The 120,151-nt window shown below is 32.3% G+C and overlaps 18 protein-coding genes, 5 non-coding genes and 2 pseudogenes across 31 annotated transcripts; 12 read left to right on the plus strand and 13 right to left on the minus strand.

The window, feature by feature from the left end:
- On the plus strand, positions 2,234–6,811 carry LOC109342951 (zinc transporter ZTP29). The gene is made up of 12 exons (XM_019581037.1): positions 2,234–2,467; positions 2,676–2,734; positions 3,123–3,215; positions 3,306–3,395; positions 3,530–3,611; positions 3,829–3,884; positions 4,018–4,074; positions 4,329–4,369; positions 4,525–4,592; positions 4,892–4,948; positions 5,029–5,146; positions 6,383–6,811. Exons 1-12 carry the CDS (start codon positions 2,404–2,406, stop codon positions 6,426–6,428), a joined length of 831 nt encoding a protein of 276 aa, XP_019436582.1. The 5' UTR covers positions 2,234–2,403; the 3' UTR covers positions 6,429–6,811.
- On the minus strand, positions 12,629–15,655 carry LOC109342952 (zinc finger protein WIP2-like). Its single transcript, XM_019581038.1, has 2 exons — positions 14,915–15,655; positions 12,629–13,394 (listed from the first exon to the last, which is right to left on the minus strand). The coding sequence occupies exons 1-2, from the start codon at positions 15,554–15,556 to the stop codon at positions 12,954–12,956; spliced, it is 1,083 nt and encodes a 360-aa protein (XP_019436583.1). The 5' UTR covers positions 15,557–15,655; the 3' UTR covers positions 12,629–12,953.
- LOC109342516 (outer envelope protein 80, chloroplastic-like) lies at positions 22,780–25,732 on the minus strand. Of its 2 annotated transcripts, XM_019580491.1 has the most exons (5): positions 24,684–25,732; positions 24,250–24,319; positions 23,797–23,887; positions 23,434–23,503; positions 22,780–23,072 (listed from the first exon to the last, which is right to left on the minus strand). In XM_019580491.1, exons 3-5 carry the CDS (start codon positions 23,821–23,823, stop codon positions 22,882–22,884), a joined length of 288 nt encoding a protein of 95 aa, XP_019436036.1. In that variant the 5' UTR covers positions 23,824–23,887; positions 24,250–24,319; positions 24,684–25,732; the 3' UTR covers positions 22,780–22,881. The 2 variants fall into 2 exon arrangements, with proteins under 2 accessions (XP_019436036.1, XP_019436037.1); XM_019580492.1 differs by lacking the exons at positions 23,434–23,503; positions 24,250–24,319; positions 24,684–25,732 and having other exon boundaries at positions 23,797–24,230.
- Positions 26,879–29,004, plus strand: LOC109342953. Its single transcript, XM_019581039.1, has 2 exons — positions 26,879–26,985; positions 27,352–29,004. The coding sequence occupies exon 2, from the start codon at positions 27,423–27,425 to the stop codon at positions 28,737–28,739; it is 1,317 nt and encodes a 438-aa protein (XP_019436584.1). The 5' UTR covers positions 26,879–26,985; positions 27,352–27,422; the 3' UTR covers positions 28,740–29,004.
- On the minus strand, positions 30,353–30,436 carry TRNAL-CAA. The gene has a single exon. It is a non-coding gene; the product is annotated as a tRNA-Leu (tRNA).
- On the minus strand, positions 31,685–35,477 carry LOC109342954 (1-acyl-sn-glycerol-3-phosphate acyltransferase 3-like). Its single transcript, XM_019581040.1, has 11 exons — positions 35,283–35,477; positions 34,875–34,997; positions 34,743–34,782; positions 34,416–34,489; positions 34,072–34,131; positions 33,777–33,854; positions 33,509–33,667; positions 32,917–33,042; positions 32,422–32,514; positions 32,171–32,257; positions 31,685–32,081 (listed from the first exon to the last, which is right to left on the minus strand). Exons 1-11 carry the CDS (start codon positions 35,361–35,363, stop codon positions 31,857–31,859), a joined length of 1,146 nt encoding a protein of 381 aa, XP_019436585.1. The 5' UTR covers positions 35,364–35,477; the 3' UTR covers positions 31,685–31,856.
- On the plus strand, positions 37,198–51,952 carry LOC109342958 (zinc finger protein ZAT3-like). Its single transcript, XM_019581048.1, has 2 exons — positions 37,198–38,311; positions 51,605–51,952. Exons 1-2 carry the CDS (start codon positions 37,338–37,340, stop codon positions 51,909–51,911), a joined length of 1,281 nt encoding a protein of 426 aa, XP_019436593.1. The 5' UTR covers positions 37,198–37,337; the 3' UTR covers positions 51,912–51,952.
- On the minus strand, positions 39,673–39,754 carry TRNAS-GCU. Its single transcript has one exon. It is a non-coding gene; the product is annotated as a tRNA-Ser (tRNA).
- On the plus strand, positions 41,021–43,352 carry LOC109342964 (mitochondrial import inner membrane translocase subunit TIM10-like). Its single transcript, XM_019581056.1, has 6 exons — positions 41,021–41,143; positions 41,235–41,313; positions 41,520–41,572; positions 42,330–42,368; positions 42,572–42,641; positions 43,014–43,352. Exons 2-6 carry the CDS (start codon positions 41,269–41,271, stop codon positions 43,062–43,064), a joined length of 258 nt encoding a protein of 85 aa, XP_019436601.1. The 5' UTR covers positions 41,021–41,143; positions 41,235–41,268; the 3' UTR covers positions 43,065–43,352.
- Positions 44,286–48,422, minus strand: LOC109342955. Of its 3 annotated transcripts, none has more exons than XM_019581044.1 (3): positions 48,286–48,422; positions 44,920–47,312; positions 44,286–44,807 (listed from the first exon to the last, which is right to left on the minus strand). In XM_019581044.1, the coding sequence occupies exons 2-3, from the start codon at positions 47,242–47,244 to the stop codon at positions 44,508–44,510; spliced, it is 2,625 nt and encodes an 874-aa protein (XP_019436589.1). In that variant the 5' UTR covers positions 47,245–47,312; positions 48,286–48,422; the 3' UTR covers positions 44,286–44,507. The 3 variants fall into 3 exon arrangements, with proteins under 3 accessions (XP_019436589.1, XP_019436586.1, XP_019436588.1); XM_019581041.1 differs by having other exon boundaries at positions 44,920–47,381; XM_019581043.1 differs by lacking the exon at positions 48,286–48,422 and having other exon boundaries at positions 44,920–47,391.
- On the plus strand, positions 50,289–50,360 carry TRNAD-GUC. Its single transcript has one exon. It is a non-coding gene; the product is annotated as a tRNA-Asp (tRNA).
- Positions 50,830–50,903, minus strand: TRNAV-CAC. The gene has a single exon. It is a non-coding gene; the product is annotated as a tRNA-Val (tRNA).
- TRNAY-GUA lies at positions 52,647–52,740 on the minus strand. Its single transcript has 2 exons — positions 52,704–52,740; positions 52,647–52,682 (listed from the first exon to the last, which is right to left on the minus strand). It is a non-coding gene; the product is annotated as a tRNA-Tyr (tRNA).
- On the minus strand, positions 53,269–55,753 carry LOC109342959 (uncharacterized serine-rich protein C215.13-like). Its single transcript, XM_019581049.1, has 4 exons — positions 55,554–55,753; positions 54,619–54,900; positions 53,484–54,206; positions 53,269–53,382 (listed from the first exon to the last, which is right to left on the minus strand). Exons 1-4 carry the CDS (start codon positions 55,648–55,650, stop codon positions 53,339–53,341), a joined length of 1,146 nt encoding a protein of 381 aa, XP_019436594.1. The 5' UTR covers positions 55,651–55,753; the 3' UTR covers positions 53,269–53,338.
- On the minus strand, positions 56,521–57,897 carry LOC109342251 (pentatricopeptide repeat-containing protein At3g24000, mitochondrial-like). Its single transcript, XM_019580275.1, has one exon. It carries the CDS (start codon positions 57,895–57,897, stop codon positions 56,521–56,523), a length of 1,377 nt encoding a protein of 458 aa, XP_019435820.1.
- On the plus strand, positions 60,300–64,789 carry LOC109342956 (protein TOC75-3, chloroplastic-like). The gene is made up of 7 exons (XM_019581045.1): positions 60,300–61,482; positions 62,279–62,500; positions 62,593–62,700; positions 62,810–63,001; positions 63,130–63,378; positions 63,812–64,066; positions 64,361–64,789. Exons 1-7 carry the CDS (start codon positions 60,352–60,354, stop codon positions 64,598–64,600), a joined length of 2,397 nt encoding a protein of 798 aa, XP_019436590.1. The 5' UTR covers positions 60,300–60,351; the 3' UTR covers positions 64,601–64,789.
- On the minus strand, positions 65,417–68,760 carry LOC109342962 (transcription factor PCL1-like). 3 transcript variants are annotated; one of them, XM_019581054.1, is made up of 2 exons: positions 67,667–68,760; positions 65,417–65,770 (listed from the first exon to the last, which is right to left on the minus strand). In XM_019581054.1, the coding sequence occupies exon 1, from the start codon at positions 68,570–68,572 to the stop codon at positions 67,712–67,714; it is 861 nt and encodes a 286-aa protein (XP_019436599.1). In that variant the 5' UTR covers positions 68,573–68,760; the 3' UTR covers positions 65,417–65,770; positions 67,667–67,711. The 3 variants fall into 3 exon arrangements, with proteins under 3 accessions (XP_019436599.1, XP_019436597.1, XP_019436598.1); XM_019581052.1 differs by having other exon boundaries at positions 65,417–65,913; positions 67,664–68,760; XM_019581053.1 differs by having other exon boundaries at positions 65,417–65,768; positions 67,664–68,759.
- On the minus strand, positions 71,795–75,397 carry LOC109342957 (glucan endo-1,3-beta-glucosidase 13-like). Of its 2 annotated transcripts, none has more exons than XM_019581046.1 (4): positions 75,115–75,397; positions 73,080–74,363; positions 72,226–72,256; positions 71,795–72,111 (listed from the first exon to the last, which is right to left on the minus strand). In XM_019581046.1, the coding sequence occupies exons 1-4, from the start codon at positions 75,167–75,169 to the stop codon at positions 71,955–71,957; spliced, it is 1,527 nt and encodes a 508-aa protein (XP_019436591.1). In that variant the 5' UTR covers positions 75,170–75,397; the 3' UTR covers positions 71,795–71,954. The 2 variants fall into 2 exon arrangements, with proteins under 2 accessions (XP_019436591.1, XP_019436592.1); XM_019581047.1 differs by having other exon boundaries at positions 72,050–72,111; positions 73,076–74,363.
- On the plus strand, positions 78,669–82,592 carry LOC109342960 (mitogen-activated protein kinase kinase 6). Of its 2 annotated transcripts, none has more exons than XM_019581051.1 (8): positions 78,669–78,904; positions 79,399–79,479; positions 80,221–80,359; positions 80,889–81,113; positions 81,187–81,369; positions 81,492–81,715; positions 82,201–82,246; positions 82,343–82,592. In XM_019581051.1, the coding sequence occupies exons 1-8, from the start codon at positions 78,819–78,821 to the stop codon at positions 82,433–82,435; spliced, it is 1,077 nt and encodes a 358-aa protein (XP_019436596.1). In that variant the 5' UTR covers positions 78,669–78,818; the 3' UTR covers positions 82,436–82,592. The 2 variants fall into 2 exon arrangements, with proteins under 2 accessions (XP_019436596.1, XP_019436595.1); XM_019581050.1 differs by having other exon boundaries at positions 78,670–78,904; positions 79,399–79,483; positions 80,225–80,359.
- LOC109342963 lies at positions 87,958–88,906 on the plus strand. The gene is made up of 2 exons (XM_019581055.1): positions 87,958–88,277; positions 88,483–88,906. Exons 1-2 carry the CDS (start codon positions 88,060–88,062, stop codon positions 88,769–88,771), a joined length of 507 nt encoding a protein of 168 aa, XP_019436600.1. The 5' UTR covers positions 87,958–88,059; the 3' UTR covers positions 88,772–88,906.
- Positions 92,599–93,108, plus strand: LOC109342965. The gene has a single exon (XM_019581057.1). It carries the CDS (start codon positions 92,649–92,651, stop codon positions 92,889–92,891), a length of 243 nt encoding a protein of 80 aa, XP_019436602.1. The 5' UTR covers positions 92,599–92,648; the 3' UTR covers positions 92,892–93,108.
- Positions 97,378–99,381, plus strand: LOC109342252 (annotated as a pseudogene).
- Positions 99,970–101,758, plus strand: LOC109342253 (annotated as a pseudogene).
- On the plus strand, positions 109,314–113,143 carry LOC109342967 (protein DETOXIFICATION 51-like). 2 transcript variants are annotated; one of them, XR_002107138.1, is made up of 2 exons: positions 109,314–111,228; positions 112,984–113,143. XR_002107138.1 is itself a non-coding variant. In XM_019581058.1 (1 exon), the coding sequence occupies exon 1, from the start codon at positions 109,663–109,665 to the stop codon at positions 111,169–111,171; it is 1,509 nt and encodes a 502-aa protein (XP_019436603.1). In that variant the 5' UTR covers positions 109,314–109,662; the 3' UTR covers positions 111,172–111,257. The 2 variants fall into 2 exon arrangements, 1 of the variants encoding a protein (XP_019436603.1); XM_019581058.1 differs by lacking the exon at positions 112,984–113,143 and having other exon boundaries at positions 109,314–111,257.
- LOC109342968 (receptor-like protein kinase HSL1) lies at positions 114,671–119,064 on the minus strand. Its single transcript, XM_019581059.1, has 4 exons — positions 118,620–119,064; positions 115,975–118,197; positions 114,882–115,335; positions 114,671–114,804 (listed from the first exon to the last, which is right to left on the minus strand). Exons 1-3 carry the CDS (start codon positions 119,023–119,025, stop codon positions 114,926–114,928), a joined length of 3,039 nt encoding a protein of 1,012 aa, XP_019436604.1. The 5' UTR covers positions 119,026–119,064; the 3' UTR covers positions 114,671–114,804; positions 114,882–114,925.

The following is a 120,151-nucleotide window of genomic DNA, read 5'->3' on the forward strand; positions in this document are numbered from 1 at the left end:
AACAAAAACATTAATTAATTTTAAAATACTTGTAACAACAAAGTGAAAATTGGAGCCTATAAATTAGCCAACATTTCTCATCTTCAACATCAAAAGTGCCTAATCTATCTATATCTACATTTTCTTTGCTTCATATATTATTAGCATATATCTTCTTCTCTAGAAAAAAACCATGGCACACATTAACAACAACATCATTAGAGGAGTGTTCTTTGTTGTATTCATTGTGGGGTTTTTGTTAGCTGTTGAGGCAAGACCACAGGGTAATGAGTTCTCTCCAGCATCAGCACCAGCACCTGATGTTGGGGCTGGATATTTTGTGACATGTTCTGGACCATTTATTTGTTCATCACTTTTCATTTCTCTAGTTCTACTAATTTTCCATTAAATTTTAGTATTGTATTTTTTTTGGTTACGTTATTATTTGTGTTTTTTATTAAATTTTGGCCAAATAATTATTTGGTTAAGGTGTAATTCATTATATGAATGAAAATAATATGAGTGTTACAATGTTGATTAAGATAGTAAAATACCAAGAGCGTGGAGAATGACTTTATAAGACATTTTATTTTCTTCTTTGCTTTCAAACCAGTTTCTGGTCAAAACTACCTAATAAGCAATTGACATGCATTAATTAAACTAATGTGACTTAAACCGATACATTGTTGTGAAGCATAGCCCAATTGACATTAATTCTTCAAAAAATTGAATGTCTTTTTGTGTAGCCGTTTGAATTATATTTTTAATATTCCAAACAACTTATAATTCTCAACAAATACGCAAAATCAAACAACTTATAATTCTCAACAAACATGCAAAATCAGCGCAAACAATCAGATTTAGAGTTTCTTCAATTATCTTATCCCAAATGTCACCACAAAAATTCCACCCAATTGATAATCCACTTTTCTACCAAAAAGTAAGAGATATTTTTTTTGTAGGGTATCCTTTTATACCTTCTGCGCTAATGAACTAATCTTTTTTTGGATTATGTGATTGTCCTATTTAACAAGCGTCTCTCCCTGTAATCAACATTTAATTTTTTGGACATCCTAAAAAAATGATTTACAACACTAAACCATCAACTTTTTAGTTAAAAGTAATAGACATGGCAAACTTGTTAACTTTTAATTGATGAAAAGTTAAATTAAATAATTTTTTTTTGCTAAAGTGTCATATTTATATAGTGCAAGAATTTATATATAATCAATAATCATCCACCATTTATTTGTATAATATTTTTTTAGAGTCAATGACTGCATAAATAAATATTTTCATACTTTTATCTTTAATTTATTATGTATAAATATATTTTTTATTTTACCAAAATAAAAGAGATTATACCCAATTTTAATATAGAGTGATGTCATTGTATTATATTGTGGCAGGTAGAGGGGATGATGCATGCTTTAGCCAAACCAAATATTCAAATACCCCTTGGCTTTACATTCAAGCAGCGAGTATCTTCAATATATTGTTCTTAACTCATTATTGTAAAAATAAAAATATTTTTACTATATTTTCTCAGGTGATATTCTTATTTTATAAATTTTGTTCTTAAATAATAATAAATAGAGAGAATGAAAAATACAGATGTTTGGTTAAGAATGTGATAGATTCTAAAACCCAAATAATAATAAAAATGATATTTATCATTCTAGAAATGACACTTGTTAGAAGAGCATTCACGAACATCGAAAGAAATTAATTATTTACTTGGAGAAACACCTTCAATTATACAAAAAATAGAAGACTTTATATTTTTTATGGAATAACGAGTTATTTATTAATTATATGATCAAAAGGTCATGTGTGGGTACATATTTTAATTTTAAAATTTAAATAAGATGGAAAGATTAATATTAATTATTTTTATTTATACTAGTGTGTCGACAAACATTTTGTATTTGCCAACCCACAATTTTATTTTATAATATTAAGTATTTAATTTTTATATATTTTATTTTAGAAAATTATAGTGTTTTTTAGTGAGGATATTTTATGTTATATTTTTGTATTCATTAAAGTGTCCAATTTTAGGTGAGATATGTCATTATTGTGTTAATTATAGCTACCTTGAATTATATAGTTTTTAGGTAAAAATTAAAAAATATTAAGGATAGTATATGAAAGTATAAATTATACAGTAAAATTTACATGTTTTAGCTTTGTATAAAATAAAGATATAATAAGATATTCTCCTCGTGATTTTGGTGAATAGTACAGTCAATTATCTTGTTTGGCAAAGCTCACTCACTCAATCATCTTCATCTTCTATCAATTATCAACAACTACTACTTCTCCAACTCAATTCTTCACTTTTCTGTTTCATTTTCATTCCCCATTTCTAACCCTAATATTATTTGGAATCATTCTTTTGCGTTGAAATTTGTTGGAACACTCATGGATTCTCAGGTGAAGGTAGCTCTTGCTCTTTCACTCGTTGGTGGCCTCAGTACTTCTCTCGGTACCCCTTTTCCTTCAATTTCACTATTCCAATTTCAATTTCAGTTTACAATGTTTATTATCGAATATGGTTTGTCTATGGACATGATTTATGATAAGATAATATGACGTCGTTTGATTCATGTACCATGTTTTTATTGGATTTATTATTAGAGTTATTATGTGTTTGTAATTGCATAACTAGAGTGATAAAATTCATTTGTTAACAGGTGCACTTTTTGTAATTATTAATCCAGCTCCCAATTTGAAGATGCTTGGCTTATTACAGGTGATTTTCCACTTTGTTGAATGATAATGTGTTGACCCAGTTTGAATCTCTATGTTCCTATCTTTTGTGATATGTGACTAAGGCCGTGTGTTCGGGTAGAGAGCGTAGTTAAATGCCTATGAAATAAACACTGATTACAATAGAGCTTATGACATTCCTATAAGTTCTTTTTAGCTTGTTTTGTAAGCTTCTATGATAAGTTTATTTGAATAAGCTAAAAGAGCTTACAGTAAGGTTATAGCCCATTTTCATAAGCTCTTCCAAACATCTTCTGAAGTGTTTATATGATACTTGATAAAATAAGTCCAAATATGCTATTCGAAATGCCCCATAATTTTATCTATTCTTTTTTTTTTGCTTATTGAATCAAATATTTCATTTCACCAAGGGATTTGCTGCTGGTTTGATGCTCAGCATATCATTCTTCGATCTGGCCCATAATGCTTTGAATGCACTGGGATTTTTGAAAGGCAACCTTTGGGTAAGTTGTGCACTTTATAGCATCATCTATGTTTTTCTTTAATATAATTGTTAGTTCTCACCATATTTTTCTATCTTCTTGTTCGTGTAGTTTTTTGCTGGTGTAATATTCTTTGCTGTTATTGCCAATTTTATCCCAGAGCCAACACTTGCTCCCACTTCAAATGGGAAGAACAGAAAGGTTTTCATGAACTTTTTTCTTACAAATCACTGTTAACTCTGCATGGTTGCATTTGCAAAGTGGGATTGCAGCACCTATGTTATATACTACATAGATATAAATTTTGATAAATATGATGGCATGCTTGAAATTAGAAAAATGGGGACGATGGAGGCAAGGATGTTATGAAAAAGCATCGCCGTCAAGTTTTGTACAGTGGAATTATCACAGCCATAGGTATGATTTTAAGGGTACCTTCAAACCAAACATTTTTCTTACACTGTTTTTCTTTTTAGAACACAAGATTATGCTAATAATAGAGGAATAAGGAAGTTAACTTTCATTTGAATGTTATATGAGTTTGGTTTTGGGTATTCAAGAGTTCAAATTTCATTTGAATTATACTTTTGCTCAGTTTTTCTTAATTGTTTTATTTTTTGGGTTCATCTTGTAGGTATAAGTTTGCACAACTTTCCAGAAGGAATGGCAGTGTTCCTTGGGTCCTTAAAGGTACCCAAGAAACTATTGATCTACATATGATGTGTGAATTTTATTATTAATCGTTGCATGATTGTTTTACCCTCACTGATCTGCATGTTAATGTCACTTCAATTTGATGTTTGTACCATGCTTCTTTCAACAGGGTCTCCGTGTTGGCATAAACTTGGCCTTAGCCATTGCTCTGCACAATATCCCAGAGGTATAAATTTTCATTTTGTGATGGAATCTGTTTACTCTAGATGCAATGGTTATATAGTGCAATTGATAATGAAGGAAAACACCACCATTCCTTGTATGTAGTCTTGGATGCTTTTTTGCCCCTATATACCTTTCTTATTTTATTGTCCAATATTTAAAGTTTCACATAGACGAGTTTTATTTTTCTAGCCACAATCTTCTATATAAAAATTTCTATAGGTTTTATTGTAATTTTAACCATTTTATGCTTTCTAGGGTGTTGCTGTTGCACTACCTGTTTATTTTGCGACACAGAGGTAAGAACCTTTAAGGACTCCGATTGGTTCAGGTTTTCAGAGTTATTAATTATTTTTCAATCTTAGTCTGTTTTGCTTTGTTGAATTAAGTGATGTCCATAACTATAAATTCAAACTATAACTATGTTTTTGTTTTGTTTCTGGATGTGACTTAGTAAATGGCAGGCATTCAAGTTGGCATCACTTTCTGGCTTTGCTGAACCGCTGGGTGTTATAATTGTAGGTATGTCGTTGGCTTGATGTTGCTTTGCTATGAATAGAGTCTGCTTTTCTTTTCGGGGAAACAGAAAGTAAGAATTAGCAGTAATGTGGTAATATAACAACGATGAAGCATGACATGCTTCAATATTAAGGTCACATGATTATGTATGCCTATTTCAACCTTGCCCATTGAATCTCTATCAATTTCGGAGTCGGTCTTTATGCTTTAATAAACATTCATTGTTTCCACTCAGGATTTCTTTGATATATTTGAATTACTAAGTCAAACTTACTGCGTTGATTTCTTTTCTTTCACTATAGCCTATCTATTTCCTAGCAGCTTAAGTCCTGAGGTTCTGGAAGGCTTACTTGGATCAGGTTTGTGCTAATACGGCTTTTAGTTGTCACTGAGATTTTTGGCATTTATGTTATTACTAATTTTTCTACGATGATTACAGTTGGTGGAGTTATGGCTTTTCTAACCCTTCATGAAATGCTTCCATTGGCTTTTGATTATGCGGGACAGAAGCAATCTGTTAAGGCTGTATTTTTTGGGATGGCTTTCATGTCTGCAAGGTAATAATGCTAATATTGTTTGCTTTTTATTTTGGCAACATATTTAATGCATTGGGAGTCATATTTCATGTCTTTATTTATCTAATTGAATACATTAATATGCATGTTAACTAGCAACTAGTGATATTGAGTATCACTTGAGGAAACAAAAATGCTGTTTTGCAGACAGAAAGATGAATTACACATGGCATGCTACATTGAGTCACCCTTTGTGCAACATTGTTACTTTCTAATATCTTCCACTTGTGCTGACATGTTCTTTGGTTCATCTGTCCTACTCCTATATTATGACTTAGAGCATTAACATCCTTGCAACCCTCTTGAGTTGCCTGCTTGCTTTAATCATTATTGCACAATTTTCACTTTCACACCATTTTAAGCAACAAAAACAACCAAACCTTAATCCCACTAGGTGAGGTCACATCATCTAAGCAACTCAATTAATATTTAACTCCATCCAGCAACTCCCAGAACTTTCTCAAATGGAACCCCACGACTTATCTCACTCTTAAAATTTTACAATTTTCTCTTCTAGTCTTCTATGAGCAAGGTTGATTATTTAAGCAACCCTCGCATCTATGACAAAATTAAGCACCACATATTACGGTGCCTAAACAACCCTGTAAGTCTGTAACAACCGATGATGCATAGAATCAGATTGTTTGGAGGGGGAAGAGAGGGGAGCTGATTCAAAAAACTATCTAAAATTGTGTGCTCAGATTTGGTACAGGCATGGCCAACACATTATTTTCCCTGAGAATGCTAAATACACAACCTCTCAATTCTAATAGAGCTTGTCAGTTAGATGTCCTTAATATGTGGAAATTCCGAGGCTCATATAATTATTGAACTAGTGAAGGGACTGGTTTATATGATTCGATGGATCAATTGTGGTTGAACTGGAATATATTGCATGTAAAATAAAAATTATTTTTTATCCAAATCATATTTATTTTTCATTCTATATATACATAACAGGAAAGTAAGTAAATAAATAGAAGTTTTCATATATGCCAAATGTGGTGTATGGATTACTTGTGAAATGCTATTTTTTGTAGTCTAGACCTTGTGACTATTTATCATTTAATGTGATACAACACTGAACTAGTCATCGTCTGAACTGTGTGGCCAATTCATGCAGTTCACACCTAATTCAGCGGTTCGTAGACGGGGTTTCTTCGTTTATGAATATTTTTCTTGTAGGTTCTTATCTAATTAATGTTGCTGTGTTTGCAGCCTGTACTTTCTAAGTATCAGCTTGCCAGAGGAGATAAGCTTGTAGATGGGAAGAATCTCATTTTCTTTTCTGAATGTGACAAATTCTGCTGTATCATTGTGGCGTGTCTTCTGATTCTGTCATCAGGCTCAAACTGTCGAACGATATTTATTTTATCAGCAAAGAAAATTTTATTAAATGGAGTACGAGGAGTACCCCAACCCATGTACGATTTACGATCAGAGTTTGGTGTCCGATAAGAATAATGCGCCCACTTCTTCTGTTGAAGATAGCACAGGGGCATCAACATAGAGGGATGCATTACATATATGATTATGGTTTATAGAGATGTACAAAGAAAATAAGTAGAACTAGAACATGATGTCTTTAACTCTTTATCCCGTATGATCAAGATGAACAGATTTTAAATTGCAAAGTTTACTGATAATGTGTTATGTTTATTTACTTAGAAAGCTACCATAAACAGCAAATATATGAAATTTAGAGGACAGGATAAATAACTTGTAGTAAAAGGGTCCCTCATGAGTTATTATGGCTTGTGCATGACACTCCTTTTTATAATATTTTCTGGGTCTAAGATTTAAGGGACAAATCTAAACTATCTCTTTGCATTTGGGATAACCATGATCTGCTGTTCCAAATTGTATTCTAAACTATGTATCATATTAATAAAAACATATAATATTAACTAAAAAAATTAAATATTCATTATTTTTTATGTTTTTACTTCAATTTTATTGGTCTGGGACATGGTTTAGAACAACATATCCTTGTACGTGTAGATTGCATTGAAACTCAATATGGATTGTTAAATCGTGTATGTTGACTTTATGTTAAGTGATTTCTGCACGTGTGGGAATTAATGTGCCATTGCATGCAAATTTTGGTTAGTTCAAGGAATTGTGTTGGTAAGTTTCAAAACATGGAATATTTTGCACTTGACTTGTTGGAGGGGTGTTTTATGTCTCTTCATGTGTAGGGTTGTCACCGGACAAAATATTATAATTTGTTAGATTTTAATTAAATTTATTGTATTGGCTATCACATTATTTTTAAATATGAAAATATACAAACTGTGTAATAGTATATTTAATCTTGTCCCCCTATACGTGAGTGAAAATCTCATAGGATATTGTCAAGTATGCATTAATTCCAAGAATAATTTTGTATTGGAAAATGAAACGTTTAACATTTTGAAGAGCGTTTAACTTGGATTTCCAATATTTACCTATTTAATTTATATTCCTTAAATAATGTGTTAAATTTATTACCAAACATTGCATGGGTCTATTTTAATTATTGTATATTCTTATATAGAATCTGCGTTGTCAATAACACTTGAAGAAATGACATATAGAGATGAAGAAGGATTTCAATGATTATATGTTGGATATATCATCATCTACAATCCACTTATTCCAAACTTATTTCTCGTCATAACTATCAATTTTAGAAAAATGCAATGGTTTCAATTTGTAATGATAAACTACCCTTTCCTTTTCAAAATACTATGAAAGATAGGCAAAAAAAAAAAAAAAATTAAGGATATCCATATAGTACAAAATAAGGGGACAAAAGTTTTCAATCATATAAAGGCGAATCTTATTAAAGCAAAACAACCAGGATAAGAATGGAGTTTTACTTTCAGTAATGCCTACCTCTTCACTTTTTTAATTAGTGTCCTTAAGTACTAATTTTTATACAGGAAGCTTTCAATTTGATAATGATTAGTAAAAAATTAGTCAATATCTATATTTCTATACTGCTAATTAATAAAGGAAATTGATAGTTTAAAACTCAAATTAAATTGTCTACATTTTACCCTTATTAATAATTTATATTTTTAACTTGCATATTTTTTTAAAATCAAATATATAGATATCACTCACAATAACATTTTATTTTTTATATCATATAACTTTTATTGAATTAATTGAACGTATTTCAAAATTATATATAATATTTAAGCACTATCAGTATAAAAATCTATACATAACACATTTGTATTACTTTTTTGAATTACTTATTTTAAAGAATCAATCATTATATAACTTTTACACCAATGCATACAATTTTTTCCTCCTCAGAATAATGAATTTTGACATAATATAATAACATTTATAACTTTGTTTTTTTATGGATCTATTTTAATTATAGTATAAAGGAAAGCAATGTGGCTTGGTTGAAACGTCATTTTATCCTTAACTATATTTGGATTCTATTCCATCTGTGCCTTCATTGATATGAGCTATCACTTTGTAATCATGATGATTATTGGTATAAAGTTTTATACATAATCAATACATAGATCTATCATTTATTTATATCATTTTCTTAAATAGTCCATAATAATCAAATATCAAAGTGGATAATACAATAAAAGTATATAAAACTCTTTCAATATGCATGTATACATTTTTTTTATTCATAGTCTTTAGTGACCCCTACATACCCCACTTTGCCAATGCAAGCTTTTAAGATAAGTTGATTTTGGTACAATACAACATGAACTTTATTCCAAAGTTATTATTATTTCAATGGTCCCTATTTTCTATTATTCTCTATGATCTACAGTTTAGACCATATTGGACTAGAACAAGAGAAATTTTCAGAGTAAAAAAGGAAATCCAAAATGCTTTAACTTCTTTTATCAACCAACAATAACATGATGAATATTCAATCGTAGTTGATTTTGAAGATGTGCCATCATTTTCTATCATACATGATGGAACAACAAAAATAGAAAAACTTGTCAAGAGATTTCAAAGGTTCCATCACATTCACGTCGCTCTTTCTTAAACTGACAACTTCGTGTTGTGACAGATTGACGTTACACTAGATTCCATGGATAACAACAAAATAATAATCACATAAATAATTTGTTATATTTTCGTCAACCATTTTAATAAATCATTAATATCTACCAAAAAGTATTTGTAATATACTACATATAGTGGCATGCCTTTTTATTTATAATTGGTGTATATATACTTCATACTTAATCTACTCTTTCTTAATGTGAACTTAGTTCACTTACTTTGCACTCTTATGTAATTAATATTTAATATTGGATAAACCACTTATATATAAATATAGTTTATGTTATCTAATAAAAATGTTTTATCTATTTTTCGATGTTTATTTTGTGATTTGCTACTATATTAATGATATGATGTAATGAACCAAGTATTATTCAATGTAAAAAGTAAAAGACTGGTTCTTCAAAATTTTCGCTTATATCAATTTGGTCTTGAAAAATTAGAAAACCTAAAACATTGTCAAAATATGAGTTAAACTAGTTTGTTTTAACATTTTTATGACTAATTTTTTGAACATTTTAGTCTATTTTTAACATTTTTATGATTAACATATGTTTTGGTTCTTAAGATAGTATAATGTTAAGGTCCAACCAATTGTATGTTAATCGTCAAACTAAATATGTATACCTGCAAGAAGATAAGAGATGTTGAGAAGATTCTGGTTAATCGTTACATAATAGATATTCTGCGATTGGTGGAGCAATTCCCCTTCTAAATAAGGCTTATGTAATTAGTAGTCTATCTAGAAAGAGTCTTCATGCAAAAGTGAAGACCTTTAAAGGGGCATTTGAGGTTCAAAGGAGATTGGTATTGCTCCTTTGAGTGTGTTCCTCTTGGTGTGGCTGCTTAATGAGGAACTTGTAAGCTGATTTGACTGAATAGAGGTTTGATTTGCCATGAACTCACACTCATAAATTTGTTTATGTCTTCAAATTACACAAATTTGAAGCTACTGCAAAAGAGAATCGATTTATGCATATTAAATAAAAGATTGTCTATACCGAGTTAGATTTTATTCTCAATTCCTCTCATGCACAATATTTCCTTAACTAACATTGTTATGATGAAAGAATGTATTTAATTTTTTAAATAAAGGTTCAAAATAATTTTAAACAAAGATAAAGAACCAAAACCAACATTCATAAATAGATAAATTACAAAAGTATATTTTTTAACTAATCATAACAATACTAGTCACATATAAGCACTTATAACGATACTAATTATATATAATTAAAAGTTTATAATTTTTCTTGTTCTAATTTAATAATGAGATCATAAATCTTTTTAATGTTACTAATGGTATCTCCTTAAGTTGTGTGACTCTCTGTCCAATCAATGTTATTAATAACAATTGAACCTTTAAACTAATAAAATAATTGATATCTTAGTTCGTGTTGTTATATCAGTAGAACTATGTACTGTTTGTAATACATTATATTTCTATGCAAGGAAATTTAAATAGTATCACATAATATATAATGTTGTATTAAAACATAAATGATTCTGATATGAGTATTTAAATTACAAAAAAATAAAGGTCGAAGGAATAAAAGTAGAGATGGTAGATAGGGACAAGGAACGTGGAGAGTGAAGAGTGAAGCCACACATCAATTCATACTCAAAATATTTTGTACTTTGAAATGACATTTCAATAACTTTCTCACTCTTTAATATCTCTCTTTAAGATCCAATGCCATCTCTTCCAACCTTCAATTTCAATTATTACAATAAATAAATAAATGCTTCTGTTATGATTGCATTTCCATCTTCTTTAATTTTACTTTTCTTGTTTCATTTTAAAAATATTTTGAAATTTGTTAAACATGTGATATTTTGATGAGTTGTAGTATTGTATGAGATCTATGAAATTTATTTATGTTACTTTATGAAACTCAAATCTATCATATATTGTAACTTTATTAAGTTAAATAGGTACAATAAAAAATGATTTTTGTATTGTTTTGGAATGTTTGATTTAATGTAGTACTAAAATTTATTTATAAATCAAAGAGGGGACAACAATATGTAATACTCTCCCTAACCTTTTTATAGAAAGTTTTGAGAATTTTAATAATATCCCATTTAAATTTTTTACCCCGTTAACTATTTTTTTAACAAAAATTCTCCTTTAAACCTCATAAAGTCATTTTTAATAAAAGAAAGTCTCATAATTTTGAGAAAAATAATTATAACCATTAGCAAATTTAATGCAAGTATCTAGATTAACCAAACTTCTTAATTTATAATGATTTTTTCAGGATGATTATATAAAAAGGATGGGAGGGAGTAGTTGCATAAAATTATATATATATATATATATATAATGTATACTTCTCAAACTAATAAGTATAACATTATATTAATGTTTTGGATCAGCACCCTTGTTAGTTTTTTTCATTAAAGAAATTGAGGTAGGGAAATTAACTTTAATTTTTTTCCTTTAATAATTTTGATGAAAATGATTATGATGATTGATGAGACTGAATAGAGTATTTGACAGGTCCATGATGGTGGACATGGCAAAAGGTAAATAGCAGCATCATACCAGTCATAAAGCTGATCAATGACAGACTCAAAAGCTTCTTGCAATTGCATTAGCAACTATAGCTAGTTATCATATTCTTCTTTTTATTTTATTTTATGTTCCTAAAGTTTACTGCGCATCATTATTACTAGTAAATGAATCCTCATAACCATAAATGTGGATAAGTTTGCACCCCTTATGCACCATTTCATGAAATTTGCTCTTGTAAAAAATAAATAATTTACTTTCATCAACTTAATTTGCACCCCTTGTTTGCAAAAGAAACTAAGCATTCATTACCATAACACTACCATTGCTTAATTTAATATAATGCAAATAGATATTAGAATATAAAGGTGGCTTCTGATTTGGTGTTCTTAGTGTTTCTACCACTAGAAAGGTGACTGAGGATAAGGCTAGAAATAACGTTGCATGAATCTCCACACTTTCTTCAACTAAGATGCTTTTGATGTTGACCATTATATTATTGAAAATCCTAGCATACCACATTGAATCTTGAAACAAATAACTGCTGAAATACACATATTAACGTTACATATATAAATCAACCACTTATTCTATTTTCCATCTAAATCACATTCTCAACAAAAAATCACTTAGAAGGTAGCATTTTTTTTTATAACGGCACAATATAAAAGAGGATCTCTTTTATTCCACACTTTCAAATGAGATCAAAGTATTCCATTTTTTATATTTTTTTATCTTATTTACAAAATAAGCCAATAAAAAAATAACCCACGTGCAATGTTCTGTCTTATTCAAATATCTATACCAAACACTACATAACCCTTTTCAATGGTTTCATTCATAAGAGGAAAAGAGAGTAACGAATTCCAAAGAGATAAGTTGAAATTTGATGCAATATACCTTAGCATGCATTACCAAGATTAATAAAAGGAGAACCAAAATTCATGGGAAATAGGGAAGAAAGATATGGAAATAATTCACTAGTTGTGGCTGTCTTAGTCAACAATAGCTTTAGTTGAAAACATGAAGAGTCTTAGTTGTCTTGTCTTTGGACATAGATCATTTGTCTCAAATAATATTTCGTTATCTGTCTCGAATCAAATAGAATATTGTCTTTTGTTTTTAATTTTTCTTTTATTCATATGACAATATGTGATTAATTCAAGATAGATAATGAGACATTGTCAGAAACATATAATCTTTGTCCCTTGTCTTTATAGTTGTAAACACATCAAACTATAACCGAAGAGACTCACTTTCTTGCTCAATTTCAGAGCCACCTTCATCATCTTGATCAAGACAATCTATTCCATAAGCTTTATGTCCATTTCCAAATGCCTTTATATGATCCTTAAGAGATCTTTTGTGCTTAAAGTCAGAACCACAAGAACAATACCATAGCTTCCCACAATTCTTCTCATGAGTTCTCCAATCACCTCTCACAGCAAATGCTTTGCAACATTTTCTACACATGAAAGGCTTGATTCCATGCTTTCTCTTGTAATGAGTTTGAAGGGTTCTAAAATCTTTGAGTGGCTTTGCTCTTGGATGATCAATGTTGTTCTTGCATTCTGGTGCACAACAATAACAAGGGAGTCTAAGCATTGCTGTTGGTTGTGTTCCTCTTAGAGATTCTGGTCCCTTTCTGTATTGAGATCCATGCCCCCACATATGCATCTTTAGCAACATCAAATAATTAGTTCGAAGGGAAAGTGAAGAAGAATGATCAATAATGTTTCTTTTACATCAATTTTGGGACAATAGATGATGTGCAATGGAGTTATTAAATGTATTTTTTGTAGATTATTTTTGCTATAATCAATGATATCCTATCACCCAATGTATAAAGAACTAATCTTTTTCGGGAAGTCTGGTTACCCGTCGCAAGAAATATCATTCTTACGAGTGAACCCTTGACATGTATATTTTAAATATGTATGTAGAAAAGTGATAAGATAAAATAGGTAATAAATATATATATATAATATTAAATTCTATATTCAAAACCTGTTGTCCAAGTAACAAAACTCAAGAATGAAACCCTCTAGGCTCTTATGAGAGATATTCTTGGTTAGGCTTAGTCTACAAAGTAATTTCTAAAGTACTGAAATTATGGTTTCACATGTTTGAATTAATTTTTAAAGATTAATGTAACCCCACAAGGATACAACCTTACACATGTTAAACAATAACTTTAATATCAACTATAAAGAGTGTTATTAATTAAGAATCATTCTCATTTGTTAGGAAAATTTTGTACTATATATCAATATAATACAGTTCAAGAATCACACTGTGAAACAGCATTGGCATAACAGAATCTCTGATTATTGAACCAGAAGCCAATTAAAGAGGAAAATGTAGTAGCCGCGTCCTTTTCAAAATGTTTGGATACTTCATCGTTTCCTATGGTCTACGATTACAGAAAAAGGTGACAATGTAGGGTATCCTAAAAAAGAAATAGTTTGGGAGCCCAACAGAGGAATAATTGCAAACCTATTTATGATAATTTTATTCAAATGAAAAAAATAAATTCAATCATTGACTGTAATACTAGAGTTTGAAACTATATAAATTGATATTTTTTCATTTTATAAAAAAAAATGTCTCCTTATGTCGGTGCTTAATTGTCCTTGCATATAAACTTAGATTTAACAAACCCTAGAGCTTGATCAAATTTGAGTTTTAGAAAATTTTCAAGCCAGGTAAAATAGAAAAACTTTGAAGGTGCAAAAAGGGATAGCCTTAAATGATTTATGGACTGAGATTTTTTCATATTTATTCCTCAACAGTAAAAGGGGCATGGTAGAACAGTTTAGAACTCAAAGTAAAAAGGAAAGTACACATGCAATAGTAGGTAAAGGGAAAAACCCTAAATTACTCCCTGTCAGACACATACACCAATATGATTTCTTTCATAAAATTGAGACAAGATAAATAGGTGAAAAATCAAAGTGATCTGAGAGTACAACCAATTAAAGGGTATGCAGAAATGAACATTTTATTTTGCAGCAAAACTTTCACAAAAGTGAGATCTGGAAAGTATAAGTTATGAGAAATAAAAAAAGTGGAAGGAAAGTTCTTTATTTCTATCTAGACCTTAATCATATTTTTTTTCTTCATTTTTTTCATTATTTTATCTCACCTTGAGAGAATTGATATTTTCCAAGATGATAATTAAAGATGACAAATTATACCTGCATGTTGTTGTATCTATTGAACGTCTTGAAACAAAGGGGACATGGGAACTGTGTTGGACCAATCAGAATTTGAGATGGGGTAGGGATCCAAAACTGACCCCTACTAATTCTACTTGATGATGGATACTCAGAAGAAGAATCAACAGTAACCTTTTCATCATCTTTCTCTGAAATCTCTGTGTTGAATATGTTTGAAGAAGCTAAATCAGTTAAAGTTGTACTTGTGCTTGGAAGCCCTAAGTGCAAAGCCACAGTCACAGTAGTATCCTCATCATGATCCAAAAAGCTTATAGGTTTTTCTTTGCTGTTATTGTTGTTGTCCACTTCCATGGAACTGAAGGAAGTTTCAAGATCTTCACCATGTTTTGTAGGGCTTAGGTTAAGGAGAGGAAGAGCTTCTCTTGGAGGAGGAGAAGAGGGATCATGATGAGAAGATTGGTGATGATGCATATGATGATGATGAGTAAAAGAGATCATGCCACTTGTGATGTTATGATGATGATGATGATGATAATAACTAGAAGGGAAATAGAATGGTGGGTTGGAACAAGATGATGATGATGATGAAGAAGAGAAAAGGTTGGGAGAATTTAGGTCAAACCAACCATTGAGGTCATTGGAGTTGTAGGGATCAGTCATGATGAGAGGTGGGAAAGTTAAAGAGGATATATGATTTGATCAAGTAGAAAGGATTAGGTTATTATAGAACCAAAGAGAGAGTACATAGAATCAAAATAAAGGAAAGGGTAAGGTAGTGGAGAAGGGAGATATAAAGTTTAGTAAAAAACATTTTGTGGGATGTAATATATATATCATGTCAGTACAAAACTGTATATACATTTAGTACACGTTTATTTGTATTAATTTTTTGAAGAGTCAACAATAATTAAAAATAAATGATAGGTGATAGATTAACAGTCTATAGAATTTTTAGTATGTCATGTGATACATTTTTTTTTGTAAGTATAGATGTGTTAGGTAGGAAGTTTCGTTAATATTAGGATAGATTCAGAAATAAAAATAAATATAGATAAAAGATAAGTATTATATTTAACAAAATGACCTTAATGGAAGAGTTAAAAAGATGTGTACAATCCAATGTTGCTTAAACAAACCCAATAAAGTGAAAAAAGGGAGACCAGAAATCACTTGGTGAAGTGTGACTTAACAAGGGAGAAAACATGATATAAAAGCAAAGGAGGAAGGGAGAGGGGGCAAAAATTCATGCAAGAGGAATAATGTTGTTCCATTCTTGTTACATATCAATTAAATATTATCATATGAATAAAAGAATTTTTTTTAAAAAAATAACAAAATAATACTATAATTATCTCAGAATAAAGAATGATATATCATTTGAAATATATGATTTATGGTGTAGAGTCAATGATGAGATTATCTTGGGACTTGAAATAAAGAAGGTTTAAACAAACAGTGTGTGGAAAAAGGGTACAGAGATTAAATACAACATTAGTAAAAAATAATTATATGTTACTCTACCTACCCCTAAACAGTAGGAAATTAGAGGAAAGACATAGTCAGACATTGAAGTTGAAGTTTTGAAGACTATTTGTTCTCTCATTACTTCAATCCTGTTCATACTTATCACATTAGAGGCAGAATTCAGAATTCAGAAACTTCTTTGTAACCCCATCAGGGAGAAACACAAGTTAAATTACTATTGAATAAGAGAAGTTATGTATATCGTGTCTTGCAATATTGTTCTTTTCATACAGTGCCAAATTAATATAAGCAATTTATTTCAGCCCAAAAATATAATCACTACGTGGATTAGGCATCAATTACTAAGAATATTAGAGAAGTATTATCTTAAGTGATCTTTTTCTTTTCCAACGTGTGTGAGCCATTTTCTATTTCCCATGACAACTATTTATGAAGGAAAAATATTCACTTCAAATAATATAGATAATAACATCCGTATTTCTATTGTATTACTTTTATTTTAAATGATTATTAACACATGAATAATACATATAAGAATTACGTATAAAAAATTGGTACACTAAGGATATGAATTTGAATTTTTGTATTTATCATAAATCTTATTGATAAGTAATTCATAAATATGTTATATGTGTCTACCTGTGTGATCTATTCTAACTTCATGAACCTAACACAGAGCTAAACTTTTTTATTAAAAAACAAATAGTTAGATGTTAATGTACTTTTTTTTCAAGAGGATGAATACAGCAAAACATTTTAGCTTCCCCAACAAATTCTTTTCCCCAATAACAATAATGAAAGCCATCTCACATAATTAAGGAATCAGTTATGCCACATTAACATTCTTTAATAATAAAATAAGAGTGAAATATATATACGTACAATATACAGTCGATATATGATCCACCATTTATTGATATTACTTTTTTAAATGGTCAATAATCATTTCAATCTATGAAAATGCTTTGGCATCTCAAACTATATAAAATATATCTCAGACCAATAAAAATATGCAATTTCAATAAAAAATAAACATATATTATTTTTTCTGTTTTTGCTTAAACGTTATTATTCCGAGACATAGTTTAAGACACAGTTTCATACTCTTGATTTTTGACCATCAATAGATTTGTTTCATACCTTTAATTAATTATGATTGTGATCTTCTTATTCTTCACATCCTCGGGAAACAAACAGTTTATGTTTAAACCAACAAGTGCATTGGCCTACACGCTTTGGTCGGCTTCTTAGTTAATCTTCAACTACTCATGTAGTCATGTTTCACTTCACATTGTTGTTATTACATGCAAAAACAACTTTTACATCTACCTTGTCTTTTTTTTCTCTTCTATCTCCTCAATCCACATATACAGCTGTTTTGTTCAGTGGGACATTTTTGAGTTAAGGGAAGAACCAGTAACTTTGGTTGTGTCACAACGACAACATACTTTACATAAATACTTATATATACAGTACTTGATTATCACCCTTTTGCTACCCCTCTCTTCATTTTCAATAGCATTTTTAATCATTTGTGCCCGTGTGTATAATTTCTTATATAAATATATAAACACATGTGTTGGACCAAAACTTACCATAAAAACTTACATGTCTTCACTTAATAACTTGAATATTTGAAAATATGATTCGTGTTGTTGTTACACTTTTGAGAAAAACATATATGAACATGATAGTGTATGAATATTATATATTATGATTGTATCATGATCATTCATGTTTTATCATCAATGACTCTTTAAAAAAATAATACGATTGAATAATGAATGATATATTGATCATGTATAAATCTTTACATGATGCTGCAGTTGTTATACAATTGCTATCTATGTCTTCTATATTCCTCATTAGCCAATTATTTTTGGAAACTATTACTTTATTAATGTAACGTGTGAATAGATAATTATCATTCCTCCCATCACCAATATAATTACTGGTTTGATTTTTTTTTACTCTCTCATTCTTATAATATAACCTAGGGCGATCCTTATTTTTTTGTTACTTGGAAGTCAGAAAATCAGATTGAGAAAATAGTTTCTATATCTAAGGAATAAATTTGTGTATATTTACGTTTTTTATTCCCACTAATCTAGAGCCTTTTGCGGTGGGGATACCCTTAAAGCTTTAAGTCTTTAATAACACCTAAAATGTTTAAATTTCAATTTAAAGTTTAGGCTTCGAATTTAACGGATCATGCACGTGTGACATACAATGTGTTGTATCATGTCTACGTATACAAAATATATAAGTACTTTGGGATGGGATTAATGACATTTTTGGTCCACTCTTCAACTTTAATTATTTTTTATATCTATCATAAGCTCATAAAATATTTTGAAGAATAATTTACATTTCTTTACATAAAGCAAGCAAAAAAAATTCCACAAAAAAAGCAACCACAATTTCATAAAAATATAGCAGGATAATTACAAAATAGTATAAACTAAAGTGATCTGACATATACAAATCGTTATTTCATCTGTGAATTAACAAGAATCACAGTGAATCTAAGGATGTAACTTTATGAGCAAAAGGGTAGGCAAAAGAACTTGAAAAGAGTAAAAGGGAAAACCATGAAAATGAGAACTATAAATGCTATAACTTCAAAGGCTAAATATTGATTTCAGTGGCGATTTAACTGTTACGATTTATAGTATATACCCATCCATAATCCATTATCCCTTTAAGGGGAAAATTTGTGACTAGAAGTAGTAAAGAATGTTTCATTTTTTTCTCAAATGTTCTTTTTGTTTTTCTACTTTCAACTTTACTAATGGAACTCTCATTTATTCTATGGTCAACTTTTAGTTTATAATACACTACATAAACTATTTTTTTTTATCTATTTATGAAAATGAATGATTTACTATAGTTGTGTAATTGATTAGATAGATCACTTTAAGACATGATTTGATAACCACCTACATGCATTGCCCAGGTAGCCAGTCAAAGATATTGTTGAGGAATTACTACGGGAGGGCTCAAAATTAAGAGTCAGACTCCTATCCAATAATGAAAAGATTAGTTACGGGAAAAATATTGTAAAATTAAAAAAATAATGACATTTGTATCATTTTCTTTATATTGAAATTATATTTGTATCATTAAAATTACACTAAAATGTATAATTTCTCTCTCCAGTAATGGAGAAGAGTCTGACTCTAAAATTAGTATGACATGTATATTTAAGCAAGTAAGAGCAACCACAATGATTATTCTTAATATTGTTTTTAAAGGAATAATAATATTTTTATCTGTTCTTGATCGTGTCATTCTTATTTTTTGATTTTTGTTCTTAAATAAGAACAATTCTTTGTTGTTCTTAGCCAAGGGTAATGAGGAGAGAGATATATGTTGTGGAAAAATGTAGATGTTGTAAAATTCAAGTAAAAATAAAAATAATATTTACCATTGTGAGGAAAAAGTATATGAGTTCTTATTTTATAAGGAGTTGTAATAAATTATAAAATAATACGTGCGACTCAAAAATAAGAATGAAATTGTTATTATCTACATGAGATGTAATAATGTCCCCTTCAAGTGCATGTAATTTTCTTAGTGGAACATTACTTTATACTTGCTAGCTATATAGGTAGCTCAGTTACTAGAAGTGTGTGAGTGTAATTTATCATTCATGGAGTTACCATAGAGATGTGACAGATAGCAGGAAAGGACATATAAATGATGATGGGTCATTGTGTTTGGCATATAGAGAAGACTGATCCATGACACAGAAAACTGCGCAAACTTGAGTTTTTCTGAAAAAATGCATGATCATTGTTGCACCTAACAAAAGCAATTATAAGAGACTCTTGTTACATTGGTGGCTGGGTATGAGAGCTTTTATATACTCGTTAGGATTATTTGGGTCAAAGCAATTGATAGGACTATAGAGGAAACCAAAAAATCAGGAACATCCCTCTTAAGATGACAAGTCAGAGACTCTAAGATTGACTCTAAGATTATATCTTAGACCTAAAATTTAATGAGTCTATGAATCTTTACAACATGAGTTCTCATGAATCTTTGTTTCAACCATGGCACACATATTTCCACGCAAAACTCATGAGGCTCTAATCCCTAGCCTATAAATACACCCTTTTGGGTAACTAGACCAAACTCGAACATGTGACTTTCAACCATCAATAAGTTTCATTATTATTGATGTATGAAAAGAGTGAAGAACCATAAATAATATATTATATATTGAACCAAAAGATTAAGGTATTAGTTGCATGAGTCTTTTCCATGGACAAAGATCACTTGTTCCCAACCCTCTCTCATTCTATGTCTCAAGCCTATCACATTTTGCCACATAAATAAAAGAAAAATTTTAAAAATAAAAAATAACAATAAGTAATAGTTTGATTGACTCGTGACATAGAATGAGACATCGTTCGAGACACGTGATCCCAGTCCATTTTTTATTTATAAGCTTTTTCACTCTTCCTATCATATTAAATGTGAGACTTCACACTTAAATAAACTCAACACTATGTAGCTTCTAGGAACATATATATGTTGTTCTAAATTTGGTCAATACATCTCGCTCAATGATAATAAAGCAAAAAATAACAATAACAATTGTTTAAAATTTTAATTAGACATATCATATTTTCATTGATATAGGATAATATATAAGACATAATCTAGACAACATCTATTCAGCTTGTAGCCACTTAGTGATTCTTTGGTTTTAAATAGTCTTTACATTATAGTCAGTGTTGTCTGAGCTGTATTGGTATATTAAACAATTGACCTTTTAGTTATTCTAAGGATTTAGTAGGATCTTACACCATTATATCAACATCTTGGTGCACCACGCCTTGTGTTTATGTCTGTTGTTATCACCCATCAATCACTTTCATATATCATTCATTTTTTATATAACCATTGCAATGCAATGTGACTGAACCTATGGGTTTAGATGGTGCAGCTATATATGAATATGAGATTCTAATATACAAATTGGTTTAACTCACAGACTTGTATTTGTGTGGACTCATGTGTCCATGAATTTATCTTGATTGGGTTTTGCCCTTCTGCTTATCCACACAATGCACTAATACTCTAATAGTAATAAAGCTTTGACTCGTCAACATTGTACTTTTATGTGAACGAGATCGAATCTTATTTAGATTTTTGCTCATTTTTGCCCTTGCCTTCAGAGTAATAGTTATATTATATGCTATATAAAATTTTAACAAGTTGTATCAATTGGATATCACGTTTTAGGTATTGGAACATTTTGACATGGATGAAAGAGTGGATCAGATTGATTGAAATTTTAGTCTCCTTTGCGCAAAATGAACATTTAAGCTGAACCATACAACACAGGATATAAGCGAGCCTAACTAGTGATTATCCTTGTACTTGTTGACACTGACATAATGCTAAAATCATGTTTGTTAACCTTACTAGATGATATATATCTGTTATAATTTAAGCGGGTTTTATTAATATATCTCATTCAAACAAATTACAAAAATTAGTTTCTTAATAATAAGTTTAATATTATTTTTGATATTTTAATATAAAGATACTTGTAACTTGTAACCTCTGAAATAAAAAAATACTTTTTGTCACTCCAGCTATTCAAGTACAAAATGTACTAGGTGGTTGTTGCGACATATAGTTGGATTAATCTTTATTGTACTTTGTAGGACCAAGTCCTCCAAGAGTAAGACCCGAAGTGGTGGCATTTACTGACCTGACACATTGTTGAGTTTACCATTATCCTTGTCTGTTTGAATATTGATGATGACATTTATACCACATTTCCCAGGTCATTCATTTTGTCTTCTGTTTGTCGCTATTCTCTACACTCTATCCTCTCCATTTCCCAACTTGTTCACCCTATCTCATATCTCTATACTCTAAATTCAATCAATACATGCTTTAAGTAGACCAGGAAAAATTACAAATGATTTGAATCATTAGATTAAACAATTATAATAGCATACAAGTTTAATATTTATACACGAACGAGATATAAGGTTTTTTATAAAATCATTAGATGAAGTTCTCAATTGGCAATTCTAGAATTAGGAACCCTATACTTACAGGTAAAGTTAACCTAGGGTAACCTTTCATTGCAGACTACCACTTTGGATTTCCTTTCAAAGTGTCCCAACAAGTTTAACATATCCCATAAATTGACCCAATGAGGGAAATGGGGAGATGAAAACCAAAATGGGAAACACTTAAAAGAAGCATGAAGGCAGCTGATTAAATATTTTTGAAAGAAAAAAAAACTGAAACAAGTTTCCCAGATAAGGAAAGTCTATGAAAGCTACAAAAAATATTGGTATATATATATATACAGGTATATGTATATGATACAATCAAGAATAACCTAATAGGAATTGTACTCTAAGGGTTTGTTTGTAAGACGAGTTTTGGAGGGGAAAGAAGGGAAGGCTTCAGAGCCATCTCACCAGATATTTTATGGCTCTCAAGCCTTCCCTTTCCATTCCTCTCATTCAAAATTCAACTCGCAAACAGACCCTTAAATGATGTTTAGTTTTATGGCCAACTCCAAAGTAAAACCTCTTGTGTTTCTTGTCATTAAAGGCATATTCAAGACGAAATGGACCCAAAGGCGAATCGACACGGATGCCAAACCCAGACCCGGGTCCATTTCCAGGCTTCAGCCTTGCTCCGGCAGGGTCACCTAATAAAAAAACCAAAACACCATTAGAGACAGAATGAACATCATTGCAGAGAGATACTGCCAGTTGAGATGGAACAGTTGGGAAGCCAAAACTGTTAGTAAGAATAAAAGGACATGGCAGATATTCATATTATCACTTAAACAATGACAGGAGAAGAAATGGTGGTTCTGCTTAGTAAATGACTCAACTAGACTATGAACTATAACATGTTTGGTTGTTCTGTTTGTAACTGTAAGTTGTAGCAGTTATCAAGCTTCATAAAATTGGAAGGTTGACTTCTTTTTTTATTAAGATTAGTAACATAGTTATGATGGCATTCATGTGCATTGGGTGATCTCCAGAAGATAATAAATTACCCACCAGAGACAGTTTGGCATGTTCCAAGATCAGTTCCATAGTCAGAAAATAAGACACCTTCTACTGGTCCGAACTGCAAACAGAAACAAAACTTAGCCATTATGGTTGAGACTCGAGAGCCCAACGCCATACAAACCCCACGACTAAATCCCATACTTCCAATGTGGGATCAAGTCCCATCCATACCTTACAACATGATCCTACTAGGTAGCGTGCAAAATTGTTTGTTAAAGAGTTACAGCATGAAACATTCTCCCCTTTTTCATCATATAACAATTGTACAAGTGTATTTGCCAGTTAAAACTGACATTATTTCTTTCATACTTCATCAAAACATAAGATATATTTTCAATATGTAAACATTACCTGCTGGTTGAGCAATAATGCTAACATCTTCCATGATCCCCATAGTTAATACAGTCTCTACATCTCTTTTCCCTTGAAGCATACTGTAGACCTGGAAATACAATTATGGAAAATGCTGAAATCTCTTTAAGTAAAAACACAAATTCAGGAAGCTCATTTTCCTAAAGAGAGATAAAGTATGATCTGCAATTTTCACATCAATGAACAATAACAATTATCGTTGAACAGACGAGAGAATGTTGACAGACAAATTTAGTAAATTAACGGCACAACTAGGAAGAAAATTAAGAGTATACAAAAACAAAATCTTCTTTATTTGGCTTGATTGGCAGTTTAGTACAAAGTTTAAAATTAGTTAATACTTAATAGTTATTCATAGTTGCTCCAAAAGCTAACTTAAAACATACTGACCCATCATGTGTTAGAGTACTCAGTGCAAGGTAAAGGAAGTACCTATCCCTTCTTGGTTGTAATTTGCCAAAGTATTGTTTCAGGCTTTGTTTTCCCTGTACTAGGCTCACCTCTACAACAGATATAAATCAAAGTTAGTAATAAAACCTCTAAATCAAAGTTATTGACCTCAGCCTCTGAAACCTTTAATTTAAGAATAACCCCAAAGAGATTCTCAACATCTGAAGACTAAAATGATGACCAAGGATATATTATTATGATCAATGAAGAGATGAAAAATGAGAATTCCAGTCATGATACTGATTTCAACATAAGCAAAGCAAAGTTGAAGGATATAATTCGCACAGCTAAGGGCACTGAAAAACATAAAATGGATACACATTTCCACATTACGGATTCCCAAATCCGAACCATCTCCAAGCAGGAAGATAATATTTCTAGAATTTGAAGCTTGAAAAGAAGTTACTGAAACTTACCATAGCAAAAAGATCATGCTCTTCATCCAAGCGCCTCATATTGAAAATTTTCCCAGCACAACTTAACATGTAAATTTGAATATAGTGAAGGTCATATATGAAAAACGATATGATTACAAAAGGAGTCCTATAAATACTTGGCTGGGAGAACATTTGCTCCCTCGCATACTAACCCTTGGAACTCTTGATTTGGTTCCACCTTATGGCACAAGAAACCAGCACTAACATCATACAGTATTTCATACGTTATGACACTAACAGTATTCAGCATTCAAATAACATAAAAATAAAAAAATTATATATATTATAGACACTTATACTTCAATTGCAGGTAAATGCTGCTGACACAGCCACATGGTTGTTGTTGCGAAAGATATCAAGGGCCACAACATTGCAACTGAAATTCAAAACTATTAGACTAAAAGGCCCAAATTCCCTAAGTAATGAAAATGACTAACTTGTTCAGTAAGAATCTTAAATGACAGTGAAAATAGTCCTTGACAGACGATAATGTGTTACATTAATTTTCTCCAAAAAACGACTAATTCGACCCGTATTTGAGACTCTCACAGACCAAAGTGATATTATTTTCATTTCTAAAACACTAAATTTAGGCTGCAACTTTGTTCTTAGAGACACTTTTAAATGTTTAATCAAATTATCATTTGAAGTTATATTCTAATAACATAGAAAAATACATCTAATACAACCACAATGGTGATACAAACTCCAAAACCGCAACATTACAGCTACAATGCTATATGAATGTAATTGGCATGAAACAAAAACATACCTAAAACGGTTTCGTTAAGGATAGCGTTGTTGAGCAGAGAAGTGAAGGTTTTCGGAAGAGAGAGTGAGTGAACTCGTTGGAGCGAGTTAACCAGTTGAGTGATGGTGTTTGTTGCGTTGGTGAAGTGAGAAGTGAAAGTTGAGGGTTTGGTATGAAGAAGTATATTTATTGAAGAAGAGATGAAGTGAACGTCGTCGTTTTGAAGCATTGTTGAGGGCTTTGAATTTGAATGTGAATTGTGATTATGAAGTAAGGAAGTGAATTGTTGCCACAATCAAACCTTCCCTCTCTTCGGGTCATAAACCGGTTCGTATTGTTTTTGATTTATCTATGTGGCTATATGGGTCGGGTTTTCGATCTAGTCCAAATAAGCTATGTTAAGTTTTAAAATATAAACTTTAAACATATGAACTAATTGGTTTCCATTTCATCCATCATACCGTTAATCACAATCTGCAATAGAGGTGTCAAAACAAACCACTCATATGAGTTTAGGCTAATCTACGTTGAGTTCGGATTAAATCAAACCAACTAAAAAGTTCAGATATAATTTATGTATATCAAATTATAGTTGAAACCCGCCCTAAGCACGTTGTGGCAGACCGACCTGCATAATACTAAAAAATATTTATTTAAATTTTAACATATTTAAATGATATATATCATTTTATATATTAAACTTTCCATTAAAAAATATGGAAAACGAGTAGCCCGAACCCATCTAGGTAAGCCCGACCCGAACTCAGTTTTAATATAGGCCATATGGTCTGGACTAAAAAGCCAATGTGATGTCAAACCCTATAAATTTTCGGGCTTTTGACGAACCCTCCCACCCATTTTAACACCTCTAATCTAAAACATGTCTTGAATTAATCACATAATGGGTGACGATATAACTTAATACATATACATATTTCCTAACTCAATTCAAGATACATGGACAAAACTCAATTTAATTGGACATGAGTTTAGTGATCATAATCCTAAATCCGTTTCAAACCTTATTTATAAAATTATTCCTATATATATTTGGGTGAGAAACTAAAGAAGTTTGTAGATCAAGTTGAGAAAGCTCAAAAACAAAGTCAGAATAAGATTCACACTCTTGTTCTATAATATGTTCCAAATTTTACCCATATGGTTACACCAAAAGTTTAGGTTAGAACTAGATAATTAACTACTTATTACTACATGGATTAAGTTTATGAGGGGTTTGTAACTTTTGGGTAAAAAATGTCACATTATAAACATAGAGGGCGTGTTTGGTGCAATTTTTAATCTAATTTTAATTAAGTAAAAATTAAATTTGGTTCTTAAAATTTTTTGGATAGAAATTCCCTTCAAAAAAAGTTGGATTACCTTTATTTGTGACAGAGTCTCACTTGATCCCCTACATGTTGTGTGAGGAATAGAAGTTGGTCCCCACTCATAAAAAGTAGTCACAAAACATAATAAGAAACGCTCCATCAATCTCTATTATTTGTTTTACTGTGCCACTCATTCTCCCAGGTAACATCAAACATTATTTGTAACCTATCTCATATCATATAAATCACCCAACTTTATGTTCTAACTTAGATTCCATATAAATATTTGTTAAGACAACTTTTATTCTTTACGTGGGGTTTCTTTTTGTACTTGAGGGTATCTAATATTATATATGGTTAAGCTTACAAATCTGACCAAGCTTGTTATGGTTAATAGTTAATCTGATAGATTGTAATCTGTTTATTTGGATTTTGTGCTCTTTTTTTGGTTTCTAAGGTTATTTATTAAGAAAAGATTTGACTTTTAAGTTTTTGGGTGTTTTCAAGCTTAGTCAATGGGTGAATATTAATATATACTGTTCTGATCAAAACCCAATTGAAATTTCAGTTTCTGTTCTTGTCTGACCTCTATCAGCATCCAGAATTTAAGAATTAGGGTTTGTGGATTGTATTTGAAGAATGAATAGTTCGGGTTTGGGTGGTGGTTTTTTGTCAGGTCCTAGTGGGGGGATTTTGGACCTTGAATCGCCGTTTCATAGGCACCAACATGCCCAGTTGGGTCATCCATCAGTGACAAGTCAACAGAACATAAATATTATGGGTGGTTTGGAAAATGATCACCCAATTGGCCCAACGGAAGTGAAATGTTCGAATGCAGGGTTGAGTTTTGGTAAAGGAAAGGGAATTGTGGCTTCAAATCCTGCCGATAGTAATGATTTTAGTGAAGACGATGAGGCTGAAGATGGGAATTGTGATAACTTTGATGTTGGGAAAGGCAAAAAGGGGTCTCCTTGGCAGCGAATGAAGTGGACAGATAATATGGTCAGGCTTCTTGTAGCGGTGGTGTGTTGTGTGGGGGACGATGGCACAATTAATGGCATGGATGGTCATAAAAGGAAATCCGCGGTTTTACAAAAGAAGGGCAAGTGGAAAACCGTCTCCAAGATAATGATAAGCAAGGGTTGCCATGTGTCGCCACAGCAGTGCGAGGACAAGTTTAATGACATGAATAAGAGATACAAAAGATTAAATGATATTCTAGGAAGGGGAACGTGTTGCCAAGTAGTTGAGAATCCTGCATTGATGGATTCAATGCCTAAGCTGTCCACTAAGGCGAAGGACGATGTCAGAAAGATATTGAGCTCGAAACACTTATTTTATAAGGAGATGTGTGCATACCATAATGGGAAAGGAATACCAAATTACCAAGATCTTGATTTGCAGGGTTATTCTCTGGAACATGGAAGGGACTCTCGAGATAATAATGGGTCAGATGAGGAGGCTGAAGATAACAACGAAAGCGAGGATGATGAGTTACACGAGGACGGAGAGAAGATGGAGTTCTATGGTAGAAATAAATTAAGTGAGGACGATGACCGTTTTTTGTCGCAGTGTGTTACAGTGGATAAATTTGAAGCTGAGATGGCAAGGATTTTTCAAGACCCCTCAAAGTCATTGTTCGAACGGAAAGAGTGGATTACGATGCAGGCGTTTAAGCTTCAAGAGCAGAAAGTCAGCTACGAAGCCCAAGCTCTTGAACTTGAGAAACAACGGTTTAAGTGGTTGAGATACTGCAGCAAGAAGGACAGGGAACTGGAGAGGCTGAGGTTGGAGAAGGAGAGGATGAAATTGGAAAATGAGCAAAAGATCTTGAAACTGAAGCTGAAAGAGCACGAGACGGATTTCAGCAGGACTGATATGTCCTTAGACCCCGTCTCTCTTGGAATCAATAGACCGCAAGGAAGGGAACATATCAACTTAGGAAGACAGCAGTAGCTCTTGATTTGAAAGGATCGGTCATCATTGTGTGAATAATGTATGCAATGCAACGTTTCTGTTTGTTAGATATGTAGATTTGTGCCGCACGGGGTTTTTGTTTGCCTTGTAAGGATTTCTTAATTCTCGGACAGATTGCTAATTCTTGTTTCCATCAATTGTGTAGACCTTTTACAAAGTTGTTAGGAGCAGGGCATCAAAAAAAGTTTATGACTTAATGGTGCATAATTCTTTCTTCAACCCAATATCTTTCTATTGAAGCCATGGATTATAGTACACCATGTCGTCAAAGATCATTTTATGCAGAATACTTGCTGCAAAGATTGTTTGTTCATGTCCTGTAGTTATCTCTCTGGCTCTGCTTTTACATATCTAACTTTTGCAGAATTATGTTTCTGCCTCATGGTTTATCTGTATTTATTAGAACCACTTCTTGCTTTTGCCTTTTCAAATATATGAGGTCCTTTGTTTCTCTTTTATGGTGTACTGGTTATAGATTGCTGCTAATTCTTTTGCACTGTCATTCTATTTCCAATTGCAATCACGTTCTATACTCAACTTGGAATTGATATATTTGGTAAGTGCACTATTTTATAGTAGTTCACTATTAACATTTATTTATGTAAAATATTGCACATATCAAAAGCCTGCATCTCAGTAAAAAAAAAGGGTGGCCGGATACACGAGGCTACCACTTAGTAGAATGGGAGCGTAAGAAAATTATATTTTTTTGCATGAGGCTGCTAAAAGTATCTCTATTGAGTTATATTCTTTGGCGCAACGGTATGCAAAAACCTTACCGTTACACCAACCTCCAGCCTATAGCCTCGTGTACTGAGCCGCCCCTTCTTAGTCAAGACTTGGATTTGCAACTTCCATAACTTTTAGCTTCTTGGTCAGGGTTTGAAATTGAATGATATATTTGTTTGTCCATGGGTTTTCAACTATATGGTTGAGAAGTGAGTTCACTAGACATTTCTTTCCCTTTTGCGTTGTTGCTGTCATTTATGAACAGAACATGATATTACTGATTTTTTTTACCTTGTGCAGCACCAAGACATTAGAAAATGAGCATAGAAGTGCAGGTTCATTTTGGAATGTGAAGAATTGTTTTGCTATACTTGCTTTGCAAGATACTACAGAAATGGGTATGTGGGATTTTTGTCTGTGATACTGTACATAAATGGATGGATGTTGCTCTAAGGCGCTTGAACTTTTATTGGCTCAACATTGCTGTAATTATAACTTGTATATACCCAACTTCATTGTAATTTTGTAGCAAATTATCCAAAATATGTTAAGATCAAACTTGTGCAGATAAAGAAAACTAGCAAATTGTACATACACTATAGGTGACCTCATGTAATTGAGTAAAACAATGATAAAAGAATTAATGTATGTCATGTAACTCTTAGCTCATGTTATTAATCCAACTAAAATTTGTTTAAAGACAGACAAAAATGAATAAATCTGATTTACTAAAAAACCCAATTAAAAAGAAATGTAACAATACATCATGAAAGTTATAAATTTCACATATATGAACTAAACCAAAAAAACCGTAATTCCTTTTTATTTTTTTATATGAAAAGTAAAGAAAAAAAAGGAAAAAATGTCATAAGTGGGATTTGAACCCACGCTCTCTCACGAGAACCAGAACTTGAGTCTGGCGCCTTAGACCACTCGGCCATCCTGACTCTATTGTTTATTTTGGATCATTAGTATTAATTAGTGATGATAAATCCCTTTATATATTGTCCTTTTATACATACTTTATAACTATTGATTAAAATTTTGTTGCTTTGAAAACAATAATAAATAGATGGTTACTGATTATAAATAGGTGTGAAGAAGAATTTGAAAAAAGTCATACTCCATTCTAACGATTTTTCATATCAACACTTTATTCATGTTTGAATAACGTTGTGTGTAGCTAATTTGTGCAGTTAACATTAACACATTCTTTCTAATCAAGAAAATTTTGAGGGAAAAACAAATGTTCATTCTCCACTTTTAGGACATATTAATGTTAATTAGGTACAATAATTACTTGGTGGGCCTAGGTATTATGTTTTCTCTCCATTGTTGAGTGGAAAATATGTAAAAAAATTGTACCAGAATCAATTGTTCTAAAGTATGTCTTAAATCATGTTCCAAACCAATGACGATGAAATAAAAACAGAAAAAATAAGAAATATTTAATTTTTTAATTCACACTGCATGTTTTCATTGATTTAAGACATCATTTGGGACATACTTTGAGATATCATTTCTTTGATAGTACAAAGAAAATATCATTATTAATAATAATTATATTATTTTTTCTTCACTTTTTTTCCATTTTCTATCATACCAAACAATTAAAAAATCATCACATTTTCTACCCATTTTCTTCTCTCAACTTTTCCTTCCTTAACTTTTCTTTTTTTGACTTTTCATCTATAAACCAAACACGGTATTAATATCTTCAATAATGTGTATAATGGGCCAGGAAAGAAATGAATGTCATTCAAAATAAGATTATTTCTATCCAACTAAGTAGTTGAGAGTCATAAAAATAAAAATAAGAATAAATATATTTTTGAGGAGAGGAAAGAAGAAAATAAATAGAAATAGAAGGAGGAAACAAGTATATAATTTCCTTAATAAAATCCTATTAGTGATTCATTCCAAAAAAAAAACACTTGAATTTAGCATAAAGGACTTCGAACTTCTTGAAGTTGATATTTTTCACCCAACTTTAGCAGGGTGTGTTCATTTTTCTATCAACTTTCTTTCCCAAACATTAGTGAAAACATTAATTAAGTGACAAATCCCCACCAGCATAAAGGGTATATCTATTTTATTATTATCTAAGCCTTTATAGAAAGATAAATAAAATTTAATCTCTGAAAAATATAAAAGAATATACTACCACTTAGTAGCAATTGAAATGAAATGATTGAATAGAATACAATAGCTTCTGTGCCAAGAAAATGTACTAGTGCAGCACTACATATTTCTCTAACAAAACACTACATTTTCAAGCCATAGAGAACAAAGGATGAAAAATTATGTAATATACATGTATGACAAAGAAAACATAGGATTAACATTAACTAATGCTGAATCTTCTGCTCATGAGTGAAGAAGTTTCTGCTTCATGGGATCTTGTGTAGGTAAAATCATATTCGATTTAGAACGCTCTGATTCGGATGAATGAATGAGGATTTCCATAATAACTGTAACCAGAACTAGGAAAAGTAATGTAAATAATATGCCTTGCCAAGTTGAAAGGAGTGAAGTCCACTTGAAGAATTTATAAAGAAGGAAACCAAGGAGACAAGACCAAGAAATTATAACCTGTTCATAGAGCAAAAACATGAGATTATTACAACAACAAGTAAAGTGGTATGCTCTTGTTTCCCTTAAATCTTAGTATATCATCTCACCATAATAGATCTTTTCGGCCGACCGATGTGTTGAAGTTCTTGTTCACTGAATATATTTGTTGTGTTATATTTCTCCAGTATAGCATCCTAGTATTTTATAAAACTTGTTAGTGATATGAATAAGATAAAGCAATTCTTGCATCTTTACCTAAAGGCTTAAGATTTTCATGTATGCATTGCATTTTGAAGGATATATGCATTGCATTGCATTTTTTATGAACTCAACTTTATATCACTGATAATAATAATACCTTGGTGACAAATGTTTCTCTGCACCATTGTGCAATGGCATCAGATGTTTCTGGCAGTTCCTCGATTTTGTGTCGCTTAATTTGAACCTTCACCTGTAAAAAACAGGGGAACATGTATGTAGTTGTAGGAACTAGAATGCCATAGTAGTTATAACTATATCTTCTGCTAAGGTTATTATCTAAGGCAAAACTCAATTTATTTATGATGGAGCTGTGGTTTATGATTTGAAGTAGCGATCATCAAAATACCGAAAGATTAATATGAAGAAATGAAACCATAGCCTAACAAATATTATCATAACCATTGATGTATCAAAGATTTCAGATCAATAAAAAGCAAGTGCAGTAGACAAAAATAGCAAAATTTGTATCACATTAAAAATAGAGGTCCAACAATTGAACCGGTAGAATAACAGAACTGATGATTTTGAAGATCACAAAAATGAATATTAAGTTGTCTGATTTAGCATTTGTCAAGGTTTCCAATTCGCTTACCGAACAAGAAATGCCTTTTATCATTCTTAACAATGTTGGTGAAGTTTCACTTTTTGGAACAGCAAATGTGCAATCGTAAATAGCTGGAATGGTTCCCCGCGTTTGTTCGACTGCTGTGACAAAACCCTGGAGAAAGATATGTAATTAGAAGTTTAGTGTCAACTGTTAACTTAAAATCAATTGTTTAAGCAGTGATCAAAACAATTCCTGCTCCTATAAGTTTTAAGCAATGAAAAAAAGTCTCTCCCATGTATGAAAATCACTATCCATAGTTTTAGCTTATCGGATTTCGAATATTCTGAAAGAAAGAGCATGCCGGATATGAAAAAATCAAGTCTACTAGGATTAAGTTGCTGAAAAATTCAAGTGTACTAGGATTAAGTTGCATGAGGAAATAGATTATAATGCACAAATGAAATATCATACTACTTTTCTAATCAAAGTTTTAAACTAGTGTCATGATGAGGCCAATCCGGTCTACAATCACAGTCTCTACTATAGTTGTGGTGGCTGTCGCAACCGAGATATTATGACCTAATACTAAGTATCAACATTATTCACCTTAGTATTTCATATCAAAAACATTATTCACCTTGGTACGAGGGATCAAAACATTCCTAGGTACTGGCAGCCCTTTTGAAACAGCAAATTCTTGAGCTGCTAAAAGTTTTGTGTGCGTAAATCGAGTTCCTTCAACAAAAAGAGCCAACCAAAAAGGCACTGGGATGTGATTCAGATGCTGAAAACCTGACTGCCACACAAAACTCAAGAGATATATAAATAAAACTGATAAGGATCATTGTATTAAACATTGAAGCATATGCTAAATTTATAAAATAGAAGAATTTGCTTAGATATACCTTCAGTGATGCTTCATCTTTAGCCCAATTTCTTTCTAGAAATAAGTAATCAGAAAACCACATTGACCAACCTAGGACCTGCATAATCATATTATTTATCATCATGTCAGTTTAGATAAGTTTTTCATCAACAAGGAAAATCATAGCAAGCATCCTGAAACTAAATGTCACACAAGCAGAACTTGTTAAATTATAAATAAAACAACTAAGCCTTTTTCCGACCAGGTGAATTCCGGTAACTTACAATAAAAATAAAAAGCTCATCAAATCGAAGAAGGATTCTAATGAAACTCACTGGTAAGTACTTAACTTCCTTCTTCATGATGGCTACAGTACTACCAAGGCAACCTGTGCGCTGTGACAAATGAATCAAGAATGTGATTTACTGAATATGCAAAAGTGTGTCATATAAGCCTTAATACATAGCTTAAATGATATTAGTAACTTAATATTAACTACTCATATTTATCTAATTAAACAAGTTCTTACCTTTTTGTTGTACATGAATAGATTAGAGGTGAAAGATATAGAATATTAAGATCAAAACAAACTTACTATGATGTTATTTAATTCTATCATAAAATTGATAAAATTATGAATTTTCATTTAGATAAACAGAAATTCACATATAATAGCCACCTGAGCTAAGACCCATCCAATAAGCCAATCAATGTCACTCCTGTGATTGCAGATTAAAAGTGCACTTTCTTTACCTGAAATTTTGTCATATAAAATTGCCAAATTGTGAGATTCATTCTGTTTATGAAGTCTTTTTTACACTGTCACTGCATTATCCGACATTCATTTTTTTTAATTATCATTGACTTTTAAATAAAAGTAACGCAAACGAAAGATAAATGATGCACTGACTGTGTATGGATTTTTCCATTTTATATAGATATTACACTCATAATATTCTTAGCAACATAATACATGTATATACTTATAAGGACTTTGTCATCATACCCATTAATTGAAAAGTTTCTGAATCTGTGTAAAGCTCAACCTGCAACTCCAACACAAAGATTCAACTAGTTAGATAATGAATTGAATAATGTAACACTAAATCCCAAGCTTGTGAAAATATAGACACATAACCTTGATGCATGCCCACCAATCAATGAGCCATATAAGCTCCAACCATAGCAATTCAATAAGCACTTTGTTTATTTTTCTGTAACAATTCCTTGATATTGGACGAACTAGTACAAAGAGGATAGCCTGTACATGTATATTTACCATGATATTTAGTGAAATAATCAACTAATCTAAAATATAATGTTAAAAGATTTAACAATTTGTATAAATGTGACTATTGAAGGTAGAGTTTGTATGAAAAATGTGTATAACGTCCATCATTATCATTGTTCTTTACAATGTGCATGGAGAGGCAAAGGAAAAATATATAAAAAATAAATAACGGAATAAATTAATAAACCAACTAGACAAAGAACAATAAAATAAAGAATTGTAATATATAATGGTTGTGGATTGAATATATGTTACCTGAATTACATTAACAATGAGGCCTGAAAGAATGAAAAGAGTGCCAATAGGAAGAATAACAATTGCAGCTGGGAATGCCATGATTTCTATAACCCTATGCTACAACATTCAAAGTTAAGAGAAGAATAAAGGAGGAAATTAAGTTTTTTTGTTAACAAAAGTGAAAAGAGAAAGAGAAATTTAAGGAAATATTTAGTTATGAATAGATAATTGTGTCACGTTTTGTTTTGTGTTAAGGACCGGTTAAGAAGCCATAAATATCGTTACTTTGATTATTGAAACTCAACCTATAATAATGCCTCACCTTACACCATTCACATTATGACATTATATTATCCTTAATTAATCATTCTAATTATCAAAGTTATCAAACTCAAATCAACGGCTTAGTTATTGGATTCAAGTGTTAAGAATGGGGAAAAAATAATGAAATTGTAGTTAATTTTGTTTTAATGATGTACATGTAATATATTTTTTAATAATGAATAAGATTACTTTTAGTAATAAATCATGATTGTGTTCTTCTTTTTTTGTTTAAACGAGTATTTTTTGTGTGCAACAAGGATACTTCTAATGGATGGTAATGAACAAATCCATTTGGAGTTAGTTTTATCTGATTTTTTTCCTTCATATTGTATGAAAATAATTAATCACGTTTAATGAAAAATTACATTATTAATGTACCAACAATAACAGCATAAAGATATCATATGATACTACTAATTTATACAAGAATTGCATATTGTTGTCTCAACAAACGAATCCATTCTCTCTAGACGTTAAAAATTCTCTCTTGTTTTGGGTATATCACTAAATTAACCTCTTTGTTCTTTCTCTTCCTCTTCACTCACTTTCTGTGTAGGTAGGTGCACCTCAAAATTAATCTTCCCTTTGAATTTGATAAGTGACCCATGTTTCTGTTCTTCCCCAAATCAACATATTTCATACTACATGCAAATTAAATCAACAGAATGAACAAGAAATACATTATAACAGTGGTTGATAAGTTTGTTCCCATAGAAAAAGCATACAAAAGTTGAAATACATTACCACATACAAACATCTGTTCTAAATGATGTCTCAAACTATATCTCAGACCAATGAAAATACGTCACGAAGATTTTAATATTGCACATCTTCAACAAAATTTCATTTAGTGGGACTAGTTACCTATACGTCAAAGTCAGCAATAACTCAAGGGGTTCTGATATTTTGTTTCATCACACTATACCACATTACAAATAATAGAATAGCCACTTTAATCACACAACAAAACTGATAAAAAGGCATGAGATATGGAACCATTTAAATACTGAGCTTAATAACTTCACTGGTATTTGATTTGATAAGAAGTTGATGGGTGTCCAAGTGAGTAAAAAAGTGCTCAAAAAAGAGATTAATTTGTTACAAAAACAATTGAAATGATTATTGAAAGGAGAGTGAGAGAAATGAGGGATGCACAATTGAGGCCATATCCAAAATCAGTTGAAAAGTGATTAAGAGAGTGGGATGATGGAGAATTGAGTGGGAGGAGCAGTTATAGGAGAAGTTAAAACTATTAATGTGTCAACACAACTAACATGCGCCACATTCTCTACATGCAACTAGTCCTCGTACAAGGAATAAACTGCTCCAAAGGGTTGAAGGTGGGTAACTTAGAATAGCATCATTTTATCATTTTACCCTTCCTTTCAATTGGATTTTGAAACAAATATTGTTTAATATTGTGGATATTAGAAATTATATAGGGTAAAATTGACAATTAAAAAATAATACAAATTATATAATTATATGATTATCTCATTTAACCGTTTATGTATCTTATATCAGATTTTATATATTCTGTATCAGATTTAATATTTTGTTTGACCAACCCATATAACCAAAATAGATAGAAGATTCAAGGGGGATATTAGCATTAGTAAAAGAAGTTAAGGATAAACAAAAACAACTAAGAGTTAGTTGCATTAACCGCTCCCTCTACATAAACCGTCTTATTCCATTGTGGAATGTTTTTTCGGATTCCATTCACTTTTTACTCTGAGAACCATAGCCATGAAGAATTCTGATTCTAATGATTATGATGATTATGTTTATAATATGGCAGATCAAAATCATCCCCCCTCTTCAAGCATGGTGATTGATGCTGTTGCAGGTTCTTCTTCTTCATCTTCATATCATCGTAGCCATCCACGAAAGAAACGCACCACCATGATGACAATGCTCCATGACAACAACAACAACAATAATAGCAACAACAATAACAACATTGTCAAAACAAACAAGTATGGTGGTGGTGGTGTTGGAAAGAAACAAGCAGATACAGGAGCACCTAAGATTACACCACCTTGTACCGAGTGTGGTAAAAAGTTCTGGTCTTGGAAGGCTTTGTTTGGTCACATGCGATGCCACCCTGAGCGACAATGGCGCGGCATTAATCCTCCTCCGAACATCACGCCGCGACAACCTCAGATACTGACTGATGAGGATCATGAGGTTGCTGCTTCTCTACTATTGCTTGCAAAGGGAAAGGGTAAGGTTGTGGTTAAAGAAGATAGTACTATGGTTAATATGAATTATGGGATTCTGTCACCGAACTTGAGTCTAGTTTCAAGCCAAGACGAGCGATTTGTATGCTCCAGTTGCAATAAAGTATTTGGATCACACCAGGCTCTAGGAGGACATCGGGCTAGTCATAAGAACGTTAAGGGTTGTTTCGCAATCAATGTTGGTGAGGATCATATGAATATTATTCATAATAATCATAGTCATAGTCATATCGGAGGAGGTGCTACAAGTAACAACGATAATGATCAACAGCAACAACAACAACATCAACAACATATGGATGGAGAGGGACACAAATGTAGCATTTGTCTGAGGGTGTTCTCAACAGGACAAGCATTGGGTGGCCATAAGAGATGTCATTGGGAAAACAAACCAACAACAAATAATGTTCTTGCTCTTCCTCTTGACTTGAATTTCCCTCCTCAGGAACAAGAACAACCACCACTCAATTTGGATTTGAGGTTGAGACTATAATTAACCTCATCCATAATGTTAAGTCTTAACTAACCCCTCTTAATCATTTATTACTTCATTTCTTTGCTATATTTGTTAGGTCCTATTCCTATTACTACTACTGCTACCTACATAGATACTGTTAATTCATCATCAAATCAATAATGTTATTCATTTCCTCACCCTACTCCTCTCCCTTTCTCTACATTACCCTTAATTCTTCATAATTATTTTTCACTTTTCAATATATTTGGCAATGTGTTTCACAGTTCATTTTCTCCTTTGTGTAATAAATGGATGTAGTAATTGGCTCTACAACAATTATTCTCATGTTTCCTTTGGCTCATGCAATTGATAATTATAAGAATTGCACACTGTTTACTTTGCAACTTCATGGTTCTTAATAACCAATACCATTCTCTTCTAAAAATATGAAGAAGAAAAATAAAACAATGTCTTACACTATTGAGATGTTACTGAATTTCCCATGTAATCGTAGCTAAAGTAATTGCAGGTGCCAGAATTTGAATGAATCAAGAATATCCACCTATGTATCTATATCATAGATGAAAGTTGAAGTAATGAAGGATCATCTTCACTTAATGAATGATTAATGTCTTTTTCCAATCTATAGCAAATAAATTAGGTCACTCTTATCAATTTAAACCTTGTTTACAAAATACATACAAGAGTAAATACACTTTTTTCCCTTAGTTTAGACTTCTAGTTGCTCAAAAGTTAAAAATAAAGTGGAGAATCATCATTTTAATGTTTTAAGAGGGGAAAGTAAAATTTACATTATATTTAACAATCTATAATGAGAATCAGTATCCTCTCACCTCTCAAGTAATAGAGAAAATTCTTCTTTTTATACTTGCACAATGAAAAATAAAAATGTCATATCCTTATATTTTTTAAATTTTTTGTGATATACTTATTTCTTCCATTAATAATGGAGAGAATTCTAACTTGTAATTCGACAAAGGTGTAGTATCAGATAATTTACATTGTTCTGAAGTGCCACAGAAAATAACAATTATGAAATCATGAAGGAATGAAAAGGTAAGAGTAAAGTTGTTCATGATGGTAATGAGAAAACATGTGCAATCCCCTTTATGGAATTGTTCTACTCTTAGAATAAAAATTCTACATTACATACTTGGACAACCAAGGTAAACCTTTGCAGTCTCTTAGAGCAAAGGGGACATCATCACTGCCACAAAATAGAAAAAAAACATGTAATTTGATTGGTTTTGTGTGTTGGTATGCTGAGAAAAAATATAAAGAACAAGAGAAAAATGAGGCTAGAGGAAGAATAGTTAAGTATCCATATATGCAGAATTGCACGTTAGTTAAATAAAAATTGAATCGTCGCCTGAGAGATTCGAACTCTCGCGGGGAAACCCCATGTACTTAGCAGGCACACGCCTTAACCACTCGGCCAAAGCGACTTCAATGTTCTTAATTTCCAATACCATATTAATATTGTCATTACAACTGACTTGTACTTGATTAATATTCTGGTTCTTTACACTGATTATTGAAGCACTTATGATTATGACATTAGTGTTTGTCACATGAGAGCTTATGACATAAGTTATTAGATTGAATAAGTTGTTTGTGTTTGGATGCACAAACTAGAAAGTGCTTATACACTTAAGGAGTTATTTTGGTACATATACACTTAAGGCATGTTGATACATAACCACTTCACCCAATTATTAAAAATAAATTATAAATCATATAAATTAGTTGATTTTAAAATGAAACTTAGTATGGTATATGTCATCATTACATAACTAAAAGTTAAATTTTATTATTATATAGATTAAATAATTGGTCAAATTAGTTCTAATAACTAATTAGGTGTTGAGCTAGTGATATAAATCTAAATTAAATCTTAAGGTATTAATATAAGGTCTAAGGTCAAATAATTAGTTATTTATCAAATAAGTGATACCATCAATTATATACCAAAAAATAAATAAATCCCTAATAACAAAACAAAGTATCTCTAAAATTTCTTTATGTATCATTTTAAATTTCAGGACTGATTTTGTTGTTGTTGATTTTATCATGAATGACTCATAACTCAATTAAAACCTTCTTACGCATCTATTAGTACTTTTGTTCTATGAATTTTAAGCTTTTATTTCAAATTTGAAACATTTCTGTTCTTTTCCAACCCAATTTTCCACTTAAATACTCTTCATTAATAAAAAATATGTTATTAGGTTGAGTTTATCTAGTAATTTAAAGTGTCATTATATTCCTAAAATCTTAGAAGATTAATGTTGTTTTAAATAATTACACTTGGGTGAATGAAATATGCACACTTTAAAAAGTATTAACAATTAATTTTGCCTTTTGCCATTTCACCATTTTTCTCTCACTCTCATCTACCTACCTACACAATAGTTTTGCAATTATAGAACATACACATTTATCCAAGATTTATTTTATTTTACAAAAATGTTTAATTGAACTTTATTTTATAATTTTTATTAATTATTGATGGCAGAGAATTCACTTATTCTAATAGTAGTAAGTTTAAAAATCTTATTCTGCATCTTAATCATTAGAAAAATTTAATGGTTTGAATTAGTTAATATATTTAAAACATTAATTTTGTTAATGGTTAAAATGTTGAGTAAATCATATAGGATTATAAATATTTAAAGAATAATTTGTTTTTTAATTTATTTTGATATAGCAATTTTTGTACCACCGTGTCCCCTTTAAAACGCAGTAGTTTTGCCATAAAAACCCTACATCTTATATTTGATCGAATCATAAAGGTATTAGGGTTTATTTGCAGCTTCCAATTAACACTACAATTTGTAAGTTATAATACCCTTCTTATTTCTCAATCTCATACACCCCTTTGCTTCTGATTCTAACAATATTCGATTTCTCTCTCTCTTGATACAGTAATTGGTGATTTGTATTGTTATTTCATACTGCAATGGCTTCCAACAATATCCCACTTTCTTCCATCGATAAAGAACAGGCAGGTATTCTTTTCCCTTTCTCCGATTTCGTAAAAGAATCGAATTTCATTGCTTGAAGAAACTGAACTGGTCGTTGATGCTTTTAATTTAACACCCCAATTGATTTCAAGATTGAATTTTTTTATATTTGGGTGTGATTTGATTCTTTGTATTTTGGTTGTTTTTGGATACAATTTGAATGATTTATGTTATGGTGATGGAGCAGATATTTGGAATGGCTGAGAAAGAGATGGAATATAGGGTGGAATTGTTCAACAAGTAGGTTTTCCTTAACTTGCTTTCACACACATCCCATTTTATTTTATTAGTAAATACCTGGATTCTCCTTCGAGAAAAATGTGGCCAACTATTTAGTCCTTGAATAATGAAATATCTCAATTTGGTTTGTAGAAATTTCAAATGTTGGTCTAATTCCTCATTTTGAGGACAAATTCCAGGGATACATTAGTCTCTGTGAGGGTCTGTTTTGCCCAGCATTTTATGTTCTTAGAGACCAAGTTGAGAATCATGGACTGTTTTTGGGGACACAATGACATTTTTTTCTCATGGATGGCTTTGGGTATTTACTCCTTTAACTTTTAGATCAAGTTAGACAACTCTATTGCATGTTTCTTATGTGAAGTGTCTTTATGTTTCTTTGCTACTGTTGAGGTTTCTTGCTCTTAATATGAACTGGTGACATGAACTTCAATCATATTTAGAAGTTAGGGGAACCTTTCAGTTGGAAGCAGAGTATTTATTTTGTAGTGTTTGCTGTTGTTGGCGAATAGCAAGTATAATGTTGAATCTGAATGCATATTGTTTAGGAAGATTCTTTGTTTGCATTGGTAGCATGATAATTCATTTGGCGTCCCCAAGTGTCAGCTCAATCAATAGAGCAGCTGGACATGAAGCATGACGCCCGGTTAAAATCCCCGAAAGTGTGCTCTCTCCCCCTCCCATAAAAAAGGAAAAAAATGTTTGTCTATAACATAATAATTCATTTGGCTAACCCTTTGTTGTTTTTACTTTTCAGGATGACCCAGTCCTGTTTCAATAAGTGTGTTGACAACAAGTAAACTCTCTTTTTTTAACCTTTCTTTTAATTGATAAAGCTAAAGTCTCATGTTTTTGTGTCCTTGGAATGTCCTTCAGTCATTTTTTGAAAACTAGTTTCTTTAGTCCTCAAATGGAGCTATCTGCTGTTAGCTTTTACATTATTGAGGGTAATGTCTGAACATGAATGATAATATTTTGTTTTCCATTTTATCTGCTCAGGTACAAGGAGTCTGAGCTACACATGGGTGAAAATAGTTGCATTGACCGCTGTGTTTCAAAATATTGGCATGTAAGATATCTCCTAGGTTTACTTTTGAGTTGTTCTCCAAAACTGTATGAGTTTCTATCTATTAGTTATTCTTTTCTCTTGCATCAAATTTTTGTTGTTGCTTCTCATTCTAAGATAGTTCCTGACATGTTTTAGGTTGGAATCTTAGTGTGGGGTTGAATTATGCCTTAAATTTGTCACCGCATTTGGTTTAATATGTTTATTTTTGCATGCTGTTCCTGCTGTTTAGTGTCTTGATAAGAAATGTCTCATTATATGGGTCATCGAAGTTTTTTGATTTCGATATGGTTTTGGTTCTGAAATCAAAGGGTACTGCAAATGCTGACTATAATTGTTGCCTTGTCGTCTAAGAGGGTTGTTCTTTTCATCCAGGTTACTAATCTAGTTGGTCAGCTACTTGGTAACGGGAGGCCTCCCATGTAATCCAAGCGCACCGTTCTGTTTCTGTTGCGGTTGGTTCTGCCTGAGCTTTGATTTAAGTAGTTGATGTGAGAGGAAGCATATTTTTTATAGTTTGTGGTCTTAATTTTTGTCTATGACTGGGTCAATGTATTTTGTTTAGAAAGGGATTGATATTCGTTGCGAACATGTCATAGCCCATGTCAGAAATAAGTTACCAGTTAATTGAGTTCATTCCAGTTCTAAATCATGACATTTTTGTTTTAGCTCCCTATTTATCAGTGTTATTCCACCATAGTTGTATGATCTTTATTATGCTGTTATCAGCCTACCACATTGCTTTTGTTTTCTTCACTCTATTATATACAAGTAGAGTGTCTTCAAATTTATACTGGATTCTTGTTTACTACATTCCTAGGACTTATTCCATAAGGAACTACTAGCTTTGTAAGAACTACACAATGCATCTTGGCTGCACTAATGGTAATTTTTCCCCTAAACCATTAGTGTTTTGGGCCATCGCCATATATATTCAAAGGTGATATTGCCAGTAACTTTCAGCAAAATTTCATGCCTATAACCAAATGCAGGTGATGTCTAATGTCATTTAATCCGTAATAAAGAACTACAAACATACTATTTTTTTGTACAATAAGGGACCGAGAACAATATCAAACAGTCTTATCAGCTTTGCTAACAAGATATATGCATATTTATGTAGGAGAATATAGCTAGTTTCGTCCTTTGCTAAATCGCAATTACTAGCAGCAGAATCTAATGGTTTAAATTCAATTCTTGGTCCCATTGAATAGCTTTGAGAAGATCCATGGCTTCCCCCTCAAGATTTTGTAGACAAGAGGGTATCCAATCAATCATGACTTAAATAAAAGTACCCGATTCATCTCTAATTCATAAATTGATAAACCAAAGCTACTTTTCTTGCATCTAATGTTAAAACTGGCATGTATGAATCCAACACCAACTTTGAAGTCCACATCAAACAAAATGGCTAGCAATAAAACTACCTCATAAAACATTCGGACCAAAAGTAATTTCAAGGCAGATAAAGGGTTGAGGTAATGATAATGCCAAAGACTATAATTGGTCTAGAAGAATAGATTTTATTTATGAGAACTTACATCGATTCTTGGAGCGTCTTCCAGCAAATTTCGCCTCTAAATACATCATTTATTCAAAGGTCATCCAAGCACTAAAGACAAATACATAAGAGAAACCAGAAGCTAAAAAACTACCAATTTACTCGTACTATTCATACTTTAATTGATTGTTACATGAAAAAGATGATTTATGATTGAGTCATGAACTTATAAGGCTCTTATATATATGCAGCATAAATTAGTAACATAAACTAATCCGTGTGAACAAGACCATTATTTGCTGACTACTCACATTGCACATTTTAATTGCAAAATGGGATGTCAAACATGACTTCACTTCATGTTAGTTTTAGAACCTGCCAACCGGAGAAACGGGAGGGTAAGCGATATAACTTGCAGGAATGTTCTCCAATTTAACAAAATCCTTCAGCTCCTCGGTTTGCACCATTAGAGTTTCTGTCAGATCTTTTCCTTCCGTGGAGCTTCTTGGTTTGGAATTTTCATATGACATCTTGCCATCCACTAAAGCTATGCAGGTGGAGAATGCTTGCAAAATTGAGAGTGATGAATCAAAGGCTACTGAATATATTCCAGGTTTGAAGGGGGCAAAACTGAAACAAGGCTGGTTCTCTTGGTCTTGGTCATTCCCCTGTGGTTAGCATTGATAATTATGTTAGTAAACACTAGTCTAAAGCCTAATCAACTAAGAAAAATAAACAAAAAGCATAGAGAGATAACTTAGACTAATGACCGAAAAGTACCTGGAGGAAAAGCTCAAATTGATTTGCAATATAAGCTTTGGATGTTCTTGAGTTTCTACTGGATTGATTTTGATTTGCAAGAATTTGAAGTTTGCAACCCAAATCCCAACCACCGCAATCACATGCTCCACCTGTTTTCCAGCGCTCAATCAATGATGAAGGTCCACCGTCACTTGGAAGACTATGAACCCCACTTGGGAGCACAGCTGTTACATGGACAAGGTCTTGACTATCATTCTGGCAAATGTTCTGATGTGCCCGACTCACAAAATTTATAGCTTTGCGTGACTTGACAACAATAGCAGCAAGCTCATCATTTGGTTGATAATCAGTGACCTGAGCATCACCTTGCCTTACCTTTACAGAAAACAAAACAAATACTTTTGCTGTAGAGGAGTCCATACAATTCTGGCTGGTTGAATCAAAACAGTGGGACTCAGAAACCTTCATTTGGGCAACAGCATGGTGAATGTAATCAGGACCTTTGCTTTTGCCTGCTTGATTCATCCAACTTCCATTCTTCTTCTTAACCTCCCTAAAAGTGAAAAAAGTATAGATACTGTGGCATTCATCTTTTCTTGTGACGGTTAAGTTCTTCATTGTAGCTGCAAGAATTTCGCTGTTGTTGTCAACGACAAATGTGAAAAGGGGATGACCATTTTTCACAGCAATTCTCAGAAGTGCATGAAATGTTGGTAGCCCATACTTCTTCTGTTTTGATGAATCAGCAGCCTTAGTTGTGGTACAATCAACCCCATGGTCCATGTCCAATTCTTTCTCTGGCAGTGAAGTGGATGGCTTCACATTACCTGGCCTACAATTCTTGTTTATTAATACTGAATCATTTTTAGATAACTCTATGTAGCGGCGGCAGTTTGCTGCCTTTGGTTTCAACAGTGGATCCAGCAATCTCCTTAAAGGGCTGGTTGTGCTTCTGCCAGCATAGCCAGGTTTAACATTGCCTGAAACATTTGTGCTAGCATAACCTATTGCATTTTCTGAACAAGATTTAGGAGCTGCCATTGAGTTCTGATGTGGCACATGTGCAACATCTTTACAGCCAGAACCTTTGCCTGCAAAGCCAAGGCTGATGGTAAATCGACGAAAAGGTGAAGAGCTTCTTGACTTCTCAGCGGTTACTTTCTGGTCTACTATCTGGGGAGGCTCGATTGCAGATGAAGCAACGGTGTGTTTCCTTTCTTCAGCTTTTCTAGACCTACATGGACTAGTTCCCATTTTGACCGGTAGGGGTGCTGGTAAAGTAGAAGCAGGAGTGTTGATTTTTTCTGGATCTATGGAACTGGGTGCTGACCCTTTAGGCTGAGAATGGCTTCTGCTATTTACGACAGGCAGAAAACAGGAGTGTGGAGCATCATGATTTGGATATCTATGAGAAGGTTCCTTAGGTTTTCCAGAAAGTCTAGTTCGAGTAGGACTTCCAAACTTTTGACTGAAGGATGTACGCATACTAGAAGCTCCAGAATGTCTGCTTTGGGAGACCTCTCTAGGCATAAGAACAACAAGTGCTTTGGTTTTTGTAAGCGTAGCTTTCTCAAAAGTATCAATATTCGATTCTTGCAAATTATCCAGTCTTTTTTGCATTCCAACATCTTGAGTGCTCTTTACTATCTTAGCACATGAAGCTGCCTCATACCTTCGGTCATTTGGCAACTTGTCAGTTTCCGTATCAATATGTGGACTAAGATATTTCTTGTTGCATCCTTTCATTATACTAGTAGGATGGTTTTGGGAAAGAAGGTCATCGGCTCGAACATATTTGCTCTGTGTAGCAAAATTACTTTGGCTACCTCTAAGATTCTGACAATTTCCAACACTCCCTCCAAAAGGTTTGACAGATACAGAGTGGTCATCCATTGGAGGTACAATCAAGTGAGATTGCAGTGATGGGCGGGATATCCTTTGACGATAACAAGACAAACTCCGACCTCTGGTAGAACTACCAGATAATGCATCTGTTGAAACAGAAGACGATGTATTACTGGTAGATGTTGAGCTTCCACTACTTCTATGGGGTACTTGTTTATGGCCGTATCTCCATTGTTCTAGACGCCCCCAATCAAGGACTCCAACATTTAAAGCCTTGTCACCAATTTTTTGTCCCTTCTCCAAATAACCTGGCAAAGTTGACATGTACTTTACCAGCTCATCATCCTTGCTTACCCTTCCACAAGTCACTTGCTTTTTCTGCTTTCCATGAGAATTTATAGAGTTGCCTTTCTCACATTTCGTAATTTCCTGATGAAAATCAGCATATGACAAAGAAGACTTCTCTGGTATTAACCTCTCATGAAGTTTTCTACTCATGCTGGTTGATAGTCCCCAGAACTCTGTTTTAATCTGACATCAACTGCAGAAAATTCCAATCTCCAGCTCTAAAAACAATGTACCACCTTCCAATTGCAGTCGGAAAAGTTCAACTGCTCGTTTTTTCAGATGCACAACTGAATTATATTTAAAAGTCAAACATATAATAAACAAAGATTTCATGTTAATAGAACTATCACTTATCTAGAATAAATAAACAAATACATCAATTCATCTATTCTTGACATCTCGGCGCAACGGCAAGGTTGCTTGCCTTATGACATAGAGATCTTGGGTTCAAATCGTGTGACCAACGAGGTCATCAGTTCAAATCATGGAATTAGTCTCTCCCATTGCAGTAAGGCTGCATACATCTACCTTCCCCAGATCCCACTAAATGGGAGCCTCACGGAAACTAATTCTAATAACCAAATAAAAAACAATAATTAATATGAGAATAGCATGGAGTTAAATTTATGGTGCGTAACAACTCAACTACATTAAGAACAAAAGTAGCAAAAATTGAACCTGAGCTTATTTTGATCCACAGCGGTAACAAGAGAAAGCCGAATCAGGTTAATTAAAATGGAAATGACAATAATAGCAAAACTTTGTGGTTAGCTTAAGTGTTCCAATGGTTTCTAATTCCTAATCTAAGAAAACAAGTTCATGAAAGTGACTTCAACGTTCACGAGAGAAAAATCAGGGAAGTTGTACAACAGATTCAAAATTTGAATAATAATACATATGAAAACAAATTATACGACAATTAATGAAATAATACCTAAAAAAATAAAAATAAAATCAAACACAATGGATAGTGACAAAAATGACACTGTTTGAAAATCTAGAAGATAACGCATGATGCAGCAACGACTATATATTTCAAATTCTTTACGCAACAATCAAATATTCCTTTCAAGTAACGGAAAAGTTTTGTAACCATAAAAATGCAGATTCTGGAATATTCTAGAATATTATTCATGGTGATGCAAATATTCAAGAGCAGAATAATAATGAGAAGATGGAAAATACAGATACCGGAGAGAAACGTGAAATGCGAAGAGTGTAGTGTCGGTGATGCCGTTTGGTATCAAAACGACATCTTAGAAAAGATATATAAGTACGATATTGTCCTCAATGGCGAGTTTGTGAGTGTTGCTCAATTTCATGGCTAGATTTGTTAGTGTGAGTGTGAGTGTGGTAGGTAATTGCAATAGGAATGAGGAATCAATGGGACCCATTGCTTTCATCATACGGCTAAAAAGAGTGCACAATGATCCAAAGGTGATAGAGATTATTAGTGAATGGATTAGATTATTGATATTTTTTGGTATAAGAAATTAGTGATTGTCGGATTGTGTGTCTGTCATTTCCAACATTTCAAGAATTATCGAACCATTGTATGAATCTGGTAATAACTTATGTATGGTGAAGATCATTTCTATTAGCAGACTAAACGATGCAACAAACGTAAAAAAAAAAATAACAATTTTATGCTTTAGTACGAAACAAATCAATTTTGTTTTATTTTATGTATTGTCCGAGTATCTAATAACATTTTACATCAATTGATCAATGTCTTGATAGAAGGTATATAAGCTAAATCATGAAGTAGCATGGAACCAATAAAACAAGTAAAGGTAGCAGCATCTCCAATAATGTTATCTTGAGTTGAACTGAATAGCACTAACATAAAAAGTAAAAAGCCTCTTTTTATGGATTTGGCACTTGATTATATGTGGAATCTAGTTGAAAGTGAAAGATGATTTAGTGGGCTTCATATGGGAGGGACCCACTTAGATGTTTCTTTATGGGGTCTGGGCCGTTGGGTTGGGCTCAGGTTGGGCTATTTAGGAGGTTGGCACCTAAATTATAATTTTAGTTGTCGTTTTGGCACCTAAATATTTTTTACACTGCCAGTCAATCATCCACCATTGATTTATTAATCATGATTAACTTTTAAACAAAAGTAATACAAATTAGTGCTGGATAATATACTGATAGTGTAAAAAACTTTACACTATCGGTATACATATTTTAAACTTTATTTATTAAGTGATATCAATCAATTACACCATGTTCCAATATCAGAAACAAAACATATTGGGATCACTTTTTTAGCTCTGCTACAATATCGCTTTCTCTTTCTATGTTTTCATTTTTGCTTGTTTTGGTGCACAATTGGATTATTTATTGCTCAATCCCATTTGTGACGTTGGAGCTACACGCCTTCCAAAATATGCAAGTGCAAATCCAGAAATATGCTTCACTTTTTGAGATAGTAGTTGAATAAGTGTTTTGTTTAAAGAGTTGAATTTTATCGGGGAAAGAAAAGAAAAAAAAAATTTATAATTATCTTATAGATATATTTTATAATTTTGAAACATTCAATTTTTATTTACTTCAAAACTTAACTCGTACACATACACTAAAATATTCTATATTAACTAGCAAATCACCGTTTCATATACATTAGCTCCTCTTTTAATAATGTATTATAATCACATGACAGGGTGAAGCATTCATTATTTTATTATTAAGGGTATCCTTCACTTTTTTGGCAAAGAATTGATATCTTTTGGGTGTATGACCATCGCTCCTAATAAGTATCACTTTTAGGAATCGAATTCTTAACTCTTGATCATTTTGAGGATCTAATGATATCTTATACTACTAGACCAACCCGAATAATTTAATTGTAATTTTGGCTACCATCTAAATTTAGTAATGGATTACCTATTACTAAGTAAATAAGGCAATTAATTACTGATGTTGAATGAAATTAAAAGGACAAATTGAATTGACCATCACTAACATACTTAAACTTAAAAAATGAGACTATTGATATTTCCCACACTTGCACACAAAATCCTTAATATGAATAGACATTTTGAAAAATTTCATACCAAGATTGTAAGAATGAAAGGAAAATAGCATATATGCTCTAATGATCATGTTAAAACCAGCCAAAGTAAGATGACAAAAACAGTCCTAACATGAAATAGAACATCAAATTACTGTAGAAAAAAGTAAACAACAAGGTCGTTGTAGTATAGTGGTAAGTATTCCCGCCTGTCACGCGGGTGACCCGGGTTCGATCCCCGGCAACGGCGTTTAATTTTTGACATTGTTTTACTTATTTATGTAAAAAGCTTATCTTTTCGCAGACCCACCTCAGAAACTTGTTAGGATTGCATTTTTTGTTAAGAAATAGCCACAAAAATGTGATGCAGGAGGGTTTGAAGGTACACTAATAACTTGTCTGTTACATGACATAGGATATCACATGTGACTATTCATTTTGAGTGAAAGAGCAATGGAGTCAAATTATTTCCAAATTATGCACACACCATGTAGCCATTATTCCAAATTATTCTCAATGATGGGTTGAAGAGAAGGGGTTGTTGATCTAAGTCATTTGTGATTGGGTTAAGAATAAAGGGCATCCACTAATGTTATAACCACAAAGAGGTTCAGTAGCACTAAGATAGTGGCAGCTTATAAGAGACTTTATCCTATGAGGATCATTTGTCAATACCAACCATTCAGGTAAATTAAACCAAAAATAAATAACAATGAACATGTCTGAGCCCAGGTTCGAACTGGGGACCTTTAGTGTGTGAGACTAACGTGATAACCAACTACACCACCCAGACATCGTTGAAGAGAGAAAGAATGCTAATAACAGAAACTTGAAAGAAGAAAAGCAATGGCAAATTATTGACATTGTACAAAAAGATCCAACTGTCATCCATCATAAAACTTGCTAATAATTAAAGACTACTGTACCTAACAACCGTTGTTTTATACAACTGTTTAAGTAAAAGAATAGTGACTATTTTAAATTGGATTTTTTTAACATTAAGATACGTATAATATTATAATCATCATGTTTCCAATATAAATCAACACATTATATACCTACCTAGTTATAAACAGCTGTCCAATCTCTGAATATAAAACTGTCACATTTTATCTTAATGTTAAAGCGGAATAATGTGTAATATCTATATATTATTAATGCAACACTTAGTATATAATTCACCATTTATTTAAATTATTATTTTTTAAAAGTATTAAATATGAATGATAAACGTTTCTATAATGAAAAACATGATAGGACCTATTCAATCATGGTACTTAGTGAATAAAATAGTGACATTACATGCAAAGTGAATATGGCTGAATACACTTTAATTATCTGTCAACTTTACACCTAAGATCAACACTTTACATGTCTTTTTCTCAATCAGCCATGGTTTTGTTATAAAAAGAGAACCAAGACTAAGGTGGCAGTATGGTCTTGTTTCTTTTCATTTACCTTGTTTATTTGTTTTCTAACCATGAAAAGTGTCAGTGTCTGTTTCTGCATCAGAGGGCGCAAGAGTAAGGAAAATAATGAGGAAGATTCAGAGAAACTCTCCAATGCCAAGGCTCCACACAAGGGAAAAGTTAAAGGGTGTTGTTCAAAAACTCCTTGTGATGATGGTGTTGGTGGCAATGTTGTGCATGGAAGCAGCACAATAGCTAGCAATGATGCAGCAGTGGCTGCTGCTGTGGTGAGTGCAGCACATTTGTCTGTGATGAGTGTGAATGAAGGCCAAGATGGAAGTGGCCATGGCCATGGTTATGGTGGTGAATCTGGGGGAAATGATGGTGGCTAATACTCATACTCATATATATGCTAGTTTTGTTTTAATGTTCCTTCTATACCATTTTGTAGTTAAGTCATTGGTTTTAATGTTCTTTAAATCTTCTCTTCCAGTCATTGCTTTTACAAGCTTATAAAGCTTGATTGCTTCCTATGCATGGGTTTTTTTATATGTTAATGTTATGACTTATGGATCATTGAATGACATGGTTCTGCATTTGAATTGCCTAATTTCTTCTGGAGTAAATCTTGCTAAAATCATTACCGATAAGACGTTGATCTATTGATATAAGATTATATTGATATCCGAGATAGACCAAAAGGTCAAAAATTTGATTTTTGAGAGTAACATTTGTTAGACGAGACAACCAAATACCCCAAAAAAATTAATTCTTTATTGATAGAATATGAAATATCCCGGTTTATACCAAATGACTAATGTGGTTAACATATATGACCATTTGGATGAATTCTTATGGTCACGATGACATAGGCCTTCCACCTATGAGTGCTCCAAGAATCCTTTAACTCAAGACAAATGAAACCTTATGCCATTTGTATAAAATATAATTAAACCGATGGTGTCTATTGTCAAATCTCAATTTAAAAGCATCAACAAAGCCACTTGCACATGCATCTATGTTCTCAATAATGGGTTTGAGTTAAACTTATGCATATATGATCACATGTGCATTTATTTATACACCAGTTTTGAGTGCATCCCAAATATTCCAGTAGATGAAAAAGTTCCGACCTGCCGGATTCGAACCAGCGACCTAAGGATGGCTATTAGGAATTCAACCTACTACAGTCCTCCGCTCTACCAACTGAGCTAAGGTCGGTTACATCATTCAATTCTCACACCACGCTATAAATAAGGCATGATCCCTTCTTTAACAAATAACAAAATTCTATGACAGAAAAAGGCATGACCTCACATGCCCACAACATTCTATACCATCTTTGGAGTTACCGTTAGTTTTTTTGTGTGGTATTACCAAGGTTATCTCCTGGATTTATCATTTTTGATTGACTATCACTCTTAATAAATATCGCTTTTATAAATTAAATTTTAACATTTTAGTCTTTCTGATGATTTAGCGGTACCTAACACAACTAAACCAACAATATTTTACCCTAAGTTTAGTACTCATGGTAAGAAGTAAATGTATTATGTAATAAAAAGTTATAAAACCATCTTAAATATTTCTATAAATATACTTTAGAATTTCTATGCACGCAGTTTTTTTCTTTAGTAATCATGGTTCACTGTATTATTCCATACAAAATTACATACTATATTTAATACAACATTGAAAGTTACCTTTCCACTCTAATTATTGAATACATACACAAAAAAAGCCAAAAAGATATTAACACATTATCCCATACCAACTATTTTTTACACAATGATGTAGAAAAGAAATCTTTCACTGATTCTTAATTTGCCTGAAGAATTCTCCCATGGTTTTCTTCCTGACCAACTGCAAAATTTGGAATGATGGCATGAAATATGGATTTTCTGTAGCAACACAAATCATATATTAGCATTTCAGGAACTTGGAATAATGAACTTATGTTTTACCTTCTCTAACGTTGTTGTTTGATACTATTGCTGTGGTTTGAGATGAAGTAGTTTTATTTCCATATTGTTGTGTTGGTTCTTCATTATGTAGCAAAGAATTCACAGCTTCTCTCACCTTATCAATTACACCTGCATCACTAGTACTAGTTGTTCTCCTAGGACTCATTGCTTCATATATAACTTCAGATAGAACTTTCTCATCATTCCCTGGTTCAAATTTAATCTTCAAATACTCTTTCACTGAAGCACCCTTTGGGCTAAAAGTGTTCCTTCCATTTATTGAAGGTGATGAGGATAATGAAGTTTGTGTAGACAATGGAGCTGATGAAATAGATGGAGTTGGTGGGGCAGTTGAAGAAGTTTGTGAAGACATTTTGGCAGAAGTAGTTTTTGAAACAGAAAGGCCTTGAATTTTGGAGGGTATTGAATTTGCTGCATCTGAATATGATGCTGCTGCTGCTGCTGCATATGCTGGTGCAAGTTTCTCAGATGAGTTTTTTCCAGTCATTTTCATGTTTGGACCATGATGAGTAGTAGTAGTAGTAGTTGAAGGTTGAGTTGTTGTGGTGGAGTTGACAAGGCTAGGTTGTTTTTCTTGATCTTGTTCCACTCTAGATTTGATAGAGCTATGCAAAACATGCTTCTCAGATATTACTGGATTTGCTCTTGGATGTTGTCTTGCATTTTCTTTGTATCCCTCAGGTGCTAGCTCTGATTCATACACTGAAATGTAAAGTTGACAAAAGCTATAAAGAAAGAACAAGTGTTTATGCAAATGAATAAAGTAAGGTCTTTTATGATGGTACAATATCTCCTATCTCACAAAGTATGACAAGAGCTTAGATTCTCTATTTTTCTCTCATGTGGTCATGGGACCACATAATATTTGTGAAATTTTGTCTATACCACTTATGTAATTGTGTTTATCTCTCTGGTCCACATGAACACATGAGAGAGAAAATGACATAAGAGGATCCTAATCTATACAAGAATCTTTCTGATTGCTCAATTGATTTAAATATCACATAATTAACAACTCGAGATAATGTTCATTGACCAATCAGAAAGAATGACACTTGTTTGTGCCGTATTTTGTGAGACATCAGATATTATCCTTAATAATGATGGTTATTACTTGGAGCTCCAAGGTATTCAGCATCTTCTTCTTCCTCATAATCTTCTAAGCTAACACCCCATGATGGAGTGAGGTTACCATCTTCCTCTTGTTTCCTAATTCTGAAGCTATTTCGTAGTCTCTTAACCCCTTCTCTCATTTTGACAAGAACTGAAGATTTCTTCTGGTAGAGACCTTGGTCTTCTTCTGGGTCATGGTGCTTCAACCTCTCAAAGTAAGGAGAAGAGGGTGATTTAGAGTAGTTGGGAGAATAGGTTGGTGACATCTTAGCAGATTCTCCTCCTGAAAGTAGAAACAAGAACTAAGAATATGATTCATCCTAAACAAAAATGACATCTATATTGTTTTCACTTTGTTTCTTGCTCTGCAAGTTTCACCTCCTTAGATGCTCTCATGGTAATAAAAAGTTATTGCTGTCTATCATTTATTGTCTAACACAAACAACAATTACCTAATGTTTGAGGTAATGCAGAATCAATGATACAAGGTAAAAACTTCTTCATGCTCTGAAAGTACCTAATAATTTTCGTGTCATAATTAAACAAACCATGTACCTTTCCTTAATTATTACTTGCTTAACATTGATTATCTTAATGCAGTGAGAATACCTCAACTAACATAAGCATAACATATTTAAGCTTTATTTAAGGATATGATAATTTGTTTATGCAAGTTGGTTAGTTAAACTTTCAACAACAACACAAAAAAAAGTAAATACTGGTCCCTTTTTCAACCCAAGATGGTTCCAAAAATATTAAATGTATTAAATTTCTCATTTTTAGTATTTTTTTTATGACTATGATAGAGACCACTCTGATTTACATTCGTGATCTTTAATTAGTTTGAATTTTTATTTTTTCGGGATCAAATTAGGACACATGAAAAATTTGTAAAGACAGGCATTGACTCAAAAGTTGATGGTGATAAAGGATTACCTCTGAGGAATTGGTCCACAGTAGGTCTTGAAGTATCAACATGTCTGTACGTGCGTTCAGGGGGAGACATTTTGATGACTAATTCCCTGGATTGCATTTTGACTCAGCTTTTGGAAAAAATCAGCTTTTTATATTTGTGCTTTCTATGGATAATATAGGCAAAAGTTTTAACACAAAAATGAACCACTCAAGCAATTATGGATAATCTAGAGGCTAACACACCTTGGAGAATCACTTGTGGGCTTATTTTTTACACGTGGTGTGACCAATAACTTTCCCTGCCTCTGAAATTACTTGCCTTAAATAGTAATTTGACCAGGCCAGGATGAGAAAATTTGTATTTGAAAGTTGAAATTTATTCCGTAAGTGGAATTAATAAATACCTCAACCCTAACGAAAAATGATCATCCCACGTACTTTTTTCGTAACATCATTTTACTTTATAACAATAATCATCTATCTATTGTATTTTAAATTGCTTATCTTTACTCAGAACTTATCAATCATATGTGTTTTTATTGATTATTGACAATCCAAAATGCTTATTCATATCTTTTATTAACTTATCAATCATATTTTACATAATTATGATCAGTTAAAGTGAAGTGTGAATAGACATTTGAGAGTACCAATAGTTTATTCATGCAGAAGATGAACAGAAAAAGCTTAACCAATTCCTTCTGAGTTTGTGTATATTTAAATATGTGATTAATATTTATGACTTTATCTACCCTATAGAATAGTGAACCTTCCTGACTCTTCAAACTCTGCACATATTCACTTGAAGTCTTAAACTGCACCTTGTTTGTGGTGCTTCCAGAAAATTAATTCAAAACTCCTCTTCTCCATGTTACTGGTAAGATTCAAGATCAGGGTCTAAATTCTTCAATAAGTGACCGCAGCATCAAATATAGCCCTATACATTAGTCATGTCGCAAATGTACATATGATAATCCTCTGTAATGAATCAAATCCAACTACAACCCGGTTTTTTGGCAAGTCCTCTATCATACATGAGCTTCCTTACTCCTGCTCCATCAGACCAACAACCTCCATCATCCAATACATTTGATAAAAGTATGTAAGCTGCAGGATCATTAGGGTGCAGCTTCAAAAGCATTTGAGCAGATTGTAGAGCAATTTCTTTATTTCCGTGAACTTGACAAGCACGTAGCAACGATTTGTAGGTAGATGGCCCTGGCTCTATTGGCATGTTGTTAATAAAGGATTCTGCCTCATTTAGATATCCGAATCGACCAAGAAGATCGACAATTGTAGTATAATGTTCAATTGGTGGAGGGGGAAGTGTCTTATCATTTACCATCAATTCAAAATATTCTAGTCCTTTGTCTAGCATGCCAACATGGCTACATGCAGTGAGAACTGCTAGGAAGGTGGCATGATTGGGTTTGATTTCAGTTCTTCTCATTTCCTCAAACAGTTCGACAACTTCTCTACCATGACCGTTATGAGCATATCCTGACAACAATGAATTCCAGGAAATAACATCATGTGTAAACATTGATGAAAACACTTTCCTTGAATCATGGACATTGCCACATCTTGCATACATTGACACAAGCCCATTTTGCACATCTAAATGTGAAGCATACCCATATTTGAGAATCAGAGCATGTATCTTCTTCCCAGCACGGAGGGCTGATGCAATGGTTATGGCGCTTAGAATACTTATAAATGTAAAATGGTCTGTTTCAACACCAGCCTCCCTCATGAAAGAAAACTGTGTCAATGCTTCCTCTCCATGTTCCAAGTGAGAAAGGCCGGCAATGAGTGCATTCCATGATATTTGATCCCATTCCCTAACACCAGAGCAAAGTTTCCAAAAATCATCCAAACTACCATTGCATTCTGAGTATACAGTCATAAGGGTGACCATTAAATAGTGATTTACTTCAAAGCCTTCTTTAATTATGCGGCACTGAATTTGCTTGCACTTATCAAAATGGCCATCTGTAGAAAATGAACTCAGCAAACTATTGTAAGTAGCCTGTTTAGGATTAACACCGGAGCGCAGCATTTCTCTAATCAAAACCATCGCCTCATCTGGTTGACTGTTCCGGGCATAGCTAGAAACTATGGAATTCCAAGTTAAAACATTTCTATCCACCTCCATATGATCAAAAACTCGCCGCGAAGCCTCCACATTCTGGCACTTCGAATACATGTCAATCAAATTCGTACCCAAAACAACATTGACAAACCCTGATTTCAGACATAGACAATGCAACTGAATACCTACCTCATAGTGCTCCATTTGGCAGCAAGCTACAAGAACAAGTGATATAGTGAATGGCATAGGAGCTATCATCTCCAAGTGAATCATATCCAAAAACAAATTTATGCATATAACAGAACAATTCACATGCAAATAACATGAAATCAATGAATTCCAAGTAACCACATTTCTATATGACATTTCATCAAACAATTTCTGTGCATCACAGATAACACCACATTTGCCATACAAATTAATAAGTGCATTGCATACGTGAATATCAGAACAAAAACCCAACTTGATTGTTGGTCCATGTAGCTGAATACCAACATCAAAAAAATCAGATTTTGCACAAATGGATATGAATTGATTAAGAAAAAATGTATCGGAAAATGGGTAAATTCGCAATTGGATCAAGAGATCCAAACGGGTCGGGTCTAATAGATTTCGATTGGAACTGAATAAGTGACAGTAACTGGATATGAAGTCATGGGGTTGATCACTGTGATGGTGCAAATTGTGGGTTGTTAAGGTTCGAAAGAGCATAAAAGTTTGTGCTTTTGAGTGATTTGGTTTGAGACAACGCAAAAGGGAAAGGACCTTGAAACTCATTTTCTACCATCTTTGTTTTTTCACATCTCAGCTCATGAAAACTATATCACCATTTTAACCAAAAATTTATAAGGACTATCATTAAGAATTTTAATTTTTTTAATTAATTTATATTTTAATTCGACAATTTTTAATCTATATTTTAATTAGAAATTTTGTAATTTCTAAGCATCCAAACTCTCAAGTTTTCTTTACATGCTTTAAATACAATTTCACATATTTATATTTATATATATATATATATATATATATATATATGATATTTTTTATTTAATAATTAAAATATGAATAAATAAAACATAAATAATATGATATATTAATAATCTAAAAAACTTTACCCACTTAGTAAACTGATATTTAATCTACTTTAGAACAACAAACCCTATTTACTAAAGTTTACTTTAGTAGATATATAAATGAAGATCACATATCCTATTTTTGGTGTCTTATCTCATAATGAGAATTATTCTTATACTATCAATATTTAATAAATCTAAATAATCAACTCTAATATTCTATCATATCACTTTCTAATAAATTTCATAACAAACATCATAACATACATTTTCAATACGTTAAATGTTTGAAGGTGAATAAGTACCAAACAATAATGATTAGTATGACCTTCTTATTTGTTTTACAATATATTTAACATCCTATGTCATGATAACTATATTATCAATTTATAGATGAATGAGTTAAAATTTATATCATGGTAATCAATTTTAAAAGATTGGTGGTTACTAAGATGATGAACCATGTACTTGAGGCACAAATCATATCTATAAAAAACATTGAAATATCATTTATATTCATCAGTTATCAATGTCAACATCCCAATCTCTGTGGCCTTTTATGCTATTCAGAAGACAATTCATTATAATTGTGTCATACGCTATGACAATCAATGAATCTCAAGGTCAATCATTAGAAAATGTGAAGTTGTATTTACTAAACCAATTTTCAGTTATGGTCATGTGGTTGTTTCAAGAGTTCAAACCAAAAAAAAAATTGAATATATTTGTACATGACAGGATGGTAAACCACTAAATACAACAACAAATATGGTATATAAAGAAGTTTTGCAAAATATGTATTAGGTATTCTACAAATAGTGAAGATCCACTTACTCCGAAAGTAGCCATTACTAATATGAACAAATAATGGTTTAAATATACTCACTAATTGATGGATAGGATGAGGAGTAAATTTAAAAAAATTACTCTTAGAGTAAGTAGATCCCTCCCCTAATAACTATTCTATTCTAATGTATACTTAAGAGGATGAAAAAAAACATTTGAGTTCAGATGAAGTTGATATGTCTGATGCTAATGTCGTTTATAAAGAAATTTTCCAAAATCTATAACATGTATTATATTAATTATTTTACATTATGTTTGAAATATTTTTTGGAACTATTACATTTTTTTAATAATAGATTCGATTTCATCTCACTGAACAACAACTTTACATCAACAATCAAATATTTAGTCACATTCTCAAGTTAACAAATATTATGTTATTTTCCATCTAAATTCATTCAACTTTTCCTAACACATTTCCTTTTTTAACATTACAAGTTCAAAATCATTTCATTCTCTCACCATCTTAACATCAACAATGGATTACTACAAACCATGTTTTACTAGGTAATCCTCATTAACATTTTATTTACCAAATTATGTTATCAAATTTTAATTAAATTCGTGTAATACATATTATTACTCGTGCGAACGTACAGGTCTCCTACTCGTTTAATTAAAAAGTCAGACGTAATTAAAAAGAAAAATCAGTAAATGAGAACCTAATAAGTGTTTTTGGTATATGTATCTCTGAGCTTTAAATTAAATGAATAATAAGAGGATTAAGTAATAATGAAATGACATAGCAATAGAAAGACTTAAACCCTCTTATTCCTCTTTCTCTATTTGATTTCATCGATAATTCACGATGTCCTCTTTCTCTGCCTCCACCGCAGCCTTATCCACTCCTCTCTCTCGCCACCACCGTCCCACGCGCCCTTCTTCCCTCAAATGTCTCCATTCTCAACAACCACAACACCACCACCACTCTCCTCACCTCTCTCTCTTCCATAACCTCTCCAAAACCCTCGCCATCTCCTCCGCCGCCGCCGTCCTCTTCCACTGCACCCCTCTCTCCGATTTACCCACTCATTTCAACCTCGGCGGTGGAAATAATGGCGGTGTTGGAGGGGGATCCGGCGGAGGAGGGGGTGGATGGTTTGGTGGTGGCGACGGTGGAAATGGAGGATTCTGGTCAAGATTGTTCACACCGGCTTCGGCTATAGCCGATGAATCGCAATCTCAAGATTGGGATTCTCATGGCTTACCTGCTAACATTGTGGTTCAGCTTAATAAGCTGAGTGGTTTCAAGAAATACAAACTCTCTGAGATTCTATTCTTCGATCGCAACCGAAGGTCGAAGGTGAATGCTGAGGATTCGTTCTTTGAAATGGTTTCGTTGCGCCCTGGTGGTGTTTACACCAAGGCGCAGCTTCAGAAGGAGCTAGAAACTCTAGCTACTTGTGGAATGTTTGAGAAGGTTGATTTGGAAGGGAAAACCAATGCTGATGGAACAATTGGTCTTACAATTAACTTCACTGAGAGTACTTGGCAACAAGCCGATAAATTTCGCTGCATCAATGTTGGGATGATGCAGCAAACAAAGCCTGTTGAGATGGACTCCGATATGACCGATAAGGAAATGCTCGAGTACTATAGGACTCAGGAGAGGGATTACAAGAGAAGAATTGAGAGGGCTAGGCCTTGCCTTTTGCCCGGATCGGTGCACAGTGAGATTATGCAGATGCTGAATGAACAAGGGGCGGTTAGCGCGAGGTTATTGCAGAGGATAAGGGATAGGGTGCAGAAGTGGTACCATGATGCTGGGTACGCATGTGCGCAGGTGGTTAATTTTGGGAATCTTAATACCAAGGAGGTTGTGTGTGAGGTTGTGGAAGGGGATATCACTCAATTGGTTATTCAGTTCCAGGATAAACTTGGCAATGTTGTTGAAGGTAACACTCAAGTTCCAGTGGTAAAGAGAGAGCTTCCTAGACAGGTATTTATGTTAATACTTAATAGTAAAGTCTTTAGAGGGCTTAAAATGTTTGTTGTCTGTGCTAATGATATGTTAGTATATGCAGGTGGCAGTAGCTGATTTATATGATTATTTTCATGTCTCAAATATCATGGTGTTTTTGTGATTAATTATGCTTTGTGCTTGGTTTTTTGGTCTTGATTTTGTTATTTGGTTTATGTTGCGTGTGTTTGATGCTTAGTTGTATCGGATTAGTATCTCCATCCATGTCATACTTTTAACATTGAAGCAATAAAACAAGCTTTAAGGAATGTAAATTCCCTTGCCTTTAGAGTTTTTAGAGGGCTACAAATGTTTGTTATATGTGCAAAATGATATGTTATTATAGGCAGCTGGCACTAGCTGATTTGGGTGATTATTTTCATGTCTAAAGTTTCTGTACTGTGTGATTATGATTTGCGCTTGGTTTTTTGGTCTTGGATTTATTCTTTTGGTTGATGTTACTCATGTTTGATGGATATTTCTATTGGGTTAACAACTTCGTCTAGGTCACACTTTTAACATTGAAGCTGAGAAACAAGCTTTAAGAAACTTAAATTACCTTGCCCTGTTTATGTTGAAGTCTTTAGAAGGCTACATATATTTGTTACCTGTGCAATATGTTAGTATAGGCTGGTGTGTGTAGATATGAATGGTTGTTTTCTTGTCTCAAATATCATGGTGTTAGGTGAAAATGATTTGTGTTTGCTTTTTTGGTCTTGGATTTGTTTATTGTTTATGTTGCTCATGTTTAATGGTATTTGTATTGGATTAACAGCTTCGTCCAGGTTACACTTTTAACATTGAAGCAGGGAAACAAGCTTTAAGGAACATAAATTCCCTTGCTTTGTTTTCGAATATTGAAGTGAATCCACGGCCTGATGAGAAGAATGAGGGAGGCATAATTGTTGAAATTAAGCTAAAAGAGTTGGACCAGAAGACAGCTGAAGTCAGTACTGAGTGGAGTATTGTTCCTGGACGTGGAGGGCGTCCCACTTTGGTATTTCCTTCAGATAAATTTCATTTTTTTATCAACCATGGAATTTTGTCTGGTCAAGTGGTCTAATTGCTTTGTTTTCACTTATTCTGCAGGCTTCAATTCAGCCTGGTGGAACTGTTAGTTTTGAACATCGGAATCTGCACGGACTGAATAGATCTGTTAATGGTTCCATAACAACTAGCAACTTCCTCAATCCTCAGGTATCATCTTGAGCTAGTCCATTGAGTTTATTTATTTTACTATAAGAATATTTGTATCTCATCAATATATGCATTGCTATCATAAAATGTCCTTTATGTTTTGCCCTAGGATGATCTTGCATTTAAGCTAGAATATGTGCATCCATATCTGGATGGTGTAACTGATCCTAGCAACCGTACTCTCCGTGTAAGCTGCTTCAATAACCGGAAACTGAGTCCAGTTTTCACTGGAGGCCCAGGGCTTGATGAAGTTCCCCCAATATGGGTTGATCGTGCTGGTGTTAAAGCTAATATTACAGAGGTAAGTTAACTGGCTTTTTTACATTGACCCCTATGGCATAACCGCATAAGCCCTGTGTTAACTATTTGGGCTAGTGATAGGCTGATACCTTTTTTGATCATAGTTTTTATATCTTTTGTGTCAAGCAGAATTTTACACGCCAGAGTAAATTCACTTATGGACTTGTGATGGAAGAGATAACAACACGTGATGAAAGTAGTAATATATGCACAAATGGTCAAAGAATATTACCTAGTGGAGGAATTAGTACAGATGGACCTCCAACCACTCTCAGTGGTACTGGCATTGATCGCATGGCATTTTTACAGGCAAATATTACACGTGATAACACACATTTTGTTAATGGAGCTGTAGTCGGAGAAAGAAATGTGTTCCAGGTTACTATCTCATTCTTCACGCATTGCCTTCGTAATTGTCTGCATGGATGTGTTTTGCTTTTTTATCATTTTTGTTAGTTTTGGAAATAGTGAGTGAGAAAACTATTTTTAAATTTAAAAAATGGAACATGCTCTTAGCAATATTTTTTGCAAAGAAGTCAAATCTTAACTTTGATGGGGGAAGAAGAGGAGGTTCCAGAGATGACAAAAAGGCCATTAGATAACTAGGCCGTCCTAATGTCATTGTATGTTGTTGGCTACATAGATAATGTTGTGCTCTATCTAAAACTAGATTCTCAGTGAAACCTTTTAGGGCAAGGTCCAACTTGCAGTACCTTTGAGGACAAGATATTGTTTTTTTCTAAGTTTCTAGTCTTAACTATGGTATGTCTATGTTTTCTGCTGACCTAGTTTTCATATATGCGAACTGCAGGTAGATCAAGGCCTTGGCATTGGCAGCCAGTTCCCGTTCTTTAACCGTCACCAGCTAACTTTGACAAGATTTCTCCAATTGATGAAAGTTGAGGAAGGTGCTGGTAAATCACCACCACCAGTGCTTGTCCTCCACGGCCATTATGGTGGTTGTGTAGGTGATCTTCCAAGTTACGATGCTTTTACTCTCGGGGGACCCTATTCTGTAAGGGGTTACAACATGGGTGAGATTGGAGCTGCTAGAAGCATCCTTGAGGTAGGAATAACTGCACGCCTTTAATGATTCTCCATGGTCATTTTGTTTTAGTAAATTCTTGTAATCTAAGTAAGTGGGTGAGCCTTGATGCAATGCTAAGGTTGTTGTCTTGTAACCTGGAGGTTACGAGTTCATATTCGTGGAAATAGTCTCTCCACTTGTGGGGTTAGACTACATACAAATACCTTGCCCAGGTCAACCAGGTTGAGACTTATTCACCGAGCCTCCTTTTTAAAATCTATATGATGTCCAGTACTTCGGGATCAACTGTCTGAATTGTTTTTCTTTCTATAGCTTGCAGCTGAGTTAAGGATACCTATCAAAGGTACACACGTGTATGGATTTGCTGAACATGGTAACGATCTAGGAAGTTCAAAGAGTCTCAAAGGGAATCCGACAGAAGTCTATAGGCGACTTGGTCATGGATCGTCTTATGGTGTTGGTCTCAAGCTTGGTTTAGTCAGAGCAGAATATGCCATTGATCATAACTCGGGAACTGGTGCATTATTTTTCCGTTTTGGAGAGAGGTTTTGAGGTGCAAAGTGGTCGCACAATATCTTGCAGCAAATGGTTGTTCTTAAAACTATATCTAGAATCTGGTTTAAGACTCAGACTGGTGTTAGATTGTAGACTTGGGATAGGATTCAGTGAAAATATAAACATGGCGGTTTATGTTGAGGTCTTCTATTGAATGTATTTAGTTTGTATTGCGGCTATTGATCATTGAGATTTTCTATTGAATGGATTTAGTTTATTTTGCTGCTATCGATCATTGTCCAGTCTGGTAGAATAAATGAAACATTATAATATATAATTTCTTTGAGTTTTTGTAGAAGTTGGTTTTACATTACTTAGAAAAGTCGGTTTTATTTTTTCCTTCACCGGTATTATTTTTTGGGTACATTTACTCTTTTTGGTACATAATCTGAAAATGGTCTACGAGATGAAAAATACATGAAATGAATCACTTTCCATATTAGGATGCTTTGGTATTGGTTATTATTATGGAAATGTGCTTCCTATGAATATACTTTATTTTATCCAACATTTATCAATAAAGTTCACTCTACTAAGATCCTTTAACATACACGTTTATGATGACTCTAAACAACTTTCCTACTCATCAGCTCGTGCTTTGAATCTCAGCTACTTTTTTTGTCATTTCCGTTGAAGATATTAATAGGCAAAAAGCTATAGAAGATTGGCAGGGATTGAAGAAGAAAGAGTTTCTAAAAGAAGAGAGAAAGAAAATGAAAATTTACAAACTGCAGAGATCATTCATAAACAAAGAGCTCTAACATACAAAAAGGAAAACACATGATGCCACATGGCTGAAATGTATGCTTACTGTTGTTTAGTCTCTTATTCAATTTTGAACTGATGCTGAAAAATAAATTAACTTGTTCAGGAGTACAAAATAATCAGAGAAACAGTCAAGAGTTTTACTTCAGAACCAGATGCCATCTAAGGTATAAACTAAATTGCATAATTTTCCTGCCACAAATAGGTGACAGGAGTGAGATATGCATGTCAATAGGTACACGAATCCCTTGAAATGATACATACTGCTATTTTATACTGCAATTTTGCTCCATAAAAGTCTCCTAGACCTTTGCTTAAAATCCATACATGTGAAATCCAGGGCCAGACATTGAGATGCTTCCAAGACTTAAAGGAATGGCCATTAGTTAAACGTTGGAATCTACAAAACAAGCAGCATATACATATTACTTTACTGCACCTGTAAAATACTGAGCTTTACATCTTTGAAAAACCAATTAAATGTTTATTAGAGGCAATCACTGTTGAAGAATCTTGTGGAGTGATGAAGGAATCAGATATCATACCTAGCCAAGTGTCACAGGAAAGTACAATGAAACATATTTTAAACATTAGACAGCAAGAATATTATAATAAATCATAAAATTTGTAACTAAGAAAGAAAGGCCAGAACTTTTCGTGCATATACTTCATAAGTAGCACAAGGTGCACATCTATTCAATGATATTCACTTTTAGAAACTAAACATGACAGCTAAGTGTATCATTTCACCTCATTACAGAGAGGTAGATAATTTGTTGGAGGTAAAACACAGAAACAGTGAATGGCAGCATTAAAATGGCCCACCAATCATTTCCATTAAAGTTAATCTCAATCCCATAACAGTAAGATCCCCTTTCACAAACTACTCACATATTCCCAATCAACCTTTTCTCAATGCAAATAGTATCAATATGAACATATTATCATTCTATGCAAAAAGTAATTAATTTATGTAAAAAAATTACTCGTACCCAATTGAAAAAAAAGTATAGCTTTTAAAAGCGTTTGCTATACCAGCCCTAGACAGGACATCTCAAAACATAAACCAAGCCCAATCTCACACGTTAGGGTCTAATTTTTACAAGCTGACTAGTTATCCACTATCTAAAGATTTTGTACACCAGCACAATATAAAGAAATATGCTCATTGCTCGTCCTGCTTCTGAATTAATTAGCATGCCATGTGAAGAAAGAAAAAACAGGGTATTCAGGTTTCCCTGTTGCAACATAGCATTTTAACACAAAACAGAGTGTATGATTTTTGGGCAGGATTGAGTTACTGAACCATAGTGTAACCAAAGAAGACAAAAGACAAACAGAAACCTGTTGTTGCTACAATAGTGTGTTATTTATGAATATTTGTAGTGAAATTCAGCCTTCACACTATCCACTTTAACCAATCTCACTCCTATCCACATGCAGAGACCAGAGAGAGAGAGACGAAATTCAACATTTTTTCCCGTTCTTCTCTATCTATATAGCCATTAAACTTATATTTTCATATATAAGATAAGATAAGCAAAATCATAACCGGTGCAAGTAAGTAAAATATAGTTAAAAACACATTGTCAATTAACTTCAATTTTTTTGCTCAATTTAGTCCTTTTTTCAACTTTGTTTCCTGTGTAATTTTGACATGTCATGCTTAGATACATGACGAGACAAGAATGAAATACGTGACAAAAATCTTAAGCGAGAGAGTAACTCAATAACAAAAGCAAAGATGAGATTTTGACACCAAATTGAGAAGGATGGGCTCTGAGACTTTGTGATCAGCACACTAAAGGTTTAGTTTAGGCTCAGGTCCATTGTGTGTTTTTTTTAAAGTCTTTTGATCTATGGAATGAAGACAAACAAATAAGTTAGAGACCGAAATAGCAGTATTGTATGAAATATAAATTTTTATATTAAAGTTATACCTTTTGAATTTCTAATTCTAATATATTAAATACAACAATTTTTAACAATAAAAAAATTGTATGTTGGATTTCCTAACCAGTTAAAGTACTGGGTAGAAATGAGATGGCATATTTGATATTCTACAACATGTTTTAGTTCACTTGTCACAAACTCACATCCTTTGTTATAAAATCTCATTGATCAAAAGCATAATCTCCCATTATTAATTGTAAACCAAATGTAGCAGATACATTATGTTTCTGAATCAGTAACACCATAAGCAAGCAATGGTAAGTGAATTATTAATCGGAGTGAACAATGAATAATAATGATGCAATAGCAAGACAGTATAAAGCTAATGAATATTACACTCACCTTTAGTGAGAGACACTGAAGAAATGAACAAAAATTGAAGAACGCGATTCATTTATCACCACTAGGAGTAATGCCATGACCATGAGCATGGTGAGGGTATGAAAACCCCGAAGACCAATCCCTCTGCTGAAATCCACCGTTATTGAATCCGTGATGAGGCATTCCAAGCATCGCCATCATATGCGGCGGAGGATACGGCATCGGAACTGGAGCATGATGAGAATGACCACCGCCGCCACCGCCGCCGGAGTCGTGCAAGCTCTGAGGCACCGGCGTGGAAGCGAAAAGCTGATCTGAAGAAGAAGGACCTTCGTTCGAAAGCCCTTGCATTCTCTTAAGGTAAAGTCGATATTTCTGAAGATGACTCGCTACGTTTTCACGTGTCAAACCTTCAACGTTCATCAACTGCATAATCGTTTTCGGAACCGCGTTTTTGATCCCTAGGTGCGCTACAACGTCAACGAATCGTTTGTGTAATTGCGGTGTCCACACTAAACGCGGTCGTTTCACTGACCTACCCGATGCATCATCGTTGTTATTATTCTGCATATTCGAATCCGCATCTTCCGCAGAATCGAGTCTACGGAGCTTTTTACATTCAGTACCCGAACCGTTTTCCCGATCCGGTTCTTCCTCCTCTTCTTCTTCCTCATCTGGTTCGATGACCGCGGATAACGTCTGAGAGCCTCCACCGGCACCGCTGCGGAGGGCGGCGATGGTGTCGTTGGAGGCGCGATTGACGTCGATGAGTGTCCGGTAAGGCTCCGGTGAGATACTGAAAGCAGATGCGAGTTCCGGCGGAATCAACGGCTGAGAGAGTGGTGTGAGGTCATCGGCGGTGGGAAGACCTATCTCCCACTCCGTCACCCGTTCGGTTTCGTGGCTATAGTTCTTCACCTCTTCTCCCATCTTATTATCTTTTTTCTATAACCGTTTTTCTCTTGATTCAGAATCAGAAAAAAAAAGTGATTATTATCTGAAGCGATTTTGGGGATTGATCTAAAATGAAGGTTGAAAGAGAAGCAAGGGAAAATAGGCGGTGGTGTATGATGTAGATATTTGGTGGAGAGAGAAATTAAATAATATCACTTTTTGGTGTTTTCATTTAATTTTTGGGATTAAATTTTCTAGAAATTAATGGGGAAAGAGCAAAAAGTGCAATTTGAGTGCCACCGTGGACGACTTAGCTAGATATTTTTGATCCTATCAATATTTCTATATCTTCTACTACCACCTTTGGTTATTTCATCTTCTAATTTCCCAACAATTAATTTATCTTTCTTCCAATCACTTCATGCCACATTATATATTATTTTAAACACATTTGATTCTAATTATTTCTTTATTTTATCATTTATAATTAATGTTAATTTAATATTTATTTTGTTTGGTAATGATTTTTTGTACTAAGATTTTTCTTACATTAGGTTAAATACTAATCTCGTATGGGTGTATGGTTGTTTCTCCCATAAATATTATTTTCAGAAATCGAGCTCTTTATATTTTAACTTTTTTGGAATTTGGTAGGATCTTATACTACTAAACTAATGTTTTATTAGTTTTGGTGAAATTTAAATAAATTAAGAACCTAGTAAATATAAAATCATAATTTTTATATTTTATAAGGTAGCATTTTATTGCTTAGGGATGATAATAAAACAAAATATGAACCTAAATAATAATATTAAAATACGTCAAACATTTTTTCTAAGTAAATTGTTGATTTAAAATATCTAGTAATTTAAGGAGTTTATAAAGTTAATTAATTGATTTGAATAAGTTATGTAGGTAGCACATTTACTTATTGATATATTCTTGGACGGTAACTAGTGAAAGTGGGGAAATATAATGGTAATTATGGTTGTGAGATGAGTGAGAGAGAGAGTAGTTTTGCACTTTATTATATATTGGAAATATATTTATTAAAAAGTAATGGGGTAGTTGGAGTTGCAAGTTGGCATAGAATAATAGCATAATGTGAGTGATTGCGAAATAAACCAAAAGAGTAAAGCGATTGAATAAAACTTGGATTCGATAAGAGGTGAACAGATTGACGTGGACAATTTCGGACGCTATCCTTTCGTGGATGCTTATTGGTTCAAAGTTCGGACGCGATGTGGCTCCTCCATCCTCTATCAATCTCGGGGTTAGGAATTCTAGGATGGGTATCACTCGACTCTATTTGCTTACTCGACTTTACATAATTATGATTAGATCCAAAGATGGATGGATATTATTGAATTTAAAAATAAGTTTAAGTTCAAGAATTAGATTTGATCGCCAATGTTTAGAACATAATAATAAAATATTTTTAGTTAAAAATATCATTAATTTACTAATTTTTATCAATATATATGATTGATATGTAGTAACATATATACATATTTTGTACAAAAAATAATTGTACCAAAAAAACAATACATATACATATATCATTTTCATATATCAAATTACTTACTCATAATAATAAGTAATATTAAGAAGATTTTATCTAAATAGATGTGTTATCTTTTATTAAATTCAATGTCAAATTCTAACGACTAATCCAATTAACATTTAGGAATGAGTTAGCTTTGGATTTAAGGTCGAATTTAGTTTGAAAATAAATATTCAATTTTATTCAATATATTTTAGGGTTTGTTGTTTTCATTTCCTAGGGTTTGATGTTAAGGAATTTTAAAGTATATATTTTTTTATAGATAAGTGTGAAATCAAGTAAATAAATGTTTACTTATTTACTTTTCCAATGTAATATACTTCTTTAGCTTTTTAAACTCCAAATATATCAGTAATATATTATTTTGTAGTGTAAGATATTATTAGAAAAATTAAAAAGTTAAAAGTTTGATTCTCATTATCAACATTTATTAGAGGAACAATCAAGCACTTAATTAATTCATTATTCATAGAATAAATAGTACTAAAAATAAGTTGGTCCATGTATAAAATTCACTCTATTTTATACTATAATTTTTGTCATGCACCTACTGATATACTATGCGAGTAGGCGACTCCACCAAAAACAACATGTTGATTCATAAACGTCAACAATATGAATTACCCGTTGCTTAATTGAAACTTGGCAATGCAAATCACAACCATTTAGTGCATAATCAATCAAATGATGTGTGAACAAAGATTCAAATTCTATATGTTTTAAGATCCTATACATCAACCACCTTAAAACTTTCCATACATGATTATAATAAACGAGAATAGAAAAGTGAAAGATAATTGAATGGAAGGTTGTTGTATGCTAGTTAAGATTGTGATTTAACTTATAGGATTAGTAGATTTTATGAGTTTTTAAGAGTTAGCGAGTCATGTGCCCACTCTGAATGCGATTTCACCGCCACTAGTGAGATCGTCGAGGAAGATCGCATGATAGTAAAATCGCTGACTCGTTGTGATTTTCTATTTTTATAGCCCTAAATTGCAAAATCCTCATCTTTTAAACCCATATAGAATGAGAAACTCATGACCCAAAATCATTTGACTCGCCCAAAATTCTTGTATCCCCTAAATTACTAAATGACAAACAAACCATAACTAGAATAGAAGTAGAAGTTACAATCACAACAAGAAGCTCTCCAAGATTTCATTTTCAAGACTTTTCCTTATTATCATCTTCATCTTCAACATGTTTGTTTTCCTTATTCTCTCTGAAGTGAGGTTCTTTCTCTTTTATGGTGTAATGTATATGTATGTTTTAAAAAGTCAATATTTGGTAGGATCTTACGATCTATGTTACGATAACACGTTTTACGTTTTCATCTACCCTTCCGATCTTACGTAAAATCTCGATCTTGCCAACTATGGTGGTATGTACCGGATGAGAAGGAGTGAAAGTATATAGGCTTATATTCACGTGTCCCACTCTCTGTCCCAAACAGTGTCCCACTCTCTGTCTCAATCCAATCAGAATCAGAATGCTGCTTTTTAATGATTTTTGTTTTAAAGAAAATTATTTTATTCACTATCAATACGTGATTGACTTATGACAGGAAATGAGATATCGTTGTACATAAGTGATCCCCAAAGCCTCACATAAAGTTTTATGTTCGGAGCAACACACATAAATAACTAGCATTAAAAGAAACATATTATCATTAAAAATATGAATATTAGAGTCTTCTTATTTCATTTTTTTCTCTAGTATGGTAATCAGCAAGATATATAGTAATAACCTTCTCAAATCATTACATTTCCTTCATGTCAAAAGCAGCATACATCTTAACGTTTTGATATCATTAATCATGCTGCACTTTCAGCAAACAAACTTGTTTTTTTGTTAAGCTTGTCCTATATTCCATAGAAAGAAGAGAAATGCTAAAACACGCAAATTAGAAATCAATGAGGAAACTTCATTCTTTGATGAGGATGAGGATGAGGACGAGGACGGAGTTGAAGATATTGCTGTAGTATTACTTGCCATAGTTTTGTTATTTCTGCATAAACAAGGTGGAAATAATAAGTAGTCTTAATAGTAATAATAATTACAGCATAGTGTAAAGTCTTTGAGAATAAAATGAACAAAAAATCAACTCAAGCATTGAACTTACCCGGTTCTCATGTAGATGCAGTTGTCATAGGCTGCAGAGTTTGAAACAAATAGTTGTTCAGTGATGAAACTAGTGTACAACAATACTTTACTAACAAGTTAACAACACAAAATAAGGCATTCAGTAATGGTGCATGGTGTGGCAATGATTGGAATGTATATTCTATCAAAGAAGGATACAAGTGGCCGAGAGGTACTCATATCGAGCATTATAGCATCGTTCGACAATATAGCCGACTACACATAGTGGGATAGAGACATGATTGTTGTTATTGTTGAAGATCTAGGATATCTCTTACCATATGGTTAAGGAACTAATTTATTTCATGGTGTGTGACTGACCTCACACGAAGTGTCGCACCCAAGGATTGAAAATAAGTATTTTTCAACTTATTTCAAAATAACTTACTGAAATTAATTAGGTTCTTTATCTAAACGCTCCTCAATTGTAAAACAAAGATATTCCTTCTCCAAATAATTTGCAGAATTGGATACAACCATATTAACACACAAAACTTCCAGCTATTAGTGAGTGTTTCAACTTGACTTACTCTTTTAGGATCTATTTGTGAGTTGAGTTTTGGAGGGGAAGAAAAAGAAAGGAAAGACTTTGGAATCATCTCACCGGTGTTTTTATAGTTCTGAAGCCTTTCATTTCCCTTCGTTCCCCTCAAAAACTCAACTTGCAAACAAATCCTTAGTTAACAATCAGATACACAAAAGACAATAATAACATGCATGCTCACATGGGCATATAGTAATCATGCAATAGTTTATAAGCAAATAGTATAGTATATGACAAAAGCTGATAGAGAAAAGAAAATCAATATTAGTGAAGGGTTGTAATGAACATACTAGGATCTTTATCAACTATTACAGCAGTTCCTCCAAAACTACAAGCAACATCAGAAGCCCCATTTTGCTGGTAATAGCTATTAAAAGCATAAGATGCATGTGAAATCAAGTTGTCTGGTTCAAAACAAGGTTGACTAGGTTGGATAGCAGTACAATCCACATTGCCAGAAGAACCACAAGCCCAATCTATAGCATTCTGCATGTCAATTTGCGAGGCCGTACTCGAAGCAATGCACCATGTTATTGTTCCATTTGTTCTTGTTCCATTATTTACCTCTGTAGTCGTATCAGCAGTGCCTCTTCCAGTGAAATCAAGGTTATACACACTTGTTTGGTTAGGATAAAATAGTCCCCAGTTTCTCTCAGATTCCAAGCCGGGTTTTCTATTTTCGTTGAACAGCGAAAAAATGTAAATATCTAACTCCTGATCAGGCTTTGCAGGCGTACCGGTATTGTTGATAGTATGCCTTATCAGATTTGTGTTATATGTTTGTGCATTATCAGGAGTAGCAGCTGTCTCCTTAGGTGACCCTTTTGAAGGCCAACCTGTTTCAGTAACCATGACCTTGATTGTTGTGAAATTTAATGTCATAAGTGCATAATACACAGCATCGATCTGCGCATCGAAAATGTTCATATACAACAATCCAGTGTTTGGATCAATAACCTCAGAGGATGACTCAAACAATGCATAATCCAAAGACACTTTATTCGATGAATCTCTATAAGCATAATAAGGATATATATCGATCATAAAAGGTGACTGATTCTCAGCAAGAAATTCAAGCAACGGCTTCAGGAAATGTGCATGACTGCTATTGAAAGCGCCAGCAGAAGGTGGGAATGACCGAGATAGGACGCCGAGGGAATGAGTACTAGAAACTTTTATCTTCTTATGAAGGCCAGCTTTCTTGAGTGCTGTGAGGACATTGTTCATAGCAGGCACTACTAATGAAGAGACACTGTTAGGACTTTCCGTGACTTCGGCGCCGACCGTTATGTAAGTGATTTTAGTGGCTGGATAGTAAGGAAGGATGCTGTTTCTTAGCCAAGTGTCTACATTGGATTGGAATTGAGAGAATGGCAACAAATCTAGATTGGAAATACCAATCATAAGTTCAACTCCAGAGTTAGCAAAAGCCTTCAGAACCTGTATATTAGAATCATAGATCCTAACATATTTGATTTGTTGAAGTTGAACCAATTGTGCAACCTTATCAGGTGTGGGGAGATCATCAGCATTTCTTCCGTAGCAGATGCCAATAAAACTCGCCGAGCAACAATCTGTCAAGAATTCATAGATAAAAAGTTTAGAACTTAGAACTACAAAGAGAAGTGAGTGTTTTAGTTAAATATACTAACTCTACTAGTTCTACCTACAAGTCAAAAAATCAACTATTAATTTTCAACTTAAGTGGTTGATCACAAAAGAAACCAAGAAGCTAGACCACTTCAAGGGATTGATGTCAAGGAAGAACACTACTAATATAAGACTCCAACCTGATGTGAATACACATTAATTTAGAATGCCGAACTTCAACCTAAAAAGGGCGTCCCAATACACGAGACTCCTACTTAGTGAGGTCTACACTCTAGACTTGAGCCTATCACTCTAAAATTAAAATTATTCCATCTCCCATATCCTTCCTCAGTCATAGTCTCATAGATAATAACACACTTGCAGTACCATTTCAATTACATACCACCAAACAAAGAATCTGTACAGAAGAAAGAACAACTAAAGCCACATTTCTAGTTAAATAATATTAAGCTTCAAGAGAAAAATGGCAGTAGCATTATAGTTAAATAAAAGGGGGAGCCTTTCAATCATAGTTAGAAAAATTAAGCTGCTACCAAAGTCACAAGAAAACAGAAGAGATCTTTAAGAAAATGGTGATATGCTACAAGTAACATAGATAGAGAAATGACTCTAAGAACCCATATACAGAAAACATATAAACTTACACACTAGTTATATGCAAAAACAAAACTAGAAAGCAAACATGGACAATGGAAGAAAGGAATAATAACAAACCAAGATGCATAATCAAAAGTGAAGCAGCAAAGATGAACATAAAGCCCCTTGTCATTGTTCTCTATATCTCTGAATGCACAGAAGAAAGTGAAGTCTAATGTTTTTGTAGTAGTTCTTTCACTTCTTTGGCTTCAACTATGCAAAGCTTCATAAAGCACCAGCTTTGTCTCTCTTGAGCTGAGTGAAGTGCTTTTTTATGGCTATAGGCTAGGAGCTAGAGACAGTTTCATAAAAAGCATAGTAGTTTTAGAGTAAAGTTTTATTTACATTAAAGATAGGACATTTGGTTTGTACTTTTGATGTTGAGGATGTATTTAGTATATATAAAGATATAATCCTTATACATATACTATAGTATTTCACACTCTGTCTTAAACTAATCAAAATGTTACTTTTTATTATTTTTTATTTTTAACTTTTTTTTATTTACATGTCAATATGTGATTGACTTAGGACATGAAATAAGATATTGTTGAAAACAAATAATCTCGGTTTAGCCAGTTGATATAGTAACATAAAATGTTAGTGAATCTGTAAGTGAATTTGTGTTATTTTCCCGGGCAACCATGCATCTATATTCTCTTTTCATATAAAGTTTACTCTCATATATACCTATAATAATAATAAGAGTATAATATTTGTATAATATCAGTATAAAAATTTATGTATAATCAATATATTATTTATTTAGATTACTTTTTTAAAATTATTAATAATTAAATATGAATGATAAACAATTATGTATTTAACTCCTATATTATTTAACTCATACATTTTTTATCTTCTAATAATAAATATGACACCAACACAGCAAAAAAAAAAAAGGACAATAGTTGTTGTTAATGTGGATGGTGTCATGTCAGCAAATTTATATGGACCTCAAATTTATTTCCCAAAATTACATTATACATTTTTCTCGATTCCGGGACTTGATTTGGCATGTTTGTTCTGTTCTGTCTCCCACTATTACTGTACTCCCTTCTCAAATATGCTTCTCTATGTGTCAATTATTAATATATTTTACATTGTATGAAAATTGAACCCATAGTGTATAATTTTTTGTTTTTGAAGGGTGAATATATTACAGGGTTGAAAGGACTAGTTAAATAATGTTTATTAATTGATGGTTTGCATAAGACGTTACATACAAAACACCAAGTATGATAGTATGAGTTGTATAAGATTTATCTTTTACTTGACTCTAAATGTTAGTCATATTATTATTTTTTAATCCGAACCTGATTTTAGGCCTAATCCAACTATAATGTTAACTAGGTCGGCATTTGAATTTGAACTCGACCATAGATCCGATTAAATTAAATATAATGTATATTCATTTTAGATAAATTATTCTGAGTGTCACTTATTGGTTTTTCGGTGAAGCAATATGAGTTATTGTTATGAATATGTAATTTGACATATAAAATTATATATATATTTGATGAAAAATAGAAAATCAATGATACTTTCAAGTAAATAAATGTCATTATTATATACACAGTTGAAAAGAAACACACATTTTTTAAACACAAAAACAATCATAGACTCGACTCTATTCAAACCAACTCATGATTAAGCCATTCTCGATGAGCTAATATGGTTTCACCCTAACACTAAAAATTAATAAGATCTTGCTTGTTCTTCTTTTGTTGTTTTTGGTAAATAACATCACGTTATTTACACAATCAAAATCAGAATTTGTTTTTAATAAAAATCACCATACATAATTTAAACACAATTTAAATTGTCTATTGAACATAACTTTATTATTGAAACAAACATAAAAATAAAATTATTACTTCAATATGTGGATGAATATTTATTTAAATGAGAATGATTAATTAATATTACATTATATCATAGTTATGTATTAAGAACATAACATAATATTATTATTTAACAACATAACATTATAATGAGAATTCATTTAGAAAAAATATTTAATCATTGACATAATATTGCTGCTTAATGATATAGCATTGCCGCTTAACAACGAAACATTTATGAATTATTATGATGTTATAATGATTAATTAACAATATAAAACTATATTATTATTATACTCAATTGTTAATATTTTAAAGCTGGACGTTAAACTGTTCGATCTGACCGGGTATATGATAATATATAAATGTCAAATTTTATATAATTAATAATTATTTATAATTATATTAAAGTAACACATCTTTATCTTTTTTGGTCTGGAGTAAAACAAAATATTAGAGCTTTTTTTTTATTTTTAAGTGTACTGTTCGGTTTACTTCCTAGGTTAATATGATTTAATCGAGTTTAATACAGTTAAACCAAAATTTCCTCGATTCAAAGCGGTCCAACTCTCGTTTAGTCAAGATTACAAACCATAGCCATTTTTAAGTCTGGTCAACAGTTAGACCAATTGATTCTTACAATATTGATCATACAGAATTACAGATCTCAATACCTCCTTACCAATTAGTTATCATAAAAAATGAAGATAACATGTCCCATTGTAAGTATTACTGATTAATACATGTACTTCTCGGTACCAGTTATCATTTCTACCCATTATAAGTATTTCCTCATCTTTTTTGGGTAAAAAATTAATTCATTTTAGGATCTATGTCTGCCTCTCCTAACAAATTTGCTCATAAGAATCGAATTATCACTTTGAACACTAATTTTCTATAATAAAAAATATATGTGTTTTTTAATTCTTATTTTGTCCCAATATGTGATACTTTTGTTCATGAAATCAACTCTTGGAATAATTAAATATAAAAAATATTAGCGTATACCTATTTGATGATGCTAAAGTAGTTTTTTATAAATATGGTAACTGAATTTAAAATAAAAATAGAAGGTCTGAATTAAGATGAGTATAAAAATATTATATATAGAGAAAACTTTAATTTAACATAAAAAAATAAAATAAAAATTGAAACAAGCGAAGTGGACGAGCACACATCATTTAAAGAAACCGTTGTATATGAAATAAAATAAAATATATTTATCATATACCAATTTAATCTCTAATAATATTGAAATCCAAACTAATATTTAATGATTATAAATATTCTTCTGTCTTGTCAACACACTTTCTTATTGTTTGTAACGTGTAATCTGTATATTATATTTACCCAATATAATATTTTGTATTAAATAAGGGTATTTTGCAGTTGTGTTTTTAACTATTGATGTAATTGTTAATTTTTTATAAATTGAACGTTCAAATAGTTTAATGATTCGCATTTATTTTTATAGTAAAGTGTATAACTTTATAATAATGCTTGTCATGAAATGTTTCAATATATTTAAATTAGTTCGATTTCCTATTGTTTGTAATATGTAATGTATATGCTATAAATGTCAAATATAGTTTAATGTCTAATAATATTGAAATCCAAACTAATATTTAATGATTATGTATATAGGTTAAAATAATTAAAGTGTCCCAAAAAATCATGATATAAGAACTAATTCGACCATATTTATTATCTATGAGAATGGTTTTTAAATTTTCCCATTTATAGAGCAGAACAAAAATTGAAGGAGTAAAATGAGTTTTCCCATAAAATAATAGATAATATGATTTGCGCGGCCTCCTTGGTTTGAATTCTTCATTTCATTACTTTACTTCACTTTTTCTTTTGCTATTAATCAATTCCTCAATTCCTGAATCTTAAACCCTCACTTTCAAAACCACAACAACAATAACAACAACATTCATGGCAACCAAAATGAAAACCAAGGTTCCATTGAAGCACCTCAAGCTTTCTGTTCCTGCTCAAGATGCCCCCATCACTTCATTCCTGTAATTTTTTATATAAAGTTTCCATTTTTATTCTCATTCCTATCTGGGTTATAATCTATGCTCTGTTTTGTTCATAAACTGGAATTAAAGATACATTTTTGGCTTTAAATTAAGAACGTAAAATCTATGCACTGATAGTGTACCGTTTATGTCGTTTGGAATAATTTTATAGTAAATTGTATATCTTTTTATTATAGATTGTGTTGTTTCGTATAATTTTTAGAAATTGCCATATACTTGTGCTTGTGTCTTATTGTATCTGTGCTTCGTAGTTAGTAAGAGAATTAGCTCCAAAAGGTGAATTGATTTAAAGGGTTCAACTACCCTTTAATCTGTTATAGTTTGGACTTTTAATTCCCTATAATGATTTGAAAACCAATCTATTTCTGAAAGTGAAGAGTGGAACCATTTTGATTTTAGGCATAAAAAAATTTGATTTTTAATTTTTTGAATGTTCATTTATGAAACTGATTTGGTTATGGTACATTTGTCAGGACTGCAAGTGGCACATTTCATGATGGAGATTTGCTTTTGAACCAGAAAGGGTTGCGTCTCATCTCTGAAGAAAAAGAGTCAAGGGTAACTCTATTGCTTCACATTTTCATTTGTTGTTTCTATTATTAGGTAATGTATGTTATCTGAGTGTGCAATTTTGCATAGGCTGTGTGAGAGGGATGAGAATGCTGCATCGAATGAGTGAACTTATACTAAGATCAGGAGTAGATGTATTAGAGGGAAAATAAAAGTGATATATATTGACGGAAAGATAATAGAATTGCGCTTAAGATGATTTGGATATAAGACAAAAGGACCAATTAAAGCCCCGGCTAAAGAATTGAATAATTGACCTCTTAATTAGAAGGAGAGGAAGATTAAGAAAAACTCTAGGTAAAATCCTTTGAAAGGATTAAAACATAAATAGCCTAATGGAGGATTTGATTTTTGATAGAACAGTGGAATTCATATGGCGTATCTCATGTAGCATACCCAACTTAGTGGGATTTAAGGCTTGGTTGTTGTGTTGGAATTCATATAGCCGATACCACATCATCGGGGAAAAAGATTTAATCATTGTTATGCTTGATTTGTTGAATTTCAAAACTAGCTTCCATGTTATTTTGAGTAGAATTTAGATTGGCATATACCTTACAATCTAGGATGGTGTTGGGTGCTGATTATAATTCTCTCTACTTGTTCCCTCAGTGTACTTTATCATTATTCATACATTCATCATTCATTGATCATGCCTTTTTATTTTTTTTAAATCTTCTTTGCGTCTTGCATCTAATCTAATGTCTTGAAATTTGCCTCCTTGAACAGCCTTCTGATGGTAAAGAACTCGAATTTGATTTTTCCCTGGATGACCTTGAGACTGTCAAAGTAATTGGGAAAGGCAGTGGCGGGGTTGTACAACTTGTTCGCCATAAGTGGACTGGAAAATTGTTTGCTTTAAAGGTTGGCATGCATGCATATTTTAGCCGCTTCGTATACTTATTCTTTTAACACATTTTTGTAATATTCTTCATATTATCTCTTGTTTTAAGTTTTACTTTTCTTTCATAATATGGAGTCATGTAAAAGGTATTGGTTTAGCTGAATTTAAGAGAGGTGCAGTGTTTTTTGCTTAGTATATTCGTTAACTTGTTTTCACAGCTATTTTAAAATTAAACTTAAGATCACCAACTAAAGAGATTGGAATACATTAACATGAAGGTGACAGCTCATTTTTACTATGAAGCTGTTTCATTAGCTGCATTTTTCTTCAGAAAAGGTTCCTAGATTACCCTTTTCTCGTCTAAAATAATGCCTTCTGCAAATTGCAAATGTGATATACTGATATCTATAAAATTTGTCCAAGCATGCTGTCACATCAGAACTATCATTAACTATCACCCTTGAAAAAAATTGTATTGAAAATCATTTTCATGTTCCAAGCCAGTAAATTGAACTTTTATATGATAGGAAAACTTATTCTGTATTGCAGGTCATTCAGATGAATATACAAGAGGATATTCGAAAGCAGATTGTTCAGGAACTGAAAATAAACCAAGCATCACAGTGTCCACATGTTGTAGTTTGCTACCACTCTTTCTATCACAATGGAGTCATATCTCTTGTTTTAGAATACATGGATCGTGGTTCTCTAGCCGATGTAATCAGACAAGTCAAAACGATACTAGAACCATATCTTGCTGTGGTTTGTAAGCAGGTATGCTTGATCATACTTCCATTTCTTAGTTCATTTTCTGTTTTCTGGTTAATCATTCATGTCCATATTCCAGATATTGCAAGGTCTTGTTTACTTGCATAATGAAAGGCATGTAATACATAGGGACATCAAACCATCCAATCTATTAGTCAATGAAAAAGGAGAGGTGAAGATTACTGATTTCGGTGTTAGCGCTATGCTGGCAACCTCAATGGGCCAAAGGGATACATTCGTTGGAACTTACAATTACATGTCGGTATGTAACTTTTCTTTCGTTGCTATCGTTCCATTTCCATGTCGCCAGTAACAACTTAGTATCCTTGCATCAATAACCATAGTAAATGTTATGCTAATCACTGTATTGATTTACTTGTTTAGCCAGAAAGAATCAGTGGGAGCACTTATGATTACAGCAGTGATATATGGAGTTTGGGCATGGTAGTGCTTGAGTGTGCCATAGGAAGGTTTCCTTATATACAATCCGAAGATCAGAAAGGCCAGCCTAGTTTTTATGAGCTTTTGGCAGATATTGTACAAAGCCCCCCACCTTCTGCTCCATCTGATCAGTTCTCTCCGGAATTCTGTTCTTTCGTGTCATCCTGGTAATTGTTTCTTTCTTCTTTAGCTTGAATACCAAGAAAACTGTAACATGGTACTTGTGTGTTTCAACTTTCAAGCATGCCACAACACTATAGGCTGCTTAAAATCTATCTAGCATCTGGGAAATGGGGTTGGTTAAAATTTGTTTCAACACTTCCAAATAAAAGAGGTTGAACTTAACACAACGTTAAGGTTGTTGCTTATATCTACCATTCTCGTACCCCACTAAGTGGGAGCCTCGTGCATTGAGTCGCCTTTTTTTTACTTTCACATAAAAATACCAAATATTTGTCTCTTGCGCATTTATGCAGTTTTAGAACTTTGGTGCTTGTAGTACCTGTTTTACTTCTTTTAGCTAGTACTCCATTGTAGTTGTTTGGCTCATTTGTTTTGTTACATGCAACCTAGTATCACCAAAACCATTGCAAGTTCTGAACACTTTCTGGTTTTCTTTTGATTCTAAGTTCATTTTCTGGTTTTATTACAGCATTCAAAAGGATCCTCGGGACAGATTGACATCCTTGGAGCTTCTGGTTAGTAATCTAATACCATGTTTTTCCCTATTATTTATATCATACCTTAGTCAAAATTCATGACTTATGATTCTTCTAATTTAATTGTACCTGCAGAGTCACCCTTTTATCAAAAAGTTTGAAGATAAAGATCTTGATCTTGAGATTTTGGTGGGTAGCTTAGAACCCCCTGTAAACTTTACTAGATAAATTTCTTATTATGTGTTATGTAAAATTTATATTTTCACAGCCATACTCTTTGTGACAATAGAACAGGGAATTTTCTCTAGTCAATTATGCTATACTAGAAGTGTTGAAATATATAATATAATATATTAGTATTAGCCTTAAGATTTTGATGACTTCATTATAGTTTCTTCAAACTGATTTGTATAATAGTTATTTGCATTCAAGAGCTTGGCCATGGAATTACCAAAATTGTTCATTATTTAATATTTATTCTTGATTTAATTATTTATTATTTTTCATAAAGCATCCATGTTTATGAATAAAAAAGTAACATTATAAAATTAAACTTATTGATTATCTTGAACTAATTTAACTGCTTTGAAGCGGAAAGGAATATTTCTTAAATAATCCTTTATTCTTTGTGATGGTTTTCTCTATTATTTTTTTTACCTTTTTTGACTATTTCAAATCAAAGCTTAAATATTTTGTTTAGTCTTTTATGGTAAGAAATATCCAAACATGAAAACTTTATTGTTAGTTTAAAAACTTATATACTAATAGTGTATGATAATTGCAACAAAAATGTGAAATCAAATTTGTTTTTAGTTAAGAACAGGATGTTTAATAATAATAAAAAATTAAATTGATAGAATAAAAAACAAAAGCTTAAAAGTAAATTAAGAGATTCCTAATGTAAAATAAAACTAATTAATTTGGTTTGAATATCTTTTCTCAACCAAACTTTGAAAATACCCTTTATTTATAAGCTTCTTCTTGTGGATATAATGAATGTGAGGATTATTATATTTTATTATATACTACTCTGCTGCTTGTGAACTTTTCAAAGGGAAGGAAAATAGAATATATAGTGTCAATGTTGACAAGCCATGAAGGAACCAAACATTCCAATCAATGAAACGTTGAAGATATGTTTTAAATTATGTCATATTCAAACTATATGATATATTATTAATCCTATTTTCCCTATGCCATTGATAAAAAGAATACCATATATGAATATGTGGTGGCAGAGTGATTGGCGGCATATCCAAATAACAACCATATCAGTCATGACCCATGACTTGTAATTAAGTCAACCTCATTCTTATCTTCATATCCTCACATCTATACACTTTTTTTTGGGTACCAATCCACTTCATTCTAAATAACTTTTCATCTTCTTGATTCTTTTTTGTTTGGTTCTCAAGTATTAGAGGTAATCATATATGACCTATGAATATTCATAGGTATGTGAAACTAACTCTCTCAGTAGATATTTTTCAACCCATAAAATTCGAGACCTTATTTAAGAGAATCAATCATGTAACACTTGAACAACACCGTTGATAAATGAATGATTCTTTGTGAGTATATGAAAGAGATTATATTAAAGAATAATCACATATACTGATAATGTGAAGATTTATAGATATGGACTTCTTCATACATCATTAATTTAGATTATACTTTTTGAAAAATCAATAATAATTAAATATTAATGATAAATGATATAATAAGAATGTTTAAAATTCATATAGTATACATATTTTTCACATCAAACTAAAGGAGTTTTTCATTAATTTTGTTATATATAATATCATCTGGGCTAGTGGATAAAATCTTTGAACCTATTAACTAAAAAAGATATCAGTTTAACCTGAATATGATCTAAATATTGAGTTATTTAAGTCCAACTTTAATAATGGTTTATATTATGATATTTTATTTTTTATCTTAATTTTCCAATTAGAAACTTCACTCATCTTTATTTATATATATTAGCTTTGTCCTTTACCTTTAACGTGAGACATTGGGACATAGTTATTTTGAAGGAATCATTTCCATAATCTTCTCTTTTACAATAATTTTTTTTCTTTTTAATAAGACAAAAAAAATTATACACATGTAGATATTAAACAAAAATAGGTAAGATAAAAATAGGCTCATTTGTATAAAAAACTGTAAAATTCTAAATGTTCACATAATGGAAAATTGAAATCTAATAGTGATTGAATAGATAAAAATTACATAAATAAGTGTAACCTAGACTCATATGAAAGCAAGTGTAACTATCTTTTAATGAATAAAGTAAGTGTAACTCTTGATTTTGAAACCTACTTCTGCATTTAACTATCTGTACTCTAACGGATAAAAAATATCATAAAGAACAACTCCTAAATTTCTTCATTTATACGCTAAGTTCAAACAATTTGAATCGAATTAGAGTAGAGTTCAATTTGATAAGAATTTGTTTGAGAGGTGATAAATCTATTTATTATTTAACAAAAAAACTCCTTGTCACATCATCTATGACACGCGTCAAGCCTTCATTGAATTTCTTCCTTTCAAAAAGCTTGCTACATCGTCTATGACATGTGTCATGCCTAATTGTATTTTTTCCCTCCAAATGATTTACATTAAGTATCAATAATTTTCCCATGCTAATAATAATAATAATTGGATAAAAAAAAATACATGTGCTTCAAATATTAAACTTCCTATTAAACTGCCTAATAATGATAATTAAACCTTCTAATAATACATAATCAAAACCTGAAACGTGCATTAGTAAATTGTGAGCAAATCATGCATGATGATGAACAGGTTAATAATAAAAATGTTAACGTGTTCAATTATGCATCTTCATTGTACTGTTTTTCATTGATTCTTATTTATTTTATAAATCTATTATTATTTTATATATATGATATTTAAAGTTCATTTGTTATTGATTTTATTGTCCATTTTGTAGATATATTCCGATTTTGTATATTTATTATTATTTTATTATTGATTTTTTTTGCAGATATAATCTTATTTTTAGAAACACCTACTGTCTAAAGTGTATTCTCCTCTAAAATTAGGTAAGAATTATGGTTTTGAAAATATATGTTGTTTAACACTTATTTTGATTGTTTGCTTCTCCTTCAAATAATGACATGTTATCTCTATTATTCTCTTCACTTACTTCCATTTTTTTCCATTTCATTCTCCTCTTCAGTTTCATTTCATTTTTCAATTTCATTATCTTGGTGTGCCTTCATTATTGTCTTTCTCTTCCAACAATCCCTCTTAAAGTGTATTTTATTGATTTATTGTTTATCTTGTATACTTGTTCTTATTTTATAAGTTTGTTCCTTAAATTGCATTTTTATTGATTTTTTTGTTTATTTCGTTTGTTGTTCTTATTGAAAATGTTATTTTTTTTTATTTTGTCATTAATTTCTTTATTTTGTAGATTCGTTCTCATTGATTTTATTATTTTGTAGATCTGTTCGTCCAACAATCATCTTCATTAGTGTCTAATTTACAAGGGTCACACCCTCAAGGACGATCAAACCTTCACTTACGATATTATATTTGTTTGTTTGTTGTTGTTATTAATCTATGCATCTCTCCATCTTATCACGTCCTTGTATTATTCTATCTTCATCTGCAGTTTGGTTCTCCTTTAAAGTATCTTCATAAGTTAGTTTTCTCTCTATGTAAATCTCTTATTTTGTTTATATATTTTTTCAAATGAATTACTATTTTTATTGATTGTTTTTTCATATTTCATAAACACCTCAAGTATATAAGTTTTTGCCTCAATTGTGATATTTGATTATGTATCTTCCAATAATCCAACTGTCAAGAATCTGGAGTTTCTTCATTGTTCTGAAAAGTGGTATGTGATTGTACATGTATGGTAAGCTAATCATATTTGTTTACTTTTGATTCCGGGTTATGGTAAAAAGCAAAACTTTTAGTTAACTAATTAAAATACAACGAGTATAATTTTTTTGCATGTTATATTTTTATTGAATTCATAAACCATTACATATGTTATATATTTATTAAAAAAATAGAACCATGATTTTTGCTAATTTCTATGTCAAATTGCTTCAAAAAATTTGCATTAACTTGAACCACTGAAAAAGACATCAAATTAATTGAAAATTTTAAGAAGATAAAAATGTAACGTAATGTAATTGATAATGTTGTGTAATAAATAATTTGTTATTCTCATAAAAAAGTTAAGGTTTGAGGTGTTGTTGTTTTTGAAAAAAAAGCTAAAAAAATGTATCTATGCTGCAATTTGGGATTTGAGAATTTCTTTTTTAACTTTCAATTAAAAATAAATAATATTCTATTTATCACTCATAATGTATAATTCAACACTCTTGTTTTATCTTTTTTCCCTTTTTTTAATAACTGAATTTACTCATAATATATAGTTATTCTATTTATCACTCATAATGTATATTAATTAGAAGAAAAATTGATAGTTCTCAAATGCTTCATTTCCCATAATTATAAGGAATTGAGAACATTAATTATGATGATTTAGCTTTTACTTTAAAATTATATATTAAAGTTGCTATAAAACTTTAAAAAATATTTTAAATATAGTAAACGAAATAAGTAGAAATTACACATTTAAATAGATTTTAAAATATTCTTAATTAATATTATTTATTCATTTTATGTGTCATCTATCATTCCTTGCAGATTATTAAAATATAATGGTGTAAAAATTGTATGGATGAAGACATATAATCATGACAATGATACAATTTCAAAATATTATAATAAACTATTAGTAATGGTATATAATTGCTAGCACAAAAATATAATAATATTGTTCTATATTAGTTAGAGTTATATTATTATTTTTTTACAATTCTCATAACTACTTCATTTCCTACTTAATGTCATATACATTTATTAATTTTGACAACCTAATAGATGTCATAGTTCAAAGTACTTTTCCAAATTTACAAGATCACGAAAAAATGAAGAGTTTTTATAAACAATGATAATACTTGCATCGATCAAATAAATGAATATGTTTTGAGTTTAATTCCAAGTAAAAATATTTATAATTCATTTAAATCAGTTATTAAGTTGATGTAAATATTTTTAAACTAAATAATATTAGGTGATAAAAAAGAATACAAGAGTTCTGATTCTACTGATATGTGTAATGTTAATAAGTGCTAAACATTCAACCTATTAACTCGTCAAGTTTTGAACTCCTTTACAAATTTTGGTCTTCCAAATCATCAAATCAAGTTCTTCCACACTATGATATTGTATATATTTAAACTTTGTTAGGCTGAACAATGAATGATATTGAATTTTGAAGAATATATAAATTTCAAAATAAATTTTTTTTAAAGTCCTTCCTTATGCTTAGAGAGACAATGCCCATGTAATATATTTTTAATCATGCAGCAAAAAGATACCGCACAGGTAACTTGGTGGTGTTGGATGAAAACGTGGGAATATACCTATTTGTCGTTGCTTTATGAAGCAAAGCTTGCTACACGTGGACCCCTCATTTGATTGCATAATAACCAAAAATAATTAAAAAAACGTTTAGATGGTGACTCAGAATATGGATATCTTCAAATTTAGAACTTATCCTCAATCCTAGTTGGATGATAGAAGTTATGAGTTATGAATCCTACACCATAAATAACAGGATATGACATCATAATGACAAAAAAAACTGCAACATATAGTACTATATAAAAGTCACTTAATGTTGGTAAATTATATCCATTTCTTTTGTAATCTTATATATAAGAGTCTCTTATATTTTATGTTGAGCATAACTTCAACAAAGCAAAATCTTCAGTATTATTCATCTCCTTATAATAATGGACAAGAAGGAACAACATTTATTTCAAGAAGATGGTGAAGGTAGCAATGATTCAATATCCATTGGATCTTTCTCAGAAGATTCAATGAACTCTATGTGTTCTTCATCAGATTTTACTGATCTAGAGGAAACATCTTCTGTTTCAACTTCTCCTTCTTCACATTCAAATGGACCTTTATATGAATTATCAGAACTCATGAACCATCTACCTATAAAGTAAGCAATATAATCTTACCCTTCTTAATTTTATTCTTGTAACTTTTTTGATTTAGTCTCTCATTTTACAAAAAACTGTGTGGAAAAATGAATTTTTTTAACCTGGGTTATATCAAAATATCTATAAAGTTTTCATTTTTCATTTAGAAATGTTAAAATGGCATGAATTGTTATATTTATATTGATTGGTTTCTCATATTTTCAGAAGAGGGTTGTCAATGTTTTATCAAGGGAAGGCACAATCTTTCACTTCTTTAGCAATGGTGGAGAGTGTAGAAGATCTTCCTAAGAAATGCACATCACACAGGGAGAGAATGAAATCATGCAAAAGCTATGGTGGAGGCTTGAATAATAGCCACATAATATCATTAACTCCAAAGGCTAAAATATCAAAGAAAGCTTCAAGAGGATCCAATTTTGTATCTGTATTAAGTAAAAGAGGGAATTTCATAGGAGGGTCTAGGCTTTCATTTGCTTTAAACAAGAACTTTTGAAATCTAACCAGTTAGAGTTTACTTATTTCATGTACAAAATCAAGTAATTTTTTGAATCCAAGATCTTCTGCTAATTCTGAGTTTAAGCTACATTATTAATTAGATACATATTGCACTCAATATAACTTTGTTTTTCATGATGTGTTCCTTAACTGTTAGGGTTGTTATCATTAGATTCAGTGGTAGCTAATTAGGCATGTGGCAACAATATTAGGTGATAGTTGACAAATAGGAGTAGAAAGGAAATCTATGAAACTAGGAAATATTTGTTCAACCTATGATCATAGGTTTTGGATCTTTGAAGCAATTTTGCTACTCAAGTTTTATAAATTAGAAGTATCCACTTCCAAGTGAACAATGGTTAAAAGATGTTACAATTAAAAAGGGCAGTTTAGTACACGAAGCAACGACTTTATCAAACTCAGCCTTTGATAAAAGACATTAGGATTGAGGAGCCAGAAACACTAGAGAGATGGGTTTTAAAGTTTGTCTAGTTTTATAGTCTTTCACTTCAACATTCTTTTTCAAAGCAAGATTTGTCCATTCATAAAAACTCCATCTCCAACTTTGGGCTTCATGTTCTTTTCTTCATACTTGTATAATTGTCTTCCATCATTGCTATGAAACATGTATGACTTCCACATTCTTAAAAAAAAAACTTTCAACACAGAGATCTCAGTATGAATCCACCACCACATTTTCTCTTCACAGTTATGACTACACCAAGTAACATAAATTTGTGATGTTGTTACATAAATTTAATCAAGTACATTCAGTTTAAAATACAAATTTAATATAGCTGACTGGAAATGATCAATTAATTCATCATGATTAAGAAAATAACTTTGCAGTAGTTGGAATTAGTTACTTGAAATGTTTGCAATATACTTTAGTTGCACCAACAAAGCGTTAATATAGTGGTATAAAGCTTGCTAGATCCTAGGATGACTAAAATTTTAAAAATTCAATTCCTGCAAGCGACACTTGTTGGGAGAAACAATCACGCACTCCGAAAGAGACTAGTTCCTTACCCATAAAATAAGAAGGTACCCTCAATACCAAAATATATACTTTATTTGTTGATCAAACTTGATGTGACAACTTTTGAGATCCTTTATATACACAAAATTGTAGTCAAAGTTCTACATGAACATAATCTTTTGCTCTTGGATCTTAAAACTTGTCATCTAACAAGACTATTTTGAAGACTGAGTGTACAATGACTCTGATAGTTGTGGTTTTATTTAGACTATAATTCACAACCAGTAATTCCTTGTTAATTCCCTAGGAACATAAGTTAAACTGAACACAGGTTCTTATAGTTATAGCATCTAAACAAATTTCAATTGACCTTGCCAGTACAACAATTTACTTTTCATAATCACATATAATTAAAGAGAATATTATCCTTCAAGACATTAATCATTGCCATTTCAATGTTGAATGTTCATGTACAATCATTAACAAGGAGAAAAATGCATAATGAAACATAACCCAAACAATTATGTATTTATGCCTAACTTTCCTCAACTTTTTAAACTATAAAAAGTGACAACACAAGTATAAAAGTTGCTGCAAAACATATGCATGGACTTTAAGCCATATGGTACCCATACCAAAATGACAACTTTCCTAGTCTGTTTCTTATTTAGTGACTAATTGAAATAATTCAATATCTGAACTATTTTCAGCAGAGACAGAACATTGTTTTATGACATCAACTGTTTAAGGTGACAAGGCTAAAAAGAATAACAGAGAATGCACATGATATCTTCATCCTATAAGGAGGAATGTAAAATATGTCAGAAGAGCAATTTATATCAGCCAATATCCATTGTCCCAAATATAAATTAGTTAAATGCTAAATTGGTAATGAAGTAATGAACATAAGCTTCTAAAGTTAAATGTTTGTTGCAAAAGAACTAGCCAGAGTTACGATTTAGGAGGCATATGAAGGAACCTAGCTTTGCTTTGACAGTGTATACCAATGACATAAAGTGTTTAACATCAGACTAAACATGCACTGTTTTCAATCTCATAGCACAAGAGTAAAATAACTTCTCTGAAGTTATGATCTACCCGAGTCCCTCAGTCGCCAACACGATTTCTGCGGAGAACTTACACCGTGTGAAAACTCAAGCATTCGAGCTAATGTGTCGTTGATAATGGTAGATCTCATCTGACCAACATGCATTTCCTTTGCTATATTAGTTGAGGGAAAATCAACCACAGTGTCCATGTATCAATACCATCAATTAGCATCCTCTGTAAGGTCTGCAAGGGGAATGTTTTTTGTTAAGTACTAACTGCTGTTGATTAAGCTAAATAATCAAACAAGGAGAAAACCATAAACTTCATTAGTTTATAGTATTGCATTCTTCCAATCAAGTGAAAGGAAGATCCCTCACCTCTGCCCCCAAACCCAAAAAAACTCACCCATGATAATCATCAAATTTCACCCCAGAAAATCTGTTTATAACAACAACAACAACATTCAAACAAAACTGTCTCATTATGTTGGTGATGCAAGAGCAGAACTGAATCAGAAGAACAATTGCACCGTGAAATAATGTTCATAACAATAACATTCACAGCTGACAATGTAACTTTCCTACTGTCTGACACATAACAGACCCCTTTAACTCTAATAGCAAAAGGTGAAACTTGACTGATAATATAACAATAACTAATGCGCCATTACTTATAAGGTTTAGATTTTACCATATGAGCTACCATTTGGGTTGAGTTAGATATAGTTAATTTAATATAGTATGAGAGTGTGACCCTCCTCATAGGCCACTTGCAAATGTCTAATTTTCCAAACTTTAAGGATGTTTTTGGTGTTAAGATAAGTCTCACATTGGACAATGATATGATCAAGTCATTCCTTTTAAGGCTTTGACCCTCACCATATGAGCTAGTTTTTTTTGGCTGAATTAAGTGTAGCCATTTTAATAGCTAACTACTGACTTCATCAACAAAACATCGATCTAGATTATTTGGTTTGCGACTTTTGTTGACCTCTTTTCTTCGAGAATTTGGATTAACTTTAATTTGATATCATGTTTACTAAAACTCCTAACTGTTTTCTCCACACTTATTCAAACCCTTTAAGATAATTAAAATACATTTTATTCCTCCTTAGAGTATTCATTTCTAATCACCTTGTCTATGCAATAATTATGAAATGGTACTTAGTCATTGATATTTAAGTCATATTTTTCATTTAAATTATATTTATTGACAAAATATTATCTCTAAAAAATTGAATCATTTTTCTTATAATTTTTCTTGATAATTATCCTCATATAAAAATTGGATTAACTTTGTATTCAGAACTTCTAATCCGTCCAAACCATCTACCACAATTCTACCATCTTTTCTTTATGCATAATACATTTAATTCTAATCTTACTTTATAAGCAATATAAAAAACTTAGTCACTAAGTTGATTTAGCCACTTGGTCAAACGTTAATATTTTATGGATTGTCTGAATAAGCCATAGAAATTTCCTCAAAAAATGTGCTAAATTAGTCCCATACCTTAAGAAAGTGTTAAAGACTTAAAGTAGTTCAAATTTAGATGGGCCATGTGAGCCGTTTCAATGGGCTGAAGTTGTATAATAATCTAACGTGCTCCACATTGTACACAACTATTCCTCTTTGATCTTATCCGATAATGAATGAGACACTATAACCCTATCTAATCGCAGTTTCACATACCCATAGATTCAAACACAATCAACGGTTGAAATAACACTTTTCAATTACTTCACCGAAATCCCGAAATTACCCTCATCCATTCCTATATAAACTCCCAACGACCACTTTCTCCGTCACTCACTCACTGAGGTTGATATAGTCATTGCGATAAAGAATGAAGGACGCCGGAAAGAGTCACAAGTCGAACGGAAAATCATCGCCGGAGAGGAGAAGGGATAGGAAATCAGCGACGGGAATGAACGGATCGCCGAAGAAAGGAGGCCATGGAGGCAAGTTCACGTGGATCGGAGGCCATGGTTACTCTAAGATTGAGATCGGAATGGAACACGTGGCGGTGGATGCTAAGGATCCGAACTTCGAAGATATTGATGCAGAGATCGCGATCGCCGCCGCCTGATCGGAATATCACGGTGGTTTTGTCATCGGTTGCTGCGTAGTATCAGAAACGGTTAAGTATTAACGAGCGTGGTGCTATTTGTAAAGTTTTGAGTTTAATAATAATGTGAAATGAATCGTTGGAGATTAAATGTTGTAAAGTGCTTTTGGTTTTTGTGATGAGATTATGGATCTGCTTGTATCTTCGTTATTTCAAATGCAGAGGCGTTAGCTTTCACTAAATTCATTTTTCTTTGGTTATCTTAAAATTTATGTCAGAAATGTAAGCTTAATTGTTCAAGTTCCACAGTGGAGATAAGACTACATTCAAGTAAATTAATGGGAGGAAAAAGAGTAATGGCAAAAATAATGTTTTGATTTTTGATATTCTTCTTTTGGTGCATTTGTTTTCCTTTTAATGTATTTAAATACTTTAATAAGATAAGATACTAGTTTGTTTTTTATATATAAAAAAACTAGCCTAAAAGCATGGGACTAATGGGACTATTTAATTAGTTGATAAAAAAATGGGACTATTTAATTCATTCATCAAACATCTAAAAAAAAGTAATCAGATGTAACATATACTAACATAGACTGAACAATTATATCAAACTTAGACCAAAATGGATGGTTCAACCGATTTAATCACCAACAATTGCTATAACAACTTTGGTTTTAGTCTTGAACTTGGTTGACGTTTGGACCGTTTTAGCTCCGGACAAAAATAGTTGGATTGTGTTAAATTTGATTAAATCAGAATAATCCAGTGAAAGTTGCTTAAACCAATGTCATGAATGATTCTGAAATGCTACCTCTGTAATGTACCTTGTCAACCAAAGTGCAAGATTTGTTGTCACTCCCCATTGTACTCAAATTATCCATCGTATGTAACTACTGCCTATTATCTTTAGCGCAATCTTCATCTTCAATGAGAGTTCCCAAGTTTAGCGTGAGAGCAATACAACGAGAGTTTGCAAAATTGCATTTCAAAAAGTGCCACTGTGGTCATGCAACTTAGTTCTTGATACTCTAAAATTATACTTTTTGTCCCAAATGTTCAAAACAATACTTAAGTTAATCCTTTGCATAATACTAACTTCATCATCATTTTAATCATTCAAACACTTACTTGACTAAGTACTATTTGTACATCATAGGTTAAGAATGGAAGATGATCCACTTACTCCAAGAATAAATTTTTTGGATAGGGGTGGAAACAAGTCAGGTTGCCTATCAGGCCCTATTACTTAACCCATAACATGCTAGGTTAAGACAAGTTTTTTTCGTAAATATGCCAGACTTAGGCTTTTTGAAAAGCCTATTTAGTTTAACACGTCAGACTTTAGGCAATCCAAAAGGTCTATTAAGCCTAATAAGCCGACCTATTTAGTTATATTATATAATAATGTTCTTATTTTATAATTTCAATATAAATATTGTTATTATATATGTAATTTTAATATAAAAATGTGTACAAAAATATAATATAATTATTAGGGTTATAAGGATCTAGTTAAAAGTAGGCCTATTAACCTATTTAAATGTAGACATGATGTCTTGTTTCAAGATAATATAGTATAATAGACATTTAAATAGGCTAACATGTCATATCAGGCTTTTAAACAAGACAAACCTAGGCTTTGAATTTCTTTTAAATATACTAACAGACCAGACCCAGACTCATACATGCTATATAGGCTCGACCTGTTTAAGACAAAGTATGGTCTGACCTAATCTGTTTTCACTCTTACCCTTGGAATAAGTTTTTTAAACTTACTCTTATAGTAAGTGAATACTCATGTTAAAATGGTAGTATGCATGAATAAGAGAGATCTTCTTGATGAACAAGAAGGAATGAGAAAATGTTATTGAATTGAATTGAATTTCAAAGTTACATTCATCTACATAAAGGGAAGAAAACACTAACTACCCTAACCAAATTAACTAACTAACAAACAAAAAACTCAACTATTTTAACATTCCCCCGCAAGTTAGAATGTATCAAACATTCCAAGCTTGAAATGATTGTGATGAACACCACACATATTCTAATACCTCCTCTTGCTGGTGAGCGAATCTTCGTCTCCTAGTCTTGAAATCTGAATGTGAAGCAACACCAACGCTTAACCACCATAGGCAGAAGCAACTTCATCCAAAGCTTAACCATCTATTTTGACAGGAGCTTAACTAACCAAATCAACCATAATGGATGAAAAATGAGAAAAAATGGATCTTAATCTTGATCCTAATATGTTGCTTCAATGAAGAGAAATACACACTAAAAATAATGTTGTGTGTTTAATGAGAGAGAGGGGTAAAGAAAAATAGAGTATGAAGAAACAAAGGGATAATTGTGGGGTAAATGATAAAGAATAAGAGAAAAATTCATTTGCACCAAAGCCATTTTTCATCCTTGATGTACTTGCATGCATATGAAGAAGTGTGATGAAATTTGAAGAAGAGAAATTAGCAATAGCCTGAAGGTGTGACATAATTCTCCATAGAAGTCAGAGGTGATATTTTCTTAATCTCAACAAAACTTGAATGACATGGACCCTGCCAAATTCTCCTAACAGCAACTAAAGAGCCACACTTCCCTTTCTTGCATCATCTAAATAAAAGAACCATTCTTGCATAATTTCATAACTTTTTTTATGCATTCATTTTACATACCTAAACCATAATGCCGAATCATCACCACTTTTATCCAAGGCATTGCAGCAGCAAAATGCTGAATCATCACCAAATCTTTCTCTACATTAGTTTCTTTAATTTTCTTGGTCATTAAGTTCAAGAACTCAACAATTCCTCACTATTTTTCTGTGGGATCTAATCCAACAACCTTATGCCACTGGCCAATTCCTCCATAGTAATGCACCTATCTCCATCTTTATCAAACAAGCCAAAAACTTCTTTGATCTTAAGAATTTGTTCTTCACTAAGAACTTCTGCCACCATTTAAGCAAAGAATGCACAAGAAGAGAGGACGAAAGGGTGATGAATAAACAGTGAAAACATAATTACGTCGCTCGAATACCATATTAAAATGGTAGTAGACATGGATAAGAGAGATTTTCTTAATGAACAAGAAGGAATGATAAAATGTTATTGAATTGAATTGCAAAATTACATTGAATCATCTATATAAAGAGAAGAAAATACTAACTACCCTAACCAAATTAACTAACCAACTAACAAAAAGCTCAACTATTTTAACAACTCACTCTTTAAGTAATACAAAATAAACAAGTCAACACAAAAAAACTAATTCCCACATTTTAACACTACATTTTCCATACTTATTTTGTTTCTTTAAAGAATCCCTCCCCACTTTGTTAACATCCCCGTTCTTTTAAAAAGGTTAAATTGGCCACTTATTCATTACTCAATAAGTTAACATGAAGTGATAAAAAACATTATTCATCTTTCTTCTTATATTTGTGTGTAAAAGACCTTAAATAAAATATTGATATACTCGTATAAGGGATCCTAAAATAATCAAAATATCAAATATTCTATTGGTTACATAAGAAAGACCTTGTAATCTAATTAATTGACTTGCAAGCAAGGTGAAGGAAACACATAGCTAGAACTACACACTTCAACCCTATCTTTTTTATTTATTATAAATTTAGCATATAGGTTTTGGATTTTTGTTAACCATATATATTTTTGGGTAATATACAGTTGCTTTTACCTTCTGGACTTTGCATTTCTCTTTTTTCTTTGACACCGGTGGTGGAAGAAGATTCTGTTATCTAGTGCGTGAGGTTGGCAACTTTTCTTTCTATGTCCTTTTTGATTTATTTGTACTACCTATCTTATTTCATTTTGTTGGCTTAACCAAGATGTTTTTTGTGCTACAGTCGAGTTAGTAGTTAGATCTTGATTGTTGTGTTTTTAGCTATAGCAAATCATAATGTTGTGTTCTCTCTTCTTCCTTTTTTAATTAATGTAAACTTTTATAAAGATGCAGATGGAGTTCTACCAGATAACCCTAATATAGTGGTTTAGTTTAATTTTTGAATTATGTGAGTGCCCTTGATAATTAAACTAATTAAAACTCTTAGCTTGGGAAACTTTTGCCTACCACATCCTTATATAATACCACCTCCCACTCCATTTTATAACATCATTTTCAGTAGTTCATTAAATTTGTAAACAATTGTATCACATTTACAAAAGTGTAATTCATTAATTCAGCTAAATCATTTTCTCTTCCCATGTTTTAATCATGGAATGATGGGGCTAGTAACTAGTTTATATAATTAGGGTTTTTATTGATGAAAAAACGAGTTTAATTTGCATATATCATTGTGCTCATTAAGGATTATACATATAATCAAATTAGAAGATATCTCGTATTAGATTTAAATGAGTTAGAAGGTTAAATTGTTCGGTCGGACCTGATGATTTTATATATAATTAATAATTATCTATAAATATATAATTATATAAATGCAAAATTTTATATAATTAATAATTATATATAATTTTATACAGACATGTGCAGATCTCTGCATGTATTTGTCAACTTAAAAGGGAAGTGCATAAACTATTGCTAGTGTATTTGTTGTGTTTGTGAGATCCAAATCGAACTGAATTTATGTGCTTGAATATACATTAACAATCCAAACCGTACTGAATTTATGCGTTGATATGCTAGAAATTAGTTATGTCGCTCATATGTTAAAAATTATTGTTGTGTCACTCATGTGCGGCTGTCGTACAGCTCATATGCGACTGTCGTGTAGCTCCTGTGCAGCTGTCGTGCAAATTCTATGTGGCTATCATGCAACTCCTATGTTGTATTTTATGTATAGGAAGAAAGTTAAAATTCCTCTTTCAATGGGTGACATTGCTGGAACACGTAGACAATGAGGCGAAAAACTAGGAAATAATCGTTGTGCAACCTGTACACTCTCCCTATTTCATTGTGAAAAATATTACATTGAAGATAAGTTAACAAGCCCATTCATATGTTCTCTTCTAAATTCTGCATCATTTCACTTTCTTTCTCTTGTTTGGGGATATCTTTTCTCCACCCATTTGATAACTACTTATCAATAATAATTATAGTATATAAAAAGAGTTAAATAAAGTAAACAAAGTTTATAAACACTATTATAATAATCTCTATTATACAGCAACTTTACTCCAATATTTTTATATGTGAATGAATATTTTATAATGAAAATATGTGATTGCAGAACACTGCTCCTGTTCCTCCACCAGGTGCACATGAAAAGCAAGGTGTGGTAGTTATGATTTCAGGAGATAAGGCAATGTTTATTGGATGCAAATTCATAGGAGCACAAGATACACTCTATGATAATTTTGGCCGACACTACTACAAGAATTGTTATATTGAAGGCTATGTTGATTTTATATTCGGAGATGGACGCTCTCTCTTTGAGGTTATATTTTCTCTCCATAGTTTATATCATTATTTTTTTATTAGTATAAGAGCATAGTACATCAATCCTTTTTCTTGCTTAGAGGTCATACTGAGAGACTATATATATATATATTAAGTCAACATCTTCTAATATTCTTTTTCTCTCTCTATATAAGGAAATTTGAGTTTGATACAAAAAATACAATGTATTGTGTTGTGATTAATACTAAATTTGTTATACTTTTAATTTAAGGGTGTCACATATATTCAATAACACACAATTCAGGGGTAATAACTGCTCAAAAAAGGAATAGTAGCTCAGAGAACAAAGGGTTCTCTATTGTGGAGTGTATGACCACAGGGTCGGGAAATAAATATTTTGGAAGGCCTTGGGGACCTATTTCTTTGGTCATATTTGCTTACACATATATGGAGAACATCATCATTCCCCAAGGCTGGGATGATTAAGGTCACCCTAATTATCATCGGTATGTTATATTCCTTTCCACTCTTATTCATATGCAAAGTTTGTCTCCGGTCTTTATTGCGAGCAATTTTGCTCCTCATGAAACCTTTTCAATTATTCAATTTTAGACAATGCATCTTATAGTTTCCATCCAAAAACTAACTTAAGATAAAATTGAAGTGGCTATACTAGTTGTGAGTCACATAGGTTATTTCCCTAATTTTTTGGATGAAAACTTAACTACAATTGCATATAAAAAAACTTCGAGGATAAAAAAAGCTCATTTAAAAAAATTAGAGATGAATTTTACACATGAATAGAAGCTGAATAGCTGATTAATAGAAAATACATTTAAGCATATATTTAATCACACATTCAAACACGTGAATAATTAATTTAATACTATGTAAAATACATCACATATACTCTCTCATGCTTTTTTATCATTATGTTGGATCCACCACGAGGACTATATTCTACAGAGAGTATAAATGCACTGGACCAGGAGCTAGGAATGGAGGGATAATAAGGTGGTCGAAAGAACTCAATGATACTATTGTGCAGCTCTTGTACGGTTGTCGTGCAGTTCCTGCGCGACTGTTGTGCAAATCCTGTGTGGTAGTCGTGCAGTTCGAGAATGATTGAGGGTCATCGAATTCAGCCCGAAACAACTAGGTGTCAAGAGATAAAAAATTGGTTGTTTAGGTGATTGTGTGAGCTCTAGGTTCTCAAAATTTATTGCATTGCATTCATACAAACATGTACATTTATGCACTAAGCTTTTTTGTTGTCCTATACATGTACATATGTGCACATGCATATTATATTATTACTTGCATTGTTTGGCTGACAACTTTATATTTAATTTTACTAACATAATAATTTTAAATTTAAAGTAGTCTACTCAACTTGAGTTTCTAGAACAAGAATAGAGTAGCTTCCCTTTCTTCATGCCTCCTGAAACCTAGCCACTTGTTGTTGAAGAATATGATGAAGATCTTGCTATATGGGCTTCTCTTCAGTTTGATGCATATGATCTCAGGTACTTTTTGAAATTGCTTCAAGTTCTTAAAATGTGGTATAGAATTAGGTTAAAAATGTTTGGGTTAACTTTGTCATTATTTGGTAGACTCACTTTTCAACACATTTTTTAATGCAGCAAAGAATACTATATCAACTCCTCATACTTTGCATGTTTCTAAGAACCGTCATGCGAGATAGTTCAGATAAATTCAAGGAGCGGTTGATTACCTTCCAAAAGATAATGTTGTGGGAGTGATCATCAAGGGCCATGCAAGAGTTTATACTTGAGTATTATTATATAGTCATATATTTTTTGATAAACAATATTTGAACAAAAATGTCTCATTGTATTTTATGTACAGGGATAAAGTTAAAATTCCGCTTTCGAAGCCCTTCGTTACCATAGAGAGAGTTGGTGTTGATAATACCATTCTTCAATGGGGTGACATTGCTGGAACACGTGGACCACAAGGCGAAAAACTAGGAATTAATCGTTGTGCAACCTGTACGTTGGACTCTACCCATTTCATTGCGAAGAATATTACATTCAAGGTAAGTTAACAAGCCCATTCCTATGTTCTCTTCTAAATTTTGCATCATTTCACTTTTTCTCTCTTGTTTGGGGTATCTTTTCTCCACCCATTTAATAATTACTTATCACTATTATAATAATCTCTATTATACAACTACTTTACTCCAATATTTTTATATGTGAATGAATATTTTATAATGAAAAAATGTGATTGCAGAACACGACTCCTGTTCCTCCACCAGGTGCACATGAAAAACAAGGTGTGGCAGTTATGATTTCAGGAGATAAGGCAATGTTTCTTGGCTGCAAATTCATAGGAGCACAAGATACACCCGTTGATAAGTTTGACCGACATTACTACAAGAATTGTTATATTGAAGGCTCTGTTGATTTTATATTCGGAGATGAACGCTCTCTCTTTGAGGTTATATTTTCTCTCCATAATTTATATGTTTATTTTTATTAGTATAAGAGCATGATAGTGCATGGATCCTTTTCTTGCTTAGAGCTCATACTGAGAGACTATATATATTAAGTCAACATCTTCTAATATTCTTTCTCTCTCTCTATATATATAAGGAAATTTGAGTTTGATATTGTGTTGTGATTAATACTAAATTTGTTATACTTTTAATTTAGGGGTGTCACATACGTTCGATAGCATACAATTTAGGTGTAATAACTGCTCAAAGAAAGAATAGTAGCTCAGAGAACAAGGGGTTGTCTTTTGTGGAGTCTAAGATCATAGGGTCGGGAAATATATATTTTGGAAGGACTTGGGGACCTTTTTCTTTGGTCATATTTGCTTACACATATATGGAGAACATCATCATTCCCAAGGCTGGGATGATTGGGGTCACCCTAATTATCATCGGTATGTTATATTCCTTTCCACTCTTATTCATATGCAAAGTTTGTCTCCGGTCTTTATTGTGAGCAGTTTTGTTCCTTATGAAACCTTTTCAATTATTCAATTTTAGATCATGCATCTTATAGTTTCCACCCAAAAACTAACTCAAGATAAAATTGAAGTGGTTATGCTAGTTGTGAGTCACGTAGGTTATTTCCCTAATTTTTTGGATGAAAACTTAATTAAAGTTGCATATAAAAAAAATTCGAGGATAAAAAAGGCTCATTAAAAAATTAGAGATGAATTTTACACATAAATAGAAGCTGAATATCTGATTAATAGAAAATACATTTAAGCATATATTTAATCACACATTCAAACACGTGAATAATTAATTTAATACTATGTAAAATATATCACACAATACTCTCTCATGTTTTTTATCATTATGTTGGGTCCACCACCAGGACCATATTCTACAGAGAGTATAGATGCATAGGATCAGGAGCTAGGAATGGAGGGAGAGTAAGGTGGTCGAAAGAACTCAATGATAAGGAGCCAAACCTTTCACTTCTCTTACATTTATTAATGGATCCGAATGGGTCAAGTTTAGTTGAATGTGGGAATTGAAATAATGATGTGGATCTCTTGAATTGGCTATCAACATCTGGAATTGGTTTATGTGGATCTTCTCAATCAAGATGAACTTAAATTCTATCAAAGATCTAGTTCTATCTTACAAAAATTAATATTCCTCCTTCAGAGTTCTTCATTACCGTAGATGGAGTTGGTGCTGATCACACCATTGTTCAATGGGATGACACTACAAGAACATGTCGACCAAAGGGCGAAAAACTGGAACTAATCATTGTGCAACCTTTACTGTGGACTCTCCCCATTTCATTGCGAAAAACTAGGAACTAATTATGTGATTGGATATACATTAACCATCCAAACCAAACTGAATTTATGTGACATGATATATAAAATATGACGTTTTTGTAGTTGGGTCACTGATATGCTAGAAATTATTGTTGTGTCACTCATGTGCGACTATTGTGCAACTCTTGTACAGTTGTCGTGCAGTTCCTGTGCGACTGTCGTGCAACTCCTATGCGGTTGTCGTGTAGTTCTAGAATGATTCAGGGTAATCTAATTCAGCGCCAAACAACTAGGTGTCAATAGATAAAAAGTTGGTTAATTAATGTTATGAATATCTATTAAAAAAATATTTATTCATATTTCTTATTAATTATTGATCTCAGAGTATTATCGAAAAATAATGATTTTCTTAAAATAAAAGTTCTAAATGAACAAATTTATTTAGAAAAAGGTAGAGTAGTTAAACATTGTATATATGGTGTAGCATAGGCAATGATTATATATTTTCAAAATAGACATAGGATCAAAGACAACGGTTTTCTTGCCTATAGACAATGAGAACAGTTTCAAAGTTGTTGCCTATAAACACAACTGACAACGATTTTCAAACTAGTGCCTGTATACAAACTGCCAACAGTTTTAAAACCGTTGCCTATAAACAACAACGACCACGGTTTTCTGCTTTCCTTTTAGATCACGGTTTTTAACTGTTACCTTTAACATTGCACATAAACCATTGCCTATTTAAATAGTAGACAATGGTTTTAAAAAGTTGTTGCCTATAAACACAACTGATAACGATTTTCAAACTAGTGCCTGTATACAAACTGCCAACAGTTTTAAAACCGTTGCCTATAAACAACAACGACCACGGTTTTCTGCTTTCCTTTTAGATCATGGTTTTTAACTGTTACCTTTAACATTGCACATAAACCATTGCCTATTTAAATAGTAGACAATGGTTTTAAAAAGGTGTTGCCAATAGTTAAAAAACCGTGGCCTAAACAAAAGGCAACGCCTCAGACTACCACAGTTAAAAAACAGTTGCCTTTGGCAACGAGGACGATTTTTTTGACTAATGGCTACAATTTTCAGCCGTTGACATAGGTCAAAAATGTTGTAGTGGTTGTTTAGGTGATTGTGTGAGCTCTAGGTTCTCAAAATTTATTGCATTGCATTCATACAAACATGTACGTTTATGCATTAAGTTTTTTTTTGTCGCATACATGTACATATGTGCACATGCATATTAATTTTTCGAACATAATACTTTTAAATTTAAAGTAGTTTGCTTAACTTGAGTTTCCACAACAAGAATAGAGTAGCTTCCCTTTCTTCACTCATCCTCAAACCTAGCCACTTGCCGCTGAAGAATGTGATGAAGACGCTGCTATATTGGTTTCTCTTCAGTTTGATGCATCTGATCTAAGTACTTGTTATGTTTCTCTTCAGTTTGTTAGTGTATTTGTTGTGTTTGTCAGATCCAAATCGAACTGAATTTATACCTTAGATATATGTTAACAATCCAAATTGAACATTATCATTCCCCAAGACTGGGAAATCGGTTTCACATTATTCTGTGGGGTGAGGTGTCCAGGGAAATTAGTTTCACATTTATTAGCCCCATTAACAACATCTTTTAAAGGATGATTCTAAGGTCTAACAATAAGCAATCAGCTGTTAATTACATGCCTTTTATTTGGGGTAGGGTATATTGGGATGAAGATCTCATGTCTTCATTGGTGTCCCAAGCCAATCAAAATGCATTATTTAATTGGAAAATAAAAGTTATAAAAAAAATAAGCCAATATTTTATATTATTTTATGGCATACTATTGAATAGAGACATAGGGTCAGAGACTTTTTGGGACAGATAATCTTAGTTTGAGTATATTGTCTAGTATGAGGCTGATTATTGTCTCAATAATCAGGTTATAGTCCACAATGTTACTCAGAAATGAGTGGTGAAGGTGCTGATGAGTGATGACACAATACATATCTAGTTGGTTTATATACTATATATAGTTTATAAAAAAAACACCCCTAATGTAGTGTGCATATATAGGGTGACAAGCCAAGAGCATGAAGCTTAGGCAAAAGGGCTCATAGAGGATGAACACTCTAAAATTGGCTGAGAAAACTAAAGAAAGTTGATCAATCTTGTGATTTAGACAAGAATGTGTCATGGCCATGTGCACCAATGCAACCCACATGGGATATATGACATGAGTGTGGGTCTCTAACTCCAAAGTACTTTTGTTTTCTTCTTTTCTTTGATAGTTTTGACAATGTACAACACATTCATATCAACATAGATTCCAAGTAAGGAAGGGTATTCTGAAATAAAGAAAAGGAAAATCAGCCTTAAACATCAAGAAAAAGAATATAAAATAATGTTAAAATGAAAAGTACATGCATTTAGATTAGCTGCAAGGTGCCCTACTTTTTTTGAGGTATATCTATGATATTAATTTCTACTTACCTTAGAAGTTCGTATTCTCCTAAGAGTTAAGTTTAGACCCTTAAGAAATTTACACTCTAGTTATACGACTTCTTAGACTTTATCATGCTAACATATGGGAATAAATAAACAAATGAGAATAACTCTATGAGCACATATTAGGGTCTTAATAAGAGTTTTAAAGACATCCAAGTGGGTTTTTTCTTGATAACCTCATTTTTTAAATGATAATATGTTAGTTTTGAACTTTTTTATTGGCAAAAACGTTGATATTATTATTGTACCAAAGGCATTAGGAGTTACATGAGCATTCTATAGATGCAAGAAAAAATATTATAGTCATTAAAAGTATCATATTACATTTCTATCATTATTTCCTTTAATCTATAGTATTTCACCATTATAGTTTAGAGCATTTATGGTCGGTCCAAACCTACCAATAAAAAGCGAAGTCAATTCAAAAGTATGAGGCGAATTTTCAATGTTATCTTCCCAAATAATGCATCTTGGACATTCCCGTAGACAAGCATATATGAAAGAAGAAAATAGTATTATTGCTGCATATATTTATAAAATTATTTATATAAATATTAGAGATATAGACACACACAGGTGCATATGAAAAGCAAATATAGCAAGAAGATAAACTAAAAAATGCAATGTTTATTTTAAAGTTTGTCCACCCAATACTCAAGCCCAAAGAGAAATAAAGATGAAGTTTTTAGTTTTTTCAGTTTCCTTTTTTTGTCTGTTTTCAAAATTCTGTTAACCGTTATTTGGTTAAAGTTCCCTTTTATATCTTTTTTCTATTATTAGTTAGTTTCAAGCTCTTAATCTTATATATATTGTAGCTTTATGCTTTTGTATTAATCAAGAATCATAATAATAAAGTACAACTTTGAATTTTTCATTCAATCTTGGTTCTTGGCACTTTCACTATGCAGAATAAGAATGAGCTTGTTAGCTTTCCTCATTACCCAACAAAGATGCTCCATTTCTACGTGACTTCTTAAGGAGGATCACACCCCACCCACTGCCCAATAACAATGACCTTGTTCCCCAAACTCAAACCTCCCACATCAACATGTTATCTCATTAGCTATATATATATATATATATATATATATATATAGTTGCCATCAATTTTAGGAAAATCCAATGGTTTCAATTAGTGGGTACATCTAAATTATTATATGTCCATAAAATTGATGCATAGGATGGTTGGAGTAAGTGAATCTCCGCTCATATGTAATTGGTTTACTAGCTAGAGCTTAGTATCTATACACTATTACTGTAAAGTTTTTTACACTCACAGTATATCATTTATTATTGATTGTATTAATTTTATTTGAAATTTACAATAATTAACATATGAATGGTGAATAATGTATTGACAGTATAGAAAATAATTATTATCGGTGTATATATATTAAATCACAATAGATATAGTGGTTGTATTCACCTTTTTATGAAAATGTAGGACTAAAAGAATGTATCTAACTTTATTTTGGCGCCATTCTTAGTATTTTACCATATAGGTTTTTTTTAAGCTCAATTTCATCTTTATTGCTCTAAATGCACAAGCTTTCATCAAGTGGTTTAATTTCTTGGATGATTCCGTATGATATAGGCATCTTTAACATTTTTGGTTTAAATAACTAGATATCTTGTTAAACCTAGCTTAGAATAGAGTAAACAGAAAGAAAAAAAATTAAGACGAAAGTTGTTAGGGCTTAAAGATGTAAGGTGCAGCTCAACATTAATCTATATATTAGGGGGAAAAGTCCTATAACTTAAGTATTAAATTGAACTTGATGAAATAATTAATGTGAGTGCTAGGTTCCGAGGGTGGAGGAGAGTTTTTTGGGGCAGTGAAATAAAGAGGCACAACAACATTGCATTTCATCATGTGCACTAGGAATTTGTTTTGATCTGATACTATCTTATGGATGTGGTTCCAACTAATTATTACGATATGAAGCATAATTTTGCTAAATATCATATAACAATTGATCAATATCATGAACTCTAACATAATACTCTACACTTATCACAACATGAATTTTAACCCTAAGAGGTAGGGACCATGAATTTAACCACTTTCTAATGTGTTTGTAAGTATGTATAGTACTTTATATTGTCCCAATAATATTAAATGCACATGCAGTAATAGTACAGAGACATAAAGTTAAGGAGAACAACTCAACAAGACAGAGACTGAAAGAAAGAGAAATGAAGAGAAGCAACAATTATGATTGACAAATGGATAAGGGGATGTTTCCTTCAAACCATATGTTGTGAAAATGGGAGCTCACAGCCTCCGTATATTGGGCACTCTCCCATGTGATGTGAGCCAACTCTTGGAGACCACTCTTTCAAGTTTAACTTTACAAAAATCCAATCCAATCCTAACACCACACATTCATGTTCATATATTTCATATCTATCTCTCACTCTTTAATGTCTACCACTTGCCATGCAATAAGGTGAGGACCCCGATCCTACATATCTCTTGGTTTAGTCTGATCATGATTGGATTCAAACATATTTGGTTTCATCGCGTTTGGGTTCAGGTTCAAAAACTAAAGTCGAACAATATTTAGGATTGAGTAAGGGACAAACATGGTTCAGCCCAACCTGACATATGATCACTTATTTCTCATGTTTGTATGTATATATACAATTGTATACAGAGTAATGATATTTATTTGGCGTAGAGTAGGTAGTGCACAACTTATCTATTAATATAGTTTCACATCAGTGTTTTTTCAATTGTTTTTGTTAGTTATTTAGGATATTTTTGTACAATTGTTTTATTGCCACAATGTATATATCATTTCATATATTATTGATTATCTAGTTTTCTTATCATTTATATTGTATATATAAATGATTAACAAAATATTAGCATATATATCATTTCATAAATCAAATTATATATAAATAATAATAAATATTGTGAAAACTTTGTCTAAATGTATTTAATCAGGTCTAGGCCGAATTCGTGTTCAAAAGCTAATTTGGTTGACATTCGGGGTCAGATTAGTCTGAATCTAAGTTTGAGTTCAAAAAATTATACTCAGATAATATTTAGGGTTGAGTAAGATATTAGCCTTATCCGACCCAACCTGACCATGCTCACTCCAATCACGCAATAACATAACCTATTTATTGTTAAGGTAATTAATCTTAATTAGCACGTTGAATTTGGCCTAACCATAACATATTCACATGGTATATTTCAATGATTTTTTTGGATACCATTACTATTACTTTTTAGAGTTTGTAGGATGACAAAAGATCTATTATCACAAAGTATATTTTAAATCATATTCCACTCTATTCTTTATTTTAAATCGTATGAATTGCTCACCACAGAGTCGTGAAGTAGGGATACAAGATTTGTGGTGTTGTGCTGGTTGTTTCTGATGGAGGTGAGGAATAGTGACGTGGAACTAGAGTTTGTGAGAATTAACCAAACCAAACAAAAATAAATAGTGTTTGGGACGTTAAAAACCAGACCATGGAAGCTAGTTTTGACAAATGACATGGAACTTCCCCAAATTTAGTTTGATGTTGCTTTTGCTGACAATTTCTTTTCTTGTTGCTCGGGTCCACTCCAACTCCAACAGTCCATAACGAATTAAGGATTTGTTGTCTCAAATCATATCATCGACAAATGATATTAAAGAACAAATAGAAAATAGATAATAAATTTTAAGTTTTTTATTAAAATGATATATTCTCATTAGTTTGAGATATAATTTGGGATATTAAATTCTTGTTCCCAAAAGACCAAATTAGTAGCAACCTGGCTTCCCAATTTTTTAGAGTTTAATTTCAGTTTTTACATTATCAGTTAATTAATGAATTATTTTCTACATGATTGGGATTTCAAATAATATTTTATTTTGAAAATGTTTGTGATAAGAAGAGGAACAATTAAATTATAAAAATAGTAAATAAATATTTGAAAACAACACTTATAAAGAAATAAAAAGAATTTAAAAAAAATGCCAATTATGAAGGAATGGGTGGAGTATTTATTGCAATTCCTAAATTCAATCATATGAAGTTCTCTTTTTTGCTATCTCTGGTTTAAACTCAATTCATGAATCATGAGCAGACAAGTCTGGTTAGGACCCAACAGCTACTGCAGTGAGGAATGGAATCTACTGTCTCAAATTAGCTTGATATCCGTTATGGGTAGATATGATAATAATATAGTAACATAATTTATTTGTAGAAGTACTTGAACCTTAATACTAAAACATTAAAGCTTTAGTTATAATATATAATAAAATGGTTTACTTCCTATGGTCCATTTGGCTCATAATAAATGATATAATCTTTGTTGACAAAGATGTTAGTTATGTTAATATCATGGATTTGACACCCTTGGTCTTATATTAATTACAGTAATAACTACTCTTGATTGTGTTCACTTTGTAATTGGGGTAAATTACCCTTGTGCATTTTTATTGAATCCTTTGTTTATCAAAAATAATAATATTAAAGCTTTAAATTAAAGATTTTTGTATGTGAGATGTAATCAAATGGCAAACAGATAAATAATGCTTTATGAGCAAATATTAGAATACCGAGAATATTTTCATTATTGTTGGGAATTGTTCCAATCAGTAATATACTAATATGCTGACCAGTTCGACATATTTTTTACATTTCTTGAAATGGAATTTTGTATCAAGTCACCTGAATAAGAGATTAACAACATTTTCAAACTTAAGTTCATATTTTTGTTTTCTAAAAAAAGTTTATGGGGTAAAAAAATCAATTGAGGATAAGATGTCAAATCATGCGTACAGAACAAAACATACCATAATTGATATGTCAACCTTTTTTCACTCCTAAACTGAAGCAAATGGGATGAAAAATAATCACATATTTCAAACAGGAAAATCAAGCTTGATATACCTCTATTTATACATGCCCATATCCTTCTCATATCTTCATGAATCCCACACACTAATCACTTTCCTCTATCCCATTCTCTAACAAGAGTACTCTTTACAAGAGTATCTCTTCAACACCACTTTTGTGAGACAAAACAACCCCATTCTAAACCAAACAAACCATTCATTACTAACATCATCCTCTTGTATCAAATCTCCAACAACAGTATATATACATTCATATTTAAAAAATAGGCTAATTAACATGATTGAATCAAAGAGTAGCACTACTAATACTACTAATGCTAGTAGCACCACCATTATGATGGGAACAAAAACAGATGAACTCTTATCTTCACCCTACACCTTCATTGACCCAGAAAAACAAACACAAACAAAAAAGCTAGTAACTCTCTCCAATATAATAACAGAAGCTAAATCTCTGTTATCTCTAGCCTTCCCAATAGCACTAACAGCTCTCATTTTCTACACACGTTCTATAGTATCAATGCTCTTCCTTGGGCACCTTGGTGAGTTAGAACTAGCAGCAGGGTCATTAGCCATAGCCTTTGCAAACATTACTGGTTACTCAATCCTTTCAGGTCTCTCTCTTGGAATGGAACCACTATGTTCTCAAGCCTTTGGGGCTAAACGTCCTAAACTATTATCCTTAACTCTACAACGTTGTATCATATTTCTCTTAACATGTTGTATCCCTATTACATTACTATATATCAACATGTCTAAAATTTTACTCCTCCTACACCAACCGCACCAGATTAGTACCCTGGCACAAACATATCTTTATTTTTTACTCCCTGACCTTGTCACCAACTCGTTCCTTCAACCAATCAGAGTCTACCTTCGCGCACAAAACGTCACCCACCCTGTTACGTTATCATCTCTCGCTGGAACAGTTATTCATTTACCGTTCAACTTTTTACTAATGAAACACGGCGTTGCTGGCGTCGCCGCCGCGTCTGCCGCCTCGAATTTCTCTATTTTGGTTATGGTGGTGGCGTATCTGTGGATAAGCGGGATCCATGGCGCCACGTGGCAGAATCCGAGCCGTGAGTGTTTCAGTGGATGGAAGCCGTTGATTCGGTTTTCTGCGCCGAGCTGCGTTTCCGTTTGCTTGGAGTGGTGGTGGTATGAGATTATGATCGTGATGTGTGGGATACTTGTGGACCCTACCGCAACCGTTGCGGCCATGGGAGTGTTGATTCAAACGACGTCGTTGATTTACGTTTTTCCTTCATCGCTAGGGTTTGCTGTTTCCACGCGCGTCGGGAACGAGCTCGGTGCTAATCGTCCTTCCCGGGCAAGGTTGTCGGCTGTTGTGGCGGTGTTTTTCGCCGGAGGGATGGGATTCACGGCGGTGGTTTTTGCTTTGACGATGAGGAACCGGTGGGGGAGGATGTTCACAGGAGATAAGGAAATTTTGCAGTTGACGGCGGCGGCATTGCCGATTCTCGGGCTTTGCGAGCTCGGAAACTGCCCGCAGACGGTGGGATGCGGTGTCGTGAGGGGGACGGCGCAGCCGAACGTGGCGGCGAACGTGAACATGGCTGCGTTCTATTTCGTTGGAATGCCCGTGGCGGTTGGGCTTGGGTTCTGGCTGGACATTGGGTTCCGTGGGCTCTGGATGGGCCTGTTATCGGCCCAGGTTTGTTGCGCGGGCCTCATGCTATATGTGGTAGGGACCACCGATTGGGAGTACCAAGCCCGCCGGGCCCAGTTACTAACATCCGTTGATGATGTATCAGACGGTTAGAAAGAGCCATTGACTAATGTTGAGGATGAAGAAACGTGATCTTCATATGAATGGATGGTGTGATATTTTTTATTTTTCTATATAAAGAAGAAATATGAATTACTATTATTTTCTTCACCTCTCTCTTTTTTTTTTTTTTTTGCAATATAGAAGCTTGTTATGGAGGATAAAAGTAGTTGATGATGATGATTTTGTATTTTTTTATGTGAGGGAAGAAAATAAGAGGAGAGAAATATGTGAGAAAGAGAGTGAAAAGAAAGAAAGTGAAGAGAAAGATGTGAGAAAGAGTAAAATTTAGTGTTGTTCGGTTGTATAGAAAAAGAAGATAAATGAGTGATTAAACTTCCAGAGATCACCTGTCCCACTTTTGGTGTCTCATTTCTATACCAATTTAATTAAAAAGTGACACCTAAGTAAAAAAAGAAATCCTAAAAAAATAAAATATTTTTTTATATTATTTGGTTCAATGTAATTAGCTTAGAATATAAAGACAAAAATATTTTGGAACAAGTGATCTTTGTCCAAAATCCTCCGCTCTTCCTCCCCCATTTTCTCTTCACATGTGAGATGAAGAAAATTTGGTGGGCTCCACATAAATTTTATTCTCTCTCCTCAACCAAAGGAGAGAAAGAGAACCATTCTCTCCAATTTCTCTTCTCTCATTCTCTTTCTACTCCATTTCCTCTCTGCTGCAAAGGAAGGCTCATAGTGGTTAGATAGACAAATGATTAAGAACAAGTGCACTCTCTTTCATGAACTTGAACTCAATATTTATAAGCTCAAAACAGCCTCATATATAATAGTTTATTTAAGTGTTTGATGGTCCACAATATTATTATTTAGACAAATTAATTTTTAAAGTAAGATTTATGTTTTATTTAAGTTTGATAATTCGATAGAGTATTAAATTTTTATTTTCCTTTCATGGAAACAAGCCGATAATACTGGATAACAAGTGAAATTATGGATGCAAGGAACGTATAAAATTATGTATGGCTCAAGGGAAAGGTACCATGCTGCATGACGTTTATAGTAATTTTAGAATCACTTTCTAACATCACTTCCTTGAAACTCAAATGTAATTCCAACTTCTTCTTTTTTTGTTATTCAATGTAATGCTAACTTTAATGCATGATATATGATTAATATTATATTGCCAATTGGTTTTTCACTTCCTTGTGTCTTTCTGCAAAGTCCACATAAAGAGGGGGGACACAAGGCTTCTTTAATATGAACCCCACCACCTATGTCTAATGGGTCAAATCCATAAATATAAGAGAGAAAAAGGAGGAAAAAACAAGTCAAAAACAGTTAACATGCATGATTCTCATTGTGCTGCCTCCTCCATTGAAGTATTCTGTGGAACATGTTCACCCCTTTGGAATCATTATCTTCTAACAAATAGTACATGCTTTATTTCCAAACTTAAAGCAAGATTGATAAACTTTGTAGGAATAATTTCTTAGTACTTGTGGTTCTGTTACAGATTAGTTTATATTGTGTTGTCTAAATATAGAATGTTATACCCAAAAAATAGTTGATAATAAACTTTTGTAAGGTGTTATTAGTTGAGCACTTGCACTAACTTTTAGATAATACACAAATTTATCCTAGTAAATAATATCTGTATATATGCCAAGCATTGCATTAATGAAATGAGTTCGTACTAGTATAATAAGTTAACTGAAATAATGTTATCTTTGATACCCAAAACTGGAATGAAAAAGGAAGAGACAAGTTAGCATAAAATGGAGAGTGTGGTCCAATCCAAAAATGTAGAAGAAGTAGTTGGATTGTGTCCCCATGATGCAGATAATGAAGGCCAGAAAGGAAACAAGGAAAGGGTCTGTTCAGAAGAGACCAAATTGATATCACAGTGGAGTGAGAGGAGGAGAGGTACTTAGGGCAAACAAGATAGGGTACTGTCTCTATTTTCAGAAGCACATAGTGCATGCACGAGGGGTATTCAGTATACAGTGATGATGACCACCTTACTGTTTACAAATCTATATATCACTAGTATAGTGGTATAAGATTCCGTTAGATCACAGGATGATCAAAAGACCAATAATTCGATTCTTGGAATAACACTTAAGGACAATTACATACACTAAAAATAATTAGTTCCTTACCAAAAAGAGTAAAGGATACATTCAGTAATGCCATAAAAACGTATATATCATTACTTCTTCTGAATCTATCACTATATACCCCACTCTTATGCTTCAGTGTATGCACCACTCACCGAGTCATTCTATGTTTTACATAATTTCAAATTCCAATAACCTTCCTATTTTTATAGCCATCAGTGACATGATTTTTTATGTATATTATGTAATCAATATATTTAATAGGATATTAATGTCCATCAATAATCATATAATATATCTATTAACTAAACTGGGGTCAAAATTTGATACATTTGGTGTCATACTTAGGATAAATATGTGGATCATTTATTTTTCTCATGTCATTTTTGTATCTGGCATGGCAGTGACTTTACCAATGGTTGGTTGTTGATTCACTATTACCATCATCAAGAAATGAGTATATGTTACAATATTCCTTACTAGTAGAAGACAAAATGTTTGTGTAATATTTTGACAATGATATAGATGGTTGGAATTCGGACAATTTGGACTAGTAGGAACGCAACAACAACAAGAACACGACTATGAAGGAAATTGTGGATGAGGTAAAACTCAAGTCATGGTTTTGGATCAAAGAAAAATCCATGTATTGATTCGAAGGAATACTAATTCAATTTTTTGTTTATAATGTATTGCAAGTGAATTTACATATTGCAGTATCCGGGAATTGTTTTGAAATGGTTTATAGTAATAGCAGATTGGGTATATAATTGTGCTGACTCTCAATTGTATTAATTTGTATATGGGGGTACTTTCATTACCTCTATTTTTTAATAAAATTTACTTGTACATATATTTATGCACCAAATGTGAAAAGCAAGTGGACCTCTATTTCAAATTTGGTGCAAAAATCCCTACTTGTAACTACACCTTACATGGGTCCATTTCATGCTCTATTCTATGTAGTTTACACAGAAGTCTCATGAGTTTCATGGACTCAAATTCTGACTTGAAGACTATTCATTTTAGATGCCAACTTTGTTAATAACCTTTCTGCATTTCTATCAAATAAGATGGAAAAGCCAAATCTTGAAGTTCTCTTTTGTATACTTTCATTATATTATATAGTAGCTATAATTTCTCTATTTCAATTTTTTTATGATGTTACTAAATGAGAAACCAGAACATGATCAATGACTTTTTTTGGAGTAAATACTCTCTAACATAACATTCTATTAAACATTAAGTGAGCTTTCACAAATAAAATTAAAGTGGTACATTAAGCACTATATGGCAAGTGATGCATCATATAATGAACCATGAAACATGTATGTATGGTTGAGTGCATATGCTTGTTAGAAATTTTAAGACAAGATTTATTATATAATGAGTATTAAATGCAAGGACTAGGCATAATAGTTATACAGCATTATATTCTAATTAAACCTGCTACCCTACGTCTATGTTTCACTGTAATTCTATCTACAATATTATTGGCATTAACCTCCTTCAAAACAAGTTCAATAGTTACTCACAATTCTATGATATAAGTCACAGAATCAGCCTTCCAACCAAAAAACGGGTCGCGACAAACTCTCTTTTTAAGCCCAAACCGGATAAAAATGATATACAACATAAACCACTTATCTACCTCACCAATCTATCTAGCTATCATTTTCAACATCCAACCTACACTCCCTCTTTGAATCTCTAAGAAGAGGAACAACATCATAGTGACAAATATTCCTCTCTCCATTTGATAATGATTCTCCACACCTAAGTAATACTTGCAAAGCCTCCTTCATGGAAGGTCTATTAGATGGAAATGTTGAAGTACACATTATACCAAGTTTGAAAACATTACACATTTCATCTAAGTAACTTGGTTCCTTTACTTCTTTGTCTAGAAGCTCTTCTATGTTGCTTCCTACTTGAACTTGGTGCAATGCCCATTCTGCAAGAGATGAATGTTCATCTCCTTTATTAGCTTTTTTACCAGTTGTTAGTTCCAATAGGATAACACCAAAGCTGAATACATCAATCTTTTCACTGACTCTTGTAGTTTGAACATATTCTACCATTCAAGTATGAAAATGTTAGAAATAATATAGAAAATTGAAAGGTTATGTATTTACTAGAACACTGCTATAATAGCATTTAGAGTGATTTCATTGGTGTATGAATAGTCATGATCATGCATGTATCTAGGCATGCATTAAATTCACAAAAATATGACACTAGCAGAGTTGAGTAATGTCAAGTAATAAATTTTCTCTTGTTCCAAATCTCAACCTTAAGTAAAGAGACACATGGCTCAAAAAACCTGTCACTCATTCGATGGATTTGGATTCTCTGCAGTCAATTTTCGACTTCATGAAATCTCAACCTTCCAAAATACTTTTACAACACTTAGAAAATTAAAGAAGCACGTGGTTCAAACACTACTAGCTGTTGGATTCATTGAATTCGGCGACTATGACTATACTCGAAGCCAGGAATCTATGTGTTGATAGCATTTGAACCATGTGTTTCTTTAATTTTTCAGGAGGTTGAGATTTCATGCAGTTAAAATTTGAATGCAGTGACTATCACTTTATTTGAATGTGGAGAATCCAAATCCATTAAGGTTATTATGAATGGAAAAAGAGATAGAATATAATAAAGACAATATATATTTGTTAGTAAGCAAGAAGAAGATTAGTATGTCATTCACCTGGAGCAATATAACCAAATGAGCCAACCACATTTGACATGGTCTCAAGTTCACCAGGCTTGATCAACATCCTAGCCAGACCAAAATCAGCAACTTTTGCATTGAACTGAGAATCCAAAATGATGTTGCTTGTTTTCACATCTCTATGAACAATAGGTGTTGAGCAATCATGGTGCATGTAGCTCAAACCTTGAGCAACTCCGATGGCTATTCGCAATCTCTTTCGCCAATCAAGGACAAAATGATTGACTGAACCCGAAACATTTGATGTTGACTTACTCTTCTTGTACAGCCACCTATCTAGGCTACGATTCTCGAGATACTCGTATACAAGCAGCATAGACTCCTCATTGGAGATACAGCACAACAACTTTACAATGTTGTTATGACGAATATTGCTCAATACTTTAACTTCAGCATGAAAAGAGCTCTCTAGTTTCTTCTCTAACTTTTTGTTATTCATAATCTTTTTCACAGCGACGTAGCCTAAACCATCAACAGCGACGCGGTATACTGTACCATATCCACCACTTCCAATGATATTATGTTCTGTCATTGAAGACACTATGTTTGATTCAGTGAAATTCAGCCTCTGAAAGGAAATGAGCTTCCATGAGTTATCAAGTCCTTGCTTTCTTTTTCTGCATAGTCTGATAATCAAGAATGACATCGAACAAATCAGTAAGAAGGCTACTACCACAAGGCTTATAATCAAAGCTAGAGACCGAGATGAGTCCTTGCTTGAACTTTCGGGAGTGCTAGAATTACACGGGGTAAGGTTCAGTGCTTGTGTATCAGCACAAAGGCCAGGATTGTCCAAAAAGCTACTCGCATATGCCGAATTTTCAAACTCACTTGGAACCTTCCCTGTCAAGTTATTGGAAGATAGGTTGAGATTGGTGAGTCTTCGAAATCTTGAAGGTACTTGGCCAGAGAATTCATTTTCTGATAAGTCAAGCAGATTAAGGACATGTAACTGGCCAATTGCATCAGGGATTTGTCCGGAGAGTTGGTTCCGGCTTAAATTTAGAGTTACTAGAGACTTCCATGATACTATTTCTGATGGAAGTGGCCCTATGAGCTGGTTCTGGTCAAGCAAAAGAGTGGTTAATTTGGGAAGAATTGTTAACTCTTGTGGAATACTTCCATTGAAGAAGTTCTTGCTGGCATCAAAAACTACTACACCTGTCCAGGAGGATACTCCAGCAGGAATTCTACCGAAAAAGTTATTATAACTAATCTCAAAGCGCGAAATATTTGATGACAACCTTTCAGGAAGCACACCAGTGAACTTGTTGTGGCTTACCATAAAATTCATCAAACTGAAAGATGTCCAAAGACCACTAGGAATGGCACCAGAAAACCGATTATTATCGAGTTTTAAGTCAAGCAGGCTACTACAGTTTCCTAATGATTCTGGCAACTCACCACTGAGATTATTGTCATAAGCAGTTAACTTAAGTAACTCTCCATAATAGCATAAGTTCTCTGGTAACTTTCCTGATAAATTATTGGAAGCAATGTCAAAGGATCCTAGATTTGAGGAGCGACCGAAGTCAGGAGGAAGAGTACCTGATAAATTGTTGAAAAAGACGCGAAAATCGATCAGAGATGGAAGAAGGCCTAAACTTTCTGGTATCTCCCCTGATAACTTATTCAGTGACAAACTCAAGCCTGTTAACTTTTGTAGCTTTCCAAAATCATCTGGTATTTTCCCTGTAAGATCATTGTTTGTGAGATCAACGATAGTCAAATTAAACGCTTCAACCACACCAGGTATCTCCCCGGAAAGAATGTTCTGAAAAAGATAGAGTATGCTCAGATTCTTCAGCATGAACAAGCCACTTGGAATGTGTCCAGTTAAACTGTTTTGTGATATATCCAATTTCTCCAAAGCTGCCATTTCTCCAATGTTTTCAGGAATTTCACCAACCAAGTTGCAGCCATACATATAAAAGACCTTCAATTTGTTCAACTTGGTCCAGCTCAACGGCAACTTCGAAGAAGGGAGTTCATAATTAGAGGACAAATCCAAGGTTTCAAGATTGGACAAATTGCCAATCTCATCAGGATAAGTTCCATTGAATAAACAATACTGAAGTGGAAGATGTCTCAGTTCCTTTAACCTTCCAATGCTGGAAGGAATGTCACCAGTGAAGTTGGTGTAACTAAGGTTCAGATACTGTAAATTGGACAAGCTATCAATGTCATCAGGTATCTTACCTGTTGAAAATATAGAGAAACAAAAGACAATATCAATAAGGTTATGGCATTGTTTTAAATTGCAGACTGCATCACCCGATGCAGCTAGTCACGTACAATATTGTGGTTGTCATGACCGTTGCAACCGCATAACAACACAATTATAGTGTGACACTAAATTACAATAATGTGACTGCATTGTGCCACAACACAACCACAATTAGGCTAATTGGACTGAATCAATTTCAAAAATACTTTTAAAAAAAAAATTCACACCATAACCGCTGCAATCATAGTAACTGCTACTGCAATCTCGACCACGATTTAAAACACTAGTTAAATCTAAAAAAAGGTTGCTCCTATAATTTATCCTACTTTCCAAAAAAGGTTGCTGATACATATTCTTGTCCTGAAAAGTTCTGAGATAGATATTCTAACAATACCAACAAAGTTGTTCATTGAGAGGTCCAAGTACTGAAGCTTGGAACAGTTGTAGAGATATATTGGAAACTCTCCAGGAATATAATTCAAGTTGAAATCAACATGTGTAAGGTTTGTGAGGTCACATAAGGAAGTTGGTATTGTTTGATTGATATCAGTATTAACAAGAGCAAGTCCAGTGATAGAGCCATTGATGCAAGTGATCTCTGGCCAAGAACAGTGTGAGGAGTTTGATGAGATCCAGTGACTAAGGAAAGAAGGGTTTTTAAGGTATTGCTTTATCTTCAAAAGAACTGCATGTTCTTGATCATATAGCTGAGACTGAGAGTTTGCATTGCTGATAATGATGAAGAAAGCTAGAAGAGAGTAAAATGGTGATTTAAGACATGTTTGGTTTAATGTTGTCATGTTTTGTTTGAGTGTGTCTTGTTTTTAGTGTTTGTATATTGTAAATGAATTAGTTTGTAATAAGGGATAAGAAATATTACTTGTAGTATTCAATGCAAATGTTTGGTTTTATACTCAGAAAAGTTCATAGCTGTTGGCTTTTTGCATACTTGACTATTCAATGGGATGGAGATCACCTCTCTAACGGCGTCTCATTTTTTGTCATAAATCAATCACATATTGACACGTGAACAAAAGAAAAAAATAATAAAAAGTAGCGATCTAATTAGCTTAAGACATGGAATGAGACACTAGTCGGAATTCAAAAGTTGCTTTTTGATCTAACTCAAACAATGAATCAGAAGTACAAATCTATCATCACTTCTTTTACAAATTATTAGAAAGTTGAACATATCAAGATAACTAAGGAAAATTATTTTTAACACAAAAAAATGAAAAATAGGACACCCTATAGACACATTAGATTGATACAAGTGTGAGAGATATAAGATGCCTCTTCTAGATTCATTTTGCTTATAAGATAAACCAAAGTTTCCATTGTTCTGATTAGAAAATTGAGTTCTGCTTTCACACATAAAACTTTGACCCACATCCCCGGATAGCACATGAGTCATAGAAAAGCATTTAAATGACATTAATCACCAACAATATAATGGTGATACTTCATGTTTTTTTTTATCTTACTAGTTTGGTTCTTTAAAAAAATGAAAAACTTAAAATAGTTCCAAAAATTTAAAATGGGTCAAAATAATCTTTATTAAATATTATAAAACATGATAAAAATAACTAATTTGATCCATATTTAAAAAAAATTAAAATCATTTTAGATTTTTCAATTTTGATATAAACCAAACAATCAAAAAGTAGGAGAGACTTAAATGTTTACTCTTTCTTTAAATAAAGTTCTAGTCTTCTGCTTATCATATAGTATATAGTTATGTCAAGAAGAAATCAGCACTCCTTTGTTGAAAGTTAAACCATATGTGAGCTTTCCACCATACTTATTCAACCAAGAAAAAAGAAAACAATACAAGACTTTCACAAACTTATGTTATTCCTTTAGTGCTATGTTTGGTACCATGGTAGAAAAGAACACAAAAATAAGGAAAAAAGTTAAGCAGTTATC

This window comes from Lupinus angustifolius, chromosome LG03, assembly GCF_001865875.1.
Source record: "Lupinus angustifolius cultivar Tanjil chromosome LG03, LupAngTanjil_v1.0, whole genome shotgun sequence".
Taxonomy (NCBI): domain Eukaryota; kingdom Viridiplantae; phylum Streptophyta; class Magnoliopsida; order Fabales; family Fabaceae; genus Lupinus; species Lupinus angustifolius.

What these genes read in the sequence shown, in the direction of transcription:
- LOC109342516 (XM_019580491.1), bottom strand. Translation starts at nt 23,823, where the DNA reads ATGTTAGCATTATTGCTCAACCAGCAG. An exon ending in CATTATTGCTCAACCAGCAG is followed by an intron (nt 23,504 to 23,796) that starts GTAATGTTTACA and finishes TTCTGTTTGCAG; the next exon opens with TTCGGACCAGTAGAAGGTGT. An exon ending in AACATGCCAAACTGTCTCTG is followed by an intron (nt 23,073 to 23,433) that starts GTGGGTAATTTA and finishes TTTTTTTATTAG; the next exon opens with GTGACCCTGCCGGAGCAAGG.
- LOC109342963 (XM_019581055.1), top strand. Translation starts at nt 88,060, where the DNA reads ATGGACAAGAAGGAACAACATTTATTTCAAGAAGATGGTGAAGGTAGC. An exon ending in ATGAACCATCTACCTATAAA is followed by an intron (nt 88,278 to 88,482) that starts GTAAGCAATATA and finishes TCATATTTTCAG; the next exon opens with AAGAGGGTTGTCAATGTTTT.
- LOC109342954 (XM_019581040.1), bottom strand. Translation starts at nt 35,363, where the DNA reads ATGGCATTCCCAGCTGCAATTGTTATTCTTCCTATTGGCACTCTTTTC. An exon ending in TCATTGTTAATGTAATTCAG is followed by an intron (nt 34,998 to 35,282) that starts GTAACATATATT and finishes ATACATGTACAG; the next exon opens with GCTATCCTCTTTGTACTAGT. An exon ending in GGCCGAAAAGATCTATTATG is followed by an intron (nt 32,082 to 32,170) that starts GTGAGATGATAT and finishes CTCTATGAACAG; the next exon opens with GTTATAATTTCTTGGTCTTG.
- LOC109342956 (XM_019581045.1), top strand. Translation starts at nt 60,352, where the DNA reads ATGTCCTCTTTCTCTGCCTCCACCGCAGCCTTATCCACTCCTCTCTCT. An exon ending in GTGGAGGGCGTCCCACTTTG is followed by an intron (nt 62,501 to 62,592) that starts GTATTTCCTTCA and finishes CTTATTCTGCAG; the next exon opens with GCTTCAATTCAGCCTGGTGG. An exon ending in TTAAAGCTAATATTACAGAG is followed by an intron (nt 63,002 to 63,129) that starts GTAAGTTAACTG and finishes TGTGTCAAGCAG; the next exon opens with AATTTTACACGCCAGAGTAA.
- LOC109342968 (XM_019581059.1), bottom strand. Translation starts at nt 119,025, where the DNA reads ATGACAACATTAAACCAAACATGTCTTAAATCACCATTTTACTCTCTT. An exon ending in CTCAATGAACAACTTTGTTG is followed by an intron (nt 118,198 to 118,619) that starts GTATTGTTAGAA and finishes TATTTTCAACAG; the next exon opens with GTAAGATACCTGATGACATT. An exon ending in ATTTGGTTATATTGCTCCAG is followed by an intron (nt 115,336 to 115,974) that starts GTGAATGACATA and finishes CTTGAATGGTAG; the next exon opens with AATATGTTCAAACTACAAGA.
- LOC109342962 (XM_019581054.1), bottom strand. Translation starts at nt 68,572, where the DNA reads ATGGGAGAAGAGGTGAAGAACTATAGCCACGAAACCGAACGGGTGACG.
- LOC109342953 (XM_019581039.1), top strand. Translation starts at nt 27,423, where the DNA reads ATGAATAGTTCGGGTTTGGGTGGTGGTTTTTTGTCAGGTCCTAGTGGG.
- LOC109342965 (XM_019581057.1), top strand. Translation starts at nt 92,649, where the DNA reads ATGAAGGACGCCGGAAAGAGTCACAAGTCGAACGGAAAATCATCGCCG.
- LOC109342955 (XM_019581044.1), bottom strand. Translation starts at nt 47,244, where the DNA reads ATGAGTAGAAAACTTCATGAGAGGTTAATACCAGAGAAGTCTTCTTTG. An exon ending in AATTTGAGCTTTTCCTCCAG is followed by an intron (nt 44,808 to 44,919) that starts GTACTTTTCGGT and finishes TGCTAACCACAG; the next exon opens with GGGAATGACCAAGACCAAGA.
- LOC109342964 (XM_019581056.1), top strand. Translation starts at nt 41,269, where the DNA reads ATGGCTTCCAACAATATCCCACTTTCTTCCATCGATAAAGAACAG. An exon ending in CTTCCATCGATAAAGAACAG is followed by an intron (nt 41,314 to 41,519) that starts GCAGGTATTCTT and finishes GTGATGGAGCAG; the next exon opens with ATATTTGGAATGGCTGAGAA. An exon ending in AATAAGTGTGTTGACAACAA is followed by an intron (nt 42,369 to 42,571) that starts GTAAACTCTCTT and finishes TTATCTGCTCAG; the next exon opens with GTACAAGGAGTCTGAGCTAC.
- LOC109342967 (XM_019581058.1), top strand. Translation starts at nt 109,663, where the DNA reads ATGATTGAATCAAAGAGTAGCACTACTAATACTACTAATGCTAGTAGC.
- LOC109342958 (XM_019581048.1), top strand. Translation starts at nt 37,338, where the DNA reads ATGAAGAATTCTGATTCTAATGATTATGATGATTATGTTTATAATATG. An exon ending in CCACTCAATTTGGATTTGAG is followed by an intron (nt 38,312 to 51,604) that starts GTTGAGACTATA and finishes GAAAAGTGTCAG; the next exon opens with TGTCTGTTTCTGCATCAGAG.
- LOC109342251 (XM_019580275.1), bottom strand. Translation starts at nt 57,897, where the DNA reads ATGATTCACTTGGAGATGATAGCTCCTATGCCATTCACTATATCACTT.
- LOC109342959 (XM_019581049.1), bottom strand. Translation starts at nt 55,650, where the DNA reads ATGCAATCCAGGGAATTAGTCATCAAAATGTCTCCCCCTGAACGCACG. An exon ending in TGTGGACCAATTCCTCAGAG is followed by an intron (nt 54,901 to 55,553) that starts GTAATCCTTTAT and finishes TTCTACTTTCAG; the next exon opens with GAGGAGAATCTGCTAAGATG. An exon ending in AAACAACAACGTTAGAGAAG is followed by an intron (nt 53,383 to 53,483) that starts GTAAAACATAAG and finishes CAAATTTTGCAG; the next exon opens with TTGGTCAGGAAGAAAACCAT.
- LOC109342960 (XM_019581051.1), top strand. Translation starts at nt 78,819, where the DNA reads ATGGCAACCAAAATGAAAACCAAGGTTCCATTGAAGCACCTCAAGCTT. An exon ending in GAAAATTGTTTGCTTTAAAG is followed by an intron (nt 80,360 to 80,888) that starts GTTGGCATGCAT and finishes TCTGTATTGCAG; the next exon opens with GTCATTCAGATGAATATACA. An exon ending in TTGCTGTGGTTTGTAAGCAG is followed by an intron (nt 81,114 to 81,186) that starts GTATGCTTGATC and finishes TCCATATTCCAG; the next exon opens with ATATTGCAAGGTCTTGTTTA.
- LOC109342952 (XM_019581038.1), bottom strand. Translation starts at nt 15,556, where the DNA reads ATGACTGATCCCTACAACTCCAATGACCTCAATGGTTGGTTTGACCTA. An exon ending in ATAGATACAACAACATGCAG is followed by an intron (nt 13,395 to 14,914) that starts GTATAATTTGTC and finishes ATGTTGCTAAAG; the next exon opens with ATGCATATGTGGGGGCATGG.
- LOC109342951 (XM_019581037.1), top strand. Translation starts at nt 2,404, where the DNA reads ATGGATTCTCAGGTGAAGGTAGCTCTTGCTCTTTCACTCGTTGGTGGC. An exon ending in CTCTGCACAATATCCCAGAG is followed by an intron (nt 4,075 to 4,328) that starts GTATAAATTTTC and finishes TATGCTTTCTAG; the next exon opens with GGTGTTGCTGTTGCACTACC. An exon ending in ATGGCTTTCATGTCTGCAAG is followed by an intron (nt 5,147 to 6,382) that starts GTAATAATGCTA and finishes CTGTGTTTGCAG; the next exon opens with CCTGTACTTTCTAAGTATCA.
- LOC109342957 (XM_019581046.1), bottom strand. Translation starts at nt 75,169, where the DNA reads ATGACAAGGGGCTTTATGTTCATCTTTGCTGCTTCACTTTTGATTATG. An exon ending in AATAGTTGATAAAGATCCTA is followed by an intron (nt 72,257 to 73,079) that starts GTATGTTCATTA and finishes CAAACTCTGCAG; the next exon opens with CCTATGACAACTGCATCTAC. An exon ending in TGCATCTACATGAGAACCGG is followed by an intron (nt 72,112 to 72,225) that starts GTAAGTTCAATG and finishes TTGTTTATGCAG; the next exon opens with AAATAACAAAACTATGGCAA.